The sequence below is a fragment of the Notechis scutatus genome, chromosome 5 (assembly GCF_049901735.1).
Source record: "Notechis scutatus isolate UNSWTSFEM ecotype Mainland chromosome 5, rNotScu1.2, whole genome shotgun sequence".
NCBI classification, from domain to species: Eukaryota; Metazoa; Chordata; class Lepidosauria; order Squamata; family Elapidae; genus Notechis; species Notechis scutatus.
Window position 1 is genome coordinate 24673913 of NC_142013.1, and position 144179 is coordinate 24818091.

Sequence of the window (144179 nt, forward strand, 5' to 3'; positions counted from 1 at the left end):
GAAAGTTTGCCTGTACCAGAGATTTTAGTGCTAGATCACAAATATTGTCCTATGGATTTTGACGGGATTATTCTAAAGTGAAACGTTTGAAAGTCTAAACTGACACTACATTCCTAAGCTGTAGGTACTGATTTCAGTACATCTCATCAAAATAATCTTGTAAATTTTTGTTTTATTAATAAAGGAGCTACACTCTTCACTGGAAACTATTGTTTTGGCTGACTCTGCAGGCCACTGTAAATGATTGCCAGATTGTAATTACTTGAGTTAATATTGTTGCTGCCTCATTGCTATTCTCTTGTGACTATGTACTCTTTAATAGTCCTATAAATACTATAAACCAGATTTCTCCAGCTTGTTGGCCTCTGGTCATGTTGGATTTAAACTGGACGTTTCTTTCCAACAGGAAATCCAACGCATCTGAAGGTACCAAATTAAGCTAAGGGAAGTATCCTCTTCTTTTACATGTATCGGTTTAGAAATAGTGCAAACACTAAAACAGGCAGAGTTCTTAACACGAGACACATAAGAAATTAGAAATTACTATCTTATAAAGATAGTAAATGCAGTTAATTTAAGCTAGGGTATATTGGGGGTCTAACAAAGTGAAAATAAATTCCAAGCAGGTGAATTTTTCCCAAGAACACTTTATATATTGAATTTCTTTTTGTATAGCAGTATCTATCTATAAAAAGATAGATGTAAATATATACACATATTATACATAACAAAAGATATACAATATTTATATTGTATAATAATACCGTAATTACATATTAACACTTTAAAACAAGCTTCCTAGAAGCTTTTAAATATCAAAACTATACAGGACATAAGTTTACTGTTAAAGTCAGAAAAAAGTAGCAGTGAAAAAAGGGTTCTTCAGTGAAGAAAATCAATAAATCCAGATAATGGCAGATTTTTCCAAGCCGCTCTTCTTTAGCTGCCATGCAAACCAAGACGTAAATCCAGTGGTTGTCAGGTATGCATGGCATTTTATACATGCAGGCTCCACATCTTTCAGATTTTTGTTTCTGGTCCCTCAGCAATCAGAGGCTGAAATGAATTTTGGATATTAGCCACTTCAGCTAAACACAGATGTCCAAAGCCTTTATTGTACCAGTCTAATGAATGACCTCTGAAGGAAAACAAAAAGAAAGTATTACATCAAATTACCAGTTCCTCAATCTCACCTGAACACAAAAAGAAATTATTTGCAGATTTCTGACAATAGATACACTTATAGATCCTGTGCAGAAACCCCAAAATTTCCAGACATTAGAAATGGGCTAAAGATTTGTCATCAGAGTTCGTTTTGTGTCTGCAGGTTTACAATAAGACATACAGTAGGTCTTTTCTGTATAAAGTGGCCATGTATAGATTACCCAAATAAGTGTATGCGTGCATATATTGGCAAGGGGGGAAACCCTTGTAACTTCTAACTTGCTTGAGGTTATACATTTTTCAAATACACTGTTTCAATTATAAATCTGACATAGCAATTGCTTAAGTCTAAGTATTGATCTCTTTAATCATAACTGCGTTTAAAACTGAATTCAGAAAATAATTTGGAACACTCAACTACTAGAATCAATCATGAAATGACATCATAGTTCTGGACCGCTTGTATGACCGAAGGCTAGTCAGATACACGCAACAGTTCTTTTAATGTACATAGTATTAATGTAGAATAAATTCTACTGAATTTAATGAATATATTCTTGAGTAAAGAGTCATAAGATCAATGTGTATATTTTTATTTCCAGCTATAGGATGAAAGTTCTTTTAGTAATTGTACTGTCCTACTTATATTGCCAAACAATGCACAGGAATGCTAGTTGTGAAAAAAGATTGCTGACAAAGATGTTGGCATTGATCATTATAGAACTTACTTGAGGTCAATCCTGCAGATGTGTGTCAGTCGAGATTTTCCAGAGCCACAAGGTTCTATCAAATATTGGGAATCCAGGACAACTGCTCGCACATCCCCCATCAAAGGAGTTTCTTCATGTTCTACAGAGATAGCCATTAGCACGCACATCCCCTTAGGCAAATCTGTTCTCCAGGACCTGTTCAGATGGTTTTTTAATAAGGAAAATCATAATTGGAGGGGCAGCATTGCAATAAAAATAATGGCAATCATGTTTGTTTTTCAGCCTTTCCCAAACTAAGGCTGTTCATTCCTCAGTATTTCTAATCAATCAGCCTCAAAGCTGATGCGTCCTTTGCATCTTAGAGTCTCATCAGGTCTGGAATGCGGAGGGCACAAAGTTATGGAAAGTTGCTAAATTCTTTCAAGTGTCCTTAAATATACAATGACCATATGTCATTTATTATAACTAGCAGTCTTTTATTTCAATAAGCTGTCCTTTAGATTTATTTATTTTAAAAAAACTCACATTTGCCCTTTGTTTTGGCTTTTATTGTACAAATGGTACCATTCATGTGAAAAATATGGAAACGGAACTGTTTTTTTAAAATTAATTTACAGGTACAGTTTGATTTTAGATACTTTTATTGGAATATGTGTTTTTGTAACGTTTGCTTTGGTTCTGCTCTTCAATATTCCTTTGTAAAGCAAAGTTATAAACATAATTAAAAATTGCTACCTTATGAATCGCTTTCAGATTTGTCCCTTTTTCATGTATGTCCTTGATTTTTTTCCAAGAAAATATGGTTACCATATTTTAATATAATATAAATTCATTTAATAACTTTATGGAAAATATTTATTTTATTGCAGTTTGTTTCCTCTATTTGTCTCACACTTCTATCACCATACTAAGAATAATAATAGATACACTTCTTATTTCTTTAGTGATCTGTTATGTGAATATTTTTTTGCACAGCCATTTGCTTCCTGTCAAAATAAATTATTTTCCAGGAAAACAACAGCTATTCTCATGGGAGCAGAGCAAATCCAAAAATTTAAGACAGCTGCATTGATGTTATTTATGACAATATAGATTAAACAATATGTCTTGTCAGACACCTGGTTTGAGTAGCTAATAGTTAGGATTTTATGGGAACACTCCACAATAATGCATAGATTATACAATGTTTTGATTTGAAAATAAATTGGAAGAAAAATCAATGGAGCCCAAAGAGAGATGACCATACATAACAAAGGAAGCACAGATAGAGACATAAGCTGATACCAGCTTTCCCTAACTGGATGCATTCCCGAGATGGCTACTTTTTATGCTGAGAATTGTGGGAGTTTAGGTCCATCTGGAGGATGACACCTTCAGAAAGGCTATGTTGGACTATAAGTTAGTTATCATATTATAATTAGTTGCTTCTTTCTCTAAATTACCTGAGAACTAAAAAATCTCTAGTTGGATGTGGAGCCATACTATTCAAAACATACTGATAGATCTCAGTCTGCTTATCCAAGGTTTCTATTATTTTCCATTGCAAGAAATCATCATCCCAAAGATGCCTTTCTCTTAGCACACGGTTCAAGACAACTGATGGAGGAGCCTCGACTTCTATGGATGCCTTCCATAGTCTTAATGGATTTCCATCTCCAACCTCAATGAAATGGAAAAGAAGAGATTGCATGTTAAGCATACAGCTGATACAGGTTAGAATGCACTGAAACATTATTGTGACCGAGAAGATCCACTAATTTCTCTCTCCATCTAAAGCTATGTTGGATTAGGAGCAGACATTTTCTAGTACCAATTAAATTCAGAATCCCTGAATTAAGGAGCTAATTGAAATGTGCAAATTTAATTCTAGGAAGCAATTCAATTCCATGACAGCTTATGTCAGGCCAAGATATGAAATAGATCTGCAACTGGAAACACAAGATAATCAGAACAAGCCTAGTCATTTAATGACCCATCAAAGTTATGATGCTCTTAGAAAAGGTACTTTACAGCCTGTAAAGCACTTCTGGCTGTCACAAAACATCATATTAGCAGGTCACTTTGGCTGAATTTTGACTGCTGGTAACTCACTCACATTTACAAATTGCAGTGTCCTGCAGTCACATGACTATGATTTGTTTGTTTTTTGCCACTTGCCAACAAAACAAAACCTTTGGAAGAATCAATCCAGACTTACAACTGCAATGACTCATGACTGAACTAGTCTCAATTATGCTTGTAAGTTGCGACTATCTGTAGTGAATATAGAGACATTCCAAATATATCAGCTAAGTCAGGATAACTTTTCTCATTGTGCCTGAACTCTACGCTTTCCAATCCACAATGGCAACATCAAGGGGCATTTCCAAAGAAGGTTTAATAATGTGCCGTTTTCCAGCCTTGTTTATAAGAGCTGAAAAACATCATACTCCACTAACAAGAGACATGTCTTCCATTAAAAAAAAGCATTAAAAAGCTGTATGAAAAGTTCGGATTAATAATACAAAAGTCTACATCTGGAAGCACCTAAAATCTTACTTTTGGGGGAGGGACGACAAAATATGGTTTTTAAAATGGCATATTTTAAAAGGCCCACTTTAATGTACAGTGTGTTGGCATGTTGGATAGTGTTTTTCAGTAAAGATGGAAACTATTGTTTATCAAAATTACTGTGCAGAAGTAAACAGATTATTTTATAATTACTTTTTTGTAGCAGAGGTCTGTATTTTCCAGGCTGGAACAAGTGACCCATCCTTTGAATTTGTCCTTAGCATCTTTACAAAGATTCTGTATTAGGCTTTCTATGTAGGTCTGGTAATTCCCATTTTCTTCATCCATTTGCTTGCCCAGATCCTCCAAAGTTGGAGAATGTACTTCAGCCTCAATGTAAGAGTTCCGAGACTGGCAAAACATCTCATGTGGAATCTGCTCCAAGGAAAAAAAAGACAGAGGAAAAAATAATGTTATTATTGATTTACTTACTTTGACTTCTATGTTGCACCATTGCCAGAGTCTCTCAGTGTCTTACAAGTATTAACATGAAAAAAAAATCAAATACACCCACAAGGTAACCCCAATATGTAACAATCCTTCAGACACGGAGCATGGAAATTTCCTAAATTCACATTACTACAAATGCTTAAACAGAGGGCTCATGTAAATGGCATCAAAACTGGGACTCTTAAGCTTCCTCAGCAAGTTTTCAGGAACTACCTGTATATATTTAATTTACATTTTTAAAGTTTCCATGCTTCCTATCAAGATTACATAAACTCCATCCAACTATATTATTCACAGTTTTCTACTTCATCTTGACTCACTTTTTTCATGTCTTCATAGGTCTTGTGATTTTATTCATTCTCTTTATGTTCAAACTACCTCAATACATTCTTCCATATCATTCTTCCATGATCCTCCATGGGTCATGGAGGAGGGTGTCCAAGAGTCATAGCGTGATGCAGGAAGAGTGCATGAGGTTGCACAACGATACAAGGAGTGTGTGATAAGACACATTGCAAGTTATGAGGGCACAAGGTTGCAGAGATGCATAGTCTAGCTCAAGGAAAGTGCAGTTTGCTCACGAGGGTGCATGGGGATGCGAGGGAGGTGTGTGGAAGGTGTGGAAGTGGACAATATGGAGAAGGTGCACAATTGGGAGAGATTTACTTCAGTAACTTGTGACCTTCAATAACTTGTGACCTTTTTTGGGATGCCAGTAGGGAAGGTTGCAAATAGTGATCAAGTGAACTGGGGGCTTTTGGCAACTGGTCATAAGTATGAACTGGTTGCCAAGCATCCAGATTGAACTCATATGGATGTGTGGGTGCTGGAATAGCCAGAACTCTGAGAACTGGATGTAACCACCATTCGTTCAGTACTGTCATACTTGGAACAGTTCCTGACTGAATGGTTGTAGGTCAAGAACTACTCTACTTGCTTTTGTCTACATTCATTTAGTACCCATTACTTCTTGAAACAATCTTTTGTTATACCACACCAGTCTTAAGTAAGTCTCCCATAATATTTGTTCACAGACTGGGCATCCATGTCTAATTCTCTGCTCAGTGTTGAACAATTTACAAAAAAAAAATTCATATATTTTCATGCTTGCTTTTCTTTAACCATTTACCCATAATTACTGCGTTCAACAACCAAACTTCAACTCCACACTTTCACAAAACCTTCCTTAATTCAAGCCGATTCACTTTACTATATGTCTTTCTAAATCAAGTCATGTGTAATACACTTTCCTTACCTATAGAAATTGAGTATGCAAACATACAGTGGAAATAGCTGGCTTGATACAAGATTGCTTATCAGAAATGATCTTGGAATAGTAATTGATCATAAACTGAATCTCAACTGGTACTGAAATCAATTTATGCAGATGTGCCATAAAAATATCCAAAGAAATACACTAAAATATTATTCTAGTATATATGCTTAGTGCTTCATGACATTCTTTTAGAGGAATAATGCTACCTAAGTCTTTCACTTACCTCAAAAAGTCTATTGCACTCGGTGATCATGTGTGCCAGTCCCTGAGTAGCTGCCAGATTTTCACTGAGATCTTTCTGATCTGGCTTCCCTGTTGTGTACTTCTTTTGCATTACTCTGCAAGTAAATTCAATGTTTTAAATAAGATAAAAGCCAAGGCTGTTCTTGAGTTGACAGTAAACGCTGAAATGCATTTTTTTTTTGTATCTATCCACACAAAGTTCAAGACAATAACCTTCTTTTATCACATTATACAGGAGAAGAAACACCCTGTTTATTGTTGGAAAAAAGATATTCTCAAAGTACAAAGTAATAAAAAAGCACTTAAAATATTCTCCTTTGTGTATTACACAAGGAAGGTCAGCATTATGGCAGCCATGGGGCAAACAAAGGGCATTAAGGCTTAGTGTGAAGTGTGAATCTGACCTCCATGTTCATTCTGCTGGGAAAAAAAATGTTTGGGACCATTTAAGGGGGCAAATCAGAGAACGATTTTGTTTTATCTATGAATGATTGCTACTACTATATTAATTAAGCAACTATGATAGAAAAGTACAGCCTGTTTTGAAAAAGACTGGGTTTTCTCCAGAAGATGAGTACATTTAGTCTTGAACAGGTAATCTAACACATACACGCAGACTTCTGAAATGCAATAAGTAATCCAACAGTATCTTAATAAGCCTATCAAAAATGCCCTATATTTGTTAGAACTGTCGCTAGGGATTTGCTCCATAGCAACCCAGGATAAGGACTTCTATTGAAACCATACTTCTTTACCCCTAATTCACAATATATATGCTTATATTCTCAAACAGTAATAACAGTCAATTTGTCAAGGGGATACTCTTGCAAATGTAAACACCACTTCAAACATGATTGAGTATTAAGACAATAATGGAATTACTTTTAAGCTCAGAATGGAAGAGTTAGAGATAACTAGTAAACAATCCCCACCGTGGCGAGCTTTCTTTCTTGATGATGTTGAGATGAAAAAGAGAAGGGGCCAGACACACTGCTATATTCATAGAAGTCATTTGATTCTCTTCCACAGAAGTGACATCATTCAAGAAGCAGAGCAAGGTCTGCAAAACCTCCCGATTTTCATCTGACATCAGCATTGTGGCAGCCTGAACTGCCCGAAGCTGTTGTTCTTTTGGAACATCTGTAGGGGGAAAAATGGTGCCATTTAATGAAATTTGATTCTAAGTACAAACAGGATTATGTGGAATTTAATCTCTTAGTTCAAGATTACTTCTGAAAGAAAACTATATTCTCAGATACAGACAGAGAAACTTTTCTTGTTCACACAGAAAAAAACTCTGCATGTTATTTATTATTTGGTTTCTTGCTTCATGCATTATTTTACGTCATTATTTAAGCAAGACCCAATAGCCTGGTTAATCTATAATGCTAAACCATTGTTCCCGATTTACAAGCAAAATAAAAAACCAAGACAAAATTAACAAAATTATTCCACATTATGGAATAGTGCAATATTTGAACAGGTCAATGTAGCTTAGAAAACATAGATCTGCTTATTTTTGTATAAATTAGAAGTTCCCTTAGCCAAGTTAGTTGGCTGCATTATGTGCTAAGATCTAGAGCAGGGGTGTCCAACCTTTCACCTTCCCTGGGCCACATTAGAAGATGAAAATTTGGTTTGGGCCGCACATAATTAAATTAAATTAAATTATTAAATTAATTAAATTAATTAAATTAAATTAAATTAAATTAAATTAAATTAAATTAAATTAAATTACATTAAATTAAATTAAATTAATTAAATTAATTAAATTAAATTAAATTAAATTAAATTAAATTAAATAATTAAATTAAATTAAATTAAATTAAATTAAATTAAATTAAATTAAATTAAATTAATAATAAAATAAAATTATTATTTATTATTTATTATTAATTATTTATTTAAAATTTTTTATTTTTTATTTTATAATTTTCCGGCCAAATTTTGCGGGGTGGGGGAGGGGGAAGAAAGCTCGCCCGCCTCGCCCTACCTCTCCTCCTGCAAATTATTTATTTTTATTAATTTTCCGGCCAAATTTTGCGGGGTGGGGGGGGGGAGGGGGGGAAGAAAGCTCGCCCGCCTCACGCCTACCTCTCCTCCTGCAAATGCAGCAGCGGCGGCAGCGGTGGCGGGGGCAGAAGCAGCAGCGGTGGCGGCGGCGGCGGCAACAGCAGGAGGTGGCGGGGCGGGACTTTTGGGCTGCGGCTGCCCACCTTTTCTGTTGCTCGCCTCGCCCCGCCTCGCGCCTGCCTCTCCTGCAAATGCAGCAGCGGCGGCAGCGGTGGCGGGGGCAGAAGCAGCAGCGGTGGCGGCGGCAACAGCAGGAGGTGGCGGGGCGGGACTTTTGGGCTGCAGTTGCCCGCCTTTTCTGTTGCTCGCCTCGCCCCACCTCGCGCCTGCCTCTCCTCCTCCTCCTTGCTGGATCTTTCATGAAGGTTGGGGTGGGCGTTGGGCCGCATTACGAGGCGACCTGGGCCGCATGCGGCCCGTGGGCCGCGGGTTGGACAAGCCTGATCTAGAGCAAAGGTATGGCTTTTATCTGGTTGGTTCAGGATAAGAGGATTATCCTGGTTCAAAACTGAAAGGGATTTAATCATAGAGACAACCTTCAGTTTCACATATAATGAAAGATAGCATATTGTACATAGGATATAATGAGATAGTATCATGTAAAGGGACTTCTATAACATATTCAGATAGTCTGAGCTTTCTCTACATTACTATCTGCCAGCGGAATCAATACTGCTTGTGGAACAGATTCCCATGTAAGGAGACACAGTCCTTGAAGCAGAACTGGGGCATGCATGGAGTGGTATAGAAAGAGATCAAAAGGAATTCCCATCCTGTTAGCATAAGATCCCTTGAACCAGGAGATTCCTTCCTGTTTCTTTTCTGTTTCCTTGCCAGGGAACCTGTTTATACCATAAGCTTGTTGTTCCCCACACACTATGATCTCATCTGAAATATCTTTGTTAAATTGTAAAATGATAATTCTAGCAGCTGCCTAAAGAACATATAAATACACACACACACACGCCCTGGGGAAAATATCCATTATGTGTTATTTCAGAATCATATTGAATGAAATCCTATGTTAAGGCTTTTATATATAGAAACTGTTTATTGCCTTGTATGTAAATACTTTACATGCAATAGTGCAATTAAACCGCATTATCCAGAGAACTGCAAACATGTATTCTCAATGTTTTGACATCTACAGCTCTACTGAATAGCAACAGAATTTCCAAACAGTGTTCTCTAGGTATGTTGGATGATAAAATCCTCTAATTTCTAGCATGGCCACAAGGTATATTCTTTAGTACAATATTCATGTACTTATTAATATTTTTATATATTTAAGTGCTGATGCCATTGAGGCTCTGAGAACTGATGGTATCATCATTATTCAGAAATTTGCTGTTAAATTTTACTAGAAACTTGGGGGAACTCTGGGAACTGCAAAAGAAGATGCAGATCTTTAAAAGATTGAAAGGCTTTAATATTCCATAACTATTCCCTAGCCAAATGAAACAAATTCAATACATACATTGATAGATGTGGAGAAAAGTTTCTCCCAGCTTGCTTGTGAGAAGAGGTTCAGGCAGATCTCGGAAAAACTGCTTCACCATATCTGCTACATCATATGCAGACTGGTCTTCATAGCTGACATTTTCAGGAGAGCTTTCATTCATCTGACGCAGTGCTTGTATTCGTGATTTCACGCCTGACTTACGAAAAAGGCCCACCTACAATATATGCCATAACAGATTATATAACGTCATCGTTGTCATCATCATGCTAAGTCAAAATACATATTTAATTCAAACTTTTTAAAAAACATCTTATGTTTTGATAGTGAAATATGGGTTTTTCAGTGATACAACTAGCAATGGGCTTGGTATGGCCAAGACGTTATTTCAACTCAGAAGATAATTGCTCAATTAAGACTGGTCCAGCATCTAGCTACAATTTCTCTCACAAAGGATGTCTTGCTAGCCAGCAGAAGCCAGCAAGACATCAGCTGGGCTTGTTGCTCACAGGAAGTCTATCTTGTTCTTGTAAGTAGGAAATATCTTCTTGGGTATCTTGGATGTTGACATCTCTATTTCAATATTCTCCTTCAATTTCTGTTTGATGTTCTTCAAATAAGTTACTAACTGTCCTTTGGCATCTTCTAATATAACAATTTGTGGTTGGGACCTTTTTAGTTCAAAGATTTTTTTCAGAAAACTTGTTTTCTTGTATGAGTTTATACTCAGTGTCCTTATAGATGTTGTAATACTGCTTCATGTCTCTTCTGTCATGGTTCTTTTTTAGGTTCCTTTCAGAGATCTTTATTTTTCCTGGCTTTGACTTCTCATCTCCTGTTGGTACTTTCCACTATCCAGTTTGTTTGTCTTCTTCTTCATCTTTGATAGTTTGTTATCACATTCATCCTCAACAATTTCTCTGACATCATTTCACAGTTTTTCTGGTTCTGTATCAATGACATGCACAATTTCCTTATGATCCCGCTGAAAATTGTTATATGTTGAATACCATTGAAACTTGTTCTCCCACTTTAAATTGGCCTGGAATTTAACACGAGCAGTTAATGAATGTTGCATGATTAGGTCATAGTCATGTCTTTGCTATTATAAGAGTTCTTCCATAATATAACCAATGGACATTATTATATTATTATAACCCTGTGTGGTTAGGCAGAAAATTCCAGACCCAAAGTTACCCAGTGAGTTTTGTGGTTGTGGAGGTATAACAACTATACCAACTGTCTCTTTTAGGTTACAGGGCTCTTGTCTTGTGACAACTTATTCACAAGAGAGAGCTGGTACTTTACACTACAGAGAACATGAGCATGAAGTCTGAGTTTGCCATTTTTTTTTTTTTTGCTTAAGCCAGAATGGGTAACCTGCAAACTCTGATATTCTCTGATAGAACTCATCCTGACTATTGTTGGAAACCAGAGATCTGCTTTCATTCTTTTATACTTGAAAACAGAAAAAAATGGAAGAAAATGTTATAATTAAGCCCTAAATCTGGCTTATCAGCACCAAAACCTATACAGTCCCAATCCTACAGGTGGACATAATACAGCCTTGCTCACTAGTCTGTTACCCCACTATATGCTACATGTGGTTCCTAGCCATTAAAAGGCTGCCTATTAGTTTAAATTATACTATTTGTCCCAATTCCTTGAAAGATAATTCAAGGTGTTGTTTGATCATGCATTATTTTATCCTCTCCTCTCTAATGATGGCTTCCTGGTCTTTTTCTGGGAGCAGGATAGGAATTAGGATTATTTAATGTGTGTTTTCTTCTACAATAAATGTTTCTTCAAATGTGTGGGCTCACAGCTTTACACCACTTTGTCCTTTTAGAACACTTCTCTTAAAAGGAATTTTCCCCAAAGCTAATTCCTTTGCACAAATGACAATTTTATTCTAAAGTGAAGCAAAGTTATAACATATGGAATGTATTAAGGTTGTTTCTCTTCATTTCATAGTGGAAGAGATGGCACAGTGAGAAAAAACTATGAGAAAGTGGGCACATTTCCTTTTCCAAATTACAGTACTTAGTCTTTCTTTGCCTCCTCTGTGTGCTATCTCATTAAGTATACCACACATCTGCAGTATGTGAGTTTGCAGAAATACAAACTGCCTTTAGGGGAGAAAAAAACAAAAACATTCCTACAGCCTCTAATGATGACTGAGCATTTTCTGTGGATACAGAATTTTGACTGAATAATGAGGGGAAAAAGAAGAAAATTGGTTGTTGGAATGAAATTACAACTATTCTACTATATTGTTAGAATTTCTATGGTCTCAGTTCACTGATTAGTTTGTGGTTTCAGGCAGGAATATAGATGGCTGTGGGGAGTAAGCAAATTCAAGATTTCAGGCTGATAATCTAAAATTGTGTTTGTCAAAATAGGCCTTGCCTGGATAATTTTCTCTTCAGTTGTATTAGCTAATCAAAAATTATCAACATTTTTATTTATTTCTAACTCACCTTTTATAAGTATATGAGGTGTAATATATAAGTTACTTATAAGCTATGAGTAACTCAAGGTGGCAAACATATCTACTACTTCTTCCTAAAAATTTGAAAATGGACTTTTTCTAGGAGGAGTCCATTCTCTGGAATAATGTTTTTCCTGATAATTCAGGGTGCAGCTATATCTGCATCCAGATTGTAAGTGCCTTTGTGAGTGTACGTGCCAAGATATATATTATACTGAATGTTTTTGAATTATAGTAATTTTATTTGCTTGTGTTCTTGTAAATAATTTAAGATATTTTATAAGGAAATTAGTGTAAAAATAAATTAAAGACATACATAAGTATGTAGCATGTAGCATTTAACAATAATAAATCCAATAGCCAAATGTTAATCATGATAAATACATTAAAATTTTACAACTTCAAATTACAAATATTACTAATATCTATAAATGTTATTGCAATTGCTTCAACTAAGTAGCAAAAATGCATAGTAATATTCATTATTGCGAAGTTTAATGAATATTGACAATTCTGTTTTTTTAATTATTGCAGCGACACTATGGAGAAGTGTCATCGAAAGAATCAGGTAATCATACCTTTCCAAAGAAATACTATTATTATATTGATTGCACAGTCAGATATTTAGAGTGGATTTGGAATTTTTATCTAGATAAAGAATCCTTCCCAAGGACCTGTGACAGGCAATTTTTGTTTGATGGTGTTAAAGGTATTGTTGCAGGATGTAAGCTGTTCCAAGTAAAGCTGCCTTTTGCAATTGACCGAAGGTGATTTTGTCAATGCTGACGCTCAAGTGATGCTCCAGATGTTTTGGGATTACACCCAAGGTGTCTATTACTATTGGTATTATCTTTGCCTTCTTTTGTCACAGTTCTTTAACTGCTATTTGCAGATCTTCCTATTTGTGATTTTCTCCAGTTCTTTCTCTTCCACTTGGCACTTCTCTTCCATTTGCTCCACTTTTCTTCCATGTTTACCATCCAGAATTTTTTAAAAAACTTTCTTATTGACAATTGTTAAGTCTGGGGTGTTAGGTGGCAGGTGCTTGTTTGTTTAAATCCTAAAGTCCCAGAGCACTTTAGCTTCTTCTTTTTTTATATTATTTTTCTATTTTGTGGTCCCACCAATTCTTACTTGTAGGCAAAAAGTATTTTTTGCAATTTCAATTTACCATTGTTGTACTTTGTCATATCATTGTTTGTAGTCAGTCTGTGCAATCTTCTTGCAGCATTATAGTAGCTAGGTGGGCCATTGTTTTTTCAGTTTCTTTGTAGGGGCAGCATTTGCTGCTGTTGCTATCTTCTCAATTTTGGCTTTGTGTGCATTTGTTGTTGGTCTTGTGCAGCCAGAATTAGCCCTCTGTCTCTTTCTTCAATGTTCCTGCTTTTAACCATTGCCAGGTCTTGTTATCTGCTTTATTATTATTATTGTTTAGATTTGTTAGAGTTATCTGATTCCAAAAGACTCTAGATGGCTTCCAAAATATCCGATATGTAATTAAAATACAGTTAAAATGTCATAGCAAAACATAACTGACTCAGCAAAACAATAATAAAATTTTTAAAAAGAAGATGCGAAAGCAGATGTCACAAGAACATGTGGTAATATGACTGGCTATGATGTAGTCTCTAAAGGCTGATGACAATTACGAACTACTGTATTCCTCCATGATATGGAAACATTATGGTTTATTAAATATGAAAAGGGGAAACTTCACAGAAGAAGTGCACTGAATATTTTGCAGCTGTTATGGATGGAAAGGCCATATTTTAGATGAGTAAACTGTAATAGAGAACAGCACCAATCATAGTGGTAGTGGCAACAATGAGGTGATTGAGTGTACCAAAGACTCTGAAAATTGGTAGTGTCCATAATGTGGCACTTGAGAAAGAAAAAACAATGAAAGAGTTGTTGAAAGATCTATGTAGGCTTAACACATATAGGACTAAGACCTCAACTAAAACTCAGGATGATACTTACGATACACCAAGCCTCCCTTTTAAAGATGGAATCAATGACACAACAGTTCAAACTAAGTTATTGGGCAGGCACAGAATTTTTATGAGGGTGTTACAAAGATTATGGAGAAGAATTAATGCAGTATATTGCACCGGGGTGAAGAACCAGTAGATGGCACAAGATCAATCACAATTGTATTTTTCTTTTTCTTTTCTTTACTGGATGTATCACTGAAGCCACCTTTAGCAAATTATATGCCTTAACTACCAAAAAGGTAACAGTTGACAAAAAATTAGAAATAATGCCCTGGCTTCAGAATCTCTACATATATATTTTCTCTTACACAACAGGGCTTTTAGATGATTTATCACACTTGGGACTATTATAATAACTTCTAATAATGTGGCATGAGAGTGGTGATGCTGCAGTTTGGCACTGACAGGAAGCTGTGCTCTTCTGGACTACAGCCAGTACTGAACTATAAATTAGCTCTTTCCTTATCTTAGAGGAGGAACATTAGCTCCATGCTCTGTTAATGGGCTAGGGTGCTGGATAAAAAGCTCAGAACTTGTGTAAAAGTAATTTTATTTTAAATATATGCATGTGCATAGGCAATACAGCAGTGTGAAAATATGTGTTTCTAACAGGTGAACAAGCAGACGATTTCTAATAAATTTAGCAGAGAGATATGAAAGATGGAGATTGGGGAAATAATTTTGATTATCAGTCTAAAATGCATAAAATTGTGGTGCTCAAGAAATAAGGAGACTTGAATAAAATAGCTTCTGGATATTATATTCAAAAGAGGATCTAGCAATGACAAAAATAAATTGAGGGGTCAATTATTAAATTACTGCAGAATCACATCCAATTTAAGGGGTTAAAAAACCCTCTACTAGTAAAACTGTCACAGCCTTTGGTCACAAAACCCAGCTTGGCAGACATTATATTTAGGATTAAATTTGGTGTGAAACACTGACAGTGAGAGAAGGAAGCCTACCATGCGTAAGATCGGGATTTTTATTCAATATTTTAAAGATCTTTTTTTAAAAAGGCTCAGAATATAATATAGCACTTGATGCTTTTTAAAGTAAATCTCTCATACTATATACAGCCTTTAATAATCAGAGCAATGAGTCAAATTTTAGGAAAATGTAAGCATATTTCTTGGTGTCTTATATTTTTAATTAGTACCATTCCTTTTGAAAATTGCAATCCAGAAATGCCACCAATACCAAGCAGTTTTTCCTCTTAGATGGTTTTATTTAATCACACAATTCTCTAGCTGCAATGATAACATTAAGTGTTTTGAACAGGTCACATCTACAATATTTGGTGACACCTTATTCATGTTAGCTCTTTTTCTATTTAAGGTTATACAAGTCTCCAATTATGAGCAATTGAGATGGACTTCATTCCTTTTCAGGATTAAAAAAAACCATAGAGAATGTGTGACTTCTCTGCTCTTTCCTAGACATACAGGGAATTTCAATGCACAGATGTAATAAAGAAAATATGGGTTGACTGACAGAGCAGTCTGTTTCTACATGCTGCATATGTGGAAATGGATATAGAGTACTAATTTGCCATTACATCTTAGAGCAGAGAAATTGTAACTGTATCAAAGAACTGCATAAAAAAATTAATTAGAAAAAATATATAGTAGCATTTGTTTCTGATCTTGAGCTCCATTAATTATAAATGAAGAAAAAGCACGCGTCCACTCTACATTTTCAAGACAACTGTTACATTTTTCTTTGGAAAAGAATCCCATAGTGAAAGTTAGATAACCACAATTAGTAGATGTAAAAAGAAAAGAAGAGAAGGATTAGATATGTGGAATGAGAGAGAGAGAGGGAGAGAAAACTTACTGGCTACTCTTCAGCCATCTGAATATAATTAAATCCTGTCAAAATGTTTAGTATTTTTGAGTCCTTAAAATTAATGCTCCAGGTGTTCTAGGTCTCCAAAGGTTTAAAACTGATGTCTGTTTTAAGCATATTTTCTGTATAATAGACCGAAACAAAATAATCAGACAGAAATGGTTGGATATGTTAGGTATGAATCCCTTCCTATATAATGAAAACAGGAGGGAAGAGAAACTAATGGAAGTGGAGGTTGGAAACTGTTATTTTGCTGGGGGTGGGGGAGATAGTGATCCCCCTCCCACGACTGATCTTGAGTGTGCTTGGATGTCCTAATGAAGTGCTCTTTTTAGTCTATAAAATCCTTTTTTTCTTTAGATATAAAAAAGCTCCATTTTGAGTATGGTAGCAACAGAATCAGTAAATAATACATTTAATCATCTTGAAATTGGTCATTCTGATAGTGATCACATTCTTGATTTTATACAGTTTCTTTTCATTATAATATTTATCTACAGCACTGGGGGTTGGCAAAATAGGATGCTTTCCATCACATATATTTTATACTACAGGTATGCTAAATATCCCCAACAGAAATAAAATCAAAATAATAAAAGTCCAAGTTATTTTAAAAGCCTACAACATCTAGAACAGGGGTGTCAAACTCGCGTTGTCATGGAATGTATCAGGACTTTTTCCCACTTCGCTAAACCGGGCACGGGCATGACCAGTGCATGATGCATCCGGCCCGCAGGCTGCAGGTTTGACAGCCCTGATCTAGAAGATTAGTTTCAGATAAAGCTGTCAGGTGACTTTTGTGTACTTACATATGCATCTATCAAAATGAAGAACCTACCTGATCCAAGCAATTATTACGTAAATATCGCAAGGCTTGTTGTATGCTCTGTGGAAGGGGTTGCCCTGTTCTTTGCACATGGACTATTAAAGGAACACCAAATATATTCTTATCCTTGTAATCTGGAACCTTCATCCATTTCATGAACTTCGGTACGGACCTTAAAAACAATGATTATTTATGCAGATTATTTATATGATTATTGTCTGAATCCCAATATCTCAGACAAATTTGAGCCGGTTGATCTTGGGGAACCTCAGCCACTTGTATTCTGGATTCATGTCCTTCCTGCTTGGCTTCCTGGGAAGTGGCATGTACCTGGGTCCAAATGATGATTAATGCCTCTTTGAGGGAAGGTTTAGTATTGCCTGTCTCAAAGGAGGCAGTTGTGTGCTCTCTTCTTAAGAGACATTCTTGGACCCAGTTGTGTTAGACAACTTTTATCCAGTCTCAACCATCTATTTTTGGGGGAGTTGATGAGAGAGTAGTTGACTCACTGCTTCAAGTGACCCCAGATGAAGTAGACTATCTGGAACTTTTTCAGTCTGTGGTATAGAATGAGTACAACTGGCATACAAAATATACCTGTGCAAAGGCTCCCTACTCATGACTATCACCTGCTCTTAGAGGACAAGTTATGAGTACAAGAAAAAGCCCCCTGCATTTCTGAAATGCATCCCAGCGCAGAATTAAAGATGGGAAACCCCAACATGTTGAAATTATTCTTTATCAATTCTCTTGTAGACTTGCTTGTAAATTTGGGGTCATTTTCTTGCATGACCCACTTGCAATCCCTAGAAAAAAAATTTCCTGGAGTTTTAGAATGAGTTTTAACAGGGAGCCATTCTTGAAGGATTCTCCATTGCCATTCCAAGAAAAACATTATAATCTTTTCTTGACTAATAGGTTTCAATGACTTTTTTTTCACACATACACACATATTGAATAGGGCATGACTTGCCTTTGGAGTCCACATGGTTAGAACTTTTGTGTAATGAGGACATCCAAAGTTCATGATATTTATATATTGCAAAGCTTGCACAAAATAAGTTGTGATTTATTAATGTATTACTCAGACACACCTGGCCTTAGTTATTCCTTTAATTGATCTGATTGAAAGTAATTAGTCTTTCACGCTGGCATGCTGCCTACTGGATGTTTATAAAATAAATGAAACAAGCATTACACTTTGGGTTTGTCTGTTCACTTGCATTCCTTCTTTAGACCAGGAGCACTTACATGAAGCTCTAATAACATTCAGTGGGAGAAATATGCTAAAATTCAGACAATACAAAGGGGAGTAAATATTCCTAAAGTGCTTTTTCAAAAGGCAACTGGACCTTGTTTTTCCTTGAAGACGATTTGCTTCTCATCCAAGAAGCTTCTTTGGTTCAAAACTGTAGAAGCTTCTTGGATTCGAAGTGAAATGTCTTCAAGGAAAAACAAGGTCCGGTTGCCTTATGAAAAAGCATCTTTGGCAAGAACCATGACCTGGGTGACTGATTACTCCTATAGATAAGGGAGTAAATACAGGGGTGGGATTCAAATTTTGTAACAACTGGTTATGTGGGCATGGCTAGATGGGCATGGCCATGTGACTGGGTAGGCATGGCTTCTTCTTTCTTTTTTTGCAGCACACCTCCCCCCCCCCCCATTTTGGGGGCATTCTGGGCCTCAGAGAAGCCTCCTGAAAGGACATTTTTGCTCCCAGAAGGCTTTCCTGGGGCCCAGGAAGGAAAAAAATAGAGCATGGGGGTGTGTGCAGCACCCCCCCTGAGCTCCATTTTGGGACCTTCTGGGCCTCAGGGGAGCCTCCTGGGGGGCATTTTTGCTCCCAGGAAACTTCCCTGGGGCCCAGGAAGGAAAAAAATGGAGGGTGTTGTGGGGGGAATGCTATGCCCCCCACAACCATTTTTTGCCCTCCTGGGCCTCAGGGAAGGTTCCTGGTCGAAGCAAGGGGAATCCTGGCACAGCTGATCATAGGAACAGCTGATTGTGGGGAAGAGGGAAAAAGGCTTCCCTGGGATTCAGGGAGGAAGAAAAGGAGCAGGGGGGGACATAGCACTCCCCCTGCGCTCTGTTTTGGGGCCTTCTGGGCCTCAGGGAAGCCTCCTGGGGGGTGTTTTTGCTCTCAGGAAGCTTCCCTGGGGGTCCAGGAAGGCAAAAATGGGGGGTGGGGCTGTGCCCCCCTCCACTTTTGCCCTCCTGGGCCTCAGGGAAGCCTCCTGGGCTAAGCAGTAAGTGAGGTGAATCCCGGCACAGCTGATCATAGGAATAGCTGATCGTGTGCAGGGGGAAATAAAATAAATCCCTTAAGAAGTGATTGGGCAGGAAAGAATGCAGTCAGTGATGTCAAGCATGCGCGCAATGTTGCACATGCTCAAAAAGGACTGATGGGCGGGGCGGGCAGAGAGAGGCGGGGCCAGCCAGGGGCACGATTTGCCAGTTCTCTGAACTGTACAGAATCATAACAACCGGTTCTATAGAACCATTCCAAACTGGTAGAATCCCACCCCTGAGTAAATATTTTTTAACAGAATTGTAGTTATGGCAGAAAGATAAGAATAAAGAGCCCTCTGGCTCCTGTCCTGCTAGAGTGCCAATCGAAAAACTTCTTAAAATTCCCTTCAGTTTGAAATAACAATTACATTCATGGAAGGCACATGGACTTGGAAGAAATAGTTAAATTCTCTCTTTTGATCACCTTTGTAATGGATTTTCTCTCCCCCCCCCCCAAATAAGTATGTGAAATGCATTGACCTATTTATCATCTAATTTAGCTTTTATTAAGCACATTATTATAAGTGCTTTACATGTATGAAATATCAAATAGTTCTTGCTCATAAATTTAATTCTTCTCTATGCCTTTTATGCTGGTTCAATATTATTGGATGTTTGGAATAGATTTGAAGCACAAGTAGTTTTGGGAACATTGATGTACATGATGTTTGTATTATAAACCACTAGTTATGAATCTTTAGACATTTATTATTCTGTCTTATTTTATGCAATTCAGGAAAGTACTATTTTATCCCTAACATATTTGCAGGTTTTACATTTTATACATTTCATTTTTTTCACCAAGAATAGTTTGTTAGCAATGAAACATTCACCATTTAGTTCAATTCACTTCTTCAGCACATGTGCAACAACTTAACATTCAGTAAGTAATGGCAGAAGATTAAACTTGAAAGGATGTACAATTAATTATCACGAAGTGTCTCATTATGTCCATAACCTCAAATTGCATAATTTATCATGATTTAGCTATCATTTGTAAAAAAATATAGTAAATCCTGGATGAAGCTTAAAAGGATGGGTTTTGAATCAAGTTTCAGAGTTATTTTATGCTCTGGTTATTATTGTAATAACAAAAGTGGACAAACACCTATGCACATGAGAAATATAATCTAAACTTCATGAGAAAAAGGACAGTTGTGAGCTATCAAACCCCAATGTAGTGGCCACAGGAGTTGTGGAGATGGTTAACAGGCTAAGAATAACTACAGACAATAAGAGATGTGTGGGAGGGCTCAAATGGAGATGATGAGCTACCAATATCTATTCCTGACATGCTAGAAAAAGAATTTTAAAGAACAATTTCTCTTTTGTCTCCAATCGTTGCCTGTACATGAATTTTAAACTGCTGCTATCCAGAGAAATTCGCCTTAATTTTATGAAACAACTATATTTGAGAAGAGATACCATGCTTTGCATCGAGAACACCTCAAATTTAGTACTAGCATCTCCAGTTTAAAAAGAAGCAGATGATGACAAAGATCTTGTTTTTAACCAGAGAATGTGTCCACTTAAATGATGTGATTTTAATTTTAGTTTTAAAATCTTTTTTAAAAAACATTTAATTTTAAAACTGGAAACTGGTTTAGCGACTGTTCAAAGTTACAACAGCAGTGAAAAAAGTGACACTCGTAATTGTTTTTCACACTTACAACTCTTGCAGCATCCTCATGGTCATGGGATCAAAATTCGGGCACTTGGCAACTGGCATGTATTTATAGTTATTGCAGTGCCCCGGGGTCATATGAACACCTTTTCCAAGCCTCTGACAAGCAAAGTGAATGGAGAAGCCAGATTTGCTTAACCATGTCACTACGTTAGCAACTGTAGTGGTTCACTTAACAACTGTGACAAGGAAGGTCATAAAATGGGACAAAATTAACAAGAAATGTCTTGCTTAGCAATGGAAAGTTATGATCGTATGTTGAGGAGTATCTGTAATAAATCAGTAATACTGTTTCTCCCCATATAGTCCTATATTTCCATTATAAATAAAAGTGGCAGGAGATAAAGCCAGGTACTTTGTTATGACGAATGCCGACTTACCCAGAAATAATGTACTAATAATGTACTAAGACTAATGTACACCATGTTAGGATGATGTAGATTAGAGATCCTGGAAGGTTAGAAGTAGTAGCATATTTTAATATATCTTTACAGAAATAGATGCAGCCACACCAATCATGGTTGCCAGGATTTGTCCTTACCATTGTGGATGTCCCTACCATCCCAGTCAATTGTCTGTCTCTAGTTTAACAGATGTAAACCACTCATTTCTGCCAAAAATGCTACAAAATGGCACACCATCAGTTCATATATGCGATATTGAACATAGCAAAAATTCAGTGTTTTCCATTTTCTTCCTCTAGATTTAAATGGATGAATGCTTCTCTTTATAGACCTTACTCTGAATAGCTCTACATCGTACAGCTATCGACTAGCATAATCTTGTGATATTCTTTTGCAATGGAGCTATGGAGACACAAGTCAACTAATTAAAATCCCATATTAGCTCAGGTAGTGTTGATTAAATGTTGCATATGTTTATTGATGGTTTTTTTTTCTGTTGATAGAGTTTTACACAAAGGAATTCAGCTAGACTTCTAGAATTACTTTTCATGCTGTGAGATAAATATCTTTTATTGCTTTTGCCTGCATTTGGCTATAAAATGATGGCAATAATCCTTAGCATTTCACATGGCCTACTTAAATGCCAGTTAATGCGGTGAAGTTATTTAGCTGAAATATGCTACAGTAGAGCAAATACTGAATTTTGTACATCAAATCTGAAGATGTGTTACCAAGGGAGCCTGCGCTGTATAATCCCCATTGCCAAATTGTGTAGTGTGGTGTATGCCCAATTAATTTTCTGGGATCAAATGCCTTTGCCTCTTGAAGACATAAGAGATTGGTGTGAGACATGAGATTTCATTTAGGGCATGAGCTGGGTTTGGTTGCTTTGAACCAATTCTCTAGCTTCCTGGAGCAGAAGCAGAGTCCATACTAAGGAACTCAAACTGAATTAGGACACTGAATCAGGTCAAAGATCTTCATGTTCGATTGGAAGTTTATGAGTGCTGTAGAAAGACAGACACTGCAACTGAAAAGAATGCTGCTTGTACCTTTTCCTTCTCTATAGAGCAATCACAATGGGGGGGGGGGGAGGCAGGGGGGGGGGGGGGGGGGGGGGGGGGGGAGTTACCACACTTTAATTATTCTTGCAGTGCACTGAATGAAATGCACAATTAAAATGTTATATTAGAAACATGCAACAGATTTTTTTTATCAGGCCGAATGAGGAGGGTTTGTGTTTTTTTTTTTGAGGGGAGTTTTTTGGGGTGTTTTTTGGTTATATTAGTAATTTAAATAATTTCTTTTTTTTTTTGTAGAATTAATAATTTTTTAAAAATTTTTTTTTTTTTAAGTGTTTTTTTTATTGAAGACTGATGGAGGAAAAAATCTTTAGATGCTGGCCATTTGAAGTTCTGAATGTTGTAGCAATTTGCTGTAAAATAAAGAGCAATTTCTTAGGAGTGGTTAAGATGCTGGTCTAGATAGGGGTTTCCGGTTTGTCGGCTTCGCGAGCGGTAGGGATTCGCGAGCTGCGCGATCCCTGCCGCGCTAGCCGTTTTGGGGCTCCGACCCGGACGGGTGCGGAGCAAGGCTGCCCTGCAGGGGTAGCTGAAGGTAAGGGGATCCGGAGGAAGGGTTTGGGGTGTTGCAGACCCCCTCCCTGGCGGCAGAACCCCTGTTACCAGGACGGTGCAGCGGCGGTCCGCAATGGCCGCCACAAAGAAGTTGACAGCCGGGCAAGTATGCGCAGGAGGAAGAAGAGAAAGTTATTGAAAGTGAAAGTTCTTCTTGGTCGACCCAGGGCTTTGAGATTTATCTAATTTAATTCCTGGAAAAGATGGTTTTCTGATGATTTCTTCCACAAGAGAAAAAAAAAGCGGCTATTTTGAGGTGCTGAAGGGAAAGTTTACTCTCCTCCCGACGAATTAAGCCGGAAGGGAGAGGATAAAGAAAATATATAAATTTGGATCTTGTTGGAGGAGATGCCTTGAAGACTTGAGGACAGAAATGCACAATTAAAATGTTATATTAGAAACATGCAACAGATTTTTTTTATCAGGCCGAATGAGAATTGACACTAAAATAATTCAGCAGAATTTCCCTGGATAGCATCATGTATAGGCAATACTTGGAAATAAAAAAACATTCCCTCTTTTATAGGAGAAATAATCAATTTATAGAAACTTTTTTATTTATATAAGTGATTATTTTATTGAAGACTGATGGAGGAAAAAATCTTTAGATGCTGGCCATTTGAAGTTCTGAATGTTGTAGCAATTTGCTGTAAAATAAAGAGCTAGTTTCTTAGGAGTGGTATTTTTTTTTTTTTTTTTTTTTTTTTTTTTTTTTTTTTTTTTTTTTTTTTTTTTTTTTTTTTTTTTTTTTTTTTTTTTTTTTTTTTTTTTTTTTTTTTTTTTTTTTTTTTAAAAAAATTAAAAAAAAAAAAAAGATGCTGGTCTAGAAATCAGGAGAGTTGTGAGTTCTACTCCTGCCTTAGGCATGAATACTAGTTGGGTGACTTTGGGCTGATCATTCTCTTTTGGTCCAATCCAGCTCATAGGGTTGTTATGGGAAAACTAGGAGGCAGGAGTATTAAGTAGGTTTGCTGCCTTCAGTTTACCAAGCGAATATAAATATCTAGATTGACAATCACAACTGGGAGTGGAATTTTGGTCACTAAGTGATGCAGTTGTTAAGCAGGTCACCATGTGACCAGACCCAATTATACAATTTTTATTGCAAGCATTAAGTGACTCTTCATAGTTATTAAATGATTCACATGGTCACTAAGTGAATCTCTTGGTCATTAGCAAATCCAGCTTCCCCAATTGAGTTTGCATGTTGGAAGCCAGCTGGGAAGACTCATGTAATCAAAAATCACAATCAAGTGACCACAAGATGCTGCAATTGTTGTAAATATGAACTGCAATCCCATGACCATGATGATATGACGGTTGTAACTTCAAAAATGGTCATAAGTCATTTTTTTTCAAGGCTGTTAAAACTTCAAGCCATCATTAAATGAAATGAATTCAAGGACACCTGAATATATGTTTATCCTAAAGATAAATCGATCTGACATGATAAAAATCTAATAATCAACCAACTCATAGCATCTCTGTTTGGCATTGAAGATAAAACAAATACAATCCAATGGAAACAAAAGAGATGACAGAGCAGCCAATAATGAGTTAAAATATTATCTGCTAGTATTAATACATTTTTGGTCTTGATCTATCAGCTGTGTGATGCAGGAAAATACTAGCTAATTTAAGGTGTTGACAGCTGTGATGTGAGCAACCATGCATGCTTGAAAGTTACTTTTTCTTTTGAAATCTAGAATACTCCTAGATAATTAATGTATGTGTATATATGTGCAAAACATGCTTTCCAATATGACCCTCAAGTCAATTCAAAAAAATTCAGTTGTAAAATAACCATTCTTCAACATTTCTTCCTGAACTTTGACTCAATCTTTACAAACCTCCTTTGACTAAGCTGATTACTAATGAATTATTTTTTAAAAAAAAATATGACGAGTATTTTCAGGCTTTATAACTAAATAACATTTAAACTATAAAACATACTTACCATGTCCAACCATGCTTGTTTGACATGGAGTATTTTTCCATAATTGCTGTAAGACGGAGCAGGGAAAATTTTTGTAGCAGATTTAGCTGAGCAGCTGACTGATTGCTGATCTGGAGTGATCCTAGGGCATGGCTAAGTTGGTGAGAGATATGGAAACTGTGCCAACGTAATCGCCTTTATGTACATACAAAAAAAAATGGAATAAAATGTCTGATTGTCATGATAGATTTGTTTTTTTTGAAATCTGTGATGGATTAAAAGACTTTGTCCTAGAGTCAGAAGAATGTAATTCCAGCACGAGTCTAAAATGGCTTTCCTTTTACAAGATCCTGTTTAAGAAACCTATTCGTTTGAGGCATGTTATAGCAACGATAACAGTTTAAAATTGCCATTTCTAGTAAATTTCATTTGCCCTACTAGATGCCATTCTATTTCTGGGACATTTATAGATGAATACACTGATATGGAACATTCAATAACTTAATGTTCTTGTGCATCAAGATTTTATGCAGGTACAATAGATCCAATGAGTACAAAAATATTATTCTGATGAATGAAGCATAATCTAAGATGAAGTGACATTTTTCACACTGTTAAAAGACAATTTTATATTGCTTAGACAAAAAAGGGGAACTCAAATTCCTTATTCCATTCAGCCTGCATATCACCTGGATTTATCAATAACACATATTTATAAATAAATATGGGGATTCTTATCTCACAGGCTTTAGTGATTACCGCTCATAAATTAAGTATCTCCCAATTTAAAAATCCACTGATCCAAACTGAGTTATCAATAAAAGTTGTAGTTATTAATATTACCAGTGGGTGGCAACAGTCAAATTGTATTTATCCTTTAACATAAAAAATGATAACATCATTATCATCCAATAATTGATCTAGAATAAAAATCCCAGCATCTATCAAGATCTTCCATATAATGTTTAATGTTTAGCATCTAGATTACCACAAGATTACTACAATTTGGTGTGAGAAAAAGAATCAAAATGCAAATTTTCAGAAATAGTATATTTATACTATTCCAGAAATAGTTTTGAACTGATGTATCAGAGACAGAAAATATTGCTAATTCATTATATTTTGAGCCACAAACAGTCCATCTAATTATGGTTATGCAAAATCCAATACCGGTTAAAAATATGCATATGTGTGTCTGATTCAAGAGTCAAGAAATCAACGCCTCTATTTTTAATTGCAACTTTTTCTAGGTAATTTTGGGAATTGAAAACCCCCATAGAAATATACAGAACAATGCACCGAGTGTTTAAAAATGTCTCCTGGATAAGTATATGATAATTCTATGCAAAATATAAAGTAATATAGAAATTATATTATTTTTTAAATGTTATTTACCCCCAGGTAAGGCTATCAATATCCAAAGAATTATATTGATTTGAGAAATGTGTGATGGAATAATAATACAGTGCATTCAGTGCATATATGAAATGATACTTGCATTTGCTCTTCGCATCAATTCTAAATTAAACGAGCTAAAGAATATCCCACAATTTATCCAAAACATAATAATCAAGCACATCAGTGTTACAATCAAAATATGAAATTCAGAAATAGACAATAAAATGCTATCAGCAAACAACACCAATTTTATTCTGATGAATTGTGTAAAATACCATGGATATTATGATCTGATATAGTGGTTCTCAAACATATTAGTCTCAGAACCCCTTTATATTCTTAAAACTGATTGAGAACCCAAAGACGTTTGGTTTATGTGGGTTATATCTATCAATATTTATTGTATTAGAAATAAAAATTCTACCGCTGCATAGTTGAGAGCATCTTAACTAGCTGTACCTCAGTTTGGTATGGACATTGCACTATAAAAGAAAAAAAGGCATTACAAAGGGTGGTGAAAACCGCCCAACACATTATAGGGATTCCACTTCCTGCCATTGTGGACATTCAGAGGAAACAATGTCTGCATAAAGCCCATAGCATCGTTAAGGAGTTTGCATAAAGCCCACAGCATCCAGCCCACAAACTGTTTACTCTTCTTCCATCTGGGAGGAGGTTCAGGTGCCTGCAGTCTAAGACCAGCAGGCTAGGGAACAGCTTTCACCACACAGCGGTTTCCTTGCTGAACTCCTCAGTTTGTTTGTCCCCACAGTTATGCTGATGCTTCCCTTGATAATATATGATGTATTTTGTGTAATTCTCTGTGCATTTGTACTTATATTCAATGTGTCCATAAACATTTTGTACAGTTGTATATGTTCAAATATGTGCAGTCATGCTTATCCTTGTGTGCTCATGTACATACATTTTGTTGTGTTTTCCATTGACATATTCATAGATGCCTTGCATATTTGCATACATATATTTATATTTTACTGTTGTTTTGCACTTCTGGTTGGATGCTAACTGCATTTTGTTGCCTGTATCCATGGCAATGACAATAAAGTTGAATCTAATCTAATCTAAAAAACAGAAATTGTAATGTATTTATTTGACTTTGCAGGCTTGCTGAAAGGAGAACACTCCGAGACCCACTGATCTAGTATAGTAGCAGAAACTAAAGGATGTAAACAAATATCAAAGTGGAAATTATATATATTTCTCCACTATCTTTACAGGTAGTAGAGCCAGCTTGGTGTAGCAATTAAAACATCAGGTTAGAAACTAGAAAACCATGAGTTCTGGTCCTGCCTTAAGCAAAAGTCAGCTGGGTTACCTTGATCTGATCACTTTCTCTCAGCCCTAGGAAGGAGGCAACGAAAAACCACTTCTGAAAACTGCAGGTACCTATCCAGGCAGTTTCTGAGAATTGGATACTATTAAATGGAAGGGAAAAAAAAGGGCAATAACTCTATTGAATTCTACTGTATAGTGCAGAGGTGGTATTCAGCACGTTCTGACCAGTTCTGGAGAACCCGTAGCGGAAATTTTAAGCAGTTCGGAGGACCAGCAAATACCACCCATCATTTCCCTGCCACGCCCACCAAGCCACGCCCACAGAACTGGTGGTAAAATAATCCCACCATTGGATATAGTGCAACATTAATGCAATATCAGGGGTTTTCAGTTCAATGTATAGAATGTGAAGAATGTGTTTATTTTCATAGTACACTGAAGATGGTATTTAATTTCGTTGTATGAGGTGCAATGACAATAAAGTAAAGTAAACTAAACTAAAAATGACCATCTAGAATCTGGACTTATTTGGTATTTCACATTTGGCTATGTAATTTACTAATACTATCTATGCCTTTTATCAAAGGCTTTTTTCCATATCAAACAATATAATTTTAGCATTGCCTTTTCTGTCTTTGCTCAGATCATCAAATCCTCCCAATCACTTTTGCTTTGGGCATTATCCACTGTTTGCTCCACCATAGCTCATCATATAGTTAAACCTTACTCTCAATCTTTGAAGTAAAGAAGATTCTCCATCCTTGATCTAATCCTCTTAAAGCAATGTTTCAAGTAGCTGGAAAATTTCAAACAGCTGTTATCCCAAGACTCTATTTTCATAGGATGCTGTAATGGTTGTTATTTTTGACCATTTAAGTTGGCAAGGGAATTTAGTAGAAGATTTTATGGGATTACTCTGATTTAAAATTGAAACTGTAAATTATATATAGCATTATAAATTGCAATTAATTGCTATGATTTTGATATAGGAACAAATACATAATTGAAAAACAGTGTATTTTAATTTCCCTGTTTCCCATTCTTAGAAGTGTGATCTGCTACAAACCTGTTTGGTCTGGTAAGGGATGCTCCAACACCAGAGTCTCTTCTTTCTCTGACACCAGGAGCTTCTGATTCATTGAGAGATGCCCCGTCTTGGTCAATATCACTTGGGGTTGTATGGCCATCAGACATTGAGTTCTGTTCAAACTCTAAAGAAATTTTACTTGGTGACTGGCATGATAATGACTCAAATTCACCAATGGATAAAGCATTCTTTTTTTGTTCCGGTAATACATTTTTTGACCAGTCATCAATATATTCCTGAAGTCCATTGACATGTTGCAAGATACCATCCAAATGAGGAAAAAGATTTTCCCTTTCCAGATCCAGAAGATCTCCTGTGCTGGCACATAAATGAGAACTTGGAACATTGTCATAAATGCTAACTCTACTTTCCTTTGAACAGGAAACAAGGGGTTTGTGTTCTTTAGATGTCTTGTTGGTTAATGAAACGCTGTCTCTCTTCCAGTTCAGGACATTGTCTGTAGGCGAGAGACTTTCAATAGAAAGTGCCTTAGGAAATGTTCCTGGTTTGTGGTCTTTGGGAATATGAAATATTAGGTTTTCTTGGGAGTGAAATTCATTTTTGCAGCTTTGATCTATCACTTGTCTCAGTGTTGATCCTGTAAGAACATCTAGATCTTCTAGGTACATGCCACCCCGTTTATTTGCTTCATGGTGTTTGCGTTCTTTTAAGGAAGGAGTGCTTATGGTGCTGTTGTTAATCTCCAGTTGGCTGTTTTCACTGCTGCAATTGGCTGAAAATGGAGATCCTTGTCTGACTGGATCTTGGAGTGCAACTGTTTTATTTTGGAAGTCTCCATTTTCTACTTGCACACATTGCATTTCCTTTAAGATTCTGGGCTCATGCTGCAGAACAGGTGTACCAATGACTGAGAGATTAGTCAGTCCAGACCCTTTTAATTTTCCAGGTTGTCCTCTGGGTTTTAATGTCTCCATACGCTTCAGAAAGGTTTTTGCTCTGGTTCGTGTTTTCTCATTCCTGAAGTTGGGAGAGACTTCTGAAAGCTGGGAAGAAGGACCACCAATTGCAGAGGGGACTTGCACAGAAGTGTTTTTGATACAGTATTGTCCTGAACGATTAGTTTCCCTGAGGAGGCTTGTGATTCCAGACTGACTCCTATGGTCACTTCCTCCACTGCTCTCACTGTGAATAGAGGACACCTCAGGCTCACTCAAATCAGTAAGCACACTTTCGTTGCTGGTTGTGATTTTCATTTTAATGTCCCCTTGAAAGTCATGTTTGCCTGATTGATGAATCAAGGGATCAGGGTCTTCCACTCGAGACCATGTCTGGCTTGCTCTTTGGAAAGTCCACTTATTACTGATGGCACAAAGGTCTTCTTCATCTGAGTCTTCACACTGAAAACAAGACATAACATTTGAATGTCCATCCGTCCATCTACTGATAACAAGCGTAATACATCATTTTTCATCTTTCTTTTCATCACTTTTGATTTGCAGACTAATGGCTAATAATGACATGCAAGTTTTCATATGCATTTGCATATGAAATACCCTTTTACCCTTTCATATGCATTTGCATATGATACCCTTTTATCTACACTCGCCCAAACACATGTCATCCATCCATCCATCCATACACACAATCTTGCTCTTCTTCCCATTTTTTTATCCTCCTCTTCATCAGTAATCTGCAGATCAAGGATGTTTTGTTGCCATTAGCAATGGCAAATAATGTTCTGTTTGCTTAATATTTGCTGAAGCCATCAGAAATATTAAGGAGTGTCAGCTAACTGAACATACATACACAGAGGGGTGGAGAAAAGTTTGTAACTACCAGTTTCCAATGGTCATCAGGACATTGGATGGTCAAAATAGTTTCTCATCTTGTACCAGCAAAATCAAATTGTCTTGCCACGGAGAGACAGATAAGAAATAAATATCAATCAATGGGTATTTCAGAGGCTCTTGTCTTCAGAATAGAGGGTGCAGGTTCAACCATGGGTCACAATGAAATTTCATCAAATCCTAAGGAATCTAAGTTTTACTGGTTCAAACTCAAAAATGTATTAGTGTCTAAAGAAAGATCACAGGATTTGTTTTGATTAGCGACTAGTTTGATTGGAATTATAAGTTTCTTGAAAATGACAATGGAAGCCCAGACAGTACCCTAGAACTTTGGTTTCCTAAGATTTCATGCTATTCAGAATGTAGCACTGAAATCTATTCTGAACTATGTTCCTAACTTTCTATTTTTGCTGAAATCTTGGCTCTTGACATTCAGACTCTAGTTTAGTTGTCCTGACTTTGTGGCAAGCCTTATTTTCTATTTCCACCTTTTACACGATGAATTCTGCTGTGCATTATTAGCTTTCTGTATTATTAATTTGATAGGGGTCTGATTTTCCCCCCCAGCTGTTTACTTACCTCTCTAAACACAAGAGTATAGGGACTAACAAAGATGCTTTTTCCAAGAGGTAGCTGGCCTTTCTTGTTTTTTTCTCTGAAAACATTTTGCTTCTCATTCAAGGAGCTTCTTCAGCTCAAAACTGAAGACAAGAGTATAGGGTCTTGAAGTGCAAAAGCTTAGATGGCAAAGTGTTACACTAGCTAAGTAGAGTTCAACATTTTTTTAGAAAAACTACACTGAGAAAGGATGTGCTACAGTAGTATGTTTTAAATAGTTCTGTATGTTTGGGTAGGATGAAAAAATAGATAAGATTCGATTCATATTGAATTGCAATGTAGATGCTAAAATAGTAGAAAGGGACTTGGCTGCATATGGGAAGAGGTAAAGGCAAATGCAGTAAAATAATGATTTACTGAATGACAGAATATTAAATTTCTTAATGTGCTTTGAACATCTGTCTACTTTCCCAGAGGAATCCAAAAATAGAGTAATTACATTATTCACAAGAAGCAAAGTTACTGAAGGTCTTTCTGTTATGATGCACATAAAAATTAGAGATCATATGAAGCTAAGAAATAAAAATATTATCTGAATAATTTCATATACACAGGAAATAAAAAATATAACTTTACTTAAAATAAAATTGTTAAGTACTTAGATTTTCTGAAAAAAATCCTTTTGTATTGAAAAAAAAGATTTCATTTCTTAATTATTTTAGTTCTCATTTTGAGTTGTTTACCTTCATATATTGTCAAAGCTGAAATGTTATGTATATTTTTCTATGAGCAATTATTACTGAACAGAATGGGGCTTCAGATTAAAAGTCTGTTGGATTGAAAAGCATATCATGACATCATCCTAATTATACCTGATCCCTGATTAGCAAGATCACCCAAGTAATTTATGCTCAAAGCTGAAAATTACTTTTTTGTCCTAAGGAATTTTCACTCTAAATGTTGATAGAGACAACAAAGCAAAAAGGAAAAACACTGAAGTATGTTTTCTGAGATATGAGTCATTGGGAGACTGTAAGTTCACAGAAAAGTATATAATAACAAAATGATTTGCTCTTGGTTATTTGAACTCTTGTCATCATATGGTCAGACTATTGTAATTTGCTTTTACGTGGAGCTGCCTTCAAAAACCATTCAGCCAGTTCACTATGGACTGTTGAAGGATTATCTAGATCTCCTCATGTAACACCATTATTGCTGGAATTGCATGCTGTCAGTCATTGTCAGTGAGATTCAAGCCTCTAGACACTCATTTTTAAAGCCCAACATGGCCTAGGGTCTACATTTTTCCATCTTCTCCAAATAGAATCTGCTCTTCTGATAGAATTTAGTAGAGAAGCCCTACTGAGGTTCCAAGATTTGAGGGAATGCTATCTATAGGCATTTTGTGCTTGAGCACTCTCAGAATACAAATCACACTTTTTTGAGTGCACCCCTCAGCCTGACAAACGGTATGAATGCCTGCTTTAAGTCTACTTGAAAAGGAATAAAATGAAACAGCACTGACATCCTATCCCTTCTTATTTTGCTTCAAGCACTGCTGGCAATGACTTTTCCAGCACCAATGAAAAGAATTTGTCAAGCATTTTGAGAGAGAATCCAATGTGTACAAGGTTCCTTGGAGCAATGATCTGCACTATGCAAGCTCCTGATTAAAAAGTGCCCCAGGGAGAGGAGTGCCTTGTAAATAAAATGTTATTGGCTCCCTTACAAAAGTTTTCATATCAAACAACATTTTCTACATTCCTTCTTAAAACCCCTTAAGCCTTAGATAACGCCTGTGTTATACAATGAGCAGTAAACACGGCAAACTTTATTTTAATAAGTCAGCACAAATGAAAGAAAATAAAGCAAAAACAAAAAAAAGTCTGTTGCTTTTTATCTGGCAAGGAATCATGTTGTAGGGTCATACTCAGACTACCTAGTTAACTAAACAGGCTTTCCTTGTATTTTGAAAAGACCCTTGGGAATTGTTTTCTCTCTATGCAGATACCTTCAAATCCCCACATTCTTAGTGAGCAGTTAAAAAGGAGCTGGAGAAAGCCATTCTCTAAGACATTGGGTGTGGTGGGGGAGACCTGTCACAATCTGGGTTTTGAATCTCCATATGAGATTTCTCTAGGAGAAGGAAGGTATAAACAGAACAGAAACTAATTTTCTAGGATGCCTTAGAAAAAGCATATTGATAAATCATGAACTTTACTTCATCATAGTCAATCTTCAAAAACACAGTGATGGTTGTTGATTAAAAACATTTCTTCTATACGCTGCATCTGGAAACACTTTTTTAATTTTCTTATCAATATAGGCCATTGTTGGACTTTATAAATGATGCAAAAATTACAAGGTGATAACATTTGTATTTGAGGTTCAACAATTAGATACAACATCATCTGGGGCTTTGATTTCAGGAGATTTTAAGTATTTTCACCTACATAAAAATATATGAATGCGCATGTACTTGCCTTTTTTCTTTGAAAGTTCAGATCTAGTTTCATTGAGGCACATTTATTCAGTGTGTTCAATCGTCTAAAAATAAAACAAGAATCATACTGAACTTATTGATTGACTCTTCATAATATCAAATTTAGTTTCTTCTTTGATTTGAATGCAAGATGCATGATTAATTCCTATGAATGAGATGAGAATAGGAAATTACATTATCTTGAAGCCCATATAATCTAGCAAATAGTCTGATGGTTTGAAAAAAAATAGGTATTTGTTATCATAACTAGAAATGGACTTTTATATAAAATTTAAACAAAATTTAAGCACAAATGCATCCTCTCTATCAAGCCCTCCACCTAATGCCCTCTATTAGAAATAAAATTATTTATTTGCCAAAATGTATATTCCATTTCACCTGTGGTTTTAGGCAGTTTATATACTGTTTAAGAAAAAAAAAAAAGACCATCACTATCTGAGGCAGGGATCATCAACCCTGCAAGTTAACTGACACTTCTTGTGTCAGAATTTTTGTAAAAGTGCTGTGTTAACAGTCTTCCTGGATGCCCAAAGGAAAGTGGCTGTCTTTGAAGGCTACTGCTTCCAGATGAAGGGGCTACTGCTGAGAAGACTTGCCGCTGGACTCCCAATCCTTGGAAACTAGGCTCCCATATGACAACTTGAATGATGTATACATCACAAAAATGATACATCACAAAAATGTCTAAAGCAGAGGTCTCATTCTTGCGGCCCGCAGGATGATATCCTGTGGCCCCCACCGTGATATGAAAGTATAATATTAGTGTATAATATAAATATAAAGTATAATATAAAGTATAATATTATGTGGCCCAGCCTCACCCAGACTCTGCCTCCAGCGGCCCCCAGGAAAATTGTGTTTGAGATCCCTGGTCTAAACAGTTCTGACAAAAATAAAGCCTGAATATTTGTGCTTTACTGTTCTAATTGCAGTAAAATCTAAAGACTGTAAGTAATTAAAAGAATACCAAATGAACAGGTTATATATAAAAAAAGTAAGGTAGTACAGTCGTACTCATATAGAATAGTTTACCATTTAGAATATTTTAAAAGACATGTAGGAGGCAGAGTACATTTGTACATGCATGAAATATAGGCCACATAAAGCAAAAGCATACATTAAACCACTGAGAAATAGATACTACTATGCATAGTATAACCCTTCTAATGTTGGTATCTGTTCTTGAGGGCAGTTCCAAAATTCATTGCTGAATAAACTTTTCTCTTCACTTGTTAGGTTCCTCTGTTTGATTGGCCTGGAATTATTATTCCATAACACCTACTTTCTATAAACTCTATCTTGGTGTCATTTTTAGACCATGAGTTGATCTCCTCAAGATTAAATATTTAAGAAATGACAGAATCCATTTAAAAAAAAAAAGGAAAGGTATTTTTTTTCAAAGTGAACGCCTATATTTAATTAAGGCAATGCCAATTTAAGCTGATTATTTTTAGGCAAAAATTATGTCCTATCTTCTGTGGCCTTTCTAAAACTTTGAAACAGATTGCCAAAGATATGAAAAAAATTAAGTCTTTAGTTTTCTGATTAAATCTGGTCCACTTGGATTCTTACACCCATTTGAAGTGGCAATGGCAGAAGACATGATTCTCCATCTGTGATATCTATCAGATCCTAAGCAAGACCACTTTAAGAAACACTAATCAGTGATATCTTGTTACCCTTTGAGTGTGAGAAGCTAAATAAAATTAAAATGCTAGAACACCAACAATGTTCTACAGCAGGGGTGTCAAACTCGTCATCACGGCAGGATCACGTGACCTATCGGGACTTTTTTTCCCTTTGCTAAACCGGGCAGGGCGGTACCAGCATGTGATGCATCTGGCCCGCGGGCTACAAGTTTGACACCCCTGTTCTACAGAAAAGGTGTTGTGAAATTATTTCCTTGCAGTTTGCCCACAGAAGCAACAATTCATATATGGTGAACTCATTCATAACTAACACTCTTTGAAAACCTAGCAGGTTTTTAAAAGGCATTTTTTAAGGTTTCATTTTCCAATTCTGATCCATTCAGGAAGCTCAAGTTTACTTAAGGCCCAGCTTTGGGAACCAGCTGAGCTGCTGCAAACCAAGGATGAATAAAACCCATAATTTCCAGCAGAGAAAGGAGGCTGGTAACAATCAAAATCTGCCTAAAATTTGCAGAATCCTCTGCATTGTGTAAAACGCCATAACCTTACAAAGTATACTAAAATAATAGTATGAAACAGAAAGCACATTACCTACAAAGAGTTTCTACAAGGTCTTTGTCAAGGAAATCATGATCTTTTTTCACAGCAGCAATATCAACAGGGAACTGGTAATCTACAAGAGAAGAACTATTTATTTCCATAGCAACAAACACTTGACTTTGAGAGATATTGGATACATTCTCAAACAATATATACAAAATAAATAAAACTTATTCATTAAAATGATGTTAATATATCCTGTTCTGAATGCAATACAACATTAGAAGGTTCATTTTTCAACCTTTTTTTGTAAATAAGTAACAGTCAGTAAATAGTAATGTTCCAGTCACTAGTATAGAAAAAGAGTTATTGTTCATTCCCTGCCTGATTTTTCTACTCTCCATCCCTTCGGCTAATAAATATAGAAAGTAAAAGTTAACATAATTGAAAGACAAGGAGTTAGGGAAGGCGGCATTATTCCAGCAGAAAGCTCTTTTACTCTTCTGCATTCACCATATCATCATTATTAGCATTGCCTTTAATGAAAAGCACATGTAAATTGCATACTGACATCATACCAACTACTTGCCAATAAAATAATTTGAGCTTATAACACTAAGCCTTCTATTTGGCCTTTAAAAGACACTCTGCTGGTCATTCTCAAAAAATTGTGGGTGGAACCCAGGCAAAACCCAAATTTTTTGAAAGTGCCAGTCAAAATGTTAGGGTCCTGTTAGATTCTCATTTTTTTCAAGTTTAGAACACACTGCAAAAAACATTTCACATTAGCTGAGGTACATCTACACAATACGGAGTCTAAGAATATCTCAACATGCAGATTTAATTATTTAATTCAATGTGATTTTCTAGTTAACCCAAAATTAGTATTTCTATTGATGAAATCTACCAGATTTAGTTCTAACGCTTTGGAAGATGCATGTGTATTCCCTTCAACAATAAAGCATCAAAAAACACAACAATCTTTGCTGTAACTAATGTTATGGATTAAACATGGATTTCTAAAGCATACCTTCATAAAGTTGAGCATACTGAGGAAATCCAGCAGCGCGTAACCAAGCACAGGACTCTTTTGCTTCACGCTCTGAGGAATAAAGAAAAAAACCCACATCAAACAATGTATTATTAATACACAATTTTATAACTTTGGTCTTTTAGCCAATTGTTCAGAAAACTATTCCAATAAAGCAAGCAACTTTCGTAAAACATATTCAGTTTTTTTAACTCTGATATTCTATGTTCTATGTACTTAGGATCTTCACATTTGAATATTTTCATTTCAAATTCATACTTCATTTATATCAGACCAGGTGTCATGCACAATTTCAGCAACCCAATGGGAGCAGTGGAAAAGCTACATGAAATCATACAACTTCCCTGGAGTGCACCTCAAATCAGTGTGACAGTATTTTGATTGTAATCAGCATTTTCATGGACAGTATCACACCTATATTATTTAATATCATGTGATTAAAAATAGCAATGTCTAATCTTATACTTCCAGTTCTCGCAGGAATGCAATAGGCAGATGGCTGATTTTGAAATTGCAGAATCTCGAAGGGAGGAGAAACAACAATGGGGAAGTGATTCTCGTGAGGAGTTTGAGCAGAAGCAAAGGAAATGGGGAGGACAATTAAAAAGTTTGGTGAAAACTTTCAAGACCTTGTGCGGGAGCTGAAAAAGAAACAAGGTAGAAACATCTGGATCGGACAGAGTCTAGGGAGGAGTATGTGGGTTGTCATCCTGGTCAATCGAAAGACATCTCTTGTTCTAAAAGAACCCAGTCAAACTATGATATATAAATGGTGCTCTAACAGGAACAGATTGTGCATTAAGGGGGCAATTTTATACACACATGTCACAATGGAGATGGAGGAAGTGCTTACCAAGTCCAAATAGACCTATTATCAAAGGTTTGGTGAGGTATTTGGTAGTCTTGGGGGAGGAGGGAGGGAATTGGAAGATCAAATACAAAGCATGCTGGTAGTTATACATTAGGAAAAATGCATACATTACTGCACAAAATATTATTAAAGAGCATATTCTAAAAAAATTATTTTACAAAAATATGCATATACTACAAACATTATGAGACATAAAAACTATGCATGGCAGTTATTGTGCAGTCTATTAAAAGAGGCAAAAAACTGAAATGGTAATAACAAGAAAAATGGAAAATTGGTGAAATTAAAATGGAAAAGATACATTCATCTCTATTGGTTAGCAGTCATAAATTCAATTAGCTATGGCTAGTAACATGCCATTCATTATTCATTTGCCAAAAGCATGTCATTTGTCAATATCTGCGATCAGGTATTGTCACCTGCCATCAAAGATGTCACTATTTGTCAAAAAGCAAAATAGTGCTTTATGCATGTTATGTGCATATTTAGGAAATGAACTGTTAATACTTTAAAAAACTCCCAGCAAGTATATTCATAGAAGACTTCCTTTAATGATCCTTGTTTGACATGAAAATATATTTGAAATATGGAAATTTGTTTTATTTCCTCTGCTTTTTATGAGACAAGCTCAGGTATATACGTGTTCTTCAACTTACTCATGCATGCCTCACAAGTAGACTTAGTTATATAATTCTTTCCACATGAGCAACTGTGTGATCATAACATTTATTATCTAGAGCAGGTGAAAATGTGTATAAATTTCTCCGCATTGATTTTTTATTGCAAAAATATACTGTCCTGCCTAATTCCAAACTGAGCAATAAAAGAGTGATAGTATGGCATACACATGAATGTGAGGCTATATCCATGTGCACAAATAAAAATCAATGATTGTGACTACATCCCATCCCTTGCACTGCTGAAGAAATGGCAGTGTGATAAAGAATGCCCACAGTGCCATCAATCTAATGTTTAAATGGCTTTTTTAACAAAGAAAGAAGAAAGGATAGTTTTATCACAGTTCTGTGCACTGACTCTTAAACAGAGGTCTCCAACCTTGGCAACTTTAAGACTTGTGGACTTCAAAGTCCACAAGTCTTAAAGTTGCCAAGGTTGGAGACCTCTGCTCTTAAAGGCTATATAGTCAATACCATCTTTTTTAGAGCTGATGCAATGCTACTCTTTCAAAAGCGGGCAAACCTTTTCAGCAGCAAAATGTGACTGAAAAGAAAGGCTCTGCCCATTCAGCAGCTCTAAAGTTATGTGAAGGAAGCTTTGTTTTTTTTTTCTAAAACGGATTCAACATGGAAAATACAATTTTTAGATTCCATAGACAACTCAGTCTCAGTTCATTAGACTTTCTCCATGAATATTTCAGAAATGCTCTGAGATGATAATCAGTATGTAATGGAAGATAGTTAACTAGTTTAGTATATTATATATTTATACTATACTGTATAAACATCCAAGTGAATGTAAATGTTACACAAGATTAGTATGCTCTATTATAGATGATGTATTGGATCATGTTAGTAAGTTTTTCACACAAAATGTAAAACACATTTCATGTAATGTATTAAAATACATCACATAATGTATCATATCTTTCATATAATGATAGCTTAGTATTGAATCTAACATGAGGATCAGATGGCATGAAACTTCCAAAGACATATTTCTATATATTTTTAGAGGCAAATAAGAGTACAACAAAAAAACCTTCAGTGTGTTTCATAACAAAAAAAGGAAACCTTTCTTTATGAGGCAATCCCCTATGACATCAAAGATATAATCAAATATTGATAAAGAGTTCTGTTAAGTACTTGTGTAATTTGTTCCTTCCTTTAGTTATGTTTTCTGAAATTCAAAAAAATCTCAGAAGTTATTAATGGGTAATCCTAGACCTCCCTGGGGAATTTAGTAGCCAGATTCAAAGCTATGATGGTCAGGTCCCCTCTACAGTCACATGATCGCACTTAGCGCATTCAGTAACCAGGCTACATTTACGACCACTGCAGTGTCCCATAGTCACATGACCAGGTTTTATGATGGTTTTGCTGAAAGACAGTTTTTACTTCCAGGTTTGGCATCCTATAGCAAATTGTTGGCTCAGTTAACAACCACAGCATTTGCTTAACAACTGCGTTAAAAAGGGTTGTAAAATCAAGTCAGTTGTGTCGGTGATCAGATTTACAACTGTCACCAACTTACAAGTGCGATGGGCAGGCTCCATTATGTTGTAACTCAAGGACTACCTGAATTTAGATTTTAGTACCTCCCAACTTCACAATGTCTCTGGGTGGCTCACAACAATAACAACAAAATCCAATTGATTGATTTATTCATTAGATGCCATTAAGTCATTGTTGGCTCATAGCAGTCATACGGTTAAAATAAATAGGAAATATATTAAGGGAAATAATAGAATGGCAATTTGGACACTAACATCAATACATAGATAACAAATATTAGATACCTTTGATGAAGTATAGAGGAATTTTTTTCCGCTCTACCCCAAGGGAGAAGAGCAAGCTTTAAGGCTTCTGGAATATGATTAAAGTGGGAGATGTCTGAAGCTCAGAGAAGGCTTATTCCAGAAGACAGGCATATATATATGTACAAGGTGTAGGAGAAATATAGCATAATAATTCCCCTGTATTCCCTTTAGAGAGAATGGACTGTCGCATTTCATGTAATAGTAAATCAAATGAAGGCCTCTCAACTGAAATGAACTTCATTTTAATTATTCCTTTTAAAAATGTCCTTAAGCTTAAATAATTCAAATTGGATTACAGGTAGTTCTCGACTTACAACAGTTCACTTAATGACTGTTCAAAGTTACAACAGCACTGAAAAGTGACTTATGACCATTTTTTCACACTTATGACCTTATGGTCACATGATTTATGTTTGGATGCTTGACAGTTGACTCACATTTATGTTTATTTACATTTTTTGCACTGTCCCGGGGTCATGTGATCACCTTTTGCAACCTTCTGATAAGCAAAGTCAATGGAAAAATGAGATTTACTTAACAACAATATTAGTAATTTAACAACTTAACAAATGTGGCAAGAAAGCTCATAAAATGGGGCAAAATTTCCTTAACAAATTTCTCACTTAGCAACATACATTTTGGGCTCAATTGTGGTCATAAGTTGAGGACTACCTGTATTTCAAATCTATTGTTGGACAATACTTTTATTAAGACTAACTCAAATGATACAAAATAACATGTATGATTTTGATCTATATTTGCAATGACTCTATGGTAGAAAACTATTATTATATCTTTAAGAAGTTGTCTAAGAAGATTTTTGCATGATTCTACAGTTCGGGGTATGCCTTAATTCCTAAAAACTGACAGCCGCTAGCATTGTCCAAGAAGGCCTGAAGAGGCCCAACGTGGTACCCTTCCTTTTTCTTTGGATGAAACTCCAAAATTTCCAAATAAGCTTTGGCTTGATAGCTAAGAATTCTGGGAACTACAGTCTTAATACATTTGAAGGGAGCAATCTGGAAAAAATAGAAGATATACAAGGATGGACCAATTTTTATGAATTTATTTTTCAACAGACAAGACCTTAGAACATAATGGGAAATTAGTCTGGGCGGCAACTGGGTCTGAAAAGGAGGCAGAGATAGTTATAATAAAATCCAAGGGATGCTGCACTCCCAAGAAATCACACGGGAAATAGTCATCCTCTGTAGTAACACTACAGATTCCTATTTCCCATGTAATTTCTAGGGATTTGAGTTCTATGAAGTTTACTTTGTAGATAAGTTTTTTATTGCTGAAATACCGTTCAATTTCCAGGAACTGTTTTCTGAAGAAACCAAACTGTGGACAAGTATTGCAATCCTAAAACATCTGACATTTCCACACTGGTGTGCATGTTTGTGTGTATTATGTACATGTGTGAGATAAATCTGTATATCTTATAACATACATGTCAGAATCTCCTAATTAATTCTAATTAAAATCCTGGAAAGCAAAAGTAAATATAGATAGTTTAATATGGATAGTTTATTGAAATAAAGACTTGTATAAGATTAAACTCTAACTTGCTTAGGTTGCAAATTAATATTAAGAAATCAGAACTTCATATTGAATTAAAGATCTCCAAAGAAGTTACAAAAACAGAGATGATATCCCACAAAAGTAGGAATATTTAAAAGTTTTAATTCATTCAAAGTATAACTAATTACTGTAAACTCCAACCTTTAATACCCTGTTTCTCCAACAATACGGCCTCCCCCAATAGGAAGTCCCAGCATGTTTTATAGGCATGAAATGAAATTAAGCCCCTCCCCCCAAATTAAGGCCTATATTAAAACATGCAAAATGGGGAGGGGAATGGTGGGGGGGGGGGGCTTGCCGTTATGAGGTACTCTTGTTGCACACCCAGATATGGTGCTGCCTGCGTTGACCCCGATACAAAGTGCCCCACCAACGCCGAGGTCAACATCCAAACCGACGCTGCCCACCCGCCCGAAGATGCAAGGGGGGGGAATTAAGTCACCCCCAAAAAGACAACCTAGCCATTTTTTCGGGGCTCAAAAAAAAAAATAAGACTCGGCCTTATTATATGAGAAACACGGTAATTTTAAAAAATTCAAGTATGAATAAATGTAACCATTTTTGGCTGAGAAGGATTTTAGAAATAAAAATGAAATATTACCAAAATAATAGTTGTATTCAGACATTTAGAAATTCCTCTACAAGATGGACAAAATATAGTAAAAACCTTTAATACAGGTAGAAAATGTTCTAGATGTATTGAAAGGAAAACTTGGGCATCCCAAATGTGATATACTATTAAAAAGGATTTCAACTAGACAAATCATTGCATTAATACATGATGATACAGAGAAAGCTTGGGTAACATGAACTACAAAGAATTTTAACATAAAATATATATTACCTTCCCATCATGGTACATAAGTATATACAAATTATGTAAAATCTCTTTTTAGATATAACAGTTACATATATGGAAAAATGGTTGAGCAATTTAAGATTAACTTAAATTTCATTTTCTTCTGCAACGAATGTTTTGATCTCCTTTAAACACAGAAGAACAAAGAATCTATTGATTCCTGGTGTCTAAATGGGCCAACATTTTCACTAGGCACCAATTTTACTTGAATGCAATAAGGTTATAGTAAAATCACATATGCTTCTTTGCCTCTACAGAAATTTAATTTTAAAATACTAAATACAAAATCTATGAAACAATTATTTGCCTTAATAGCATTCTTTTACATGTGTATGTGTGAGCACACACAAATACACACACAAACTCACATACACACAATCACATACAAAATTTTACTCATAACAAAGCACAGGTTTGTAACTTGACAGTAAACTAGAATTAAATGCATATTATCATGAAGTATAATGTTGAGAATGAACACATGGGTATTAAATTGGTTCAGCTATTTAAAAAAATGAGATTAGCATAAATGGGTTTTGTGTTCACAATCAGATCCCTAAACTCTTGAATTGTATTTCACCTACCGGAATATGGATGTCTTGGCTGCCAGCTAGTAGTTTACATTAAGTTTGATGAGTCATGCAAGTTATGCTGTATATAGTTGTTTTAAACAAGCACTTTATAACTTTTCTGTTCAATATGTATTCCTGGTAGGAAGAAAAAAAATGAAAAATTCCAAACGTGGACTTTTTAAACAGCACCAGTGGGAAAAGAGCAAGATGACCCCAGTAACTTTGTCCAGATGCTATGAAATGGAAAAGATATTGGAACAAGCTGATTAACTAAGAAATTCTGTCTGCAGCCCTTTGTGTATCTAAGGATTAATGAGCAACTTTGAGGAGATGACAACCTGAGGTACAGCCTCAGACCAATAACCTTCAAATGGCTGTTAATTCCCGGAAAGTAATATGTGGCAAGGTTATTAAAGCAGTTGTAATGGAGTTTGAGGAAGAGGCCATGGAAAACTATACAGACTATAGACAGGATATCTTCATTTATAAGACAACAAAATTTCCTTTCTAGAAAAATGCTCAGTTGGATTCCTGAAATGATTACTCAAAGGAAGATGTTTAAAGTTCTTATAAATAGTAGCTAAATTAGGGATTTGGGATGAAGACCAAGTACATTAAATTATTCTTTTTGGGTGTGTTACTATAGCACTCAGCTTCATAAAATAAATTAAAGTGAATTAAAATTGTCGAGATGATATTGCCTGTTTAAGCCCACATGATACCTTCCAAATATGTTAAGACTGCAACTCTGAAAATTCCTAACATGAATTAGGGACATGTAGCCCCCAAAGCCTTTAATAAGTACCAAGTTAGGAACAGTCTCTCAAAAGTTCTAGCTATGCTTACCGGGGATTTTAAATGTAGGTATCTAAGATTAGAGAAAATGCTAGGCAGTTTAGGAACAGTATTATATTTGAATAATATTTTATATTTTTACTAAAAATAAGTGGATGGTATTGGTGAGGGAGGGATAATCACTGATCCTCCCTTGTGGAAAGGAATGGATGTTCTTATGTGGAGAACCATGAGGTTCAGTCTTTCCATCACTACAGCTATACATTTACATAAAAGTACAGGTAGTCCTCGACTTATGACCACAACTGAACTCAAAATTTCTGTTGCTAAGCAAGACAGATGTTAGGTGAGTTGTGCTCCATTTTACACAATTGTTAAGTGAATCGCTGCAGTTGTTAAAGTTAGCAACGCAATTGTTAAGTTAATCTGGCTTTCCTATTGACTTCGCTTGCCAGAAGGTCACAAAAGGGATCACATGACCCCAGGACAGAACAACTGTCATAAATCTGAGTCAAAATTCAGCATTTGAATTTTGCAACAAAATCACGGAGATGCTGCAATGATCATACATGTGAAAAGTGGTCATAAGTCAACTTTTTTCAGTGCCATTGTAACTTTAAATAGTCACTAAATGAACTGTGGTAAGTCAAGGACTGCCTGTATTGGAAGAAACTATATGTTGGTTTAGAATGAGATATGATTGGTAATCTCAGTTCTACATTTCCACCTTAGTTTTGACTGGAAATTCTGTCAAAGTCTTGATCCTGTCTCTACAGGTTATGTGGACTTGGATGGGGCAAAAGAGATGGAAGTTAAAATTGTCTACAAACTATCTAGCTCGCTATTATTCTATATTTCACTGTGGATGGGGGTCACTGCCCTGGAAGGGGTAAGTCTGTTGCTTGCATGCTTTCTGGGCTCATGGCTATGCTGGATTTGCAGGTGTAGGCTCTGGCCATAGGACTCTTCTCCCAGGCATTTGATGAAGTAGACCATAGTCTACTTCTTGGTAAGATGGAACAATGTGGGATAGACAATACCATCACCAGATATATTTACACTTAGCTGACCAAGCACACTCAGAATATATAATGTAACTATATCTACATGGAAGGAAGCATGCAGAGGGTATCTCAAAGTTCTACAATATCATGAGTCCAGTCAGTGCTCTTCAATATCTTCATAAATGACTTAGAGGAGTGGATTGAAGACAACTCATCAGATTTGCAAATGATACCAAGCTGGTGAAGAATTGCTAACCCTTTGGAAGATAGACTCAAGATTCAGAAGGATCTTGACAGACTTAAGCATTTAGTCTTAGCCAACAAGATGCAGTTCAGTGGTGAGAAAAAATAAACTTCTGCTCTTAGGAAAAACATATGCTCAGGTACAGAATGGGCAGTATTTGGCTCAAAGGTAGTACCTGTGAATGGGATCTAGCTGTCCTGGTAGATCAGCGCTTGACTCAACAATGTGTTGCTACTGCCAAAAAAGACAACACAGTACCACTCTATACTGCATTGGTGAAGCCACGTTTGGAATACTGCATCCAATTTTGGTCACTAAAATACAAAAAAGATTCTAGAACCGTAGAAAAAAGTACAGTACAACTTTCTTGTACAAAAGTTGAGATTTTGTTTCCTTCTCTTACATATAAGTTTTTACTCCTAAATTATATAAACAATTGAGTTGATGAACAACAGTTGATGGGTAGGATTTTAAGACATATTAAGCCAAAATACTCTACTTATGGATTTCATTAACTATGCATGTGTTGGAAAAGAAAGAGAAGCAAAATAGATCAGATTAAATAGCACATATTAAGAACTGTAATTGCTTGGTGTCTAGGGATCTGAAAAGGAAAAGGGGTTTGCAGACCCAAAAAGTTGAAACATAATAAAAAAACAAGACAGCAGATGGTTACCAAGACTATGATTGGCTATCTTGAGGACAGCCGATACAAAAGAAGATCCTTTAAAGACTAAGAAGGTGCCCTTTCATTACACTTGCTCAATAATGTCCATAAAGGCTTGTCTAAATGTGAAGGGATCGTTTTTGTATAGTTTTCTCACTAGGGGAACCAGTTGTTAATCTCTCTTTATCCAAGCAATTTCAAATTATAGTCCCTGATGGGCATGAGAAACAGCTTGATAGAACCAGAGTCTCTATAATGACACATTTGTCTCCCACTCTGTTGCTGCAATTTTTTTCTTAATGGTATCCATAAAAGCAAACTCCAAATACCAAATGCTTCTCACAGGAAGTACATAATTCCACACTGAAGGCATAAAATGAAATAAACGTGCATATTGTGCCTTAACTACTCTTTTTGCAGTTCAGCAAAACATTGACAATACAACACTGTTACATTTAATTCCAGGTATGTGTTCAGACACATACATACAAATGCTTGTGCACACACAGTTATGCAAAAATATAGAACTGTTGGTTCCCTCACATATTTCCTTGGGTTGATAATCCTCTTCATCTCATATCCATTTCTTAATACTAAGGAATGCTTTCCTCCTCTTAAAGTAGCTTACAAATATAATATATACATAAAAATAATAAAAAATAATAATCTACCTTCTGAAATGAAAGTATAAAACTAAAGGCCACATCAGAAAGAATACATGTGCAAAAGCAATATATTAAATAAAGCAGTAACCAAACCAGAGTTATAATTGCACAGGTACAGTATATGTGGTATCTCGCTCAATAGTAGTAACTGTGAGAGGGATCTTGGAGTCCTAGTGGACAATCATTTTAAAATGAGCCAGCAGTGTGCAGAGCTACCAAAAAAGCCAACACAGTTCTAGGCTGCATAAATAGAGGGATAGAATCAAGATCACATGAAGTGTTAACACCACTTTATAATGCCTTGGTAAGGCCACACTTTGAATACTGCATCCAGTTTTGGTCGCTATGATGTAAAAAAGATGTTGAGACTCTAGAAAGAGTGCAGAAAAGAGCAACAAAGATGATTAGGTGACTGGAGGCTAAAACATATGAAAAATGGTTGCAGGAACTGGGTATGTTTGGCTTAATGAAAAGAAGGACTAGAGGTGACATGATAGCAGTGTTCCAATATCTAAGAGGTTGCCACACAAAAAAAAGGGAGTCAAGCTATTCTCCAAAGCATCTGAAGGCAGGACAAGAAGAAATGGGTGGAAACTAATCAAGGAGAGAAGCAACTTAGAACTAAGGAGAAATTTCCTGACTGTTAGAACAATTAATCAGTAAAACTTGCCTCCAGAAGTTGTAAATGCTCCAACACTGGAAGTTTTTAAGAAGAGATTGGATAACCATTTGTCTGAAATGATAAGGGGGTTTCCTGCCTAAGCAGGGGGTTGGACTAGAAGACCTCCAAGGTCCCTTCCAAGTCTGTTATTCTATTATTCTATTCTATTTTCAAGTGTAAGTATAGCATAATAAAAATAAAGGAGAAAACCTTTGTATGTTCTCAGGATTATCCAAACTCTGAGACCTCCTTTCTATATACTATCACTAATCATATGTAGTTGGCTCTCACAAAAGGGATGCAACATTTGATTTGATTTGTTGAAAACAAAGGACCATAGACAGAACACGAAAAATATATAATATAGGATGACCATGTTACCTGTTTAAATAATTTGAACAAATTTAATTATTAATCATAAATACCTTGTATATTGGGTCTACCCATTTATTAGTTCTGGCCATACCCATACCCACACTGAAGTCCCTGAGCATCACTCAAAAAGCAAAGTGCAGCATTTTGCTAGAGAAAATTTGTATATTCCTTAAGGGAAGGCATGTGACATACAGAGAGATGTTCCCTTAAGAATCATGGTGTCAACTTTCAAAGGTATAACCAACTACACGACTCTCGACTCTCGCCTAAGAACAAACTGTCAGTCCAAAAACTATAATAGAGGCATCATTTGTCTCAATCAAAATTTGAATAGCAACACTCTGCATTAATTGAAGTTTCTAGTTGGGTTTTAAGGGCAGTTGTTGCCATAGCAACTGAAACACTATGTCAGCTTTGAAATTCAGCTGCCACATTTTTTTTAAGAGAGTTGGAGGAGTTGAAAAGTTCAAGGTTATTCTGTATGCCGTATTAAGAAATTCCAATGGCAGTTAATTGGTTCTCGTGATTTATGGAGTGTAGAAGTGGGAGGAGAGAAGGTAGGAGAGAAGGTGGATTCTGTGTAACGCACAAAAATTTTTCACTTTGGGAAATTGCCTTTGACATGCCAGATCTGTTTCTAAATAAATCAATTGGAGAGAAACTGTCTCGGAGTGATCGATATCATGGATACTTTCTGGATGCCTTACATTTATTTCCCAAAGTCACTTTTTAATTTTTGAAGGAGCTTGGCTGATACCCCGGAGTTCTTTTTCCAGAGATGGAGAAAGATCAACAATCAACCGAAGTTGGAGATGTGCAGGGGGGAAGAGTGTGGGGCCCCTCCCTCTGGAGCATTAATTGAACCTGTCAGCCCTTGTTTGGAGGAGATGATGGATACTTTCAGGATGGCAGTAGGAGAAAGAGATTTGGGAGCTATACCGAAGTGTTTCAACTCAAGAAGTTGTTATAACCCAGATGTAACCCAGCTGTCTGAAGAGAAATCTTTCTAGCCCTAGGCATATGGCTATTCTGCCAGATTGGAGGGAAGAGAGACAATTGGGGTCAGAATTCTCTCAAGAAGACAACCCCCAGATTATTCCTGGAAGTCCATCAATGGCAGATTTACATCAACAGTTCCAGAATTTAAAGGTGACAGGTTTGGTCTCACAATCTGTTTGGACGGGTAGAAGCTTGAGACCACCCATATTCACTTACCCAAGTATTGTGAGGAACGAGGAGACTATACAGATGCCAGTTGGTGGAAGCCAGAAAGAAGCATCAACTGACAGAGGTATGTTGCAGCCTCCGAGGCAATCCCCTCATTTTCCAGAAGGAATTTTTCCCCCTGCAGAGAGTATCCCTCCAGGGTGGGGATTTTATCCAGGCCAGGGGTGGATTCAATGCCAATGGCAGCCAGCACCAACACAGCCCTGGTCTGAAGGGGGGTTTCCCAGACAGCAGACAGCAGCCACTTCCCCTCCACCTGACCAGGGAACCAGGCCACACCCATCTTCCTCCTGGCAACCACAATTGCAGCCCCAACTGGCAGCGAGGCCACAGGGACCCCTATTCCAGAGAGGCACCATCCAGACAGGATTCAGGGGCCCTACCCAGCCTACATATGCCACCCGGCCTGTTCCTGCCATTCCAGTACAACCTGCAGGGGCCTGGCATGTGCCACCTCCGCAACCACGACCCAGGCCAGACCAAATACCCTTTGAGGACGTATTTGATGGCCACCATGAACATTTCAATTACTTCCTCACTTGAATCCAATACCATAAAGAACAATTTGGAGATCAATACGCCACAGAGCACGATTTGGTTATGGCCATAACAAATGGGATGAATGAAGGGGATGCATCAGACTGGGTGGCCCAACTACACAATTAACAAGTCCCCGAATTATACGATGTAAATGGATTTATTCAATTATTAAGACTCAGATTTGAAAATCCAGACAGGGTAGCAGAGAATGAAGAGAAGTTAATGGAAACGAGGCAAGGCAAGCGACCCTTGTCAGAATTCATTTGGGACTTTAGAAGGGTCACAAACCACCTCATGGATTGGCCTGAAAGAATGACTTTACACTATTTTAAAAAAGCCATTAATCCAGAAGTAAAGAAGGCCTATGAAATTAGGGGAATCCCAGAGACCTTACAATCGTGGTATGCCGCCTCCCTCAGTTTAGATTGCAGCATCAACCCACACAGGAAACTTCTTCTGGCAGCCCCGACTAAGAGAATTGTGGCGAGGAGACCGCCAACTGGACCAGTTGAAACTGCTCGTACCCAACCCACCAAGGTTCTGAAATGTTACCGATGTGGCCAAGCTGGTCATAGGGCAGCAGACTGTCTGGCCCCTGCTCCTGTAGTCAAAGCCTAATACAGCTGTTCAAGGAAGACCTCCGGGCAGGGGTGGGTTCACCAAACACAGCTGGGAAAGCCCCCTCTGCACAGATAGGAGCAATGGACCACCGGACTGACACCACGTCCCCGAGAACCCGACCTGCGAAGACAACCCAATGGTGAGTGATCCCATCATACCTTTTACAGTTAAGGTCAAGTTAGTGGTACCAAACACGAGGGAGGCCGGGGAGTTAGAAGCTGTCATTGATACTGGGTGTTCTAGATGTCTTATAGGACTCCCCATCGTTGAACAATTGGGCATAAAGACTAACCTGCTAAAACGCCCAATCAGATTTGAGCAAGTGGATGGAACTTTAATTGGGGGGGGCAGCCATTCAAATGACAGAATTGATCAAGATGGAATTAGGGCCCCATCGCAAACTCATACACTTTATAGTGGCCCCCAAGATGTCAGAATCAATCATACTGGGACTTGGTTGGTTAGACAAATGGGCCCCAACGATCATATGGGAGGATGGATTCAGAAAAATCCTCATTGGACCGGGCCCATTGCCCTCTCTTCCACCCACTACAAAGACACCAGTTAGCTTGAACCCAGAACCTGAGCCAGCATCCATGGCACCCCACCTTCTCCCAGATAATCCCCAGGTAGCTGACCAATACAAGGACTTGGCTGAAGCACTCAGTGAAGAAGAGTGTAATGTTTTACCTCCCCATCGAGCCACTGATTGTGCCATAGAATTAGAGCCCAAGGCGAAATTACCAAAACCAAAGATGTATTCCATGACGCCTGCTGAAATGACCAATTTAAGGAAATACATCAACAGCAATTTGGAACGAGGTTTTATTGAGCCTGCCAAACCAAGATTAGCTGCCCCCGTGTTGTTCAAGGGGAAGAAAGATGGCGGGTTGAGATTGTGTATTGACTTTAGAGGCGTGAACACCGTATGCATCAAAAACATGTATCCTCTCCCTCTTATGAAGGACTTATTGAACCACCTGTCGAAGGGCAAAGTATTCACCAAGCTAGATCTCAGGGAAGCTTACTATCGGGTCCACATCAAAGAGGGAGATGAGTGGAAAACTGCTTTTAACTGCCCTCTGGGTAGCTTCCAATTCAAAGTCATGCCTTTCGGACTTCAGGGGGCTCCTGCAGTGTTTATGCAGCTCATCAATGAGGTGCTACACCTGCACCTTTACCGGGGGGTCCTTGTGTACCTGATTGATATCCTTATCTTCAGCGAAACCATGGAAGAACATGTTCAATTGATCCAACAGGTTCTAGAAAAACTTCTAGCCACCAAATTATATGTGAAACTCTCAAAATGCGAATTCCACAAAGAGTCGCTGGACTACTTAGGCTACCGAATATCCAACCTGGGGATTGAAATGGACCCCAGAAAGGTGAAAGCGGTGCTGGACTGGCAACCCCCCAGAACCCGAAAACAACTTCAAAGTTTCTTGGGGTTTGCCAACTTCTGTAGACAATTCATTCCGTCCTTTGCTGAAGTTGCCCTCCCGTTGACAGAGCTATTAAAAACGGGCCCATCACCCACCAAACCAAAGCCAAGTCAACCCCTGGTTTCGACTATGGACTGTCAGAAAGCTTTCAAGACCTTAAAATGCCTCTTCACAGCTGAGCCCATCTTCCAGCACCCAGACGCAACCAAGTTTTTTATTGTCCAAACAGATGCAAGTGATGTAGTGGTGGCAGCCGTTTTGCTGCAGAAAGACTCTCAAGGCCGATTGATGCCGTGCACTTATGTGTCCAAAAAGCTGACAGACAGAGCGAAGGTGGGTGGTCTGGGAGAAAGTAGCATTCGCTGTACGATGGGCTTTATTGACTTGGAGGCATTTTCTAGATGGGGCGCCAGTGGCCTTTGAGGTATGGACTGATCATAAGAAGCTCGAGGCTCTAAAGATGTCTAGGAGATTATCGCCCAAACAAGTCTGGGCCCAATATTTCAAGCCATTCAATTTCAACATTAAATATATCCCCTGAAGGAAAAACTTACTGGCGGACGCTCTGTACAGAAAACCTCAGTTTGACAGCCACCAAGAGGAAATAGTACAAGCCTTAATTTCAGACTCTCAATCGGCAGGCCAAGTGATCACTCAAGCCCAAGCCAACCGCAACCCCAAATGCCTGGAAGATAAGCTGACTGCGGAATTGAAAACAGCCCTATTGACCAATCCTTGGTTCCTGGACCATCAAACTGAGTTGACAGTGAATGATGGACTAGCTTGGAAAGGGACTAAGCTTTATGTACCCACAGCCTTAAGACTACTGGTACTAAAGCGTAGCCACGACTCCCGGCTGGGAGGCCACTTCGGATTCCTAAAAACCCTACATTTACTGAGAAGACAGTTCTGGTGGCCAAAAATGAAATCTGATGTCGAGGACTATGTAAAAAGTTGTTCAATTTGTGCCACAATGAAACACAGAACTGGAAAAACCCCTGGCCTCCTGCAACAAGTTGCTGAACCAACCCAACCCTGGGAAGAAATTGCAATGGACTTTATTGTTGAACTACCTAAGAGTGAAGGGAATACCATCATTTGGACTATAATTGACTTATTCTCTAAACAGGCCCATTTTATAACCTGCAAAGGACTTCCATCTGTGAAAAAACTTGCAAAGCTGTTCGTGAACATATCTATAGACTACATGGAGTACCTTGTAGAGTAATATCAGACAGAGGGGTACAATTTATCGCAAAATTTTGGAGGGAATTTCTTAAATCCATTGGTTCCTCTCAAGGGTTATCCTCAGCTTTTCATCCTGCTTGTAATGGAGCAGCGGAGAGGGCTAACGCCATGATTGAACAATACATTAGATGCTATGTAAATTATTAACAAAAAAATTGGGCTGAGTTATTACCTCTTGCAGAGGTTGCTTACAATAATGCAGTACATAGCAGCATGGGCTTGACTCCATTCCAAATCAATGGAATGGATTTTGTCCCAATGCCAGAGTTACCTAGACAACCTCCCTCGTCCATGTCCCTAACAGAATGGATGAACTCATTAAAGAAAGGGTGGGAAGATACAAAAAAAGCTTTGAACGAAGCTGCAAAAAATTATAAAAAACAGGCGGATAAACATAGATCCCTTCAACCGCCTTTTAAAGTAGGGGGCAAAGTATATTTGTTGACCAAATATTTTAGGTTGAAACTGCCCAGTAAGAAGCTGGGTCCAAAATTTTTGGGTCCGTTTCCAATTTCAAAGATAATCAATCCGGTCACTGTCCAATTAAGTCTTCCTCGACTATTGGGGAAAATTCATCCGGTGTTCCATTGTAGTTTACTAAAACCAGCTACTGCATCAATGATAAGATCACTGCCAACCGTTAACGGTACAGGGGGAAACATTCAAAAAATTCAAAAAATTCTTGATTCTAGATTACACCATGGCCGATTGAAATATTTGGTCTTATGGAAAGGATACCCCCTCTCAGATGCAAGGTGGGTAAAGAATTGGGATGTTCATGCTGATCAATTGGTTAACCAATTCCATGAGGATTTCCCCCACAAACCGAAGGGTCCTCATGGAGGGGGGAGAGGAGGTTAAGGACAATGTATTAACCCCTGTATGTGTTTTTTTTCTTTTCTTTTAGGAGGAAGAGTTTTCAAGGTGGGACGCCTGTCAGCTTTGAAATTCAGCTGCCACTTTTTTTTTTAAAGAGAGTTGGAGGAGTTGAAAAGTTCAAGGTTATTCTGTATGTCGTATTAAGAAATTCCAGTGGCAGTTAATTGGTTCTCGTGATTTATGAAGTGTAGAAGTGGGAGGAGAGAAGGTGGATTCTCTGTAACGCACGAAAAATTTTCACTTTGGGAAATTGTCTTTGACATGCCAGATCTGTTTCTAAATAAATCAATTGGAGAGAAAATGTCTCCGAGTGATTGATATCATGGATACTTTCTGGATGCCTTACACACTACACCAAAAATACAGTTTATAGACAAAGCAGAAACAATTCTTATTTTTAAAAAAATCAGAAGAATTTGATTTTTTTAAAAAAGGTAGCCTTCATCTCAAACTGTCTGATACTCTATCCCTGACTCTTAAATAAAAGTACTTCTACTTTATCTAGATTTTATTGCCTGAATGCTATCTGATGATATCAAAGGCCAGTTGAATAAAGTCCTTTTCTCCACTCCTGCCTCCAAGCGCATAAAATCTATTGAGATGGTTTAGCAGGAAGGAAAAAGAGAAGACATATTTTTAATGGAACTTTGCTCAGGCATCATTATGTGGTAGCCCTTCTTTGCCACAATCCAATTAACACAGATTCTAAACACTGATCAACACCAGCTGCCTTGCCTAAAACTTGACAGAAAGAATATACTGAGCAGGTAGACATATTGTCAATCTATGGAAAAATTTTCTCATTGGTTTTGTGTAGCTGTTAAAAAGCATATATTTCCATTACCTGCCCTGGAATATAATTGAGATCATTAAAAATGGTATCTGTTCCTTCTTCCTTATTTTACAGTGCAGTTCCAGAAAATTGAGAAGACAAAGGAAGGACTGGAAACAGCCATTGATTAGTGTTGAAAACTTGCCTTCAAGATAAACTGCTGAGAATCATGTAAATCACTGCAACTAAATAATTTTTAAATATTAGAAAGATTTTATATATGGAAAATTATGTCAAAAGTCCCTGAAACATGTGAAATGGAGTCTACATATTCCATGCTTAGGATTTCTTTTTAAAAGAGAAGTGAAATAGAATTTGTGTATGAGCTCCATGTATTGACTGAGGCGCTCTGCACATGTTAAAATACCCTGAATTTTAATATGTTTAGGTAAATTATGAAGTCCTTCTTGGCTGCACAGTACTTGGAGAGTATAGCAAAATAGTTTGCTTTGATCTTATGAATACAATGTTTCTCTTTGTAGTTCAAGGAAATAATTTTCCTACATTACAGTAATCAGTTTGGGATCATCTTAATTGCTAACAGCACTGTTCACAAAACCAGTTGAAGGTGGAACTGAAAAGAACAAAGACCACTGGACCTCAGGATTAAAAGCAAGTTAGAGGATTATGAATCCAAAATATGGAGTGTTTCTCACTTAAAACGAAAAGTGGGCTAATCTATAATCTATTTATATAATTTTTTATAGGGAAGACGAAGAAAGGGGGCATTAGAGCTGAAAAATGGAAAATGTAAATATTGTCTAAAATCTAGCAGTGATTCACACTGCCGAATAGTCCACACCTCTTCATTCGGTGCATCCTAAAATGGAAAAGGGATAGAAAGGATGTTTCTATGTGTATTAGGATCCACAGGTTTCACAGAATCACATTCTTCATACCGTAGCAAGCTGAGAACAGAAATAGAAAAATCGAAACAGCAACAAAATACACTTATGGTAGAATATATGGACACTCACTGACTAGAAAAGCAATTTTATGGGTGGTGGCAGAAAAAATACAACAGTTGGTATTTAAATACAGATAGCTAGGATTAAGCTTACCCACAAATGTATTTGGGTTCACCCTTTACATTTATTTTTTAAAAAAACCTAAATAGACATTCCGGAAATTAAGATGAAGCTGCTGTTTGTCCAGAAGCTGCAAGGTTTGGCCAGGGCCCCTAGATCCCATCTGGAAGGGATCAGCCCCTATCCTGGGTTTCTCCTGGATTCATGGCTTCTGCTTGATCCTAGGTTTGAGGCTGTGGATAGGTACTGATTTCACAGCCTTGGCAGTTTTATGCCAGTTTCAACCCTTCTAACAACAGCCATTCACATGCCTGACACTTGATTACTGCGGTGCATTCTAATATAGCTAGGAGGATTAAATGTTCATTATGTTTAAAAGTATTTTTGAAAGAATAACCAGGGTTGGGGAGAAAAGGGGTTATTTTCTTATCTTTGCAACTGTTCCATTATTTCCTTATTCCCTTACAAATGTATGCAAAATGTCTTAGAGTCTCATTCAGATTTATGTAGTTGCTATGAAACTGAGTGTTAATTTAAAAATTAAAATAAAAAAACTAATCTCTCTGCCTTTGAATACACAAGCATCTTATTTAATTAGCAAGTATACACACATACATATATCACACAGCGCCTGTTGATTTATTGCTGAAAAATGCTTCGAATTGATTCTGGTAACATCAAAGTCAGGCAGGGTGGAAATAGCCAGTGCACAGCAAACATCAGCCTCAGCAAATGACAAATAATCAAACAAGGAGGCCATGAGAAGGGAACAGAAGACCTCAAAGCAACTATGATCACAAGGGCAGATTGACAATACAACCAAGGAAAAGTCATTAAAATGGTTCTCCCAATGAAATATAACCATTGTGTGCCTTAATGATTGCCAAGATCTTGCTATTATACCAATGTATGGTTTTTGCTAAATATATCATGCAGATCCTAATAGCAATAAATTCCATGTTTGATGTCCCACCTAGCCCTCCCAATAGAATTATTAGTGTAGTGGTCATTATTATGATACAACTTATCTATCACATTCTGACATAAGGAACATAAAAATTTGGGGAAGTTCTATATGGTGGACTCCCAGAAACCCTTACTACTACTACAGTAAAACAACAAAACAATGGAGAACCATTATATCTTTTCCTCCTGAATAGATTTCCTGGGGGTGGGGTGTAAAAGGTCATAGAATAAGAGTGAGAAGAACACAAGAGGATTACAATTTAAAGAAAATATCACCAGAGACGTCTTTGCTGGCAGTAAATTTCTTCCTCAGCAGATGTTCCCTTACACTATTGCAGTTATAGAGATCAAAAGAAGATTCCTACATCTACATAAACTGCCTTCAGCTCATGGAGGAGATGTAGGATACAAATAAATAAATACTCTGAAAATGAGAGACTGAATTTGCATGGCAAGGACACATATTACATAAACACTTCATCAATTCAGTAGTTACCTTTTCCCACCATTCTTGGCAGCAAGATCTTCCCTAATTGTAAAGAAGCCTATTAAATAAAAAATGATGGTAACAAAAATAGATCCTCTGAATCAACAATTACCTCAGCTGAAAAACTAGTATTTTATAGTTAAGAAGCCACTGGACAGAACTATAACTGTCAAGAATAATACATACATCTGCCAAAACTTTAAAAAGAGAGGTCATCAAGAATCCTGGGCAGAATCCAACCTATTCTGCCTGTACTATTGATAAGTGAATAGCACGAGGGCATGATGTTGCCTCTTTCCTAATTTACATCCTCCCTCATTGGTAAGAACAGACTCCCATCCCCGTGAATTAATGACATCAATCAGCAGGGAGTTTTGTAAAATGCATAAACCAGTCATTTTTCCAAACCCTACCAGAAGATAAATGATTCCAGATGTTGGACTAAAGCCATTTTCCCACACATGCTACAATGTTTTGTTATCCATATTGGGTTATAATGTCTGGGGTGTGTATGTGTGTGTGTGTGAGAGAGAGAGAAAGAGGTTGTGCATAATTCAAAGAGTTAACAGCTAAAGCTTCCACTTCTGGCTAAGAGCAAACTGTGTTTTAAAAGTAGAATGGTAAAAGTTCAATTGCTGTACAAAGAGTAGTAGAAATGATTGGTGCCAAGCAACGCAGTTTCTAGGATCTTGTGCAGAGTAACAACAGCAAAACAGCTCACCTCCTGCTTGCTATTAACATCTCTACTCATTAGAAACTAGATCATTTCCATAGTTACTGAATGAATTACATTCATGTCATTTCTATCTCACAACTTCTATTAAAATACAAACATCAGTCAACTTAAAACTTCGTTGAAGATACAGATCCTTCCCACGCCACCCCAAACTCCCAAGTCGAAAGATAGTGTTTCTTCCTAAAGTTGGATGCAGATGACAAAGATTATTCTAGGATTGAAGTAAAAACACATTTAACTATTCTTACATGTACCAAAGTTATAATTCTCAATGAATATACATAAAATAAAAAAGAACAATTGAATGCATTTTGGAATCAGTAATTTCTTTCCATTATTCTGATATAAATAAAGGAGTCAGGGGAATAATTTCTGCTTTTAACTTATTCTGACTAGGAAGAATACATTTTCTCTTACAACTACAAACATAGTTTCTTCCATTTGTTTACCATACATAGCTGTTGTCAGTAAACCATTTACATATATAGTGGACTAATCTTTAATGGTAATCTGACAAATTCTAAAATCTAGTAGAAAAAATAGCACTTAAATAAAACAACAAAACTAAATTTGAAAAATGAGCAATTGAAAGCTCGTTTGCATTGTTTTCAAATAAACAACTGCACGGTAAGCTTGGTTGCATATCTCACATTCAACTAAAACTGTTAAAACTCTAATCGGAAGAGCAAATGGAGATAGTTAGCATAGCAATAACCACATTCATATTGGAGGAAGCAGACTTACTTTGTGTAAAATTATCTTAAGGCTCGGCTAGAAACATTATTTCTTCTACTGCTTACTGAGAAATGTTCATAATCTGACAGATGGTTTCACTTTGCCATTGAGCATATTCCCTTGCTTATCTCTGCCAGCTATTATTTCCACAAGGCTGTTTGCAGGACTGTGCTCTACATCTTTTCTGAACTAATCAATGCCTCTCTTGGCTTTGGCTGGTTTCTAGTCCCTCCTCCTGTTCTTGTATAAATGAAAACTCACAGCTGGATTGTCTGTAAACCATTTCTCATACCATGAGCTCCACTGGGTAAATCGTGCGATCAGGCCATGAAGCAACCCGCTGGAAAAACAATCACTCATCTTAATGAGGTTCATATAAAAGCCAACCAATCATGAATACTGATATCTAATGACTAGAGAGTTATGACCTTCAAGGCACAGGCAACCAGAGCTACACAGTGATGGGTCCAAGTTGACTACTTTATTATATTCTACCTATAATACAAAAACCTCCCCCAAACTGCTTGCCTTCTCTTGAGAACAAACAGATACAGTTCCATGGAATATTTGTGCCACTCCTAGGCAGTGGTGGGATTCAAATTATTTTACTACTGGTTCTGTGGGCGTGGCTTGGTGGGTGTGGCAGGGGAAGGATACTGTAAAATCTCCAGTCAGAGGTGGTATTTGCTGGTTTTCTGAGCTACTCAAAATTTCCGTTACCAGTTCTCCAGAACTGGTCAGAACCTGCTGAATACCACCTCTGGTCCTAAGTCTCTTATGGCTACACAACAATTCAAGGCTCAACTCCAACCTTGCCTGGCTGGTAGTTTTCCAACAAAGCATGAAGAGCCTATCAAGATTACCCAAGCCTTCCTTAACCTAATACAAGTACCTGGTGAACCAAATAATGAATTTTTATATTAAGCTGATTTAAAATAAATGTACATGTGCAAACATAATAAAAGCAATCCCTTGTTTCCATCTTCCACTTCTGTTTCCATTTTCCACTTCTGTAGAAGTCATGAATCTGATTCTGGAATCATTGCTCTATTAGATAAGGATGAACAAACTGAAGTTTGATTCAGTCAAGCTGGATATTGGATTATATTATGAGTGCAGAATAGGTATAGAACTTGTCCAGGGTATGGTGTATTCCTATTGGATGCGTTCAGTATCAATCTGATATTCGAATGTTGAAATAGCAACAGTTGATATAAGATATTTTTAATCAAAACTTCACTTTTTATATGTTAGTGGATCTCACCTGGGAAGAAATCAGACATCCCAGTCATCCATGGAGTAGTTAGTCATGATTAAATTAGTTGCTCTATGTATGGCAAACCTGACTTTGAAAAATTAAATTGGCTGAAATACGTTTATCAATATTATAATTAAACCCAGCTGAATAGTTAAGTATTTTAACGTATCAGCCTTTTTGGTTGCCAATTTGTTTCTTGATTCAATTCAAGGTACTGACTGTAACGATGAATATTTAAAATTATCATGGACCAGAATATCTCAAGAACCACTTCTTCCACATGATTCTACACAACTAAGTTGGTGACTGCTTTGATTTTTCCCAGTATCAGAAATATAGAGAATAATTACTTGAGATAGTAAGCCTTACAATAAAAGTTAATAGACTGATAAAGAATACAATATAAAATATATAACCATTGGATGAATGTATAAGATTAAATCATAATGAAAATTAGAATATCTCCTATAAAATGATGGAAAAATAGTCAAATGAATGTTTAATAATTGATACTATATAAGTACAAGCTAGGCCGATAAGGTGACAATTTATATAACTTGTGAGTAATGGTGAAAAAAAGGATAGCACAAAAGATTGTAACCAACTGACACACTGTATGTATATAATTGAAAGAGGGCTTTATGTTTTTATGTTTGTTGTAAAAAATAAAAACTTTGTAAAAAAAAAAAAGAAATATAGAGAATAAGTACTTGAGGATAGGTCATAATGAAAACATTGGAAATTGCTCTTAAATATGCCTACTCATCTCCATTGCTTTTTTAAAAGATAGGCATCAAAGACTATGTTATTCCAGCTTTTATGAAAGGAATAGGAACTTGTGTTTCTCAATTTTTTCTGAACTACAATTCCCAGGATTCCATACTATTGGAAGTCCTGACTGGAGACTATGAGCTTGGGTTCAGCAAGAGGTACATGCAAAGCATTTGAAGGGGGCACCTTATAGGCACATTACCATAGTGAAACATATCCTCAGAAACCATCAAGTAGAGATATTTGCACAGCTGCTTCTAAGGCTATCTCACATTGTCAGAGCCTGGATGTGCATATATAGACCCTTTTCCATCAGAACTGCCAGCGAAACAAGGTTTTTGTGAATGCACCTATGGGTTCTTCTTGGTCTACAGCTATTCATTTAGTGATCGTTCAAAGTTACAATGGCATCAAAAAACTCTGACTTATGAACATTTTCACACTTACGACCATTATTGTTCTGATCCAAACCTTGTTCCAAGGAAACAAACATGAAACAGAGGTAACAGAAAAACCTTTTAATGATTCTTTACAAATTCCGTTCCTTCACGGTTAAAAGGCTGTTTCAAATTAATTATCTCTGATAAGAACGAGCCTTGCCAAGGTGGTGCAAGGCTGCCAAGAACACTAGATAAAGTTACTAAGAAAGATTTCAAACACAAAGAGTCTCGAAACACCAGCCAAGATATTCCGAATGTCCATCAGGCTTGAGTGCAAAAACTTCTTTGTTTCCTGCAAAGAACTCCGCTTTCTCAGCTGTCTTTTATCTCTTGAGGGAGGGGCCATTACCTTGCAGCCTTACTCCCAAGTTGCCCATGCTGCTGCAGCTGCTCTTTCCTTCAAGCAGCCCTGCACACACGCGCACTGGGCACAGGCTCCTCAGGGACTTCTTCATCACTGCTGCCAGCCTCCACAATCTCCGAAGGCAGCATTCTACTCCCTGATGGTCCTGGCCCCATCCCTGCATCACACACAGGCCCCTCATCTGAGTCCTTGCTCTCAGAGACCTCAGCCATCCACACCTGCTGCCGGCAAACCACAACAGTTATAACATCCCTATGATCAACATTTGGCTACTTGGTCAGTAGTATGCATTTATGATAGTTGCACTGCCCCTGGGTGTAAAGATCACCATTTATAACATTTTCAGCTTCCAACAAGCAAAGTCAACGGGGGTGGATGCGGGGAACATTCACTTAACAATCGCGCAATTCATTTGACAACTGCAGTGATTTGCTTAAAAACTGTCTTGCTTAGCAATGGAAATTTTGGGGTCAATTGTGGTGGTAAGTCGAGGGCTATCTGTATAAGTTTAGAGACTCTCTAAAGCAGACATGGGAGTCTTCCAGAGAATGCAGTGCTTTACCTGTTCGAGGGAGCGGGGAATATTCCACTCAATGCAAAAATGCTTTTAAAAGTGCTGTTTTCAAATGCTTTATATAGCCCCATTTCCTACCTTTATATTTTGGCCTACCAATTTAAAACTTCTGATTCTCTAAAACTATTTAATATTTTTAGATTGCTCTCTGGCATTGTTCTTTTTATTTGAATTGTTAAAAAAGTTTGTAAACCAATGAGAGATTTAGGAGGCAGAAAATGCAGGCTACGAATTAGAATACTAAATAGAGAAGTACATATTCTTTGTACCTTTTAATTCAATTCAAAATCCATCTCTGGAATATTTCGGTATGGGATTTGAGTAATATGGCTGAGAAAACAAAGGAGACCTCCGTACAAAAAGAATGTGCATAAACATATTATAGTAATCAAACAATTACTGTATTTTTAATTTGTGTGCAAATTAGGTCACTCCAAAAATGCAAAATAAATTAGTTTCTCCCCATACCCTATTAGGGGTGAGTGTGATTATTCTTTCTGCCTCTAACCATTTTCTGGATGCTTTATAAACCTTGTAAGAATACGTATATAGTATTGGGTACAGAAATATAACATGGAAAATAGCCCAAAGCATAATTGTAGCAAGCGGATAGTAGCTGTTTGGAAAGGATCCTGAACCTACGAAGCAATGAAACAAGGACTAAAAGAAATCCGAAAGAGATTAGCATTTATCTGTATTGACAGATGCAACTGTTTTTTTAGAGCTATGTGTGCATGTATGATAAAAGTGATTAACCAAACTTCAATCAGTCAAGACCAAAGTGAAAAAACAAAACTTCCAGACAATCTTAGATATTTCACTAAGTATCCCTAAATTATTGATTTCTCAATTGCTTTTAGCATATAAAGTATTATTGCCTTCCTCAAATTTCCCACATATCTTATCAAAAACGGATTTGTAACTTTTGTAAGCAATGTCTTATGTCTTATACCTAAGAATATTTACCCATGTAGTAGGGCCGTATTAATATTATCCTTCTCATCTTTCCTATTACTTTTTCCTATTGATATGATTATATCATTTTATTTTTTATATTACACCAAGAGCTTATGCACTGGAAACAAATTCCTTATGTGTCCAATAAAATTTGGCCAATAAACAATAAAGAACTAGAACAAGGCAAATGGGCGCTACACCGTTGCTATGAAAATTTAAATATATTCATGTATGTTTTAATTGTAAATTTTATTTTGTTCATTTTAGTTGCTTTGTTTATATTATTTGTTAAAGAAATAAGCAATTTTTGCACTTGTTTATCCAGAAGTAAAAGTCATTTTTCAATAAATATTTTATGAAATAAATAGGTTGGCCAAAGATGAATGAAGGCAAATATACACGTCCCAGAATAAAGTTGCAGATTCCAATCTGAGTCGGTCAATCGGACCAGAAGTTTATTCTTGCAAGCTTTTGAACTCATGCTGGAGCCCCTCCTCAGGGAATTCTCTCTCTCCAACATGAGCCTGAAACTCGGAAGACTAAACCTCTGGTCCCGGTGACTGATCCAGATTGGATCCTGCAAGAAAAGATGATGTTAAATAATTAAATGTTTTGTGAACTTTGTATAACTTTATTAAAATTTTAAGAAGAAAAATAAAAACAATCGAGAACTAATATTTAGAGTAAAAAGAGAAGAAACAAATAAGGAAATAAGAAAGTACAAAGCTAAAAGTTGAGAGAGAGAGAAAGACAGAGACCGAGACCGAGAAAGAAATATCACTTTTCATTATAAATGTAATCTAATCTCTGGTTACAACCTCATTTATACTTTTTTCCTATAATCTATTTTTAATCAACCAAATCGTATCATAATTCCTTTCTTCTGTCTCTCATACACATACATAGATACACAGACGCGCACAAAATCAGTTTGGTGTACTGGTTAAGATGCTGGCTTAAAAACCAGGAGACTGTGAGTTCTAGTCCTGCTTAGGCATGATAGCTGTCTGGGTGACTTTGAGCTAGTCACTCTCTCTCAGTCCAGCACATTTCACAGGGTTGCTGCGGGGAAAATAGGAGGAGGAAACAGTATTAAGTATGTTAGTTGCCTTGAATTACTTATGAAGCTGCCCAGAATCACTTTCAATGGTGAGAGGGGTTGCATATACATTTAATATATAAAATAAAGTAATACATGTCAGATTAAAAAAAAAACTTTAAAAAGTCAGGTTTCCAGTTATCATAAAACTTATCTCTATTTACTTAGCACTAAATATCTGTCTAGTTAAAGCTATCAATGTGACCATCTCAACAAGTTCTATCATCCATTCCTCTATTATGGGTAAAGTTGAATCTTTCTATGTTGGTGCATATAATAATCTTGCTGCAGTTATCATATACAATGAATGTATTTATGATGACTATGATCATAATTCATCACTTATATCTTTTATGTACACTGAGAGCATTTGCACCAAGACAAATTCCTTGTGTGTCCAATCACACTTGGCCAATAAAGAATTCTATTCTATTCTATTCTATTCTATTCTATTCTATTCTATTCTATTCTATTCTATTCTATTTTATTCAAAACAAAGTTCCATAAGTTTTCCCCCCGCAGCTGTTTATCCATCAGCTCCAAAAGAAAAGTCTCTGGTTTCAAGAATATATTAATCTTTAAAATATTTTTGTATTATTATATGTAGTTGAGTCCAAAATCTTCTGATCCTATAAATGCTGTTTTATATGCTAATGCTATTATGGATATGGCTGATGATTACACAATAATTTCTGGGCTTAAGTTTCAGAATCATATGGCCACACATTTTAAACCATTTAAATCGTGACTGTAGAAAAAGTGCAATTTGCTTATGACTAGGGGAAAACATTAACTTCTTGTAGAAAAGGAAAATATAATTTCAATGTAAAAAAGTTAACAAACCAAGCAGTTGTAACTGTACCCAGTTTATATAAAGAAACAGGCAGAAGTGACAAATACCACTACCACTTTCAAATCCAAGGTAACCTGTATGATGATGATGATGGGTTTGTGTCCCCATGACCTTTTGTGTTTAGAGGTGAATATAATGGAGAATCCCAATTTTCTGCCCTGATAATATTGCAGATGATTTAGATTTTTATCCTGCAGACATTCTACACAGACATACCCCAAGCCAGTCCTAGCTGCACCACGAGGAACAACTTAACTGATGCTGTTTGATTCAACCATTAGAAAATGAGAACATAATTTAAAATGTTCCAGACGTAGACAGAAGCATATCTTTTCCAGATGCCATCTTTATTTTTTCTACAGTTGAAAATGCATTTTTAAAAAATGGGCCTAAATAAGATTACTATCAGTTCTTTTTCTCTGCAGAGCAAGACTAACATTAAGAATACATAATTTTATTTAATCAGCAGAACTGAAAAGCAATGGAAGAGATTTAAGAAAAATAGATTAAAGTCAAGATTAAGTATGGGCAAAACCATGTCTGAATGTGAGCTGTCTGAAAAATGACAGCAGGTCAAAGATCTGTGCAGTTCTACATCTCACCATCTAGAGTTCAACCATGGTTTTCAGAAGTATTACATAACAAGTTCAGTTTAAAAACAAAAGCATTATTTTACTATTTCACAATCATTTTTATTTCCTAATTTCATGTAAAGAAATTGCCCTTGCTTTAATGAGCTATAGGGCAACAAATTATTTAAAAACAAACACTAATTTCTGTGGAACATCATTCATATACAGTCATCTTGAAATCAATTACAAAATTATGTGACTCCATAAACTTCCAAATTGCTAACTGTTTTTTTTTTTTAAATACAATCACATAACATCAGTATTTTATCAACTATACTGGATCCAAACCTTTATAATTTAAACAATTTGAGTCCAGAAGCATCTTCTACCCCGAAGTGTTCTTATTTGTGTTGTTTTTGGATGATTCCTCAAGGAAGTTTCCCTGGCATTCATACAGTTGCTTATTGGTGCCGGTGGAAGTACTTCTCCTTTTCAAGAAATTTTAGATCTCAAATTGTAAAGACGATGAATATGTTTTATTTGCTCTTAAAGTTCTATTTCCTATACAAATTGTGGTTTAATTTGATTATGTTTTCTTCTTTTTCAAGATATGTCATCAGATCATTTCTTGTTAGGTGGGTGAAAATAGAGATTGAATGTTTTTTTAAAAATGAAGCTTGAAATTCATCAGAATTTTCTACCCTATTGTTCAAGTGTATAAAACACTTGCTAGGTATTATATGGGGAATATATCTGCTTTGCATTGTCTGCCAAATGCAGTAACAAAACCTTTAATTTCAGATAGTTCTCATGGTATTTCTGATTCTTTTGGGTGACCTTCTCATTAGTTTCAAGAATTTAGCCTCAAACTTCCTGATTTAGCCCTTGAATTTATCAGACTTCCTGATTTAGCCCTTGAATCCACAATATACCGGTAAAACATTTTCTTTATAAAAAGATGAAGTGTAATCTCATAGGTTATAAAAAGAAAATGACTACTTGTGAAAAAGAAATATGGACATGCAAGAACTCCAAAAAGAATTGTCTACTTAAAAATCTTGGCAAATAAATTACTGAGTTGTATTAACATAAAGAGAACATTTGGGCTAGGTCTTTGACAGATAGTGATGTAATTATCCACAGATGTTTTATTTACTAGACTGAAACCTTATACCATATTAAGTAGGTTTACACTGCCAATAAATGCCCATAATCAATAAAGCTGGAACTGAGAACTGAAAGGTTTTGGATGTTAGGCATAAGTAGGATAATTGTTATCTGTATATTGCAGCATCAGTATACTACAAAAAAGGGCTGAATGCTGGTTTTGTTTTTTTCCCTTCCTTGGAGGAGGAGGAGGAGCATTCCCTCAATGATGTATCTTGCCCTCTTGAGCAAAACACCTGTATGGCAGGGTAGGAGGAGAAGTCAAATAGCAAGAGCAGGCAAATAAGGTGAGCCTACTCATTCAAAAAGGCAATTGAGAACATTTCCCCCAAGCCTCCCTCCTGAAAACCTGGAGCTGGCACTCCATCTCTAGGACAGTGATAAGTTCAAATATGATCTTTGCTAAATTGGAGCCCTCCAGCCTTATTTAGACTACAATTTAAGAAATTTGAACAACTGTAATCCTATTCCTAACACACCTAGGATTTACCTTTAATCTGTGTCAGTTTTGCATGTGATAATTCATAAAACTATCCTGTTTGTCTCCAGCATGTTACAAAAAAACCCTGCACGTTTGAATTATTAAAAGAGAAACTCATTTTCTCAGTAAGCATTCCAACATGTCCCCCGCCCCCAGATATTCATCTTAGAAGCAAGGATGGAATAGAAATGTGCAAACATTTAAAATAAACATTTTCATGATTATAGAAAAAAATGTCACCAACAAAACATATCTGAAATTAGATATTTATGTTTAAATAAACTTGCAATATTCATAATTTTCTAAATGTGCCTTGTGTTGCTAAAAAGTCTTAGTGTATGAGATTGTCAATTTGGGAGATTTTTGATCATGCCAGACGGAGTACATCAATGCTGTGAAGACAGCTATCTCACTTTCCATTGTGCCAAGAAAATAGAATAACCCAAGACAAAGGTTTGATTCTTGGGAGATATCACAAAAGGTGGGCAACAAACATACTTGTCAATAATGCTATGTAAGGCAGAATTAAAAATGCATTCATAGTTCTTGAAAAATGCCCTCTTTTTGAAAGAATGCAATGGACATTTAATCTTGAAATATTAGTAGTAAAGACAGTTTTACATTTACTGGAAACAATCTAAAAATTCCCAATTAAAAATAATGGATTTATTATTATATGCAAAGTTGCATTTTAAATATTGGAATTCTTTCTCAGGTGACTGATCTAAAACTTCAATCCTACAAATCCTTACATGGGAGTCGGTATGAATGAATGCTTCTAGTTACTCTGGGTGGTGTTAGTTCAAAATTTCCCCCCTAATTTTAGAACATACCTAACTGTATTGAGTTAGGAGGAATCAGAACAAGCACAGGTGTTCACAAACTATGCAATCCAATTAAATTTTTTTAAAAGGAAGCGTATTTTTCCGCCACCAAAGAAGTTACACTTAACAGGCTTATAGTAATTAGGCAGCTTGGAAAGTTGCTTTCCATTAGAAATTTGCTGCCAGAAATCTAACCAGAGGGAAGCACTGCGGTCCTTGTGTGTTATGCAGCTGTTACGACTTTTCCATTTGAGAGGAAAAACTTGCCTCCAGTGTTTTGGAGGCATGCGAGTATACAAACATGTTCATTAGTATTGGATATACATTTTGGGTTATTAGAAACAGATGATTAATTCTCACAGGCTGTATGAGTCTTAAATTAAAATAATTGAAGGATGGAAAATATAAAATGAGGAAAGGCCCACTGACACTCTATAGGCATCATCATCTATATACGTTCAACCTTGCTTAGGTGGCCAGAATCCTACCAAATAGCAGATAGGGAAAAAGAGAGGGAGGACCTAATTCATCTTTTGGGTCCTGATTTTAATAGATCATTACAGGCTTTGAGTATATCATACTGGGCTATTAATGTGCAGCCACCAGCTGCTGAAACCAAAAAGGGAGAAAAAAAGGCTCACAATGCAATAGACTCTGGGCTCTGTAATTTCCTTATTCAACTCAAGTGTAGAGGCATCAGCAGGCCCCATTGCTTTTAGAAAAATAACAAAAATGGTGTCATGCTGTAAACTCCATCCCTTTCATTCATGCATATGATGTTACAACATACGATGGCACTTTCATTGCAACAGTGCTTTTATCACTAGTCTCCCACTTGACCTCTTACAGATGCTTCAGCTCAGGCAGAATTGTTCACTTATATACATGAGGTAATGGAGTTTAAGTAATGAATTTGTAGTCACAGAACTGTAAGAAGAGCTACAAAAAGAGATTATAATTTCTTTTGATGTATCTTGTTATTTCTACACAGTTCCATTATTTTTACATAGTTAATGGCTGCCAAATATTTGGAGGAATAGGAGGAACATTACCGCAGTCAAAAATTATAGGATAGGAGTGGATAGTGGACAAGGAACAAACAGTGGCTAACCAGATTAATTTGAACATTCTTCTCAGTATGGTTAACCCCAGGTATCATTTCACCGATGTCTATAATTAAGTTTAGTAATTGATGAGAGTGTAAGATATCTGAAATATTAAATCTATCAAGAAACAGTTCTTTTAGCCCTGTTGTCTAACACATATTGATGGAGGAGATAAGCAGGCTGAGCCTAAGGGAGGGGTCAAACACATCATCAGTCATGAGTCCCTGTGTGCTCACAAGAGATCTAAGTTCAGCCCACCTTGAATCCCTTCTTAACTCCCGCTAATTTTCCTTAACTGTTAGTAGTTCAGATTCTTGTAGAAAGTTTAAGCTTGTAATAAATCTTTATACTCATTTGAACTTCCTCAATCTCCTGACTTCCCTGGCTTGACATCTGAGATGCAAACTAAACTATGGAGTTTAACATTGAAGAAGAATGCTATAAAGATACATTTTCTCCAACAGATTTATTTCCCTAAAATTAAGCAATCCGCATATCATATAACCTTTCTTTTTTAAACGTATGCCATCTCTACTTGCAGTTGCCAAAATTGACGCTAGGGCTTTCCCATAATTACAACAATTAGGAAGGAAACTGAAATGCAAAGGTTATTTAAGGCTACAATCTTTTCCCACACTGCAACTGTGTGGGAATTGCCTAATAATGGCAACTAGAACTGCTGTAATTGTCATCCTAAATTGACAGAGCCCCATGATGTTGTGGTTTATGACCTTATCACTAAGTGACACAGTTGCCAGTTTCAATTACTATTGATAAGGAAGGACTAACTGTATACCCCACATTTTCAGGTACATACCGGTACATGTATTGAACCAGAAAATGCTGATGAGACTAATTTTGGTCAATTTAAAAGACTATGGCACATTGAACTTGAAACCTGAATATCTGAATTGTTCATTTTTTTCTGCCATGTTTATTTATTTTTAACTACTGTGATTGAGAGGCAGTGTGGTCTAGTGGTTAAAGCATCAGGCTAAGTCTAGCACCTGGAAGTCCGTGAGTTCTAGTCTCACTTTAGGTACAAAGCCAGCTGGGTAACTGGGAGGGGCAGTCACTTTCCTTTAGCCCTAGGAAGGAAGCAATAGCAAACTCTTAAACTCTGATTCATCTTCCTTTCTGAATCAGCTGAAACAGGTGATTTCGTAGTCTCTGAAGTGAGGAAGTGGCCAGTCAGGAAAGTGATGTGGAGGACACAAGAAAAGGCCATGTAGAATAGGAGAAATAGCTACTACCAAGGCAACAATCCATTCTTTCCCCCCAAAAAAACCTAATTTGAGAAAATGTCTCACACAGTACCCTCCCCAGGGGTGGGATTCTACCAGTTTGGATCGGCTCTATAGAACCAGTTGTTATGGTTCTGCCCAGTTTGGAGAATCAGCAAATCATGCCCCTGGCTGGCCCCACCTCTCTCCACCCGCCTCTCCCCTCCCCCCTCAATCAGTCCTTATCGCGCATGCTCCGTTTTTTTCTTTCCTGAGTCCCAGGGAAGCCTTCTGGGAGCAAACACGCACCCCAAAAGGCTTCCCTGAGGCCCAGAAGGCCAAAAAAATGGGGTGGGAGGCCCTTTGCTGCAAAAAAGAAGCCACTCACATGACCATGCCCACCTAGCCATTCCCACCTAGCCATGCTCACAGAACCAGTTGTTACAAAATTTGAATCCCACCCCTGACCCTCCCTAGTACACACAAAGAAAATGTGAAGCACACTCAGACATGCAAGACTCTGTTATTATCGCTATTTCAATAAAAGTAGTATTAGACCTATATGGCATTGGTTTCTTCATCTGGTCTACCTTTCAGGGCTGACAGGTATGTCAGTGGAGAAATAAAATGGAGATAAAAGAAAGAAAAGGTGAATAAAAATAAAGAAGCATCTACAACAATCTATCTTAAATCTTGATATGGACTCCTGCAAAAACTTTGGCACTAATTATCTACACATTTGATTTGTTTGTTCATTTGGCCAAATTAATACGGCCACCTATCTGACATGTAGTGAATCAATGAATTAAAACATTAAAACAACAAATTAAAACATTTTACAAATCTATTAAGACAATAAGAATAGATAAAACAAGATTATTAAAGGGAAGACATGACATATAACACAACCAGCACACAGGTTCCCTATTACCAAGGCATCTCCAAGCTTGTTGAAAATAGCACATTTTGAGGGCTTTCCACAGGACCATAAAAGTGAGGATGCTGTTTCAAATGACAGGTGCCATGGCAGAAAAGCCTCGTTCAGATGGAACTCCAGATGGGCCTAGAAGATTTACGTAATTAGCCTTACACTGCAGTACTTTTGCCCCCAAGATCTTGTGGTCTTAGGTGAGAAATTCTCCTTCATATATAAGAGTGTTTTGAAGCCATCTCTTTGCCAGTAAAAGCAGCTGACAAAAGATGGTGCTATTGCAGTACTAAAAACTACCAATGCCTTTTGAAGGCTGGTGACAAAACAAACAAAGCCATTGACAGAGGCAGCATGGAGGAACTCATGAGTTAGGTTTGAAAGCAAAAATAGAAATACAAGCATGATTTCAGCTCTATTCCTTTGTGTGTGTGTGTGTGTGTGTGTGTGTGATGTGTGACACACATAAAAAAGAGTTGGGGCTTGAATCTTGACATCAACCATCTCTACTCCCCTTTAAATAAACTTGAAATGATCTTTCAAATCCCCTATACACCAGTTTCTTGTTTTAAATGTAGATTTTGAGTTTTTTTTATTAATGCATCTAAATACACTATTAACCACTATAAAAAAATGGGTGAAACAGTTTTAGATACAGACATGGGAAAGAGAGGCGCCTAGGGAAAAAGGTAATAGGCAGAATGTTTCATCTATAGAAGTTAATTTTTATTGTTTAAACCTTTCAGGAAAAAAAATCCTGATGTGTGAAAAAAAACACACCACTGGGAACGATTAAATTTGCTAATGTTTTCAGTCATGTGTTCTGGGAAGGGAGTGACATTCTACAACAATTGAATCATGCAACATATGCCCTTAGGTGATTATGTTCAAAACAGAAGCTCTCTAAATGTCATTTGGTAAATGAAAATAGAGCTGGAAACCAGTAATAAACCAATATCCTCAAGCTACAGATTTTTTAAAAAAGCTAATTTGATTAAAAATATACAGTGTGTGCTTTCTGCTTATGAGAGAGGGCAGTATTGCGGCACAAATGATTGATTCAAAAATCCAACCAAGAAAGACAAATTTAGATTTTATCAGAAAATTATGCAATGATTTCTTACTACACGGGGGCTGAATTGCTGCATTATTTCATCTAGAATTTATTCATGAAACCAACAAATTTCATGATTAGTTGTCAATATGTCCTAATTACAGATATTAGTGTACATGCCTGGAGCACTTTATCTCAGCTTGATGGCCCTCAGAATTCTTGGAAATTCTGGCTTAAGGTTCACAAGTAGAACATGATCATAGCAGCACTTTGTGAGTTCTCTAAATAAGGCTACTGAAAAACAAACTGCTTCTACTCCCATCATTACTAGTAGCCATTGGTGAGTTAACACTTATGAAGTCTAAATTTGCAGCCATTACATAATTGTGGAAACAAATACTATAGTTTAATAACTTGTGAACAAGTATTTCCTTTCACTTGTCCTAATGTACAATCAGGCAGTTTCATCGGTGTCCCTAGTATTAAGAGAGGGATGAGAAGGGTAGATAGCAATAGCACTTACTTATATACCACTTTACAGTGCTTTACAGTCCTCTCTAAGCGGTTTACAGAGTCAACATATTGCCCCCAACAATCTGGGTCCTCATTTTACCCACCTCAGAAGGATGGAAGGCTGAGTCAGCCTTGAGCCTGGTGAGATTTGAACTGCCAAATTGCAGGTATCCAGCGGTCAGCAGACGTAGCCTGCAGTACTGCAGTCTAAGCACTGCGCCACCAGGGCTCAAATAAGATAAGCCAAAGCAACTTCTGGAAATTTATTCATTTATTACCTCGGCTTGTATGTTGCTTGATAGAGCTTACAAGTAATAATACAGAAAGCTAAACATAACAAAACTCATTGGGACACCATTAGAGATGGTACGGCTTTTATAAGTTCCCAAATGTATTTGTGAAGAGCTTCCATGGTCCTTTGAAAATGTAATAGGGAGAGTAGCTTGCAGTAGCCTTCCATCTCTTCGCTCTCATGAATCCATCTCATTGGGGAGTCAGTGCAATACTATGCCATAATTTATACCACAGGGAAAATTAAAACCAAACCAAACATATAGCGCTGTGGTGGGATTCCAATTTTTTTACTACCGGTTCTGTGGGTGTGCCTTGGTGGACATGGCAGGGGAAGGATACTGTAAAATTTCCAATCAGAGGTGGTATTTGCTGGTTCTCTGAACTACTCAAAATTTTCACTACCGGTTCTCCAGAACTGGTCAGAACCTGATGAATACCACCTCTGATATAGCAGCTAAGTTTTGTGTAAACCCATCAAGAAGGATGGCATTCAGAAATCAAGATTTGGTTTGTGCATGGGCATGTATATGGCATCTTAAACAACTTCTTCATGAGGGACACAGCTGTCATCTATAAGGGATAAGGAAAAGGTGCATTTGGTAAGGTGCTCCTGACAGATGCATGCATGCCTGTACATGATCCAAGTTACATTTTGCCTTCATTTTGCCTTCAGACCTGGAGACAACCCTACAGTGAAGAAGATTTTAACTGCCCCCTCCCTTCACTAAAATTCTTAGTTTGACCTGTCTGGAAACTTTGGTGGACTATTATTTCTGGTGGACCATGGCAAACCAAAATGGCTACACTCCTTGTCTCATGCATTATAGCCTTTATCTGGATCAGGATGATCCTGCTTTTTTCAGGAGAAAAAGAACCATTGATTTCAGTCTGTACATACAGATCTAACATAATATGTAGTTTAGTCCAATAAACTCACAATCTCTTAGGGCTGCTTTTGACTTCTAAAGAAATTTATGGACAAAATTATCTGATGCTACATTTAGTCCCCATTTTAATCCCATGTTAAGGAGATCAGATATATCTGATTGGATAGAAAGAATGTAGAAATGGGCTTTGCCTATTATAATGTTCATGGATAAAATCTATTTATCTGTATGGTAGCTAGAAATCATTACCAACCAGATGACAGCATCAATCAAAACTACAGAATTGGTTTGCAAGTTTGCTCTAATCTGAAGGAAAGTATGAAATAGATCTGAGGAAAGAACAATTTCAGTATCAGGTACAGTAACATATCAGTAGTGAAAAGTGATACAGATTAGGCATAAAGATATTATTTTTATTATTATTATTATCATGGGGTGGGTTTCTTCCAGTTCTGTCCACCTCTGTAGAACCGGTAGCTCTGAAGAGCAGCAGACATAGAACCGGTTCTATGTCTGCTGATGTTTTTGCCGACCTGCCCACCCGGGCTCTTACCTGACCGTTTTTTCCTGATTTTTTCAACTGCAGCTGCTGCGCGAGGCACAGCTGCAGTTAAAAAAGGGCTTTTTGAAAGGCTGCAGGGAAGCACATCGTAAATCACCGAACCTCGTAAATGACTGAACTGGTAGTTAACCCTGTCGGATCCCACCCGATTATTATTAAGCATAAAATTGTCCCAATTTCTTGAAAAGTATTGAACCCTATAACTATTTTATTGTTTCAAATTTGCCCTTTCTGTTGTACTGACTAGATGCATGCTTGTATCCACAGTGTTCTTGCAATAGATTTTAATGAGTTCTACTGTAACCCAGATCAAATTAGGTAAGGCACTAATAGGCTAGTGTGTTTTTCCAGTTATTATTTTTTCATAATTGGTTTGGACGCAAAGCTACCCTAAGCTCTCCAGCTGCTTAGAAAATCAGAAAGAAAAGTATTACAACTGGAGAAGATAGTGAAAGTTATGATTTGCATTTCATTTGTCTTAACAGAAACATCAGTTAGACTGTAGGTACATATATAAAGGGCTCTAATTTGTCAGAATTGATTGATTGATTAGATCATTTGATAAAGCATTATCGAATCTGTCTCCTTTGAAACTAGATTAGAATCTGTGATCAATTCTTGTACAAGATAGTGCATCAGAGCTAGGATTCCTATTCATAACCAAAACTCTGATTCATTTAACTCCTCTAGCTTCCTGTTTTAATATGGCTCATCTGCAAATATTTGCAAAAACATGGATAATCAGGGTTTGGGAACACAGGAAATATAGAGACACAAATTATAGCATGGCAGATTATTTTAAACTAGCAGGCATATTCTAATTAAGAGTCTTTAATTAATATGAGATCAATGATTTCAAATATGACTACTTTAAAAATTGTCAGGGAGATTTCAGCAGAACCTGGTGACTAGTTTTGTCTCACTGTGCAGTTATGTTTTGCCGTCATCTTCCTGTGCCATCTTTTACCACTTGCATCTTGTATAGCCATTTCAGTCCATAGCTTAAGACATTCAAGATCTTTTTGAATAATCTTTTTCACCTGAAAAATATTAGAGAGCTGTGGTGGTGCAGTGGTTAGAATGCAGTATTGTAGGCAAACTCTGCCCACAGCCTGGAGTTCAATTCTGATGGTGCTCAGGGTTGACTCATCCTTCCATCCTTCCATGATTGATAAAATGGGGAGCCAGATTGTTGGGGGCAATATGCTAGCATTTGTAAACCACTCAGAGAATGCTGTAAGGCACTATGGGTTAGTATATAAATTAGCTGAGTTATTCTATCCCTTTCTATCTTAAGCTATTGTTTGATCACCTAGCATCAGCTGTTTGAGAGAAGATGGATTGAAAGTGGGTGTTTAGAAGTTGGCCCTCTCAGAATCACTGTTTCCTAAAGCAGTTCCAAGAAGATTCCACACCCATTTGCACTATTCACTTGAGGATACAGATAAACCTCCAAGTGGCCTCAATGATTCTCAGAAAGAATGCTAATGACCAGATGACTGTAAGGAATATAAATCCTTCCACCTTCCATCATTCAATTAGAACTGAAGAAGCTTCTTGGATGAAAAGTGAAATGTCTTCAAGGAAAAACAAAGTCCAGTTTTTTTGTTTTTTTTAAAAAAAGCACCTTTGGAATGGATTGAAGTATTTCTTTATGCAGCCCAATGAATGCATAAAGAGTGTAGAAAAAGAATGGCCACTCAGTTTCCCCACCACCACCAATAATACAGTAATATTAAATAATTCATTCTTCTACTTGGGTACTAGAATTTTAAAAAGAGAAACTGCTTTGTTATGATTAGAGAACAAGTATAATCTCACCCAAAAATACTGCAGGCTATAGTTTGTATTTTACAACCACTCCAACTTTATATGTCAGTGTCAAGAATAGTTTCGCTCTCACCCCAGGCAATCACACTATGACCTGAACGTGAAATTTTTAGCAATCTGAATTAAAAACAAAACAAAACCAAAGACTTTCAGGAAATAACTTTGCCATTACTCGTCTGTGAGTTGAGTTCATAATACCCAATTCAACTAAAACTCCCAACCTGCATAGCAGGCAAGATGACTGAAAGCAGAAATATGTGAAAATGGTTACCAACAAAGTGTCTTAAAATGTCACAGGAAATTTCTTTGAGAAATCTTATGAATACTTCTTTCTTTCTTAAACAGATGCAACACTGTATATTCCATGAACTGAATGTACAAGAGCAAAGGGGGCTTAGTTCTTTCTCCATCTGATTGATGCTCTGGAATTTGCTACTATTGAAGCCAGGCCAGGAAGATCCAAGATTGTTTCAAGGAAAATCTGTGGTTCAGTGGCAGACCTTTTTTAATGGAAAAAAGTTCTATGCTTATTTCCTGGTATGTCAATATAGAGCTTTACAAGACTTTCCCCCCCGAAGACTAAGATAATCAGTGCTAGCAGTAGAAAAAAGTGTTAGGTTTTATGTTCCCCAACAGGGGATGGGTAAAAAAGCAAAGAAGTAAAAAAAAATATTCAGTAGATTATTCAGTCATGCGGGGGGGGGGAGTTCAAAGTTAGTCCTGAGAAACAGAATACTCATTAAATAGGGTAGTTAGTAGCAATAGCACTTAAGACTTATATACGGCTCATAGTGCTTTACAACCCTCTCTAAGCAGTTTACAGAGTCAGCATATTGCCCCCAACAATCTGGGTCCTCATTTTACTAACTTTGGAAGGATGGAAGGCTGAGTCAACCTTGAGCTGGTGAGATTAGAACTGCTACTGCTAGTAAGAGGTATAATTAATGCCATATTGCATCTAATATTCCAGGACAAAGAAAAAAATGTGCTCCTTAGTTCTAAAAATCTAACATTTCTGTAATATTTTATATCATGAACAGTTCTACAGAACTTATCCCTTTGAACTTATTTTTATGCTCTTTGGTCCTGCTACATATATCCAATATCTTTTTTAAAAATGTCATCAACCAATAGAACTGTATTTTCTTAATATAGTTTAATTAGTTAAGGGAAAGGAGTAAGTAGCCAATCTTTGGTTTAAACTATCATTACATTATAGACGTCATTCTATTTTTTTTGTTCAAACTTCTGAACTTAATAATTTCTGCAACTAGCCAAAAACCTAGAACACATATTTCATTTGAGTCATGCACATTCTTTCCAAATTATAATAATGCTTATTCCTAGAGTCCTTTTCGTTAGTAGGAGGAAGCTACAATAAACTATTATAGAATCTGTGTTAAAACTTTTACTGTGTTCTTGTGTGGCCCACCAGTAGTCAGTGGAGCTGGCAGCAGATTCGGACCATGAGGAGGTTGGGGAGGAACATGGGCCAGTCCTGGAGTCTGGGGAAGGCTCTGACAAGTACTCTGCATCAGAGGCAGAGATGGGGCCAGGGCTGCCTGACAGTTAGCAGTTGCCTTCAGAGTCAGACATCAGTGAGGCAGAACATTGGAGCCTGTTCCCAGTGTGCGCATGTGCAGAGCGGCCAGAAGAAGGGAACAGCTAAGGAACAAGGGTTGACTTGGAGTAAAGTCACAGGTGGATGGTGAATGGCCCTCCCATAGGGAATAAAAGAGGAGTGAAAGGGGAGTGGGGTTTTGCAGGAGATAATAAGTTCATTTGGGTGAAGATCTCTTCCTCTGCTACAGTGTGGCATCTGAAAGATATTGGCCTGGCAACTCTCCAAGCCTGATAAAGGTCTGTAATAGTGAAATATCTTGAAAGATTGTTGGCCAGGACTTTGCTGGAGAGGAATTCACTGTAAACTAAATAAAAGGGGTTTATCGGGATGAGGAGTTGGCTTCGTGCTTTTTTTTTTTTGTCAAGCAATTATAAGATAACAGGTGTAAGTATAAACATAGTTATGAATACATGAAATGGATACATATAAGAAAAAAACAACCGTAGGACAGGGATGGTAGGCATGTTGGTGCGCTTATGCACGCCCCTTACAGACCTCTTAGGAAAGGGGTGAGGTCAATAGTAGACAGTCTAAGGTTAAAGTTTTTGGGGTTTGGGGAAGAAACCACAGAGTCAGGTAGAGTATTCCAGACATTGACCACTCTGTTGCTGAAGTCGTATTTCTTGCAATCAAGTTTGATGCGGTTTACCTTGAGTTTGTATCTATTGTGTGCTCTTGTATTGTTATGGTTGAAGCTGAAGTATTCATTGACAGGTAGGACATTGCAATGTATGATTTTATGTACTATACTTAGATCGAACTGAAGGCGGTATAGTTCTAGGTTTTCTAGGTCTAGAATTTCGAGTCTGGTGGCATAAGGTATTCTGCAACGAGTAGAGGAGTGGGGAACTCTTCTTGTGAAATATTTCTGGACTTTCTCAACTGTATTAATATCAGATACGTAATGCGGGTTCCAGACTGATGAGCTGTATTCGAGTATTGGTCTAGCAATTGTTTTGTATGCTCTAGTTAGTAGTGTGATATTGCCGGAGAAAAAGCTACGCAGGATTAGGTTAACAACTCTTAATGCCTTTTTGGCTATGTAGTTACAGTGGGCTCTAGCACTTTGATCATTAGAGATGAGTACTCCAAGGTCCTTGACAGAGTTTGGATCCTCAACAAGGTCTTGATTATTCAGCTTGTATTTTACTTTCTGAATTTTTTTTTGCCAATATGTAAGACAGAGCATTTATTTGTTGAGATTTGAAGTTGCCATTTGTTTGACCATTCTGATACATAGTTGAGGTCTTTTTGAAGGGTAGCAGTACTGTCGGTGGTGTTGAATAGCTTTACATCATCAGCGAAAAGAACACAGTGGCTCTTAATATGATCACAGAGGTCATTAATGTTGAGTATGAAGATAGTTGGTCCTAGAACACTGCCTTGGGGGACACCACTGTTGACAGGTACAGAATTTTATAGGAAGCTCCCAATTTTGACCATTTGTTGTTTGTTTGACAGGAATGCTTCTATCCAGTTATGCAGGTGTCCAGAGATACCATAAGATTTTAGTTTTAGGAGTAGTTTGTCGTGTACCACTGAATCAAAGGCTTTACAGAAGTCTATGTAAATTACATCTATTGCTTTGCCCTGATTGAGTTGTGTAGTCCATATGTTTTTGCAGTTGCAGATTGCTGGATAGTTTTTTTCTGAAACCAAATTGTTTATTAGAGAGTAGGTTGTCTGTTGGGGAAGCCTAGGTCAGAACAGTTCTTGACCTTCACTGCAGGTTAATCCAAAATGTCTAAATATGATCAAGCTATCTTATGCATACATTTTTATGTACTAGAATTTATTTTGCAAGAGGAATGGTGTCATATCTTAAGTGCTAAATGAAAAGGAGGGATGCACGTCTTCTGGGGTCACATTGAAGGATAGATTTAATAGATTTGCCCCTGGAACAAAGAATCTTGGAACTATTTTGTGCTAATTCTATAAAGTCTGAAAAAGTTTTTTAAAAAAAGAATGCTAATTTTGGTTCATAATAAGTAGAATTGTTCACCAGCGTGGGTGCACAGTGTCAATGGAACTATTCATGGCTCATAGGCAAAGTACTGAATGACACAGTCAAGTCTATTTCTAAAAGCTCCAAAAAGCATAATAATTTTGTGACTCACCTAATATGAATTCTTGAAAGCCTCCACCTTATTTACTTTCAAGAACATATGTGTAATCATTACTAAGTCCCCATAGTTTTTCCACAAGCAGTGTCAATAAATACTCCACATCACGCATATTTACATCTTGTTCAGGATGTGGAAACTACCAGCAAGAATGAAGGCAGGAGAACCACATGGAGAAATGGCAGCCCTCCAGTAGGGGAAATTTTAAAAATAAAAGTGGCATTTCATATACTAGATAAATATTTTTCAACTTCTACAAAAAGGAAGGTTGATTCCAGATACAAAAAGTTAATGGAACTTTTTAATAAGGGATAATGTACTTTCACTGATTTCAATAAGTTCATTTGAAGTAAGGAAAGCTTTATCCAATCTGTTATTTGTTTAAATAATGTTATTACTGTATAAGTATTTCAGTATAAATATATAATGTATATAAATGTACATTTTCATTTAAGATTTTATTTTGTTAAATATCAAGTTATGTTATCTGTGATAAAAATTAAATTAACCACTTAAATAATACTACATTTAACAAATTCACACTACTAAAATTTAGTGTTTAAAATTTAGAGGACAAGCAGTCACAAATGCTTGCCCTCAGATCTACTAATAGAATAGTATAAATATATAATAAAACAAAACAATCACATCTTACCATTAATTCACAGTAAGACTGACAGGTAATTCAGATTCAAAGGCATGTAACTGGAATTTTAGGCATACATACATACATGCATGCATGAATTCATACACACACACACACACACACACACACACACACATCCTTGTTGCAGCTTTTAAAACCAAACTTATGCTTTACTTGGATCATAAGTGATCTTTGGAATATATATGTTTGGTTAAAGGAATTTCAGGTAAATGCTATGTGAATATTCCACACAAAGGTGCCATTAAATAAAAAATGCTAAAGTGACAATACTGCAATAATGGAAATAATTCTGTATTTTAACAACTGTGTAGGTAGTCTTTGGTTTTGCTGACTGAAAATTCTAAAAGTTGTGATTCCAACGTAACTTATGAAAGTCATGTTGCAGAAGACTATCACATACATGAGCATCTAAAAAGAAGTATATTTCTGCACCAAAGACACATTCCTTCTGTGATTAATCATACTTGGCCAAATATTCTATTCTATTCTATTCTATTCTATTCTATTCTATTCTATTCTATTCTATTCTGTTCTATTCTGTTCTGTTCTGTTCTGTTTTGTTCTGTCCTGTTCTTTGTAATTACTCATAGCATGGTTCTATCTGACTTAGAAAATGACAAGAGGTATGGACCAGCCTCATATTACTTATACTCATGTGTACATTTTACAATTAATAAATATACCACAATGACATAGTACACAGTTACCAGAACAACTCTTGCATTAAATTCTCTATTTCTTGTCACCCAAATTAACCCTAATAACACAATATCATCATCACACTGTTATCTATGTTCTCTGCTTCACAAAACCATCATTGTTATGCAAAGAGGGAATCTGAACTTTAACTTTTAAAGTTAACATGGACAAGAAGACATGAATTTGACACAGGAATACCATTTTTTGTTTACAGTCATGTCAACAAGAGCAGGCACACATATCATGCTAAACAATAAGGCAATTTGATTTTGGTCCAAACAGTGTTATCAACTTATCTAATGGATAGCATTCTTTGTAAATAAATTCATATTTTTACTAATGACATGTAAATCCTTTAATGAAATAGAACCCTAATGTTTGCTGAACCTAGTCTTCTACTATGGACCTATCTGAAAACCTCAGTGTCACATAAATAAGAGAGACAGGTTTTGTGAAAACACAAGAGATGTCCTTCTATGCTTGCCCAGGAAGTCAATAACCATCAGTTTGGGGGAACCAAATAAAGACCTGATTTAAACCTCTCATATTCAGAACTGATTACCAGTGTGACCCAAGTGTTTTGTTGTCAAGTGTCACTTTTTATTTTTGTGTGTTTTAAATTGTTACTATATAATTTTTAATGGATTGTAAGATGCCATAAGATCTGTATAGTGACAAGTTACAATAAATAACACAAATAAATAAACCAGAAGTTTGTATAACTTGCAATATCTTTCTCCTTGATCGGTTAAATGCAAAACCAAAATTAATTTAGCTGTCCATCTTTTTTATACCTGTGCAGTATCAGGAAGTCTTGCAAAACCACTGGCTTAACTTGGGAGGGGTGTAATTACATAATGTGAGAACCCTTGAATTAAAAAAAATGCGGTGTTTTGTTGAGCTAACGTCACATCAAACTTTTCATGTCCTTTTTATAGTAAGAGCTTCATGACAAAATATGCACTTTTACAAATCTTGTATGAAATACAACTGAACTAAAGCTTCAAATGCTGTCCCCCAAACGTGGTGTTTCTTTCTGATGACATTTAGGAAGAGCTTCAAAACTGAACTGTCTCCTTAATCTTTGACATTTGAGATTAGCACATAATTATATAAGGCTTGTAACTTTCTTGGTAAGCAATGAAAAGGGGTTTGAGTTTTGTAAATGGACACTTGCTCTCTTGCAATTTAAAAGTCTTTTTAATGAAAACTCCTATGGTCTTTATAAAACCATGCTGTAAAAACCATGCTAATATTAAAATAGAAAATTGAAAGAGCCAATATTTATTTATTTATTTAATTTATATGCCATCCATCTTGCAGTTCGAAGCAGTTTAGTGTTTAAATGTTGACATTATGCATTACTGAAAGTGCTAACTCAGAGCACTCTTAATGCTAGCCCGAATCCTAAGAGGAAGTGTAGGAAGTTCACAGAGAGAAGTTTTATACCGTTCTTTTTTACTGCAGCATGCTGTGCCCCTTTCAAATTTCTTTCTAAGGATTCAAAACATTCCTGAACACTATGGAATGGGATTTGAAGTATGGGCAGAAGACAGAGAATTAGACAAATGAGGGCTGCAACTTAAAATAAAGTTCATACAAAGAAAGTTTCTTTCTTTTCCAATGGACTCTTATTATTACATCCTTTATTCATCTATGCCGTTTTTTGATCTTGGACAGAACCTCCTGGGGATATATAGCTTCAGAAGGCTATGTATATTATTTGAGAGAAATCACATGACTAGCATCTTTGTCTTTTTTTCTTCTTCAATTTCTCACTTACATATATACATACTCCATTCCTTACAACAGCTTCTATATTCCCACCATGAGAAATTAACAAATGGCAATTCATATGAGACTGAAATAGTTTCACCCTTAAAATTCATTTAAATAAAGAGCATCACAACAAGAATAAAATTGAGGGTTTTTAAAAAAACTGATATTTGGAAGAATTCTTGGAAAGATATTTGACAACGGACACAATTTTGTTGTAGAAATGGTTATTATCTTTTGAAATTTAATAAATAAGCAAGCTTTTGCCGTCAACTTATGACAGCATACGCTGACATGCATAAGTTACCTAATACATATATTATTTCAGAGGTATATATAACTAGCATCTTTGTTTCTTCTTCAATTTTTCAGTTATGTATGCACAGACTCAATTTACAACAGCTTCTATGAAATTTAAATTCAGAAATTTTAAAAAGGCAATTGATATGGGCAGGAACAGTTTCATCCTTCAAACTCATTTAAATAATGGCATAAAAATGGACCTGTGGACATAAATATCAACCTTGGATATGTGACTTTGTAGTCAGATGGCTCTTCTGGTATCCTGATGGCTACCTACTCGATTCACTTGCTAAATCTTCAGTCTTGAAATTTTAGAATGAAACATTCTATATTTATTAATTACACAGGTTTAGACTAAAAAAAGTGATATAATTGTTATATGTTTTTAAGAGAGTTTGGCAAAGACCAACACACAGCATTGTTGAATATCCTCTGTCGATTTCTGGAGCCCTATGGCCTTTCTCTGCATTCTGCTTTCTGATTCTGCCATTGATCTGTTCTTATTAAGGAAGAGGCACAACACAGCAGCTTCCATTCACTTTTCCCTTCCTACTTAGGTGGATTTCCACAAAAAGCATATTTTCTAGAGACCTAAAAATATGAAGCCTCTATTTGGAAATAACTCCTTGGTACATACATTTCAATAAAATGTTTCATAATGTCCACTCTCCTATTTTTAATTCTTACAATTTTAAAACAAAAACTTTATGCACCACCACATGTAGTTGGTTTGGCTGTGGACCAGTGGTGGGATTCAAATTTTTTTACTACCGGTTCTGTGGGCGTGGCTTGGTGGGCGTGGCAAGGGAAGGATACAGTAAAATCTCCAGTCAGAGGTGGTATTTGCCGGTTCTCCGAACTACTCAAAATTTCCGCTACTGGTTCTCCAGAACTGGTCAGAACCTGCTGAATACCACCTCTGCTGTGGACTCCCTGATAGAAGAAGGACAAGCAGAATTTCTGATAGATGAAATTAGGCAAAACAGTTGAATTACTTACATGAATATAACATTAAAAATATCTTACACACACACATGGATCCATAGTAAGAAGATGACACATTTATTATAATAAAAAGTTAACAACTAGAGAAGACACATAAAATAATGAACAACATCTTCAAATGAATTACATTCAAAAGGAAAGAAGGAAACAACAGCATAGCCCCTTTCCTGGGTATTCTCATCAACAGATGAAACAACAGCAAATTAGAAAGACAAGTCTAAAGAAAAACAATTTACACTAAGCAAGTTCTTCATTATCAAGGTAACAACTCAACCTCTCACATAGAAAAGTTGGGTAAAAACATAATTTAAATGAATACAAACACATTGCAGCAACCCAGAACATGAGAAAAAGGAAATACTCCAATATCTTCCAACAAAATAGATGATTACACAACTTTATCAAAAAGTTCCTGATCACTCAATTTACTAAAGTACAACTAACACAAGCTATGAAAACTAATACTATCACATATCAAAACATCTCAGGAACAGATCATTATAACTACATAACATCACTGTTGCACATACACTTACTAAATCTCCCCCAAACCTCTTAGTATCCCAAAAGTCTGAGTAGCCCAAGAAGAAAAATCAGGAATCATCAATAACATATAATGTACAGTAATGACTGTAAGAGTCACTACTGTAAATAGGACAAATAAGCAGAAGATTCGTAGAGCATATCCATGAACAGCAAGTAGCAGTCAGAAGACATGATGAAAACTTCTTAATCTCACTGCATATGGACAAATTCAACAATAGTTTCAATAGAGAAACTGTGAGCATCTTAGGCCAAACTAAATGATAGGGGATTCTTGGAAGCTTGGCATTCAGAGAAATCAGTCATCAATAGACACATAGAAATAAACCACATTTGGATGCCATTCAAAAGAGACAATATAAAGGTAAGAAAGAAATAAAAAGACCAGAATACATCCTTTCCAGCAGCCAACACTCATCTAAGCATGGACTAACACCAGACAAACATTCAAGCAGAAAACAATACTCTAATCACAGGCCTACGAAGGAGAAAACTACATTCCCACCAACACTGGGAGGGCAAACTACTGTATATAAACAGGGTGCAAACTCACCAACACTGATAATGTTATCTACAGGTGAAACTCAAAAAATTAGAATATCATGCAAAAGTTCATTTATTTCAGTAATGCAACTAAAAGGTGAACCTAATATATAAGATAGACTCATTACATGCAAAGCAAGATAGTTCAAGCCATGATGTGTCATAATTGAGATGATTATGGCTTACAGCTCATGAAAACCCCAAATCCACAATCTCAGAAAATTAGAATATTGTGAAAAGGTTCAATATTCTAGGCTCAAAATGTCCCACTCTAATCAGCTAATTAAGCCATAACACCTGCAAAGGGTTCCTGAACCTTTAAATGGTCTCTCAGTCTGGTTCAGTAGGAAGCACAATCATGGGAAAGACTGCTGACCTGACAATTGTGCAGAAAACCATCATTGGCGCCCTCCATAAGGAGGGAAAGCCTCAAAAGGTAATTGCAAAAGAAGTTGGATGTTCCCAAAGTGCTGTATCAAAGCACATTAATAGAAAGTTACGTGGAAGGGAAAAGTGTGGAAGAAAAAGGTGCACAAGCAGCAGGGATGACCGCAGCCTGGAGAGGATTGTCAGGAAAAGACCATTCAAAAGTGTTGGGGACTTTCAAAAGGAGTGGACTGAGGCTGGAGTCAGTGCATCAAGAGCCACCACACACAGACGTATCCTGGACATGGGCTTCAAATGTCGTATTCCTCTTGAACAACAAACAACTTCAGAAGCGTCTTCCCTGGGCTAAAGAAAATCAAAACTGGTCTGTTGCTCAGTAGTCCAAAGTCCTCTTTTCTGATGAGAGCAACTTTTGCATCTCATTTGGAAACCAAGGACCCAGAATCTGGAGGAAGAATGGAGAGGCACACACTGCAAGTTTTGGGGAGCCATGTCATCTGCTGGTGTTGGTCCACTGTGCTTCATTAAGTCCAGGGTCATCGCAGCCGTCTACCAGAAAATTTTGGAGCACTTCATGCTTCCTTCTGCAGACAAGCTTTATGGGGATGCTGACTTCATTTTCCAGCAGGACTTGGCACCTGCCCACACTGCCAAAAGCACCAAAACCTGGTTCAATGACCGTGGGATTACTGTGCTTGATTGGCCAGCAAACGCGCCTGACCTGAACCCCATAGAGAATCTATGGGGCATTGCCAAGAGAAAGATGAGAGACATGAGACCGGACAAGGCAGAAGAGCTGAAGGCCGCTATTAAAGCATCGTGGTCTTCAATAACACCTCAGCAGTGCCACAGGCTGATAGCTTTCATGCCACGCCGCATTGAGGTAGTAATTGCTGCAAAAGGGGCCCAAACCAAGTACTGAGTACATATGCATGCTTATACTTTTCAAAGGTCCGATATTGTTCTATGTACAATCCTTGTTTTATTGATTGCATGGAATATTCTAATTTTCTGAGATTGTGGATTTGGGGTTTTTATGAGCTGTAAGCCATAATCATCTCAATTATGACAAATCACGGCTTGAACTATTGCTTTGCGTATAATGAGTTTATCTCATGTATTAGGTTCACATATTAAGTTGCATTACTGAAATAAATGAACTTTTGCACGATATTCTAATTTTTTGAGTTTTACCTGTACAGTAGTTAGGTAATGAAACATTCTCCAAGCAAACAGCCAGGCTCAGAGAGCAACAAGGACTTCCCATTCAACTCTGAGCTACATATACAGTTCTCTTCTACTGAAACCTCTGTTTACACATACAGATTGACAAAACGCCATATTATTTTGTTGATTTTCCTTCAAATCAAAGTCATTTTGGCACTTTCTAATCCAACATCATTTATCTGTCAGCTAGTTATAACATTATAGTCTCAAATACACTACTGCTTCTTGGAAACTGAAGACAAGTAATGGCAACCTTAAAAACTCATTTCAGCTTTTAACAGATGATTCCACATAGTAAGTTCTTTGGCTCAAGTGGAAGAATAGATTTCCTCCATACTATCTTATCCTCACATACACAATATTTGTTCTGCCAGAAAGAAAATTTCCTGGCCTGGACAATAAACCATTATATATGCATGATGTGCCATGTTGGTAACATACAGAGGGATGAATTCAAAATTATGTCTGCTGGCTTCTTCGAGATTATTTGAGTTACTACTGTATGCAGCCGGATCAAAATAAATCACTTGTATCAGAGTCCAAGCCCTATTACACCTGTTTGGAAAAATGTTTCCCAGTATTTGTTTCAAATACAATCTACAAAACTTCAAGATTCATACAATTCGTAAATGTTTTCCAGATAGAAAAATTCAATACAACATAAGAAAATAATTTGTAAATATGTTATTGTTTTGCACAGTGTATTATTGATTCAGGTATTTAGTTAATTTGGTTAAGAATGTATTCAATCTTAATATTCTATATTTCTAACTCAAAATGCCATACAGAGCAGTATTCAGCATAAAATATACTAAAATCAATTAAACAAAAAGGCCAGTTAAAATCATTTTGTGCACAATAAATACTAGAAAAACATATTTTGCATATGTAACACACAATATTAATGTATTAATATGATAGCCATCTCAATGTGATCCTCTCCACGTGTATTGCTTTAGAACAGAACAACCTAACCTAGAAGAGCAATGTTTCTAAATAAAAATATTAGAAATGAAGCATGTCTTCCTGATTATTTCAGGGCAGACAAAGAAAAGGCTCATTTGAGAAGTAACTGGAAAGCCTTTTTCTTGTTTTCATCAGCCACATATTATTGAGAAGGCCCCCCAAGAACTGAGCAAATCTTAGTCAAAATCACAATGAAAGTTTCTAAAACGATAAGACTTATATTCTTACTTTAAAAGTTTACATATTCTTGAGGAATTAAGCCCTTTTAAAAGTTTTAATGGGAAAAATACAATTGGGGGCATATAATAGTATTAAAAATACCTATCATCATATGGTTGCATTACATTATACGATCTTGAAAGTTTTGAAGTCTTTCTTCTTCTTTTCCCTGGAAACATCACTTGTAAACGCAGACTAAATTTATACAGCTTGGAATACTCACATAAACCCAAAAGGAAAAATTGTTCTCGGTCACAATTATGCATGACATAATATCCTTCCTGAAAGCAGAGCCACAGCAAGGAGCAGCATCCTCCAAATATCTCCAGTTCCTGACACTGTACTGAAAACAACAGTTCACTCCATTGCCAAGGGAATAATCTCCTTCATCAGCAGCTTATTGCTGAAATATGCATGGTTCCTTAATAAATATAATAGGATTTCCCTTCACTTCATATACAACTTCAACTGAACAGTAATAACAATTTAGATCTGCATTCCAAAGGTCACAGCTCTTGCTGCAACTCCCTATTAAATTCAATGAGATTTATTACTAAGTAAACATACATCATGCACCCAACTAGGAAAATAAGAAATCACACAGAACTTTGTTACTCTTGCTGCTTTTCATGATTTAATATGTGCTACTGGTATTTAGTTGATTTATTTCAAGCAGTTTTACAGGTGCCTTGGCTTCCAGTTTCTTACATGTTAGTGGGAAATATGGGGCACTTGATATCCTCTCTTTAGATATTTCACTTAAGTTCTGAAAGATTTGTTCAGATTGTGTGTGTATCATCAGCTTTTTGCGCATGGTTCCAAAGTTCACTTTGATTATATGCAATTTGGCCAAAGGTCCATTCCGTTAGCATCAAAATTACATAGATTGGAAGAAGAAATTGATGTATCTTTTCTTTTATGTATACAGAGAGCATTTGCACCGACAAATTCCTTGTGTGTCCAATCACCGTTGGCCAATAAAAGAATTCTATTCTATTCTATTCTATTCTATTCTATTCTATTCTATTCTATATGCCTAATGAGGCTGCTTGAATGGCCTTGAGATTTCCACAACATGTTATGTGCTTTAGAACATGCTTTGAGAGTCCTCTGGAGACCTGGGTCCATCTTTTCTTCTTACCTTTTCTAAATTATTGAAATAAGTACACAGAGGAATAGTAATCTAAAATCTCAGCAGTTCCTTCATGTCCATATGGGAGACAATCTGTCATGTATGGTTCTGCCATTCCAAATATTTTACTGCACAAGGGTCACTAATAGCAATTAAAAACAGACAATTGATTGGGGGAGGCTGTGCAGATTGAGGCCGAAGGATAATACTGCAGAAATACAATTCACTTACTCATACATAGCACATGCACATGTATATTTTAGATTGAAATTGAAATGTTTCATTCTGACTGCTTCCAAGAACCAAAATAATTAAACTAGATAAATAGCACAATATGAAATCCTGATCAGATGAGCTAAAAAAAGAATTACCCAAACATCTGTTTCAGTTAAAAACTCAAGGCAAGTGACTCACCCTGTTGAATTTTAGTCAGAAGTTGTTGGCGTGCTAGGATCCTACTTTTCCTGTATGGAGAGCGTCTTGCAGTTTGATCAAATAGCAAGTACATCTCTTGGCCTTCTGTTAACATAGCATTCACACAGAGGCAGCCTGAGTCTGACGTACTAGCCATCTGCCTTAACATCTGTGTCCCGTTTAAAAACAAAACAGAAACAAAAAAACAAAACAAAATGCTGCTGCAGTTTTCCTGGGTGAGAATTCCTCAATCTAATTGAAGTACCGAGAGAAAAGAAGAAGGAAGCCCAAGGAGCTGAAAAGAGCAAGCAATTTAAAAGAGAAAAAGAGGAGTGCCAAAAAGCTACAATTCAGGATTCCAGCTCCCTCACATGATCGGAAAGGGCCAATCAGTCAAAGTCAAGAATGTGAAAGTACACAGCGTGCCTTGAAGAGGAAAGTGAAGGCTGTGCAAGCACTTGTAGCCACATATCACGCTGAAAAGCAAACACAAACAGCATGCCTTGCCACTGGGGAGCTACGATAGGAGAATTTGAGGGAAGGAAGGAGGAGAGAATAAGTATTCTTTGGCACAATCTTAAGAGAACTTTGTCCAAAAATTTACTTGTAGCATTCTTTTGTCAGATGGCAGTAAAAATTCCTTCCATTATTCAGGAATTCCTTTTAAAGCTTCTTTATACAGATCTTCAGAAATAGTCATTAACATACACACACTCCAAACATATACACAAAGCTTTTCCCAGCTTGCATCTTACAGTAGTTGTGACTGTTGCAACCTGCTGATTTCTCACTAAGTTGTTTTTAATAGATACACCACATATTTAGGACTGGGAGGCAAGCCTACTAGTTGACAAATTGGTTAGTTTGAAGTGACACTGGTGTGATATGGATTTACTCAAAACCAAAGCTGAGTGAAGATTATATCCAGCCCTTTTATGTCCTTGAATTTAAGTGTATCAACAGATCTTCTCTGTTATTCTCTGTTCTTGTTCTCTGGAAGATGACATAGTTGCATATGGTGAGTTCTCTCATCAGAAGTATGGCAGAATACCTAACCCTAACCTTAACCCTATAATACATATGTGCTCCAGCAGTGATTCCTGGTGGGCACATCTGGAATTTTGAGAATATTTCATGAGTGAGTATCCTTAAAGTCTATTATTGCCACAGAAGGCATAGCCAGTTACAAAACAACAATTAAATAGAAGGAAAACCTGTGGGATTATTTTCTGCCACCTTCTGCTCTTTAACCTTTTCTTTGATATAGACATACTGTACTTAGGCTATAACAAACCATCATTATGTTTTTTTTAATATTACCTCCTCACAGGCATTACAAAATGTTGCTGGGCATATTATTACTTATGGTTTCATGTTGGGAATACAAGCACTTTAGAAACATGCATCAGTGAATTAACCTTCACTTTTATTGCCATTTTTGAGAACAGTGATAGCTATGGACATCAGTGGCCAAGCTCCTGCATTACAGATTACTTTATGCATGTGATAAGGGGACAGTCACAGTCAGAAGGCCCAGGAAAAAAAAGGAAAGCTTCTCTCCCCCCACCCCTCCTATCCCCCACAACCTCCAGACCTTCACATTTCTAGAGGCATATGCTGTTCATCCATCATGCAAGATCGCAATGGCATAGAAACATGTCCAAAGGCTCAGTTCCTTACAAATCTGCTTGAAGATAAATCCAACCTCTGTTCTATATAGTTTACGCCCAAACAAAGTACACAGTGTAAGTAAGTCATCAGATAACGCTAAATGTAAATATCAGTTAAATCTGAATTTTTCTAATATCCTGCTCTTTCCTAATTTATATTAAATGGAGTGAAGTAATTATGCAGAGAAATAACAGAACTAATAGTCTGTTCTTAGTTAACAATACCCCTAAAGGGAATGACATTAAATTACAAAGCAGTTAATACTGAAGAGGTCAAGAACACTAACAATAAACTGAGTGACATAAATCAGAAGGTTCATTGAGATCTATTTTTTTTAATTCTTATATCCTTTTAGTATATAGCTATATATTTGACTATGTGTATAGATAAATAATGTATGAGAGCTTATAGAAATCCCAATTTAACTAATTAAATTAAAAGCATTTGTACCTGAAGCTTCATGAACAATCATTTTACCTTTATTTCCCATGAGAATAATTTTTCTGTGCCAAGTCAACAGAGTTTAACCTTTTATAAAATGCAAACAAAGAAAAAAACAAAATTGTCGCTTTAGCCAGGAGGACCATCCATATTTCCTGGTTTTATCATAAATTAGTGGGTAAATATACTGCAAATCAAATCTGGAAGTTGAGTCATGGCAACTAGATTTCTTTTATATTTGGTTCTTTCCTTGCTTATCCAAGTAGATTCTTCACTCTGAAGAACCAAGACCTACTTAGAAAAGCAGCTACTCCAACCATTTATTCTTTACTTAGAGATCTAGATCTAGGGTTAATAGAATTTTAGCAAATTTACTTTATTTTATTTGTATCCTGTGTAGAAAGTTAGCACCCACCCCCTCCTAGAAAATTTGAAATATTCTAGGAAATATTAAAAAGGCAGAATATTTCCCCTAAAGAGAAATAGACATCTTAAGGGACACAGAAACTCAGCCCCAGCAGATATTTTGGTGCCAGCTTATCTACAGAACAAAAGACCTTCAGCTCCAGGGTGATAGGATTAGCCCACACTCAGATCCAAGCTAGGACAAAGCCATTAAGTCACAATAGGAATTGCCCAAAGCCTCTTCATTACATCACCCAGCAAGATTCAACCAAGCCTGGACTCAAGACAACCTACAAAGTTACTCCTGCATGGGAGTCTTGACAATCAATCTGTATACATTTCTTGCCACAGGAACAGGAAGCAAGTTCAAACCCCAACAGAGGGTATAAATCTCTCTCCCCCTCTCACCCATGTGCTCATTTTTTTGCCCAGGACCTCAAACCATGTGATCCTGCCCACCATTAAACCATCCTTCCAAGCAGTCTCCATGTTTCCAATGTCTTTCTTCCCACTTGGAACTGAACCTGGATGGACATTTCTTCCAACACCTGTCTTTATTATTTTGACAAACAACTCAAGGCAGAGAACATATCCAACACATTTCTTCTTCCTAGCTTCCCCACTACAAGAACCCTGTGAGGTAAGTTGGGCTGGGACAGAATAATTAGACCAAGGTCACCCAGCTTGCTTTCATGGCTAAAGTGGGACTTAAAATCACAGTGTCCTGCTTTTTTAGATTGGTATCTTAACCACTTCCAGTAAAAACTAAATAGCTATTATTATTGATACTCAGCTCTTCATGGATGACAAGTACTGTACTACCATAGTATGCATTGTCTAGCTTGCAGTAAAACAGTAGCAAGATGACTTATAGAAAAAAGCAAACTAAATCTGAATGTGGGGTTTTTTTTAAACTTACCCATAAAAAGTTTTTGGAAGACTTTATTTTTTTCTCTTTTTTTGCTATTTTTAGACTCTGTTTTTTATAGTGAATAAAAAGCATTGCAATGGACTTCAAAACAATGGTGGCATGTAAATAAATGACAGAATAAAGTTCTTAACAGAACTTTGAAAGCCAGGGAGCTGCAGACGAAATGCAGCTGCTCTATGTAAACTGTCTTGACAAAGATGTTATAAAAATAATGCATCTATTCAAGGAAATTTTTACTCATAAATTCTGAAATCACCAATCCCAGTTCCTTCAAATGAAATGCCCGGATTCCTTTCTTCTTTAAACTTCCTTACATTATCTGAGCAGGCAACATATTTCTCTTCATATTTAAAGCATAATGTTCTGATCAGAACTTAATAAATAATAATGGAGGTAGTCCTCAACGTACAACAGTTCATTTAGTGGCTGTTCAAAGTTAGAATGGCACTGAAAAATGTGACATGACTGTTTTTCATACTTACGACCTTTGCAGTATCCCTGTGATCATGTGACCAAAATTCAGATGCTTGGCAACTGGTTCACATTTATGACCATTACGGTCATAAAGGTCATGTGATCACCTTTTGCGACCTTCTGACAAGTAAAGTCAATGGGAAAGCCAGATTCCTTTAACAACCAGTTTATGAGTTTATCAGCTGCAGTGATTCACTTAACAACTGGGGCAAGAAAGATCATAAAATGGGGCAAAACTCACTTAACAAATGTTTCACTTAACAACCAAAATCTTGAGTTTAATGGTGGTCATAAGTCGAGGACTGCCTGTATAATAAAATGTAGTGCAGTTGTCTCGTTAGGATTTATCCTAACATATAAGTTTGGGAATGGGGTTCCAGAACAACAGCAATGGCTTCCTATCACACAGCCAAAGATTCACTAACACATCCGAACAAACACTCCAGTAATACACAAGCATATATGTTGCTATATGTAATTTTCAAAGTATTGAGAAAAAAGCTATCTTAAAATGAGGGATTAGCTTATAAGATAATAAGCATTTTTACACAGAACTATGTTCTACTTTTGGTGGGGGGAAAGAGCTACTATTAGAAAAGAAAGCTAAATATGGAAATTGATTTCGATTTCAATATTTAGAATTATTGTCAGAATTTATATAGAATATTTATCCAAAATAAGTAGGACAGTTTAGTACATGAAATGTGTATAGCTTTACCTTATATACAAAATATTTTATCTTTCTCTGCAAACCAGAAAACTTGCAATGAAGTTGAATAGTTGAAGATTCAAAATAACCAAAGAAAGTCATACTTCAAACAAAGTTTCAGGAAAATATGACATCTGTTTGCACAAGATGCAATAATGCTACCCATTTGGGCAGCTTCCAAAGAAATTACAGTAGATGTAATTTCTCTTCATGGAGGACAAGGCTACCAATGGCTACTGTCATGATCATGTTGTAGATATACATTATATATAAGAGGCCCTTTAGTCCCAGACATTCCACAATACCTGTGGTCTATTCCTATACAGTTTTCGTCCTTACATTTATTTATTTATTTTCATTTATTTATTTATTTGATTTGCCAATTGTTTACAAGATAATAAGTATAAGTGTATACATAGTTGTGAATACATGAAATGGGTACATATAAGAAAAATAAAAGAAGAATAAGAGAAACAATAGGACAGGGACAGTAGGCACGTTGGTGCGCTTATGCACGCCCCCTACAGACCTCTTAGGAAAGGGGTGAGGTCAATAGTAGACAGTCTAAGGTTAAAGTTTTTGGGGTTTGGGGAAGAAACTACAGAGTCGGGTAGAGTATTTATTACACATTAAAAATGTGTAATAAAAATATATGAAAGTACTACACTGTATGATTTAATAAGTATGCTACATAGTTTATATAAAGTGAATTGATATGGAAAATATGTGAACATATGATAGGCGTATACAGGAGCTATTTTTTAAAGTTTAAATAAAAAACATGCTGACATATCATCTTAGGTCAATGCTGTTAGAGCACTTAAGAAACTGCTCTCTTAATTATTTTTTCTGCCAAAAGAAAACAGTACTTTGATAGATTTCTGTACACTGTCTCTCTCCAGATATATTGGCCGTATTGGCTCAGAATTATGGGAGTTGGAAGGACATTCTGTATCTTTAAAGGCATCTGTTAAGTAGACAGAAGCATGAATTGCATTTGAAGGAGAGCTTAAAATCTAAATGTACATTTAAAACCCATCATGTAAAATTTAAGAACCCTTCTGAATGTTTTGACTACTATGAAATAACCAATTGTGAGATTACTGTATATTTTCCCAACTTTATAACATTTATTCTATTAGCTACTATAATATTCTGGAGCTTTGAGTAATTGGTAACACAAAGATTTAAGTATTAACCAACTATGGATCCTATATTTAATTTGCTTTCTATTTACATTAATCCCCCAACTGCATTTTACAAATTCAAGGGGAATTTTTAAAAAACAGCAATAAGAAAATACTTGAATATTTAAACAAAGAAATGCAAATCTGCATAGGTCACCTAACAGGATGGCTTCCAATTTTAGTCCCAAAGGCCCAATAAAATGGGAAAATTAATCAGTTAACATCCAGCATTTCATAAATAGTGGCCCCAAACAGTAAAATTTTAAAGCACGGAGACTGTTAAAGTGCAAAGTGATAAACGGTGAAGTAAAAAAAAAAAACTACCTTCAGATAAACACCATGGAGCATTGACAGATTCGAAAAGCAGTTTTAGAGTTGTGATATGTAGTTCCCAGCACAATCAGTATATAAAAAAACCCACATTGAATTCTGTATAGAGATCGTTAGGTAAAATGCTGATGCTCGTCAGAAATCTAGAAGGGGACCATTCTGAAAATACTGTGTCACATTTTAGATTCATGTTCCTAATGAGAATATAGTGTTGTGGAGCATGAAAGCTGCATAAACTCTGAAAATAATTGCAATGTATAGTGATGGCCATTAGACTGGACATATTTTTTTTAAAAGCTGATCAATTCACAGAGGACACTCAGTAAATTTATTTATTATTATTATTCATTTATTTAATTTATATTGCCGCCTATTCGCCCATGGCGACTCGAGGCGGCTTACACAATGTAAAACCATATTTAAAACAAAACAAAAACAATAAAAACTAACAAAAAGAATCAAATAAATTTGTAAAGTACAATAGAACAAAATTTGGATTTTTTTTTTTAAATTGAAAACCAACTCCCACCTCCCGCCCTGACGACAGCAGATCACACTAGCCATTTGATGGGCTCCATCCCTGTCTGGGTTCCCTAGGCCCCCTGGCAATACCAGGTCTTCAGTGCCTTCCAGAAGAGTGCTAGAGTGGGGGCCATTCTAATCTCTAGGGGAATGATATTCCAGAGAGAGGGAGCCACCATGGAGAAGGCCCTTCTTCTGGGTCCCACCAGGTGTATCTCCCTCAGGGATGGGACCCTCAGCATTCCCTGCCTCCCCACTCTAATGGGTCGGGTAGATGTGACTTGCTTAAATAAAACAACCCAGCCCCCACATAATGTCATTGGGATGAGGTGCTGTGAATTTATTTATTTCATTGAGATAACTATGTGACATTATTGCAGCAAGAAGACACACACACACACACACATGTACACACGCAAAGCACTGTCAACTTTCCTTGGAAGTGAGCCTAGAACTATGATCCTAATACATATGATACAACTATTTGTATCCATAACTATATTTTTTAAACTTGGGAGGAAATCAACTGTCCATTATGATTCCCTGGGGGGAAGGAAATTTCCCACTGCAAGGGCAAATTTCAAAACTTTGGTATTGGACTTTGTGCACATATCCCGTCACCATGAAATGTGTTTTTTATTGACTGAACACAAATATGCACAAGAGAAAGGAGGAATGCAAACAGTAAAGTTGAAAGGTTGGGGAACACATAATGTACCAACAGAGACATTTACACTTTAGGACTTTATTTTGAGGACAAAAAATAATATCTTATCATTTTTAAACATGTTTGAATTGCTGTTCTGTCAATCTACTGATAATAAGTCCATGTAATAAATATCAAGTAGAAGAGATCAGTTTGAAAGTACAACCACACAATATTTTGGAACCTTTTAGATAAAAAGTACATTATTTTTCAATTAAATTATTTCTTTTTCTATTATAGAAACCATAGGTCAAATAAAAAGCTATGAACTTTCCGAACTGATACAGCACGAATGACAATGCAATGGAGCTATAAAATGTGAAGATAGTAAGCCGATGGCAAATGAAAGAAATAAAAATTAGTCTATTTAAGTAGGCTAACTAGCTCTAATACAGTTATACAGGTACAGTATACAATAAGTATTCATATGAAACAGATAATATTGTACACAGTCAACAGACTGATACAAGTAAAAATTGCTTCTCTAGTGAAAATTACAATTATATGGATGGACATACATGCTAACCACTAGCATATTTAAAAATAGGATGAGAAAATGTCATCAACTCAAGGGCCAGGTTAGATACCTGCACATATCCTATAGGGAACAGCCACTCTTCTCCCCAAAATCATCTCCTAGAGTCAAAGATCTGGCCACTGAATGTTTATTTATTTTCACTTTTTTGAACTGTCCCTCTTTCTCAGAGACTGACTCTGGGTGGTATACAATAAAATGTTAAAACAAAGAAACAGCACATTAAAAAATAGAAAGAGGCAAGGATGATTAAACTCTGTTAAAAACTGTTTAAAAAAGGCAAAGAGAGGGCTATTAGGGCACTAATCGGCCCCATCGTTAAATGTTCCTCTGGGGTCACCACTCGAAGCCACGGAGCCATGTTTTAATTCCTTTTCAAAAGGCCAAGAAAGTGGGGGCCTGCCTCATCCCCAGAGGGAGACTATCCCACAGGTCAGAGAAAGCTCTCTTCTTCCTAGATCCTGCCGATTGAAATTATTTAACTGACAGAGTCTGCAAAATATCTTCCCAGCCTGGCTGAATGGGATGGGCCAATGTAATGGGATGAAGACTGTTCTAGAGATAGTTAGGTAGAGCTTTATGAGTCACAACCAATACTTTGAATTGAACCTGAAAGCAAATTGGCATTGAGTGCAGATTGTGGAGCAAAGGTATCACATTTGCCTTCTTTGGGCATCCAGAATTGCTGACATGGCTGCATTCTGCACCAATTGAAGCTTCTGGATACTTTTCAAAGCTAGCCCCATGTAGAGCGATATCTTTTTCCATTGTAAAATCACACTGTATTTCTCTATGCATAAAGAATTGCATGAAAATGGCCCACTGTAACAGAATGCAATCACATTCTCCATCTTTAGAGAGTTACAAGTGCATTCATTCTCTGAGACTAGATGAAGAATGAGGGTTTTTTCCAGTTAAGAAAGACACAATAAACTGTCTTTGGATAAAAGGCAGAATCCAAAATGGATTGGGAGTTTAAAGATTAGAAAAGGGAATCAAGACGAGCAGTATACTTACTATACATTTTTTGAGTACTCAGCAGAGAGATTTTATGAGAGAGTCAAACTTTTCTATTTCCATTCTCATTAAGGTATTCTGATCAGGAACTGGAAATCTAGCCCATTTAGATCAAGTACTATATCACTTAAATTTTATCCAGAACCCAACAGATAATTGTCAACTTTCTGCTTGAATATATTAATATCTCTCTATGCCATCCAATTGCTGTGGTCAAAATCTTCTAAACTTCTAAATCTTTATTTATTTATTTTGTCAAGCGATTATAAGATAACAGATATTAATATAAACTTAGTTATGAATACATGAAATGGATACATATAAGAAAAATAAAAAGAAACAATAGGACATTGGTGCGCGTATGCATTCTAAAATATTTTAATATAGTTTCAAAGGGGGGAGGACTCAATAAAAAGGGGATTCAGAAGGAAGAAAAAGAGGAAAAGGGTCCTTTTTGCTATGAAAATTTTGTCAAGCCTATATTTCTGCTTGGAGTAGCAAATGCATTTCATCTCTGAAGTATTCATAAGCCATTTATGGCTGGCCCTTGTTGGCTAAAGAAATACGACTACTTTATATAGTCGAATTTAGCAATGCAATCCATATGTATTCTGTCTCATACTGGGAATTTATACATTACACTGACTAAGAGAACTACAACTGCCTACTGGCTTAGCCTTCTGTATCTCAATTTCTTTATAAAATATACAGTATAACACCTCATTGAAAAAAAAAGGCTGTGTTATAAAAAGTAGCCATATGGGAATGTAAGTAGAAGAACAAAGAATAAAAATAAACTGCTAAATGTTAGTATTGGAAAAATGTAAGTATACTGCAGGAGAATAAAGCTTTTTTTGTGCTGTTTTTTTCCTGTAAGAACAGAAAATAAAAAATAAGACAATTGAACACATGAATTTGGCCATGAGAAAGGCATCTTCTTGTCACTGCTTGTTAATGCCATGCCCAGAAACTTTCTTAACACCTTCTATTTATTTTATTCCAACAGCCATGCATAGACAAAGGAAGTCTATTTTGAGGGCATGTTGTCTCTTTGTCACTTGGATAATGTTTTCTACATGGAGGTTATTTTAGACGCCAAAGGGAGAAAGGAGAGAAAACAGCTGCTGAAAAAACTCATTTCATTCCATCCAATTTTCTCCGCTGCTGTTTTGTTCTGATCAAAGAATGTTGGTTGTACAAAGTAAAACTAATTACCAGGCATTTGGGGGCATTTCCTTCTTGTGCCTGAATGAACACCTCTATCATTTCAATACATGCTTACTTAAATTTACATTCTCTCACCTCGCGTTTGGATATAGGCTATGTCAAATATCCACCTTGAGGAAGGCTGGTCAGTTCTGGTAGAATTATTTGTTAAGGCAGGTGGTGGTAAATTCAGACCCCTGCTAGAATCCATTTGGTTGAATATACTAGACTAACTTCAGAGGTTACCCCTCACTTTGTATTGGAAAGAGTGGCTATTTGCATCTTGTTGCCGATCTGCAATTGGTTTTCTTTCTTTCTTTTTTAATAAACTTTTATTTGGGTTTTCACACATACAAAATACAAGTAAAACATCTTTTTTGAAAATAGCATGGTCCCGGGTTAAACTTCTTTATACAGACACAAAACTCAATTTCATGCTCCTTTTTGTGTTCTATTCCATATCTTATACTATTCTACATTTTCTATATAGTTTTCCCCTCTTAATTTTCTCAATTTTATTTTGATTATCTCATCTCAATTCAAATCATTATATTTATACTTTTGTCTGTTCTGTTTCAATTTCATATTATCTTTTCTCATTAAACAAGTTTTCTCCTGTAGTTACTAATTGGAGTATGACACCTTTATATCTTTTAATTACATCCATTCAACTCTTACTTAAACTTCAATATATACCTTAAGGTTATGACTTTCAATATAATACATAATACATAACTTCCAATCGAATTCTGCTTGGTACATTCTTATAATACACACTATATTCTTTAAAAAAAAGGATTATAAATATATGTAATTATAAACCCTCATTCCATTCCAGTTCAGTTCTATCATTAATAATCATTAAAATCTTAACATCTTTAACATTTCTTTTCAATTAAATATCATACTTCCTTAAAGACACGTATAATCTCCATAATTAATTTTTCCCTTATTTCTCTTCACATATGTTTTGTAAATCATTAAATATTCATTTTGTTACATTTATTTATTGACAAGCATTCCACTGAATTACAATAGCTATTTTATCAGACATTTTAATCATACGTTGTTTCATATTTTCTAAAATTATTTTTGTTTCTAATATAACCATACTATCTTATGTACCTTTGCAGAATCCCCTTTTCCATTAAATTTTCACCCATTATCTCTAAATAGGCCCTGTTTCTCTATATTTTGTTTCTGTCCTTTATAACTTCTTTTCCTTTCTTTCTTCCCTCTCATCTTCTCCCTCCCCTTTTTAACCCCTTGTCTCTCTACTTCTAATTCTCTCTTCTGCATTTCCCTCTTCTGTTGCTTTCTGATTTTATACTTATTTTTCACTCTTTTTTTTTTTTTTGGAGTTGTTTTTCCCAATCTTAAACTTTCCATTCTCTTTCCCCCCTTTCCTTTTCCCCCCTGATCTAAGATTATTTGTTCATTAAAGGTGGCTTCTTCTTTGTCGCAATCTTCTTGTTCTGCAGGCATTTCTTGTTGTTTCTCATAATTCCAAATCTCCATTTCTAAAAACTGAAATATGAAGCCAAAAGAACTTCTCCCTTTTTGTGCATCTTCTTTGTACTTTTTAAGTTCCATTTTCAGTTCTTCTAAAAGTGGAGCCATTTTAAACAGTTTTAAACAACCACCCGATTTATTTTAGTCATTCAAATGCAATAAACAAAAATCCAGAGACCATCAAGTAATCCAAATAGTCCCAAGCTGTTTCTTCTTATTTCTTTTTCCACTTTCTCTTCCTGGGGTTTTTGTTGCGATGTTTCAGTTAAAATGTATCTTTTGGAAGCCTTGTTGAGATTTTGCTGAAAGTACTTTTTAATTCCAGGCAGTCTCCTCCCTTCCAGATCCTGCCCTTTTATTATTTTTCTCTCATTTCCTGTTTTCAAAAGCTTTTGATTATCCAGAAATCTTTATTATCCCTTTGACTTTTTATTTTCACCATTGAATGCCTATTAATGTCAAAGTGGATTTTTTTCCAATTTCTTGCTTAAGTCTCTTAGCTGTCAGTATAGGAAAAGGAGAAAAAAAAAACCAAATCTTTTCCCTTTTCTCTCTCCTTCGCAGCTTAAAAATCTTCTTAGGGAACAATGTTATTGTTTTTTTTTAATAGTTTCAATTCCAGGGTACCTTATTTGTTGCTTTTGCTGTTTTACCCAGTCAACCAAAACTTTCCCTTCTTATCTTCCTCCTGCACATTCTTTTCTGGTCGAGTTCTTCTTTGTGGTGGCCATTTCTGACCACCGCTACAACCGCCTTCGGGAAAGGGAGTAATGGCAGCTGGGGAGGAGAGATGCGGCTCTCCTCAACCCTGCAAGCAGTCTCCCCCCTCTTCACCACCTCTACGGGATGGCTTAGCCCCGAAACCAGCCGGCTCGGGGCGCTCCAGCGGCGAGCACGGATCGAAACCTCGCAGAGACGAGGCTTCGGTCTGTTGCCGAAGAAGCTCAAACCGGAAGTCCTGCAATTGGTTTTCTTATGGGGAAAGATAGAAATCTGCTTTTAGAGTGGTTCTCAAAATGAGACTAAATAAAAATGAGGCATAATCAATTACCTTGAGATGCTAATAGAAATCCAGTTTTTGGGTAAGTTCTGGACAGAATTTATAGGACAAGAAAAAAAAATCATTTCCAGTCTTCAGTTTTTATGTTTTATAGTCACAGACAATGAGAATTATTCTAGCATGAATCCCTGCAGACTGCTTGCCAATCAGGGAAGCCATTCAAGCCAATATCTGATTAGAGAAATAGTGCCTGTTTTAGAATAGAGTATGAGTGCCTTAGATTGGAATACAATACATAAACGGCTCTTGAACAAGTAGCAATGCGCAACTCCTTTGTATTTCAGGAATACAAGTAAAGTTACTTTTTCATTATGGTCATAATCATGAAAAGTCACTAAATGAGGCATTTGTTAAACAAGGACTACCTCTACAGTTACGACTTACCATAGTTCACTTAATGACCATTCAGAGTTACAACAGCAATGAAAAAGCGACTTATGACCACTTTTCCCATTTATGACTGTTGCAGCATCCTTATGACCATGTAATTTATATTCAGAAGCTTTGACAATTGACTCGCATTTATGATGATTGCAGTGTCCTGGGGTCATGTAAACAGTTTTTGCATACTTCTGACAAGCAAAGTCAATGGGGAAACCAAATTCACATAACAACTGTGTTATTAACAACTGCAGTGAGTCACTTAATAAATGTGGCAAGAAAAGTCATAAAATGGGACAAAACTCATTTAACAAATTTCTCACTTAGCAACATAAAATTTGGGCTCAATTGTGGTCATAAGTTGAGGACTATCTGTATTCTTCTTTCACAGTGGCTAGTCACTTTTGAATACACATTCACATTCATTCAGTGCTCATTTATTCTTCATACAATATCCTCTTGTCTTAACACACATACTTCTTAGGTTGTTCATCTCTAGTGCACTCAACTTTTATGTCAGCTGATATACCTAACTCTCATTTTCATATAATAAAGCAGGCAGAAGGACATTATTATACACAGCTATTTTCATTTATTTCAACAAACATTTATTCTTCATAACTGATCATATTAACCACCTGCTTTCTATAAGCATTTATAATCATCTTCAAATTTATCCATCTATTAGTAAATATTCTACTATGGTACCCATATTCATTTACTTTCTTTACTTTTTTGCCATTTATATACATTTTTAGTTGCTTATTCAATTTTCCTTGTCATGTCAGTAACCAATCCATACTTCTCTTGTCATATTCAGCAACCAATCATCAATGGCATATTTGTGTAAAACTTTCCATAATTCAATCTATTCACTTTATCATATGCTTTCTCTATATCAATACAATATAAACATTTTTCAATGATCTGCTGAACCTTGCAGTGGATAATAAATCCAATGAATTAATGTGTATGTAATGTTTGTTTCAATACCACTCTGACATATCACCACCAATCCTCTGCAAATCTCTAAAATACTTTCCCCATCATTCCCTCATTTCCATTTCATTCTAAATCATTCTAATGCCTTTATTTTTAATTCCTTTCATTGTCCCTATGATTCCTTGTTTAGCTCAAGAATAACTGCTTGGAAATAATTACTATTAGAATCAATCAAGCTTTCAAGTGAAAAGGTTTAGGTATATAATGCAATACACTGATGGACTGATTATGTGCTATCAGTCACCTTTGACTCTGAACAACCACACAGATAAACATTTTCCAGGATAAGTGCAGCATGTATAAACCACAAACTCACTGTGCTTAAGTGCCTCAATGGAAAATATGGGCAAGGCAACTTAAAATATTGAAAGAGGAAATAGAAGAAGCTATATCTCATTTTATCTAAAGCTATCTTTAATATAAGACACCCCCCTCTCTCCTTCTCTTTCTCCACCCACCTCCCTACCTCCCTTAGGTTTGGTTTAAAATAGAAGCAGAACCCACCCACCAATCTCCTATTTTGGTACTCCTAAACTTTCCAAAATCATACATTTAAATTTGGTGTCCAAACACTTACTCCCTTCTTCTCCTTCTTTGCTAGCCCCAAGCAACATGTGGGGTCAACACATTACTGATCATTGGGAAGATACATCCTTATTGGAACTCAGTATTTGATCTTATGTGATTCAAATACTCGATCAAATCACATAATTTGATCTTATGTGATTCCTGCCCTCGACCAGGAACTAAACTTTGGGCATTTGCACATTATACAATGCACCCATTTCTATAAGCTTAGCAAAAAGTTGGTAGCAGGAGCAATATGGATATGGATTATCTGTAAGTGATATACACATTCCTCATTTTGAATTTTCAACCTAGATAGATAGAGCTATTACCTGATATCATGCTCTCCATGCTAAAAATTCAATAATTCCCATATACCCAAAGTGGAATTTTTTCAATAAATATTCCCATGCTTTTACCATCAGGATGTAGTGTACAACTGTGTGGCTTGCACGTGGTAAGCAACTCAGGATCTTTCATCCATAATTCTGCTGGGATATGTGTTTATAGCAATGGGCCTGCTTCATCAGAGCTGATGTCTCATTAGGTGCTCCATGGTCTTTCCTAGGAATCTCATGAGAAAGCAAAGTAATTGGCCTTCAGAATGGAACATTATCTGGCAAAACAAAGGTTCACTTACTGCTGTTCTATCAGTAAAGGCTGCTGAGGGGAATCAGTGAAAGATGATGGGGACTCTACAGCCTCCATCCCTTTTGGTGTCTAGATTGCCTGACTCCCCAAAATAAACATGTCATTTATGGCTGGTGACTTGGATGCCACATATTTTATTGCAACTTTGTGCAGGAATCAAGTTATTGTGAAGTTGGATGTCAAATTACTCACTCATTTTAGCCATCAGAAAATTCCTGTAAAGAATCTTATTATCCTTTAGCTACCAGTTGATGGCACATGGATTTTAAAAGGGAAGGGAAATTGAAAAGTAAATAAAAAAGTTGAAGCAAAAGCAAAAGCAATACATTGTGGTTGAGATAGCCCTGAACATGAGATTGAACTGAGTCACACTGTAAGATGAACAATCTCCAAATCTTACAAACAAACGAACAAACTGATATCAGAATCTGTTCTAATTCTACCACTGCACTGAATAGGTCAAAAGTATTAGTATCTGAATAGCTGATTCCACTGCAGGAAAATGAGAGCCTTAAATGAACTATCAGTTCCGAATAGCAAGAATGGGACTGGCAGAAAAGAGACTTTCCTGTCATATAACACCTGCCACCTGACAGTCCTAATTAAGCTTCTGTTAGGCTGAATTCACCTATATTATGTTTCATCTCACTTTCCAGTACTTTTTCAAAACAGCAAAATCAGCATGAAAAACTCTATTTTTTCCTTCTTTGGTAACATCAGACCATCAGTGACATCAACTCATATTTTCTCTTCAGCCCTCAGATGTCTAATGATGACATATGACACTTTCTTCTACCCTATATCTTCTAAGTACTACAAGTACTGACACACTCAAAATATTATGTTTTCTGCAGGCAGAATACATGCAGACTAAAATGTTGCATTGTTGATAATTTACTGTATTTTACTTCAGATGAAGGAAATTGTGCTTGTAATCCTTCAATATGATAATTTTACCATAAATTTAAAATACAAAATTCCCCCACTCCTTAGATTCCTTGGCAAGTACATTTTTGTACATTAACTACACATACATTTCCCCCTTTCTTGCCATTTCCCCACCAGCACAGAGTCTGCTTTTTTTTTCAACACAATTGAGAATTGATCTATTGATGTGTCAGGAACTGACTGACTGGCTTGTACCCTGAATCTTATATCATGTGCTAAGAGATGGTGATTGGCTAAAGTCACTGGCTGGCTTATATGCCTAAGGCAGATCTAGAACTCACAGTCTCCTAATGCTTGTGCCTTAACATTTAGACCAAACCAGCTCTCAATTAGCCACACATATATATTTTATTGATACGTGATCAAGGCTTGGGCTCAGTCATTATTCTTCCTTCTGCTCTTCTAAGGTACCGGTGAGGTGGCCAGATATATTTACATATTTTAATTAATTAACCTGAATGTAATATATTATCTTCAGGCTGATGCATGCTACAATAAGTGTTAAGTATTCAACCGGGGCACACAGCATTTTTTGCTTAAGGGCATCAGCTTGGGAGGCATGCTGGGGATTGCACTCCTCCTTGATACAAGTACAGCCAAGACAGAACTGGGCAGGGCCAGGACTAAAGTTAAATTTAATTAATGCAATCTAATAATTTCCCCTTCATCACATTACAAATGACAACTTAGTGGTAACATTTGGAAAGGTTCAGAGAGTCATTACTCTGCTAAATCATAAGCTTTCCTTTTTTAGGAAAGAGGACAAAAAGATAATTGGCTAAGGCTAAATTGATGCTCACATACATTTGCTGATTTCTCCTTCTAGTGCGGTCTTTTGCACCACTTCCTAAGCCATTCCACATACCCCATTAATGCTTTTTAGTAGGAAGTAAAAGGGGATTAAAACACCGTTTGTCTCATCAGAGTTCTGTCCATTTTTCTTTGCATCCAAAACAAAACCATGAAATATTGAAATGTAATAGATTTAACCTTGTTCAGAAAGATGGAGATAAGAATTCAGTCTTTCATTTCTGTTATACTACTGCTTTTGGGTAGTAAACACAAACAATTCATTACTTAACTTTAATCTATCACAGGTATAAACAGTGGCTTCACTGCTCTCTCTGTATAGGGGAGAGCTCAATTTGACTTTCATTTAATATTTATTGCTAATGATGTTTTGTTGCCTCCTGAATTTTTGGGGTCCCCGTATTCCAGTGTTTGCAGCCTTAAATAAATAAGCTAAATTAATGAGACAGCAGTGACCCAGGCTTGAAGGTTATATCTGAGCCAGGAAAGTTGAACAAATACATAGGCATTAGAATAGTATTGTTTTATGTCTTACCTGTCCTGTTCATTTTCCAGTTCTCCTACCACCACTGTTCCTCCTTTCAGTCCTTTAGGCTCTTCTTTGCTATCCCATAAACACTTCTTCATTACTCAGTAACTTTCTTGAAATATGATTATAGAAAGTAGAGCTTTTTCTTTTATTGAATTGTTTAAAAAGTTATTATTATGTCATAGCTGTGAATATCTGTGGCATGTTATTAATCACTGACCTTTTGGTGATCAGGACAATTCTGATAGAATTGAACCTCCCACATACATTCTCTAGCTGTTTGCACGAAAGCATTTAATCATAAGTAATCTTTTTCTTCCCAGAAGCACCCAAGATTATATAATGAGACTCTTTCAGAAGATCTGTCTTGGACAAAGAGCATCTATTTTTCCCACTGGTGTGACAAGGAATTCACACACTATTGAAATTAACCAGAGTTAGTAGAGTTTCCAAGTCCCCAGTGTACCAAGCAGAAAACAGAACAAAATATCCTTGGTTGGCTTCCTGAAAACATATGGATATAATTGAGTATGGTATGTAGGAGGGTATGTACACAGAGTTCACAATGATGAATAGCATGTTTTAAGTACACAGCTCCCACGTTCCCTGTTGAAAATGGTGTCTGCTATGAAATACTTTTTCATTTTTTATGTGAGCAGCTACATGGCTGAAAAGAATGGTTTTACCTGTTCTTTTTGCATTTATTAAAAAGTCAGTCAAAGAACATATAAAATATCAACAGAAAGAAAACAAATCAATGTCAATATGATGCAGGCAATCAAGAAGTATTAAAAGTATGTATTTGTTTTAATAATATTTACCTTATAATGTGGATTTTTGTATTTTATATGGTTGTTTATATATTTGTTGTTTTACTGAATTGTTGTATGCTGTCCAGAATAGCTTTTTGTGCGATGAGTAAATTTGATTAGTAAATAAATAAAATTAAAGACAAGTATGAATGGATTGCACATTTATTAATTCCTTTGTAATTTACAAATATTCTGTATTCTTATTAAGTCTTTTTAAAAATTGTGGGTTATTCACACCTATTGATTTGGCTAGAAATGACGATGAAAATCTATTGGGACTTGTAACTCCTTCCAAAGGAGTCCTAATGAATTAGGTGTCTCTCCATTGTATTCTGGACATCATAAAATTCATTTTCATTGATTTAAGTGAAAGGCATGTAAACAGCAATTTTGGTGTAGAAGGTAAAAAAGATATCAGGCTAAAACCTGGGAGATCATGAGTTCTAATCCCACATTAGGCACAAAATGTGCACATGCACAGACACTCACAATATGCAGAATATCTGAAACATGACTGGCATTAAGTATTTCTCCTGGGAAGGATTCTTTTGATGTACTTACTCCACATTGTGATTCTGATATTGTCTCAATGTACGTAATACCATAACAACATCCACTGCATTATATCAATACATTCAGATGCTTCAAAAATTAACATTAATTCCAAAATCCATCTGAATAGATTCAGTTTCTTTCAAAATTGAAATCATATATTTAGATTTTCATTTATTATTATTTAGTAGAGACAAGCAGGATTCAGTAATCTAATGTAAAGTTGCTAATCAATTATAAGATACTTTCTGATTAAAAACACACAATATAAAAGGCCCAAGTAAAACAATTTTGATAACCTATGTCCATTAAAAAGTCAGAGATATAATTTATCTGCAAAATACAAAAAATAACAAGTAACTAGGCATCAGGTAAGTTTTCTGAAATACATTCTCACTAAATCCCACCATAGAAAAATTCTGTTTAACTAATTATCTTCCTCTGTACACTTCTGGAGAATTTGCAGAAATGTTCTTAGCATGCACACAGATGAATACAGAAGGCATTTGGTCCCATCAGTTTCTTGTTTTTGAAGGAAATAAGAGCTAAATCTATCTTCATGTATTTAATAGAATTGTTAAAAATCAATTGATAACATTACAACACTAAAAGCTTTCATGCTTAAGTGAAAACTGTCACCTTTCTCCTTGATCTACAACTTTAGAAAATGTATGTACTGAATTACATCAATTAAGCAATAATCTTTTCAAAAACTATCTACAGCATCTATCATGCTTTTTTGTCCCTGTTGCACATGTATTATCTTTATTTGGAAGATTTCCCCATTTTTGCAATTAAAATCTTTTTAATGAAAGAAAACAAAAACAGAACTTGGAAAGCAGGGCCAAACCTATCAATCACAAATAGTTTCAAAGGGAGGAGAAATAAAGAACAAATCATCTTCTTGGATTTAGCCCCAGTCCTGCCAGTTTGAAATCAATGCAATCAAAATAGCTTCTAAGGCTTAGTGTAAGAAAAGAAGTTTCAAATGGCAAAATCCTCACACCATCTCAGACAAACACCCATCCAACTTTTGCTTGAAAATCTCCAGTGTTGGAGAATCCAGAAGATAGGCTGTTGCATTTTTCAATCGCTTTCAGGTTTAGGAAATTCTTCTTCTTCTTTGATTGTGGATATCCCTATGTAAAGATTCTGTCTTTTGGTTCATGTCCCCATTGGGACTTACAGAAAATCAATCGACATCCCTCACCCTAACCCATTAAGTATTTGAAGACTGCTAACCTCTTTCCCTATAGCCTTCGCTTTTTCAGGCTAAATATATTCCGTTTTTTATAAAAACAATTCTTCATGTCATTTAGCTTCCAAGCCTCTTGCCATTATTATCTTTCTCCTATGACTCTTTTTAATTCCTCAATATCCATCTTGTATTGTAGATACAGAACCACAATACCCTACTAACGAGGCAATCTCCCCAGTACAGCTAATTCTTGACTGAACACCATTTGCTTAATGACAGTTCAAATTAGCCGTGGTCTCTTAAAAAGTCAGTTGCAACTCTGCAGTCATGTGATCACAGTTCAGATGAATGGCAACTGGCTCACCTTTATGACTGCAACCACATGATCACAATTAGTGACTATTTTCCCTGTTTCTGGGGAAAAACACAACTGGTTAAACTGGATTTGCCCTTGTGACTGTGTGACTCAACTTAGGACAATGGTAAACTGGGTCCAGTCATGTGATGATTCAAGTTATGACAACAATTATGATGCAAATTCCAGACCCAAATGTGGCCATAATTTGAGGACCATTTTTATAGCAGTGTGACAATGCTATATATCTTTTTTTGATGCAACCCACTGGACATTTGGGCAGCCGTTAAAAAATTGCTAGTTTATGCTTCTGTCTTCACCTTAATAACATACAAAGCATGAGTGACAAGTTCTTAGTACAGGTAGCCCTCGACTTACAACACTTCATTTAGTGACCGTTCAAAGTTATAATGGTACTGAAAAATGTGACTTACAACCATTTTTCACAATTATGACCACTGTGGCATTCCCATGGTCACGTGATCAACATTCAGATGCTTGGCATCTGACTCATATTGATAACTATTGCAATGTTCTGGAGTCATGCAACCTTCTAACAACCAAGTCAATGAGGAATTAGATTCATTTAACAACTATGCTACTAATGGAATAACTGCAGGGATTCACTTAACAACTGTGGAAAGAAAGGTCGTAAAATGGGGCAAAATTTCCTTAACAAATGTCTCACTTAGCAACATAAATTGGGCTCAATTGTGGTCGTGAGTCGAGGACCACCTGTACTTAGTAGATAATTTTCTATATAAAAGTTAAGGGATTTTTATTTTTATTTTATTCAGTTTTTTAAAAGTTAAATAAAAGAGTATTCTGTTAAATTTCCATGAAATGTATGAATGTCCTAAGGATATTTTCACATAAATTATTTCAATGTATCCTAAATATCTATTTGTGTATATGTAGAGTTTCTGACAATTAGGTTAAGGGCTCAAATTATATTTAACAATAATTGACACATGTTTAAATATAACATGAGTGGAATGACTTGAACTATAAAATTAAAATTCAGTGCTACAATGGAAGTGTAATGTGTGAAACCAAGGAAAACATGTCTTCTTTACAGAATAAATTTAGCTTGAAAGTACTATGTATTCTGCTCAGGGAGAAGCAAATTTGGAAGGAAATTGGGCAGGAATTTCTAAAAAGGAGAAATATATACTTCCAATGAAGGAAAAAAAAACTAAAAGAAGGTATCAAAAGAAATTAGTTCATCTCAAGAAAAAGTGTTTTGAAGATAATACACACATACATACATCTCTCTCTCTCTCTCTCTCTCTCTCTCTCTCTCTAAAATTGGTGAAGTACCAAATGGATGGACAGCAAGTATTGTTCTTCAAAAGAAGGTAAAGGAGAATACAGAAAACTACCGTATTTACCAGACTATAAGCTGCTACTTTATTCCCACGCTTTGAACCCTGCGGTTTGTACAACAATGCGGCTTATCTATAAATTTTTTTTCGTTAACTGTCATCAGGGGGCACAAAAACGTGACAGACGCAAGAGGTCAATGCAAAGAAGACGACACTACCGGTAGTTTTTGGTGCACTCGATGCAAGCAGCATGACATGCACGAACACAAAATATTTTTCACACCCTCATCATGAAAAGTACACGAAGAAAAGCATATGATGCAGCTTTTAAGTTGAAAGCAATCTATCTGTCTATCCAGGAAGGAAACAGAGCTGCTGCACGTAAGCTTGGCATTAATGAATCAATGGTGAGACGTTGGAGACGTCTGGCCGCATGCGAAGAGCATTCTTTGCTTTCTGTGTAAACATCTCATTTCACAACGTATATATCTGCGGTATATAGTCTGGTGCGGTTAATATGTGTAAAAATATTTTTTTCTTTTAAAATTTAGTGGGTGTGGCTTATATTCCGATGCGCTCTATAGTCCGGAAAATACGGTACTTGATAAATCAGTCTGAAGGTCAGTGGTGGGATTCAATTTTTTTTTACTACCAGTTCTGTGGGCATGGCTTGGTGGGCGTGGCAGAGGAAGGATCCTGTAAAATCTCCAGTCAGAGGTGGTATTTGCTGATTTTCTGAACTACTCAAAATTTCTGCAACCGGTTCTCCAGAACTGGTCAGAACCTGCTCAATACCACCTCTGCTGAAGGTGATCCTGGGAAAGAATCTAAAGCAGACCACCCAGTAGTTCATTTGTAAACCTCAGTAGCACATGTATTAAAAATGGAAAAATACGAAGATTTTAACATAGATTTTGAAAGCATCAGACCTTGGGGACTGTCTTCTCCAGAAGAATCTGTCCAGCATGTACATGCTTGCAGTGAAGGAATGCTGAAGGTCCAGTCCCTATGAGAAGTCAAGAGAAAATGGATCTAAAGGCAGAGTCCTTGCAATCTGGGCAATAACTTGCCTCCATTGGTTTTCGTAAGGCAGATCTATTTGATTTGAATGGTCATTTGGAGGTGGAGTTTGTTGGGTTGCTGTAATAACCAGGCATCCATGTTTATCTTTAAGGGTTTTTTAGGAAGTGTTCATTATGCTTTTATTCTATTGTAAACTGCCAAGAGTTGTTTGAGCTGGAGCAGGACAAAAATACTTACAGTAAACAACAATTTGGTAATTACCATTGGTCAGTTTAGAGCTACTCAGACCAAGTCTTATCAAACTAATCTTATGTGTTTTAATCCAACAGAAACGTGAAAATAAATGATATAAAGAGGGACATGATTTTGCTGATGAGCCTCTCTCTTTGTGCTGAAACTGAACAAAACAGAGTCAAAGCCAGCAAAAGAAAGATCAAGTTTGAAAATGACCCAAATGAGGGGAAAATATATACAATGGGCAGTGGCTCTGAATGATGTAAGCCAGTGATCCCCAACCTTTTTAATGCTGCGGCCCGGTATCCCCAACCTTTTTATGGCGCGCCCGGTACGGCATCAGCTGGCGCGCCATCTTGTTTTGATGAAAAAGTGCTTCGGTGAGCTTTTCCGGCAGAAAGCTCACCGGAAGCACTTTTCATCAAAACAAGATGGCGGCGCTCCACTCTCCGGTGAGCTTTTCTGGGTAGAAATGGCTTTCTACCCGGAAAAGCTCATCGAGACTGCGCCGCCATCTTGTTTTGATGAAAAGTGCTTCCAGTGAGCTTTCTACCCGGAAAAGCTCACCGGAAGCACTTTTTCATCAAAACAAGATGGCGGCGCCCAGCAAACCAGCGGCCCGGTAGGACTTGTTCCACGAACCGGTACGGTCCGCGGACCGGTGGTTGGGGACCCCTGATGTAAGCTACTCCATTCTAGGTCCCTCCTTCTTTGTTCCCACTCATCCCATCATGATCCAAAGTAGGGACTATTTTTAAAATTTTGAAAAGGCTCTTTTCCTTTGTCTGAGTGGGAAATTTCCTTTAACAGGAAGATGAAGATTTCATATATTTTGATTTCATCAACACATCTACATATTTATGTTATATTTTGCCTGCTTCTAGTTTATGCAAACTTGCAAAACAAGAAACTGAGGTTTATTTTTTCATGTGTCTGCAGCTATCTAAAGAACAAATACCACTGGCTGAAAAGAAAGACAAACTTTGCTTTGGAAGCAGAAAGTTTGAATTAAAAGAAAGGCAAATAAAATCAGATCAGTCAGGAGGAATAAGTACGGTATGGTTAAGGTAGAAAAGGACAAGAATTTTATAGAACAAGAAGAAGCTCAAGGATAAGTGTGTTGATCTGTGTGGCTTCAAAAACAAACTCAAGTTGCTTCAGCAGCTCTTCCTAGTCAGTTGATATACATGGGTGGGGTTCCCACCAAACAAACAGGGAATTACACAAGTGCGTAACCCTCGAGTGGGGTGACAGATGGGGCAGGAATTCAAGATTGTCAACTGAAGCAAATAATTTAAAAATAACATAGGCAAACATATCAAGAGTCCAATTTCATGTTTCATGGATATATAGACACTTATCCAGCTTTATTCTTAACTACCACGGCCACAAGAAATTTGTTATTGTTGTTAGTTGCGAAGTCGTGTCCGACCCATCGCGACCCTATGGACAACGTTCCTCCAGGCCTCCCTGTCCTCTACCATTTTCTGGAGTCCATTTAAGACACAGAAATTATCCCTCAACAAATAATTCCAGAATGTGACCATCCTTATGTAGGGACTACATCTATTCTACTAATATTACTCAAATTCTAGGACAGGTGGTTTAAAATGAGCCCTGTGGTGTTATCTGAATTCCCTCCAAAAGGAGATGGGTAGCCAGAGTCATACAGAGCTCAGTCGAGATTATTGGAGAAAAGCTATGAGAAATAATAATAATAACATCAACAACAACCAGAAGTCTGGTTGCACCTTTTTTTTATGAGCTGCAGCTTTATGCCTTTTAATGGACATTTCTAATTGGAAAAAGTGCTGCCAGACTCTGAAGTCTTCTAGCATACAAATAGAGGAGGTAGAAAAACAAGACCAGAGCAAAGTAGCAGATTCCTTACACACACACATATAAAACAGACATTTTAGTGTTCACGGGTAGTAAATATACCCTTTGAGTTGAGGAAAATATTGTAATAATAAGCCGACTAACCAAAGATTTACCTTACTGTTCCTGCCCCAAAAATTCCAGGGTGTCCTAAAACCCGCTGCTCGATTTCTGCTCCTCCAAGCCAGAGCAGCGCAGATTCATCTCCGCTTGTAAACACGCAGTGGCCGCGTACCGGGGGATCCCTATAACGCGTCAGCCGAGACTTACAAATTCGACCTGACCTCCCCCCTCCCTCCCCGCACCTAAGGGAAGAGGCTGCGGTGGGCCGACTCTGTCAGCCGCTTAGGGAGGGCGATGTAAACAAGCATTATGAAGCGGTATATAAGTCGAAGTGCTATTGCTATTCGACTGCTGCCCCGCTTGGATCGCCCCCCGGATTTCTGAACGTTTCCAAGACGGCAAGGCAAGCCTCTCAAAGAAATCGCCGCGGCTGGGAAGGCAAAAACCCAAACAACCCGCGGGGGTCATTCACCTGCTGCAAAAGTTGCCCCCCCCGCCCCGTACTCTCCTGCTCCCCAACACAGCGGACGCTGGAAAGAAGCAGGTAACGCGACCTCGCGGCGCACCGCGGCTCCTCCTGAGGCTAACAGGCACCTGGGCCGCCCGTCCCGCAGGAAGGAGCCGCGGACTGACCCCGGACTGACCTGCCAGCCGCCTCTCGCCGAGACTTTTCCAAAGTAAATCCCAAGCTTTGGCCGTGGAGTCCCGGAGCTGCTCGCTGAAAGTCCTCCGGAGCTGGGCTTTAGCAGCTCGCTTCCTCCAGCTCATCCTAGCAGCCTCCGCCTCGCATCCCCGACGCGCCGCTTCCACGACCGAGGCCCCGAGACGCTCAAGCAACCCCCGACGCCTCACTCAAACCAACGGCGGCCGCCCAAATATTCGCGGCAAGCTTCCTTCGCGGCTGGCTGGCGGCTGTCCCGAGCCCTGAGGGTGCCGGGTAGATTGTGCGGCTGGGCTGGGCTCCTCAGTACCTCTCCGCTTCTCCTCTTTCGGCTGCGCTCTCCGGTCGCCTCCTTCCAGCGCGTCTTGAGGAAACCGCCCCCGAAGGGGTCACCGCCATAGCGGCCGGGGTCCTTTACTTTATAAAGCAAAAGCCTCGCGCCAGTTCCTGTCCGAAATTCTCTCCTCCTGTCAGGCTGAAAACTCCGCTCGAGCGTGGGACCCGCCTTCGTAACCAACTTCAGACTTTTAGTCTTCCTTCTTGGTTAGAAATGTCCCCAAACTCCCAAAGATGCTTTTTCAAAAGGCAACTGGACTTTGTTTTTTCCTTGAAGATATTTAGCTTCTCATCCTAGAAGTTTCTTTAGTTCCCCAAACTCAACATTCAGAACACAAACCACACTGAGATCAAAAAGGACAGGCTTGGTCCTATATTTAGTGAGGGTCAACAGCTTTTTCTGGCCACACGTGCAAGCGCCCAATTATAAATGTTCTGGAAGCAACAACCAGCCAAAAATAACCAGAAACTCAGACAATGGAAAGCAGAAAGATCTTGTGAAGTTAATTTCTGGTTAATTTGGTCTATTTTTTTCCTTAAAAGTCAAGTTAATTCTTAAAATTAGATCTTAGGATGCCAATCAATAAATTATATGGGCCTTACCCTACTGCCATGTTAAAGTTTTCTCCATCATCCTTCAGTAAATAGATAACCATACCAGCATGTAATTAGTTGTCCCCATTGGTGATCCTTATCCTGCACCTGCTGCTTCCCTTTTGGCCTGCTATCAAATGGTGATTCTTTTGTTGGTTTCCAGCCATTATTATTTGTTACAAATAACTCAAGGCAGCAAACATATCCAACACATCTTCCTCCTCCTATTTTCAATAGGAGACAATAACCCTGTGAGGTCAGTTGAAGTCACCCAGCTGGTTTTCATGGCTAAAACGGGACTAGAATTCATGGTTTCCTGCTTTCTAGCCTGGTGCCTTAATCGCTGTATCAAACTGGCTCTAAACCAAATATCCTGATTAGGGGTGCAAAAGGCATGTTAAGGAAAACGATTGGTTAAATCCACAGAATTTGCTTTCCTCCCTGATGTTTTTAACATGCAGGAAAACATCTAGTAATCAGGATAGTGATAACAGGAATGAGATGTTGAGCTTTTATAGGGGGGATATCTTGGTTTATTAAGCATGGAAAAGGAGGGGAAGAGTATATGTTCAGCAGCCTTGTTTTGAGCCCAATTTAGTGCTCTGCACAAGCCTTGATAGTAGAGGATGGAATTCTAAAACAGTGGTAAAATCATGCAGTTCTCAAAACCATTTTAGCCAGCTTTCTATGGTGCCCAGAAAGTGGTAAACTCATAGTATTCAGCTGGCCTCAATTGGCTCGACTTTGACTTTGCTTGTGGGAAGCTGGCAAGAAATTGCAAGTCAGACTCATGTGAAGTCTTCACTTAACAATTCACAATTTTTGCTTAACAACAGGAACTGCTGGGATTGCCATCCCTAAGCAATGCAAGGGCTGAAATTCAACCACCTTGCCCCCCTCAGGAGAGGTGGTAGGGATGATTTGAATCCGTAAAAAAAAAAAAAAAACCCTGGTTGCTTCTGGTTGCTATTACTATTATACCAAGCTACACCCACAGCCCACAGTAGGGAAATTTTATGAATTTTGTCCCTGATGCAATTGTGTGAGCTTATGCTTTCTGACCATGTTGCTTAGCAGCAATCTCTCTAAGAAATTAGAAATTCCAGTCCCAATTACTGTCATTAAGTTAGGACTACTGGTATCTATGTATATATAATGGGGCTCATTATAAATAAATTCTTGTTATATTTTTGTGTCCTTAATTTGAGAGATACAAATAAATAAATTTTCTTTTCACAGCCATAGTTTTCTCAGAAGTTTCAGTGAAGATGATGATGTAAAAGGAGAAGCTTTGTATTGGTCAACATCTTTAAGAAATTAATGTAGCAGACTAAATGTTACTGATCTGTTTGTAATCTTCACAATACAGAAACATGATTTGTTCTACACGAGGCTACCCCTGAAAATGCTAATTGGATGGTAGGAAAAATGTCATGTTTTATTATGGAATTTGCTAAGCTTTTGTCCAGGCATAGACCGCAAAACTACTTTTTAACCATTACATTAGTAACATTAGGACCACACAAGTTTTAGAGACCACAATTTAGTATATATTCCATCAAGTTATGTCTTGAGTAAATCTGGTATCTTCCTGGAAAACTAAGATTCTTAAGGAGACATTTAAGTTCTTAAAAGTTTAGTTTGTGTGCTGCAGGGAAGATCAACATCTCTGTAAGATATGAAAATGTATGCTTTTTATTCCAGTTTTTACTCATGAAACTTTATCCTTACAACAATCTTGGAAGGTAGCTTAAGCCATTAGAAAGTGACCAATTCAAGATTAAGAAAGAATAGTTGTGGCAACATAAACACTATCAAAGTTATTAGGGATCATTATCTATAATACTGGCCCTGAGCAATAAAGTCAGAAACACATTGCAAGTCAGGCTCTACAGTGTGCAAGTCAGGCTCTTTAGTGTGTAAGGCAAAAAACTATAATTTGGTAGATATATGACAAATAGTACAACACAATATTACTTTATGAACCTGAAAAGCACACTTGATAAAAGGGCAAATAGGAGGTGATAGATGCTCATATATTTTGGTGACAACATGATTGCTACTGCTGGATGTTAGCTGTAAAAATTGCTTATTTTATAGCCCAATTTTCTGTCTGCAAACAGGGGCAAGATTTAATCATCTTTGCTGAACATTTGATACATATTTGTCAGTTTACAAACACAAAAGAAAAAAAGACTTATGCTTTCTTGCAACCAGTCCTGGCAGGAAACAGACTGGAAGCAAGGCATTTTAGCAGGGTTGCTAAAATGGCTGCTTCACCCCATTCCAGTCCCCAAAGAACAATCTAGTTCTGGACTCAAGAAAGGACAAACATTGTTGCTGATACTTCATCCTTTGATGCAGATAGTCCAGAGGTTTCAAACTCGCGGTGTCATGACGGTGTCATGTGACGTATTGTGACTTTCCCCTCTTCGCTAAACTGGGCATGGGCATGGCCAGCGCATGATGCATCCAGCCCATGGGCCATGAGTTTGACAGCCCTGAGTTAGTCTTTCACTTACAACCATTTGTCTAGCAAATCTTTGAAATTATAATGGCACTAAAAAAAAGTGACTTACAACTTATGACCTTTGTAGCTTCCCCACAATCATGTGATCAAAATAGGGGCAAATTGACAACCAACATATATTTACAATACTTGCAGTGTCCCAGGGTCCTGTGATCATCATTTTGACTTTCCCAGCCAACTTCCAAGAAGCAATGTTGGTGGAAGAAGCTGGTTTTACTTAGAGACTGCATGATTCACGTAACCACTGTGGTAGAAAAGTTCATAAAATTGGATGTGACTCAACAACTGCCTTGTTTAGCAAGGGAAATTCTGGTCCCAACTGTGGTTATAAGTCAAAGACTACATGTATTTCAGTAGGGCAGTCTAAGATTTCTATGCAGTCCAGCTTCCAAGAAAGGACGGGGCAGTTCAAACATCCCAAAATTCCAGATAAAGTACATCTCTGAAAAAACTGCATAGGAATTGAAACTTTGTTGTCCATATAGGATATAGGATAGCTTTCTCCTTTCAGAAATTCATGCAAGCTGACATATCACTTTCCACATACCTACCTGTCTGCCACTTGTTCCTTAAAAATTCTGATGGAGTCTTCCAATTAATCCCATTATGACCTTAAATGGATTTTTTTGAAACTCACATTACTGGAAGGACACAGTAACTCACTTGCCTTCCAAACCTAGTATAAAAAGAGATGCTGGGTTCAGCAGTATCCTCAAGATCTAGATCCATTTATCAGAATGACAAAAGCATTATTGCCTGGCAAGCTCCATTGTTGCCCTGGAGCAAACAGGTGATGTCACAATACACCCAGCAACTGGACATTCTAAACCAGGGGTGTCCAACCTTGGTAACGTCAAGCCTGGAGGACTTCAACTCCCAGAATTCCCCAGCCAGCAAAGCTGGCTGGGAAATTCTGGGAGTTGAAGTCCTCCAGGCTTAACATTACCAAGGTTGGACACCCCTGTTCTAAACCATCTGGAGAATGTGTCAGGTGAATCTGAAGTGAAACAGATGTCACCACACTGGCAAATATCCATGTGTAGACCTATTGTGAAAATTTTAATAGTGCTTTATTTTAGTTTGGCACAATCCAAATATGTTGGGGGGAAAACACACACACCCTATAAATTTAGTTAGGAATTAGGACTGAAGAAAAATTATCCATGCAGTTTGAGCTCTATGTTTATACATATATAACAATAAATAGAAATACATGAGAAATCAAGGTTTTCCTAAAAAGAAAACCAAGTCAATTTACCCTAAATGCACCATGGAAGGATCAAAACTATTTTTTTTCTATCTCAAAAAGTTTTTTCCTCTAACATTTTTAACAGACTCCAACATATGTATTCCATTAGCCTTAAAAGCATTTCATTGTTTATAGTCAGCAGGAAATATCAATGCCTCTGCTATATTAACAAGTCTGCAAAAAGAAATGTAATCTCAGTGTTTTAAGGCTTAGCTGAGAACTCTGTATTGTGATTCAATTGCATGCTTCATGGCCTGTTCCAATTAAGACTTGAACACGTTAGTTGGCTTACTTCAAACGACAAAAAGAGAATTCTGGAAAGATCGAAGGAAAGATAGTTCTTGAACAGAAATACCAGCTCTACAAATAAAATGTGAGTGATACTTCTTAAAAATCCAGTGAAGGAAGTTCCTCCTGGCAGTAGTTTGATTGCTTATCAGATTCATTGACTGCCCATCTTACCATTGCCTAACGCTTGTTGCAGATTGACAATATGTTTCCATGTTTCTTCTGAGGCTATTTTTCCTTTTATCACCAAATGTACTGTCCTTTCTTGATACACACTTCTGGAATGGGACTAATCACTTAATAATTTATTAGAAATAAAACAGAAGTGGCAAAGAAGAAAAATTCTATTCCATTTTTCCCAACGGGCTGCCCTCCAGCTGTTGCAGTGACTTCCTTCCAGACTTTCTGACAAAACATTCCTCTCAACCTTCCAAAATATGTGTTGCTAAGATCACCCCAATTTTGATCAGTTACTTGTACACTCATGAGGAAATTGCCTGTACCTTAAGAATAAAAAGCAGTGTAATTTAGTTTCAAAATAATACCTCCATCCACTAATAAGGACTGGTCTCCGTTAAAACAGCAGAGAAAGTCAGAATACTGTATCGCTATTCTGGAAAGACAATTGTATAGGTTCCACAAGAATGCGGGTCATGCTAAGGAACCTAAACGAAAGAAAGCTCTAACTTCCTTTTGACAATATACTGTAGCTTCATGCAAATGTCTGACATATAAACCCAGCAGAACCTCTTAAAGTTCTGTTATTTAAACAACGGTATAGATTCATAAACATTTGTTTATTAAAAGTATTACAGGTACTCCTCGACTTACAACTATTCACTAGTTGATGTTTGAAGTTACAACTGCACTGAAACAGTGCCATGATCAATTTTCACACTTACGACCATCATGGTCGTGTGATCAAAATCTGGGCAACTGGGATGTATTTACGTTGGTTGCAGAATCCTGGGGTCATGTGATTGTCATTTGCAACTTTTCCAGCTGGCTTCCAACAAGCAGTCAATGGAGGAAGCCAGATTCATTTAACAACTGCAGTGATTTGCTTAACAACTATGGCAAAAAAATGTTTGTAAAATGAGCCATAACTCACTTAACCTCAGCCTTGTTTAGCAGTGGAAATTTTGGCCTCAATTGTGGCTGTAAGTTGAGGAGTACCTGTATTGTTTATGAAGTATATCTCATATCCTAAAAATGTATTACTACATTTGTCGTATACTACTGTTCACCTCTTACAGTAGGCTCTTTGAAACTAATCTAATTGCTCTGCAATTTCATAAAACTTTATGGAGTTATAGTGATGGCAGAAACTAGCAAGAGGAACAGCAAAAAAGCCAGACCTTGTGTGCCTGTAAATTAACTGGCGTTTAAAAAATGAGGGTGTTAATGATAAGCAATGGCAGTGGTGAAAGGAATGTATCTCCCAGTTCGTTTTGGACAGCTGAAACTAACTCCATTGTCAGATAAGTCTTACTGACTGTGGGAAAAACAGAGAAGCAAAACTCACACCAGCATTCAAGTAGCCCATAATGGAAAAACAGATCTGGAAATCTTAACAGTAGCTGTTCCCCTCTCTCTCCTTCCTCTCCTCCCACTTTTTCAAAGCAGCAGTGAAAATAGATAGCATGGTATTTAGCTTCAGTTCCTGGTCCAAACATGTATCTTCTCAAGAATTTTTTTTATTTTAATGGAGGTATTATTTTTCAGGAAAAGTGCGAGAGGTACCTACAGGTAGATGCTTATTTTTCAGCCAAAAAGATAGGAGCTGTTTTTTGGCATCATCAGATAGATGATTCATTTTATACAAACCAAGACATTTCAATGGGTTTTGAGTTCTTGGAACACCCATGCAGTATAAATCTGGGTAGTAGAATAGACAGATTGTACCTTTTGCAAATCAGCGTGAATTTTAGTGTTAGTTCTACTGAGAGCAAGGAAAATAAACCTTCAGGTAAATGGTAAAAGAAAACATTATTCTCCTTGCAATTTTAAGATCAAAATGTGTGAAATATATAAATAAAACCCAAACCCTTTCAAGTAAATGCCTTAGGGTTGAACATATTTCCTTTGCTGCTGAAGGAATACCTTAGAGAGGAAGTCAATCTACAGAAAATGTTTGAATGCTGTACTAGAAACTAAAACAGTAATACATTTTACTGAATGGCCTTTTGTGTTTTATTTTTAATAACATTCCTGAGACACATTGTATGTATTCTAAGATTTATGTTTGCTGGATCTCTTCACTATTTGTCTCTCCTTGGGAACAGAACAGTCTATATCAGTGCATCTCAACCTCAGCAAATTTAAGATGTGTGGATTTCAACTCCCAGAATATATCTCTCTGCATAAGGAGCCTTATCAAATGTAAGCAGGAATGGCTCCTTTATATAATATACATCACACAGCAAGGCACAACTATATATTTGGAATATGGTTTCTAAGAAAAGAGTTATGCGATCACTAATTATGAAATGAGTACAACAATTATTCGTAATAACCCTCAATGTTTAATGTAAAATAGAAATATTTAGGTGAGCAATTGGGAAACAAATGGAAAGTAAGGGGAGAAAGTATCACTAAAAAGTCTTTCTATAATGTTTTTTTTAATTCTGTGGCTGTGTCCTTAACTTTCTAAAAATCTGTTAGTTTAAATAAAAAAGGAAAAAATAAACACACTACGCTAATCTCCAATGTATAACTGGACAGTTCATTATTTCAATAATGAAATAATGAAAGATGTTATTGTGGGGATAAGATTAAATAGACCATTATGTACCATATGCTGAGTTCTCAGAGAACATGTTGGATGTAAATGCATTGAGCAAATAAGTATTAAAAAAAATCAAAGGATTCTTTTTCAAGTAAATGTGGATATTCTGTTGCACATAATACATTGAGTCACTAGGATCTTCAAATCTAGTGAGTCATATATTGTGCTACAATGTTCTTAGAATACAAGCTATATCGTTGGAAGCAAGGTATCACCTATTAACAACCCTGATTGAAAACGAAAGTCTGATATAAACTATTATATCCATATATTTGTCAAACTTTGAGAAGCACTATGATAAAGTTGTTGATGAGTTAGGCTTAGGTAGCTAAAATATTGGACCAGACCAGGGAAACCCAGTTTCAAGTGTAGTTTTAGCCATGGAAAATCAATGAATAGTCACTTTCTCATAGCCCAACCTACCTTACAAGGTGCTATGAGAACAAGATTATGAGAGGTCTGCTTGTAAGATGTCTTGAGATCTTGGAGGAAATACAGAATATAAATATAATTTATGTAATTGTTAAGAAGCATAGGTCACAATCATTACTTAGTACACATACATACTTTTAACTAATTGATTTGATGTTCCAGTATTGCATTAATGGAATTCTGTTTTGAAATAAAATCAATTTCAAGTGCGAAGCCATCTTTCCATTAATTCTAAGTATACCATAAAAGATTTCCCTGAGGAACGGGAATGGCTATATATTATGTGCAGCTGCAGCTTTTCTTAAAAAACATTTGAAGAATTCTGATAAATATATTGGAATAACTTTTGGACTGTTCAAGAAATGGCATGCTGAGCATGCTGCTTTATTTTTAAAAGCTTAACGAAATACAAACAAAATAGGATGCTCTACAAAGAGAGGCATATTTCCCTGTAGACAAAATGAGAAGATACTGAATTAACTTGGCAAACTTTTGTGCATATAGATTGCAATAGCCATTTTCTGTGCAGAAGTAATCCCTTCCCTATACTGTAATAATAGCAATAGCACTTAGACTTATGTACCACTTCACAGTGCATTACAGCCTTCTCTAAGCAATTTAGAATCAGCATATTGCCCCCAACAGTCTGGGTCCTCATTTTACCAAACTTGGAAGGATGGAAGGTTGAGTCAACCTTGAGCCAGGTGAGATTCGAATCCAGGTGAGATCCAAATTGCAGGCAGCCAGCAGTCAGCAGAAATAGCCTGCAGTACTATATTCTAACCACTGTGCCACAAATGTTCACAAATATGATAATATTGCCAAGTATAAGTGGCAGATAGGGCTAACTTTTAGTTTTCTACAAAGCTATTTCTGTTTAATGTGGCATTGATATGACTAAACCACAATTAGGCCAGTTCTGATTGGTGTAAATACCTGAAACTGGTTCAGACAGCAAACTAAGCTCAATTTGGGTGAAAAATACAAATTTAAAGCCATGACTTGAGATTAGTTCCTTAAGTCTGGATTTTTAAACTAGTTTGTTATGTCTGTTGTTATGTTTAAACTAGTTTGTTGACATAACAAAATAGTCTAAAAACCCAGACTTAGTATACATTAAGAGTCTTCTACTATTTTTCAACCCCACCAGTTCACAGAGATGCAAGGCAACATATTCTATCCCCAAATCCAGTTTGTTTGCATGTTACATCAGACCTTCTAATTTAATCTTGCTCAGCACAGACTGTCCTAATCATTACTTCAGCCACTCACTTCAACACTAAAGTCCTCTGGTAATTAGCCTAAGCCTGGGTGAAACCTGGTCCAAATAAATCATTCCTTTGTGATCTGGTGGATTAGAAGTTCCATCTTTCTGAGATGTGATCAACAGGGACAATCATCTGTACTAGCTAAACTGCAAATGCTTTTTACCCTTCAATTTGTTGCTGTTTTAGCATTGTTAATCTATTTCTGAGGCAATCCACATGTTTTTAGATTGAGAGGATTTACATTTCTACCATACTGTACTATGAATCAAATCCTGCTCAATATCTTTTCCACAACAAAAGTTATCCTGAATAATAAACAAAACTTGGAATAATATAAGTTTCATGTTGTCTGATTAATTAGATTTCAGATCTTAACTCAATCGATCAGAAAAAGCCAAAAAGGAGACCAATCCTCAAGTTATATTGCACTTGTCTATATTTCCTGAGTTTCACATTCCTTTTCTGTGATGGCAGTATTGTTTCTATATGCAGCTTGTTCCATGCACAAGGCATAGAATGGGATCTGAACTCAAAATGCCAAATGACAATTTACCTCACACTGCACAACAAAAGGGAACTAGTGATAAGAAAAATGTATTGAAGCAAAACACAGAAATCTCTCCTAATTCACCAAAACTCTGCAAACAATTAAACACATAAACCTGAACATATGTTTACAACATCTAAACCATCACAATCATGTAGGGGAAAAAACACTCTAAGAAATCTCACAACCCCATTCCTAAAACACCGCTCTTCATGAAAATAAAGCAAAATATTGCCAGGGTCTAAAAAAAATTACAGAAATGCACAACACAAAGAAAAAAGGCTCACAAAAAACATGCAAAAACTTATTTTGTGCATAAAGAAAAAAAAGGCATCCAATATATATGAAAATGCATTCCTAAAAATTCAATGGCAATAATTTTTTACTGCTACTAGAAATATTATATATTAAATGAATACTGTCAGAGATACTGATAGAAGGAAATGAGCTCTAGAATTTGTTAGATACATTTTTGCTTTTCTGAAAGAATAATTCTAGCATGTCCTTTTTTTTTTACAAAAATAAATAAATCTTGATTTAACATTATGAGTAAATGCAATCATTAAAATGATAGTTATAATTTGTTTTCAGTGAACTTGAAACCATTTTCTGACATACACAGCATGTCATACCTTGAAAAACAATAATTTTTAAACATATGATAAGATTTGATTTGTCAAATTCTTAACATGGCTTTTGCAGATTAGTGGCAATAGACAAGTAACAATTAAATCTTTGTTAGTTGTACCACCACCATTTTACTAGTTAACCAAGTGGGTGCTTTCTGTTCCCTACGTTACTTTGACATATAATGTTTGCTATTTAATTCTATTCAGGAAAAACAGAGAAATTTTCTTTTAATATTGTTCAGGTCCATAGAGCCTCTCATATTTATTTTCTGATAAATGTTTCTTGTCGTTTTAGATGCTATCAATCTATGGTCTTTGAACAACAGCCCATGAATTACAAGCAGCTTTAGAAATGAAAAAATCAGGTTTTTTTCCATTGCTATGGCAGGATTTTGTTTTAAGGTTATTTATTCCTAGAACTTTATGCCATGATATACTGGATATATTTTCTTCCAGAAACTCACAAGGATAATGGCAAATTATTCTTTACTGTCAAATATTTACAATCCCCACTTTTTTTAACATGATTAATAGATGAAGCTGGAAGAAGAAATATCTGTGAATCCTTGGAAGAAGAGACATTTACTTTTTCTAACAGTGGTTACCAAACTTTGTGATTTGACTTAATAAACAACTATAATTGGCTGGTTTCACCCAGTATGCCAATATCAATCCAATCACATGATTAGTGTATATATTTCAAAAGTAAATAATTACAGTATCTAGATGAACTGAACCAAGACTTCTTGTAAGGGATGAGAAACATGAAAGCAGTAGCCCAAAATGTATTCTACTTCATTAATCTCTGGCAAAATATAGCCAAATTTCCCATTATCAAAATAACTAAGTACATGAGTTGATTTGATAAATTCCATCAGTTAATTCAAAACCAATGCTCCAAATTACCTCTCATATCCCTTGTATGCTAATTTTCAGAGGGTTTTCCAGATTGTCAAAATAAGCTGTTAATTTTCATAAGAACTTCTTCAACAAAGGATATCCTCACTGCATCAGTGCTTCTTACCTGCTTTTCCCCTGTCCAACATCTGAGGCAGGATCTGTTTAAAAAAAGAAGAAGGGGTGTTCTAAATTAGCAAACTATATAGTTTTGCTTAAACGAAAGTGCATTTGCATAAACCAATGTCTAAAAGAAAGAAGTCAGTCTGTAAATGAAAGCACTCCAAGGTAAAAGCCCAGTGGTTTTATCAAACCACACACTGGGCACAAAGCAGCAACTTCCTCTACATCACTGTCATATCAAGAGATCATGGCATCATAAAACAAGGTATTCTCTTCAAAATGAAAGATTTGAGCATCCTGCACTTCCAAACTACTCCTCTCAAGATGGCAGTCCCATATAAAGTGCATTGCAATGTTGCCAACACAAGGCTCCTCCATACCATACATCACTGTTCCAGATTGTCACTAAGAAAATGTATAGCTCTCACTCCAGCTGAAGATGATAGCAGATTCTGAGTCTTAATAGGTCTGAATGCCCTCCATGGCACAGAAACAAGCTGTTTGCAGGATTGCCTTTTTCCTATTACACAATATCATCTTGTTGGACCCTGGAGTCATGACTTCTCAATGGCAGCACCTATCCTGTGGAACAGCTTCTCCATGAAGGTTCAGATGAACCCAGTCTGTTAGCCTTTCATGAGGCATTGAAAGCTTGGCTGTTTCCCTAGGCATATAGGTCAGGGGAGATAAGTTATGCTACTATTGAAGGTTAATAATAAAACAATTGATCCTTGGGTTCAGTGGTGGTATTCAAATTTTTTTACTACTGGTTCTGTGGATGTGGCTTGGTGGGTGTGGCTTGGTGGGCGTGGCAGGAGAAGGTTACTGCATAATCCCATTCCCTCCCCACTCCACTAACCTGCTTTCCAAATCCGTTCTCCTGTGCGGAGCAACAAAAGAAGACCCAGCCGATCAGCGGGGACTCAGGAGGCAGAGAATAGATGGGGGTGGGGCCAGTCAGAGGTGGTATTTGCCGGTTCTTCGAACTACTCAAAATTTCCGCTACCGGTTCTCCAGAACTGGTCAGAACCTGCTGAATACCACCTCTGGGTATGTTGTGTTGAGGGGTTTGCTTGTTTCTAATTCTGCTGCCCAAGGTCATTAGTAACATGATTAATAGAAATAATAAACAACATTTGCCTATCCCAGATCCTTAGGAAGAAATCAATAGGTGGACAGAAATCCCTAATCCAATCTAAACACCTAACTGACTATGCGACCAACCATAACAATAAATAATATTTTCTATTTAGATGAATTAGATTAAAATAGCAATGAGTGACTTAAAGACCTGGAAATGCAATATTCAAGTTCCTTTATTGCATTCTTCTCATGTTATTGCATTCAAAATATTCCATCTGCATATAAACATTAGTCTTGCAAAAAGGCTATCCATAGAGATTCTGAAAGCTTCTAGTCTATTTTCATCCACAATATCAATTTGCTTAAAACATGTAATCTCACAAAACAAATCAGAGTTGTCTTATGCCTGTCTAGAATGGAAACACTGATGAATGCCTAGAAGGGCTCTTGAATGCTTCTCAGCAAGGTTATTTGGCTGTACTTACAAAAATATTAGGAAGAAAGGAACGTTATCTGCATTGCAGAGTGCTATAAAATTATTCAGCCGCTCAGCTGCCTCCCGAGGGAGCAAAAGGTACTGAGCTGGTTCATTTTAACAAAGATGTGTATCTGAAAAATGACAGAGGCAATTTAAAAACCATTTCTAAGAAAACACTGTATTTTCTCCTTGGTTTTAAAAAAAAATCAAGTCTATCTTATGCAAATTAAATGAACCATCCATTTTTTTTCCTAGGTAGATTTAGCACAGCAAGCCTTGGCAAGATGAGAGATTTAAAGCACTTTTTTTTTAAAAAAAATGGATATACTGCAGAAGGCATGCAGAATATTTGCAGGTTTAACAACTGGCTTTTAGATAAGTTTCTTTCATCCTCAGCTCATACAAATTAACATTATAAGATCAGTACTAGCCATATTTGTTTGATGCCTGGTCAGGCAGATAAACAGGTATCCAGAACTCACAAGTTATGGGTATATTAAAGAGGTGACAGCCCCTAACAACTTTGGCTGGTTTTGAGAAAGCTAAAGTGGGTGGTATTTAATTGGTATTTGGATGGAAGACCACCAGGACATCTTAGTTTACACCGGGAGATCTAAGAACATTCTGGAAAAAAAGGCAGTGGCAAACAATTTACATCATGTTATCATGAGAAGCAATATAGTGCAATTGCTAGCATATTGGACTAGGATATGGGAGAGCCAGATGATCAATCTTTTTCAACCGTATTTGCATTTTTGTGGAATAAATCTAGCTACCTAGAGTCACCTCTAAGCAACATGGGTGGTATATAAATTCAATATAAATCAATCAATCAATCATTAAATAAAATAACCACATGGAAGTATTTATATGATTAAATATAAAGGATGAGGTTTTTTTTTTAACCCCAACAAGTTCTATCACTATTATCATGGCACTACACATTCTGGACACCATCATTTGGAATAGGTTCTGCAGAGTTACAAGCATAATTTTTATTTCAAATTTATCTCTCTTTTCTTTGTTTGTTAACCATGGGGATAGTGGTCCCATCCTCTCATGCTTAATGCCTTTTCTATCTGTTGCATTGTTCCACTGCTGCATCATGCCACATAGACCATTTCACCTGTGTGCTCTTTCATTTCTCCAACATTTCACTAGTATGCTATTTCAAGCCTTGAATATAGTTGTTTTGTTTCCTGTGCTATTGTGGCCAGCTCTTTAGGAGGACAACAGCTGAATAAGAATGGTGAAAGGGGAGTTGTTCCTGCATCTGCCTAAAATAGCCAATAAGTACCTCTCTAATTCCATCCACTACTGTTCAGATGACTGTGCCTCTGATGTAATGGGTAGCACAGTGACAACAGATTATACACAACCTGCCGGTATCTTTGAATATCATTAGCTTAATCCATATGTCAGGACACAAGAACGAAAGGGTGTCATTATTATACACATTTTGCTACTCCTTCCGCATTGTGTTTACCCATACATATTTATGAGTGCATATACTCCCCACCCATACAAATTCTTATTTTTATGGGAGGAATATCTTAAATTCACGATCATGTTCCTTTTGAGGAAATATGCTACAAACATTTCACACATTACTACTGTACTATGAATCATGCTTGAGTTCACCCATCATGTCAAACTGGAAACAAACATACCAGTTATAAATTAGCATTATACATCCAATTGAAAAATGAAGAGGGATGATATCAAAATACCTGATTCATTAAGTGGTCGTTGGTTTAAAACATGCTTACTGTCAAGAAGGCATCATAAAATCACACTTAATGTCCATATCAGAATTTTAAAAGCATACTGCTTTGAGCAAAATAATGAGACTCAAAGTCTGAGTCTGATTTTATGTTATAAGTAATCAGGATTATCAACTACAAATGCTTGGCTGGAAGTAAATCCCACTGAATTCAAAAGACTTTGATTTGACTCTCCAAAAAAGAAATTCACTGTACAAATAATAGTGTGACAGAGCTACCTTACATGAACTGCAAAGTTTTAGATGACCACACAAGATGCAAAAATTGCTGCCATGTTATTGTCATTTGGGCCCAAGTGTTGTAGCCTTAATTTTATGGCTTTCTTTGAGAATAAACAATCAGAAAAGAAATTTTACAATCTTTCTGCAATTTAGATAAGATTTTTCCCCCAGAGAGTGTGGGATTAAAAAAAGGCAAGATAATCAAAGTCTCACCCTTTCCATTGTGACACACACAAGAAAGGATTGGGGTTCAAATGTATAGTTGAGCTGCCATCCTGACCTTTTTGATTCTTTGACCCTGAACTTATGCTATTTTTGTAACACTTTTTTTAATAAATTCACTCAAATCTATTCCAATCATTGAATAATGTTATTGCCTATGCAACACATGAATAATCATCTTTATATAAACTCATTCAACAGCACAGTTTTAAAAGAAACCCTTAAGTGTATACCTAAGAAATTTGGAGCAAAAAGCTGCCTTATGGCTAAAAAACTGTATGTGGCCCCCATTATAGATAAAGTTAATTAATTGCCTTAGGACAATATATTAATTCAGTCAATTGTTTCTTCAGTGTGAATTCACAAAAATTGACCATAGAAGAGTTAGTTCCATTCTTCGACCTCTTTGATGTTCAGAAGGAAGAAGTGCACTTCACGATATCAACGTGCACCACACCAAGAATCAAAAAGGTCAGGATGGCAGCTCAACTATACATTTGAACCCCAATCCTTTCTGACTGTACCGAGGTATCAAGTTGGGGTGATGGTCACTAACTTCAAATGTTATCTGCTAAGTATTAGATGTATTTATATAACATCTAAAAACACAATGTGTCCCTTACAAACCTCATATTAGCTTAGCCTTAGGACAATATATTAATTCAGTCAATTGTTTCTTCAGTGTGAATTCACAAAAATTGACCATAGAAGAGTTAGTTCCTATATTCCTGTGACATTTTTTCTGATTTTCAAATGCCATCATTTTCTTGAACACTCTATATTTGAGGGTTCATTGGCCTTCCTCTTCTCCTTAATGCCTCCCAATTTGAGTTTCTGTGGACTTTTTCACTAGCTTTCTCTGATGAATGCAGGAGAATTTTCAAGAAAGGGCTTGGTTTTCTCTCCCCCCCCCTCAAATTGGCTGCCCCAATAAGTTTTAAATTAGTGAGGCATTTTCCCCTCAATTGCTGTCTCAAATAGAGTTCATGAAAGCCTCATATTTAGTGCAAATATTCAATTGAGTTCATGAAGACCCCATCAAAGCAAATATTGAGGAAAAATGAATGCATATATATGCAGAGAAATGAAAATGGAAAGGCAACTCAGAACTTAGCTATAAGAGTTATCAAAGAGACACAACTGAAATGGTAAGAATAGGTATGGACATTCTTACAAAATAGTTGGCATATTGATGGAATTGCCCATTCACAAAACATCCACACCACGGTAAATTATTCACTTATGTTATGAGGCTGCTACTTTCCACCTTTTCTAGTATGATTTTTTTTCTAAAAATGCCAATCAAGCCTATATAAATATGCAGTCCAATATGATGTGACTCAATAACAATGATCTTTGAAGAGTACAATGTTTTAGTAATAAACCAGTGGTGTGCAATGGGAAATGATAGTAAAATTTATGTCTCTGCCCCATTTCGAACTAAGATTAAGGAAATCCAGGTTCAAAACCACTCTCAGCCATAGAAATTCACAAGGGATGACTTTATGGTAACTGCTATCTCTCAGCCCAGCTTACTTTCCAGGCTGTTCTTGTGAGAAAAGACAATTGAGGAGAGAATAATATGCATGCCACTTTCAATTCTGAGAGGAAAGATGAAATACACCTTTGTCAAATAAATAAAAACTAATTACATTTACTTTTTGATAATGCTGCAATCTGCACAGTATTGGGTTAGACAGTGGAATGTTTAATTAATTTGTAGAGCTAATGAAGTTGGAGAAATATAGTAAACCAAAATAGCAAGTACAAATAAAAAATCCTAATTGAACTTGGATACTTAAAATCAATGCTACAACCACCACCAGTTCAAAACAGAGCCATGTGTATTTAATTGCAAAGATTGACAAAGGTCAACATGAAGATTTGAGCTCACCAAGAAGTAATGGTCACAAAACTAGGTTTTCTGGCAAAAATACGGTATATTTACAGTATAGAAAACAGGAGAAGGTTGATTCTCCTAGTACATATGCCATTATAGTCCTTAGAGCCTTTTGTTTTGATAACAAGTTAAATAAATAAAGTCTGAGGAAACGAAGAAAAAGAAGATCATCTAAGAAAAACCATGTTACCATACATGTAAATAAAAATAAAATGCTAAGGGTCAGGATTGTACTTATAGTTCCCATGGCAAATCATCCAACATCAACATTGTGGTTTGGCTGAACTTTATCAGGAATGGCTCACTACACATATTCCCATGACATGACTCACAAACGCTTCACTTCCTGACCATACTTCCTTTGGCTCTCTAACCTAGGTCAGAGTTTAGTTTAGTTAGTAGTGATGTCATGCATCTTTGGCTGATGGGACAGACTGTGGTGCCTAACCTCTAAGACATTTAATGATAAAATGTGATTGCTTTGTTATTTTTTTGGCACAGCATTTATAAACCACTCGAATTCACAGATGGTAGACCCTTTAAAAGTAGTATTCTGTTAAAAAATAAACAAACAGAAGGAAAACTAGACTGGTACTTATAGAGATTTTATCCTTTTGAAAGACTAGTTTTAAGTAACTTCCAAAGTGTTGAAAAAAATAAGGTTTATATGTATCTTTGAGGAAAACATATTCCATAGTAACAGTCTGATTTTTCGTCTGATCAATACCACTTTTATTTCATGGTAGAGTGGGTGGAGATTCAATAAGATTTCACTTGACTGCTGGACCAGATATGCAGAGTAAATTTTGGTGAAGTGCTGGTGCAACCTGGCACCACACTGTATATGGTTTAACCAGCACTTTAAATTGGTCTCAGAAGCCTACTGGTAACCAATATAAAATGAGGATGACTTTACTAAAACAGGTTTCTGGGCTAGGAATTTGTCTGTTCAATCTTCACCAATTACACATGCAGGTTCTCTTCAAACACTCTCCCACCATCACCAATCTTGTACTGATCACATCATGGTTTATTTTCAGCACATCCTGTCCAGGAAGGCTATAATTGGTGCAGCAGTAGAAGCTGGCAAAGGCCTCCCCAGCCACGGCCTCTATCTGCTGTTAAACAGGAGTTTCAATTTGAAAAATTTCTCCAGTCACTAACCAACTCCTTCATTAGAATATGAATCCATCTAAAGCAACTACCAAGGTTTCAGACAACCAAGATGTCTTGGGTGCCTTGGTTGATTTGAACTTGTTTCTCCAATGCAGTCCCTTACAATCTCTACTGTAAATTTCTACATCAAATTTCTACATCATGGGCCCAGTCTGGTGTGGGAATGGTATGCTTAGAGTTCTGAACAAAAGTATTCTAAACCAATGTATGGCTTCTCGCAGTTTTATATAACATGGGGAAGAGAACCAAATCCTGTGATACACTGCTCTATACTGAGGTAACTGTTGGCTTGACCACTTTCCCCCAATGACTACCAGATAGGACCATCACTTAGGTAGAAGTGAAATTATTCCATAACAATACTCCCAACTCTCAATTCTTCAGGCACACAAAAGGTTGATGGTATAGTAATACCAAAAGTACCAATAAAGGAGAAAATTTGTAGCTCAGGGTTGAATTGAGGGATCCTTGGTGCTCTCTGAGCTTGCTTGTTTTCTTGCAGACATTTCATTACTCAAACTAGGTAACATCATCAGTGCTAGTAAAGAGTTCTGCTTGTTGTCAGTTTATATTCTGGTGACTTGCTTGTCTGTGTCGGTGGGGGTGGTCTTAGAGATTATTTGGGCTGTTTGTGGATGCCTCTTTGGCATTTCCTTGAGTGGAGTATTTACTAAATATCAAAAGTCCTTACCTCTGGGCCTTGAAAAAGTTATCCATCAGTGCAACCATTACTGTTTTTCTCCCATGACTGGGGCAAGATCCTGACGAGAGGTATCTGGATATTTGCTTTCTCTAAGCATCTGTAGCTGATGTTTCGTTAGGGAAGAAGGAAGGAAACAGATTGTCTTTTAAAAAGAATAAGGTTCAGGAAGGTATTGAGTGTTATACTATGTATGAAATGAAAGGAATAGGTAATTAGGGAAGAGGTGCTGGTAGGAGGGAGACTGTTAATGGTGGAAAAGTGGTGTAATGGACTGGATGTAGGTCCGTTTGGTGCAATCAATCTCCAGACAGCTGTAAATGGCAGAAAATGAGCAGAGTTGGTGATGGCTGCTGTTCCAAAGACAAAGGAGACAAAGGAGCAACTGGAAGACAATGGAGCAACATGGCAGTTATCATTGTTCATCAGTAGGCTAAATGAGAGCAGATGGCCTGAATAGAAAAGTCAAGTGATGACTGCAGAATTCTGGCAACATTCTGATGTCCTGTGACAACATAAGTGAGACTTACATCAGAGCCCTTTATGGTAGTTATAAAACTCACCACTGTGCAGAAATGCAAGAGCTCAGGAAAACAAGATTTGAAAAAAAGATGAAATATTCCAGCATCATCAAATGCTCGGAATGTCTTCATTCAAAGAAAGAACACCAGTGCAAATATATTTTATCTGATATCAATGATAGAATTATGTAACCAGCACAAGACTGTTATTCTACATATGGATTTTACTGTGTGGTCTTCCAGAATATGTCATGGTGAGTTTCAGCCTTATATGCTTCTTATTCCTGTTTTCTTCTCTTTTGCACATCAAGGTTGGAAATGTAAAGCTTCCATTTTCAGGTTGGAACAAGCCAGTGCCTTAAAATACTGTACATATTTGGCTGGGTTTATATAAGGCATTAAATTGTAAACTACAAGCAGGATTCATAGAAGATGCTGAGACAAAAACAAATAAACCCTAATATGCCCTAACACAATGTATAAATATTGTACTTGATTTCACTACATTAATAGTCACAGAAACCTTTTTGTTTATAGGAAAGATAACACACTCTGATTATTGGTTATATATCTATATATCAATCTTCACCAACTTATTTTCTTTTTGTGTTCTACACCTTGGTGCTCTTCAGACAGTTATGATAGAAGAAAATCTGCATGCTAAATTCCTGGCTGGGGATATTCGGTTTACATTGTGAGGTGTGACCTAATATTTCATACCCTGAACTGGATCTGCTAGATACCCCTTAATATGAAAGGACAATTCCCAGATGAGTAGAACCATTGTGTCATCCAAGGAATAGTAGCTAATAGGTTGATCTTTCAAAAAACAACACCAATAAGAAAGGTAAATTGCTTTGACTTGTTGTAATGTTCTGCCTTGGTTTTGTGTTCATTCTGACATTCTAAAATATGCACTTTGGGTGCTAGGTATAACCCCCAATTATGATGATTCCCAATTTATAGTTTTAAAACTCAGCATATTTGCCACACAAAGAAGAATGTCATAAATTGTATATTTATGAAGATGCCTAAACGCATGATATTCTTCTAACATTATTCAAGGAAAGATTTGCTGAAGATAACTGGTGGTAGGAAAGAAGGAAAGATTGATGAACCCTTCTCATCCATTCTTCTTTAAAAAGATCTTTTGCTGCTGCTATAGTCATTCTGGGCAGGCATGTGCTTGACAAAGATACATTTCTGGTTAAACCTGTAGTTTGGTTAAACATGTCTGTATAATCTATGATCTGCACTGTAACTGTTGGGAAAGAATTGATTGCACAAGTTGCATCCATTCCTTCTCTGAATTTTTCAGCTGCAACTTCTCATCCCATGACTTGGAAAGAAATGTTCTTTTCTGGGATTCCATGTAAGGCAAGCCCAGCATGGGTTGCCACTCAAATTGAAGGTAAAAGTTCTGTAGTATACATGAAGCCCAGATTACCAACAGTCTAGGAAGGAAGTGTAGCCTTCCAGATGTAATTAAATCATAGCAAACTACACATCATTGGGAACTGAAAATCAGCAAGACTTTTGAAAGCCATAAAGAACCAGTCCTGGATTACATGATCAGCAAAGTATTATTGACCAACATTAAGAGTTGAATTACTATAAGGTCCTTTCCAGTATTACATGCACCTAAACACTAATGCACAACAATCTTCCATGTACCAAAGGAAGGTTGGGAATTCTGTTCTTTTGAAGTAGTAATTATTCCTTATCAAAATAGCAATAGCACTTAGACTTATATACTGCTTCACAGTGCTTCACAGCCCTCTCTAAGGGTTGCATATTGCCCTCAACAATCTGGGTCCTCATTTTACTGACCTCGGAAGGATAGAAAGTCAATCTTAAGCTGGTGAGACTCACTAAGAAAGTATTTATAATCAATGATTAGAACCAGAGTGGAGATAATCTATAAAGGTATGCTATATCTCTTGGCATTCCAGAATTATCTATGCCTAATTAAAATGATGAAGATGAAGAGAGGGGAAGAAAAAAAATCCAGAGACTTTATAAATGGTTTTTTGCCTTCAGGAAAGAGAGTAATGGCCAGCTGGGGAGGAAAGATGCGGCTCTCCTCAACCCTGCAGGCAGTCTCCCCCCTCTTCACCACCTCTATGGGGTGGCTTAGCCCCAAAACCAGCCGGCTCAGGGCGCTCCAGCGGTGAGCACGGATCGAAGCCTTGCAGAGACAAGAAGCTGAAGAAGCTCAAACCGGAGCGGTGGTCAGAAATGGCCACCACAAAGAAGAACTCGACCGGAAAAGAATGTGCAGGAGGAAGATAAGAGGAGAAAGTTTTGGTTGGCCAGGTCAAATAGCAAAAGCAACAAATAAGGTACCCTGGAATTGAAACTATTAAAAAATGATAACATTGTTCCCTAAGAAGATTTTTAAGCTGCGAAGGAGAGAGAAAAGGGAAAAGATTTGGGTTTTTTTCCCCTCCTTTTCCTATACTGGCAGCTAAGAGACTTAGGTAAGAAATTGGAAAAAAAATCCACTTTGACATCAATAGGCATTTAATGCTAAAAATAAAAAGTCAAAGGGATAATAAAGATTTCTGGATAATTAAAAGCTTTTGAAAACAGGAAAGGAGAGAAAAAGAATAAAAGGGCAGGATCTGGAAGGAAGGAGACTGCCTGGAATTAAAAAAAGAATTTACAGCAAAATCTCAACAAGACTTCCAAAAGATACATTCTAACTGAAATATCGCAACAAAAACCCCAGGAAGAGAAAATTGAAAAGAAATAAGAAAATATAACTCGGGACTATTTGGATTACTTGATAATTTCTGGATTCTTGGTTATTGTTTTGAATGACTAAAATCAATCGGGTGGTTGTTTAAAACTGTTTAAAATGGCTCCACTTTTAGAAGAACTGAAAATGGAACTTAAAAAGTACAAAGAAGATGCACAAGAAGGGAGAGGTTCTTTTGGCTTCATATTTCAGTTTTTAGAAATGGAGATTTGGAATTATGAGAAACAACAAGAAATGTCTGCAGAACAAGAAGATTGCGACAAAGAAGAAGCCATCTTTAATAAACAAATAATCTTAGATCAGGGAAAAAAAGGAAAGGGGGGAAAGAGAATGGAAAGTTTAAGATTGGGAAAAACAACTCAAAAAAAATAGAGTGAAAAATAAGTATAAAATCAGAAAGCAACAGAAGAGGGAAATGCAGAAAAGAGAATTAGAACTAGAGAGACAAGGGGGTAAAAAGGGGAGGGAGAAGATGAGAGGGAAGAAAGACAGGAAAAGAAGTCATAAAGGACAGAAACAAAATATAGAGAAACAGGGCCTATTTAGAGATAATGCGTGAAAATTTAATGGAAAAAGGGACATAAGATAGTATGGTTATATTAGAAACAGAAATAATTTTAGAAAATATGAAACAATGTATGATTAAAATGTCTGATAAAATAGCTATCGTAATTCAGTGGAATGCTTGTCAATAAATAAATGTAATAAAAGGAATATTTAATGATTTATAAAACATATGTGAAGAGAAATAAGGGAAAATTAATTATGGAGATTATATGTGTTTTTTAAAGAAGTATGATATTTAATTGAAAAGAAATGTTAAAGATGTTAAGATTTTAATGATTATTAATGATAGAACTGAACTGGAATGGAATGAGGGTTTATAATTACATATATTTACATTAAAAAAAAAGAATATAGTGTGTATTATAAGAATGTACCAAGCAGAATTCGATTGGAAGTTATGTATTATGTATTATATTGAAGGTCATATTACTTAAGGTATATATTGAAGTTTAAATAAGAGTTGAATGGATGTAATTTAAAGATGTAAAGGTGTCATACTCCAATTAGTAACTACAGGAGAAAATTTGTTTAATGAGAAAAGATAATATGAAATTTAAACAGAACCGACAAAAGTATAAATATAATGATTTGAATTGAGATGAGATAATCAAAATAAAACTGAGAAAATTAAAAGAGGGGAAAAACTATATAGAAAATGTAAAATAGTATAAGATATGGAATAGAATACAAAAAGGAGCATGAAATTGAGTTTTGTGTCTGTATAAAGAAGTTCAACCCAGGACCATGCTATTTTCAAAAAAGATGTTTTACTTGTATTTTGTATGTGTGAAAACCCAAATAAAACTTTATTGGATAAATGTTTTTTTGCAAGTCATATCAATTTTATTTACTAAGTTTAACAATATTCTTACTTCCATATCGATATTCAAATTATGTAAATATTATTCCTTCCCAGATAAGTTTTCATACATAAAAAAGCTGAGGGCAAAATTCAACAATGATCTGACTTTAAAAAGCTGTCTTTTGTGAATTGAAGCAATAAAAATTACCTTGATATTTCTAAGGATGCATCACATAATACTTGAAAAAGCTTAACAGAAAAATTCAATTAAGCTGCAAATAATTTTCTATTGAGAGACAATGTCTTCTTTGTTCGCAATGCATATACTCTTTTCTTTTCCTTGCCTCTGTGTGCACATATACACACAAAATCCCCCAACGCCTGTAGATTTTGGAAAGAACTGCACTTATTGGGAACTTATATATATATATAATGATTTCTTGTTTCCCTAGACATTACACATCTGCTGATGTGGTCATGAGAAACAAAATTTAATTTTACGCATTTGCTTCTGTTCAAACCTTGGAAATATCTATGTTCAAGACAAGAGATTTAGCATTTTTATGAAATGACTGAAACCACATGGGGAAACAACCAGATAGTAATTGATAGAATAAGTATCCCCACAGTAAATATATAATGAAGAGGGAATGTACTGAATTCTCAACAGATGGGTAATCAGTATAACCAAGTCCCAGAAGCACCCATTGTGATTTATTGCTAAAGCACAGAGAATGCTTGTGTTCTTGAGAGGATATCAGGGAAATGGGATATAAAAAGAAACATTATTTTTGATGAATCATCTAAAAAGACACTACATTGTTTTGCTTCAGAGAGAGAAGTATTAAACAAAGGACACTTCAAGGAATTATGAACCTGGATGTTAACTGTTAGTGAGTTTATTCAGTGGGAACTGGCTTTACAGGTCTGTAACACCCTGCAAGGTCTTTACCTCAACATTTCTGAGAGAAATAGAAAGCATGAACTTTTCTAACACTGCATTAAACTGCATTAAAGTCAGTAACCTCCCTTTAATGCTGCATTCTTTCAGAATCAACATGTTTAGGGCCACATGGAAATAATAATAGCTTGAAAAAGATACTGGTTGGACCACAATCACAGGCAAGGGAGCTATTTTAGTTCATTAACTAGGATTTATGGTTTAATGTGATGTGCAAATAACTATGGTTTCTTTAAACTATGGATAATAACAACTGTGGTTTAACATAATGTTTAAATCCAGGGAGTTGCAAAGCAAAAATAAGTAAATTTTAATTTGTATTTTCTTCCCAGACTAATTTAGAAGATGAATACAGAAGAAGTTGAATTTATCTTTGTTTCCAGTAGACATCTTAAAAATACTGAAAGTTTTAAACTTGCATGTGTCCATTGTCCATATATTGGAAATATGTTCATATTTCATGCCATTAAGTTTTCTTAGAGTTAAATATATCATTTATATTTAATTATCAATATTATAGTATATCTACTGAGCCTTGGGATAACTAGTTCATGCAACTTTTTCAATATATTGCGCTCCTTATGAAGAAGACATCAGAAGTGGTATTCAGCAGGTTCTGACCAGTTCTGGTGAACCGGTCGTGGAAATTTTGAGTAGTTTGGAGAACTGGCAAATATCACTTCTGACTGGCCCCGCCCTCATCTATTCTCTGCCTCCTGAGTCCCAGCTGATCGTCTGGGTCTTCTTTGGTTGCCCTGCACAGGAGAAGGGAGCTGGAAAGCAAGTTAGTGGGCTAGGGAGGGAATGGAGATTTTGCAGTATCCTTCCCCAAGCCACGCCCACCAAGCCACACCACACCCACAGAACCGGTAGTAAAAAAATTTGAATCCCACCACTGGAAGACATCATTATAACTGGTCTAGGGTGCAACATTCTATCCAGTCATTAGATTATAACACAAAATTGTCTAGAAGTTTATAGCCTTATTATAACTGAGACATGCATGTTTTTTTCTTTTGGGATAAGTATTATCCTGAATGCAGAAAGAAATAACCAACAAGAAGCTGAAGAAATAAAAAGCACCGGATGGGAAAAATAAAAGAGAAGTTTGTTAATAGCAATATTTATAAAATGGTTGACATTCTCTATTCAAGACAGGTTTTAACAAAGTGCCTGTGATAGAATCATAATAGTTATACCTATGTACTGCTTGGTCTTTTTCCAACCAAATTTCCATTCTATCCTCTGATGTAGTTCAGATTATTCTGGATAGAATATGTCTAGTATGTCAACCTAGCATGAGCACTGATTGATTGAGAAAGACTTTCTAACTTTTTATCCACTTGGTATAATCAAAGTTATGGACAATAAATTGACAGAGATTGAGAGAGCATAATAAAAAATAGATTCTCATATCATACTAAAACATTTTATACTGTGTGGTTAGGAGCACACAGTATAAAATAACTATATTTTACAAACCCTAAGAGCTGGACTCATTAAGGGACAAAGTTATAGTAGCACTAATCTTATCAACATGCTACAATATGTAAACCTGGTCACTGCTTGTGTGCATGAGAGACCATACATTTCTATTTGCAACTAAATAAACTTGTGATATGTTGGGTCATCCTTTGAGTGTGTGACCAGAATAAACATTAAACGGGGGGGGGGGTGTTCAGAAATAATTATCATATAACTCTGGGATGCTGCAACATTCACAACTTTGTGAATAAAACTCACTTGATCATCCTGGAAATTTCAATTCCACTGGAATAGTGGGAAACACAATAATTGCTGTGGTATAATGCATCATTTGGGCTAACATCAGGGTGCAAATAGATAAACATATAATGGAATGTGTGGATATCTTGGGGAGAAAGGTGCTGTTTAAGAAACAGTCAGACAATACATGTATGGGGTTCTATTAGTTTAATGGACAGAGAAAGAAACTTATGAAGTACTAACCCTAATGAATTAAAAGTGGGGTTGCAAAGTTGTATTTTCAAACTTGTAAGATTGATTTAGTGTAGCCTTATAATAAAGTAGAATTAGTTCATCATGTCATGTTTCTGTCTGGTTTACCTGGGAGCTTGACCCACAATGAGAATTTTAGTAGTTTATAGAAAATACTTTAAATGAAACTATCATATTATCGTTGCTACTATTAACAACTGCTCATTTTCTCTAACAGGTTTCCTATGAAAAATCACCCATTTTTTCATGCAAAAAAGAAATCAGCTGGGGAAAAATTATTTTTAGCAAGCAACAAAACAGAATAACAACAAAACCTTCTCATCCCAGGACAATTAAAAAGTTCCTGGCCCCAGGTGATCCTTTATAGCAACCTGGAATTTCTTGTTTTTATTTAATGTCTTGCCAAGAAAAAAAATACTCACAATCCAGGATCACATGCATTTCATTTCTATACTGTGCAAGCTATATAACATCTAATTTAGAAGAGAAATTGCAGTATATAAACTTTGTTTTCTACTTGGGTGGGGAGCATTAAATGAGTTATGGGATGTCTCATCCCAATGGATACCCATTGAGCTTCCCCTGTAGATATCTGATCAAATTTCTATTTGTATGTCTGCTTCGCTCAAGCAGTGAAGCCAGCAAAAGAAGGTGTGGTGAGTATGGCATAAGGGCACTGAGCCTACTTCTGAAGTCTGTTTGTAATGTGTATTATACTGTAGACAACTGCTGAAATAACAAAAACACCTTAGTATTTGCTTGGATATAAGAAGTTTCCCACCAACAATAAAAGACTTACAATGTATTATGCAATGCACAGAATTATATAATAAGCTACTGTTGGTGGCCAATCAATTAAATACTCATCCTGGGTAGCTATCTTATTCTTTTATAAAATTTAAAATAATAGATTTACTTGAGATTTGGCTGTATCTCCCATAGATTTCCAAAAAGCATTACCAGCTCTAATAATGTGATTAAAAAGGGCAATCATTTCATATATGGTAGAGAGCAATAAAGTCAGTTTGCTTGGATCAAAGGAATGTAAAAGAGAAATAATCAAGTTTAGTTTTTTTTTCCTGGTTCACCCCATTCCTTTTGGGGGAGGGGGAGGTATACAGTGTGAAGACAGTAAATAAATAAAAGGATAATAGTAGGCCCTCAGTTTTCACACATTTTCTTATAAAGCAGTAATAATAAAAAATCAGTTTTATTATTCAGATCAATGTCAGACATTAGGATACTATTTTTTTTCTTCCATTCAATTATAATTGTTGAGAAATGTGAGCTTTGGGGTGCGTTTTTGAGCAGCTGAGGATAAAGAGGGCTTTTGCGGAAGCTAAAAGCAAGTTAATCAAATTAGCATTGTTTGACAAAGTGTCTCCCCCAACTACTGACATGTGCACCATTCTCTTGCCATCTGTTTATGTCTTTTAGTAAAAGGAATCTCAGAAGAAGAGGGGCCTCTTGAATTTCCAAATTCAGTTCTTCCAGACTTTTAATCAACATAGAAGAAGCATTCACATTTTATGGATTGGGTCTAAAAGTGTTCAATAAAATGAAATAAATATGCAAAAACACAAAGATTTGCACCTGAGGATTTTTCCTTCCAAAATTCATGAAATATTCATACTTTTGTTTAAATAAGCATTATAACTGTTCTGATCTAAGGTCACTTTGTTCACTGATAAACATGAGCTATCACCTTGGCTATGTTGACACACACGTCTAGAGGCCCCATCTGGGCTGACCCTTCCTTAACCACAGAGGAAAGCTGCTAGTATGAGAGAAGAAAGGAAGAAA

The 144179-nt window shown here is 36.5% G+C and overlaps 1 protein-coding gene across 4 annotated transcripts; it reads right to left on the bottom strand.

The window, feature by feature from the left end:
• Positions 1 to 631: 631 nt before the first annotated feature.
• Positions 632 to 115924, bottom strand: STARD13 (StAR related lipid transfer domain containing 13). Of its 4 annotated transcripts, none has more exons than XM_026675009.2 (14): positions 115526 to 115924; positions 36907 to 36978; positions 35928 to 36009; positions 33668 to 33731; positions 28798 to 30176; positions 25059 to 25232; positions 17097 to 17256; positions 9944 to 10142; positions 7326 to 7533; positions 6374 to 6488; positions 4578 to 4799; positions 3317 to 3534; positions 1893 to 2069; positions 632 to 1138 (listed from the first exon to the last, which is right to left on the bottom strand). In XM_026675009.2, the coding sequence occupies exons 1-14, from the start codon at positions 115647 to 115649 to the stop codon at positions 1021 to 1023; spliced, it is 3312 nt and encodes a 1103-aa protein (XP_026530794.2). In that variant the 5' UTR covers positions 115650 to 115924; the 3' UTR covers positions 632 to 1020. The 4 variants fall into 4 exon arrangements, with proteins under 4 accessions (XP_026530794.2, XP_026530793.1, XP_087822483.1 ...); XM_026675008.2 differs by lacking the exon at positions 115526 to 115924 and adding an exon at positions 89848 to 90226; XM_087966357.1 differs by lacking the exon at positions 115526 to 115924 and adding an exon at positions 58472 to 58648.
• Between the last annotated feature and the right edge of the window lie 28255 nt (positions 115925 to 144179).

Bases quoted from the DNA above. Each gene is read 5' to 3' on its own strand.
- STARD13 (XM_026675008.2), bottom strand. From the start codon at position 90,016: ATGTTAAGGCAGATGGCTAGTACGTCAGACTCAGGCTGCCTCTGTGTG. The intron at 6,489-7,325 runs GTGGGGATTGTT...ATTTACTTGCAG, and splicing joins AAGAAAGAAAGCTCGCCACG to AGTAATGCAAAAGAAGTACA. The intron at 3,535-4,577 runs GTAATTATAAAA...CATTTCATTGAG, and splicing joins CAGACCTCTGCTACAAAAAA to GTTGGAGATGGAAATCCATT.